Source organism: Apodemus sylvaticus, assembly GCF_947179515.1.
Source record: "Apodemus sylvaticus chromosome Y unlocalized genomic scaffold, mApoSyl1.1 SUPER_Y_unloc_6, whole genome shotgun sequence".
NCBI classification, from domain to species: Eukaryota; Metazoa; Chordata; class Mammalia; order Rodentia; family Muridae; genus Apodemus; species Apodemus sylvaticus.
In genome coordinates this window covers 216,111-360,289 of record NW_026263000.1, presented here as the reverse complement: position 1 = coordinate 360,289, position 144,179 = coordinate 216,111, and the positions used below count along the sequence as shown (strand labels likewise).

General features: G+C 43.9%; 1 pseudogene; it reads left to right on the top strand.

The window, feature by feature from the left end:
* Positions 1–35,649: 35,649 nt before the first annotated feature.
* On the top strand, positions 35,650–127,625 carry LOC127676092 (NT-3 growth factor receptor-like; annotated as a pseudogene).
* The last annotated feature ends 16,554 nt before the right edge of the window (positions 127,626–144,179 follow it).

Below are 144,179 nucleotides of genomic sequence, written 5' to 3'. Positions count from 1 at the left end.
TTGCCAAGGAGATGAGATACCTTGAGCTCTTTTAGAGGTGGGAATCTGGCAGGCAGAAGCTGTGGGGCCCAAGTGCAAAGATGTATAAGGTGAGGACACCGGAGACGGAGAGGCTAGGGACCAGACGTTGTGCACAAGGGTTAGTTTGTTGGCAGAGAAGGCTGTTAAAGGAAGAAAAGTTGGAGCATTGAAGGTGCTGGCATGGGCATGGGGCTAAGGATGGAAGAGGTTTTAAAGCAGGAAAGAAAGAGTGAGGGATCACAGCCACGGTTTAACAAAATGTCAGTCCCCAGGACGTCTACCTCTTGCTGTCTCCTCTTTCTCTTTTCACAAGGAGCTGGACCAGCCATCTTCAACCAAACATCCCTGTCCTTTCCACACCTAAAGGAGGAAGGCCTGGCTCAGCCCAAGGGAGGCTCCAGCCATTGACTCCTGTCCACTCCCAGACTAGGAGCAGCTGAGCCCAAGGCCAGGGCCAAGACTGGAGCTGGCTGTTTTGTTCCCCCTTGTGGAAAGAGTCTGTTTCTCCATGGCTATAGAGCAAAACGTTCAACCAGGCATCCTGGCCAAGGAGCAGCATCTCCCAACTCCTCCTGCGTCCCCTCCCCCTCCCCCTCGATTCCCATCTCCTCCTGCATCCCCTTCCCCCCTTGATTGTACCTTTCTCCCCCAGTGCTTGCCTGTCTCTCCCCCTTACAACACTCATCATTCTGCCTGTTTCTCTTCTCATTCTTCCACTCTCTCTCTGGATGTGGATGTAGGTGTATGTGTGTGTGTGTGTGTGTGTGTGTGTGTGTGAAGGTATATATGTGTATGTGTGTGTGTACGTGGATGCAGGTATCTTTGTGTGTGTGTGTGTGTGTGTGTGTGCGCGAATGGATGAAGGTATCTTTGTGTGTGTGTTCGTGGATGCAGGTGTCTTTGTGTGCCTGTGTCTGTGTTTGTGTGTGTGTGTGTACGTAGATGCAGGTATCTTTGTGTGTGGGGGAAGTAAGTGCACATTGTGTGCACATCAGAGGGTGACTTTGGATGTTGCTCCTCAGGAGCTGTTCCCCTTGTGTGTTTGTTTATTTGTTTTTGTTTTTTAAGGCTAAATTTCCCTTTAGCCTGGAGCTAGTTTGGCTGCCCAGACAATGAGCACCCCTGATCTCTCTGTGTCTACCTCCCCATCGCTGAGATTACAAGCATGCATCACCATGTCCAGCCTTTTTAATGTGGCTCTTGGGGATCAGACCTAGGCCCTCATTTGCATCACAAACACCTTTTCTTCTGGGTGTCTCCCCATCCCTCCATCTGCTTTTTTGACCTGACAACGGAGGTCCTTCTGTCTTCCCCTGGCCTCTGCTGGGTCCCACTGCTTCCAGGCCATTATTTTAGAAGTGTTGCCATGAGATCCGACAGACCCTTCTTGCTGTGTCTTAACCTCCAGCAAGCAGCTTAACCTCTCTGGGCATCTTGCTCTTCTAGAAAGAAGGGCAGCCATGGAGAGCTCGCTACACAGGAAATGGGGGCAGGGCTTAGTGCTCTGCACACAGGGTGGAGCTGTCTTGGTTCTTAATTGTCCTTCCTTCTTCCCCAGCTCAGGTGTGAGGGAGATGGGCGTCTCTGGGACTTTTGAGGAGGCCCGGAGCTTCTGCTATAAGGTGGTGGGCATCTTAGTTGCATGATGCTCTTTGCTGGTGCCTTGTTGGATGCTGCCAGCCTTTCATGTTGCTTCTGTGTCTCCCATGCAGGATAACAAGGGCACAGATCAGAACCGTCAGCACTCATTTCTATCCTCCAGTGGACAGCTATGCTGCCCCAGCCAGGCTTCATCATGTCTGTCTACAGAAGACAGGTTCCATAAAGCCGGGGTAGATGATGGACTGGGGTTGAAGGGAGCGACAGAGCTGTTTGAGAAAGGGCCAGCATCTGCTATTATGGTGCCTATATGTGGCCCATACCATCCTCCCTGGTTAACCTGGCCATAGGTCTGAAACTAGAGACTGGCAGATGTATGGATCCCAGGATTTACAGTCTATGGTGTAGGCTTCCGGGTGGCACTGCATGCAGTGGGAGAGAATCACCTGCTAGGATCCCAGGGCAAACAGACCTCAGCAAGGGTGGCTGCTCCTTGTCCTCTTCTTTCCATGGACTTATAGGGTACCAGAGACAAGCTAGCAGTTAGAGAGCCTGCTGGGAAACCACGTGGTGTCACAGGCTCTCTGGATGTAGGCAAAGGAGCCCCTGTGCTGTAGCCATTGCCTGGCAAACATGGGTGTCTCTGAAGGGAGGAACTTTCAAAACCTCCCAGCTTAGTCCAGGGTCACTTAATTAATTATAGACAGGTTCTTACACTTTAGTTTAGGTCAGTCACCAGGAACTCACTATGTAGCCCAGGTTAACCTTGTGCTCCAAGAGGTCTACAGGCATGAACTAACACTTCCAGCTAAAGCTGGTTATGTCACAGTTAAGAAAAACACCACTCATATGAGAACAGACTTAGATACTAGGGTCTAAGCATGAACTGGTTGGCACCGGGTGAGGAGCCTATCAGAGGAAGGGATTAATGAAAGAAATGAATAAATAAACAAAGAAGGCTACCAATCCCTCCGCCCTTCCCAGTGACAATAAGTCTCTCCCTACCATGCTAAAGGTGCTGGCTTTCTGGTCTCTGAGATCATGACAGACGAGGCACAGTCTCTTTTGAAACATGGTCTCATGTAGTTAGCCTTGAACTGACTATTGTATTTGAAGATGATCTTGAGGTTTTGATCCTCCTACCTCTATCTCCGTAGTGCTGGGATTATAGTAATGTACCACCACATCTGATTTGTATGCAGCAGGCGCTTGAACCCAGGGGCTCATGCACATCAGGCAAGCACTGTACCACTGGGCTACACTCCTAGACTCCTAGTCTGAGTTCTTGCCTGGCCTTTGGTAGCTGCCTGGACTATACCAGATTCTTTTCATCCTCACTGGATCCTTCTGAGTGGAGGATTCTGCAACTGAAAGAACATTCCAGATCTGCTTCAGGTCAGCCCCGTAGTCAGCTGGAGGGAAACAGGAGTTTTTTTCTGTCCATTGGTCCTCAGCACGCAGTCAGCAAATTGGCCATCCTTAGGAAAGGTCAGCTGAATCAGCCACCTCACCCCTGCAAGAAATGTGCTTGGTATTTTTAGAACCCTTTCAAGCTCCTGAGCTCAGCAAGACATACTCTGAACTTTTGCCTATCCAACCCCGGCCCCAGCTGAACCCCAGATCAGCCTGGCCCAAGCCAGGCCAGGTCAGCTCCTGCCCAGTTCAGCACAGACACACTTTCTCACGCTTCTGGCAAGTTAGTGGAGGCAGCTGTGTGAGAGGAGAGGGTCAATCCAGAGAGGGCAGGTGGGATAAACCTGGAGTCCTTTAGAGAGTAAGATAGGACCCGAGATCCCACCTGCTACTCAGTTTGTCACCTGGCTCAAAGAAAGCCCACCTCTTATATAATTCCCAGCTATGTAGTGGATAAGTCATACCCACAGGTCCATTTAGAAGAGAAATAGGGTAAACAGAAATTCAATCAGCTGTCAAAAGTGCTGTACTCTGCTGGGTTCCAGGGAAATTCTTGTAAGGCCTAGATGAGGTCGTGTTAGAGAATTTTCTGTTCCTTGGAAAGAGACACTTAAAGAGATGAGGTCATAAAAATCTGTCATGGAATAAGGCTGTGCTTGAAAGCTGTCTTCCCATTGGAGGAGGGAGATACGTAGTCTAGGACAGGCTGGGAGGCTTTGGGACATGAGGACATGAAGACTCTAGCCAGAGTCTATTACTTCTCTTATTTTTATAGGTTGGGGAAGGATACTGGAATTAGAGATGGCTTTGGCTCTGGTCCTTTCTAGGTGGCCTTTGGGGCATCATTAAGTCATCTTGGGCCTGATTGTTTACCTATAAAATGGCAGTGTTGGAGAGGAGATGTTTGCACTACATAGTCTCTGAAATTGGTCAGTTTCCATTGTTGGGATTTGTGGCAGTTCCCCAGAGTTCTTCAAAGGTGCAAGGATCCTAAACATGGAGTCCTGCTTCCAGGGGATCCTGTTTTGTCCCATGGAGATGTTTCAAAGCATTAAGTTAGGTCATAAATGATTATATATACAGTGGGGAAAAGTCTTATGAATTTGAAAGAGAAAATCTGAGTCTTTGAAGATGTTCTGTGCCCAGCGCAGTCTCTTCCGAAGCCCTATGTCCTCTTCGGCCCTTGGAGGCTCTGGTTGGAAGAGTCTGAAAGCCATGGGGTTTGGTTAATTTCCAAGGCCTTTTAAATGTCACTGTTGTATAATTATTCGATCTGTAATATTATCATTCCCATTGTTTTTGATATGTGTGTGAGCAGTTGGGGCTTATAAATAAACTGACCTCTTAGAAAGGTTTAATACTGTCTTGGCTTTTCTTGGAGTCTCAGGACTGGGAAAGCCAGTGATTTGAAGTTGAAAGGGGAGTGGACTGTCTACCTGGGAGGGGGGCGAGAGGAGTGGGTGTCAAGGAAGTAGGGTTGATATTAAAAACATTCTATTCTGTAATCCTTGTGTTTGTTAACGGGTTAAAATCACAGCTTCTAATTCACAGCTTCTAATTCAATCTGGCGCAGGGAAATGAAGTTTGCCAACCCTCACAGCCTTTCCTAAGTGCTCCTTTTGCCCCTTGTACTGGATAATTTGCTTTCTGCTGTGATAAAATGCTTGACAAAAGCAATGTGAGGAAGGCACAATGCTTTATTTTGGTTCATGGCTTGAGGAGATAATGTCTACAATATTGCAAATATGGAATATATAATATTAATTATGTTAGCATAATCATTAACAATAATATCAATAATGTTATTAATTATTAATAATTATATTATTCATATATACACAATGATACATATATGTATATACATATGTCTCTTATATAGCAGTGGGCATGTGAGGTGGCTGATCACACTGTGTCCATAGTCACAAAGTGGAAAGAGGACTCTGATAGGCTTCTTCCTGTTTTTATTCATATTAATTCAGGGCTTCCAGCCCCTGGCATGGTGCTGCTATAATTCAGGGTGGGTCTCTCCTCCTCTGCTAACCTTCTCTAGAAAAGTTCCCATGGATGCGCCCAGAGGTGTCCTGTCTAGGAGGTTCCAAATCAAGACAAGCTGAAGATGAAGACTGTCACAGTTCCAATCCCAGGTATTGTCTGCACCCTGCACATCTCTTGTAGAGCCTGCATCTGTCTGCTTCTTTCTCCCTGACCAGCACCAACGAATGTGCACCCAGCCCCTTATGGGTGCCCTGCCCTTGTATCCAGCCTTCTCCACACCTTCTCCACACCTTTCCCATGCTCCCCTGCCCTACACCTGCTCCACACTTGCAGACTGCCCCATGGCTGGAGGCTCCCCACACTTTGCACACATGCCCCAGGGGGTCCACAGGTTCACCCCATCCTGCACCTACATTCTTCATCTCTCTGTCACTGCCCATAGCCTCTCCCAGGCTTCAGACACACACTTGTTTACCTCAAGTAAGATCAATAATAAACTATCTGGAACCTGTTCAAAGGCTAATGTGCCTCCTCTCCTCATTATTGGTTTGTTTATTACAGGTGCTTGGGTAGGATATTCGATGTGGCTGCCGTGCCAGGGCTGCTTTAACAATCCTTGCCCTTTGCCGGGGAGCAGGCTGGCCTGACGAAATCTTGGAAAGGCTTACTTGGGTACTAGGGGAGATCCATCCATGGGAAAGCTTTGGGCTGACTAGCTTGTGTTCTTGGCTTAAGCATACACTAGCCTGAATCTGTCTAGAGACCACAGCCAGGTCTCCCCTCCTGCCTTTTCTTCCCTCTAGTGATAGACTTACTATCTACAGGGGATACAAAGAGACAGCTCCCCTGAAAAGCAAGGCAGCATCTCTTTTCCTTCCTACCTCACTAGAGGGCAGCTGAATGTAGGAAGTGGTTCTACAGTGCAGAATGACTTAAGTTGAAGACTCCTCTGATAGTACGCTAGCTGTGTGACCCTGGACAAGTGACTGAGCCTCTCTGAATCTGCTTTCTCGTCCATAAAGCAAAGCAGTTAAATTCAAGGACAATGTACTCATAAGGACTATAGATAGGAAGTGTGCACAGAAGTCAGTCGCTTTGTGGTCACGGTTGTCACCTTATTCATTGTCACTGTCATCCTACCTGTCTTCATCTCAGGATCATAGGGATGACTTGCTCCATGGCACAGCTTCTGGATGACCCCACTATATAAAACACAGCAGAGCCCTGGAGAAACTATGAAGTCTTCATGAGAGTCATTAGGTGCCTGCAGGCAGGGCTGTTTGGATGTGGACCTCTCTGTTCTTCCATCAGAGGCTGTGCAGGGGGAAAGGTAGCTTCTGTCAAAGGGAGGCAGGGACTGTGTCTGAGGGAAATACCTCTGGCCTGTCTTTCTTGAGTCCTGAGAGGGAATTTTGTACTTGACACCTAGGAGTAGGTATCATGAAGTGTCTCCCATCCCCAGCTTTGGGGTGTTCCTTGGCTTTTAATGGTTGGATGAAACAATGGAGCCTGCAGTGTGTGTTTCCAGGCTGGGTATCTGTGATCTTCTCAAACTGCACATTCATCAGCAATTTTGGGGATGGACCAGGCTGCAGCCAGCGCTCCGCAAGGCTGTTCCACACGGTTGGTCCACACCTTCTTCAACCTTCACTCCCTTCCCAACCTCCATCCCGGAACTCCCTCGGCTGGGCTTTTTGTTCCCTGGTTCCCAAGCAGTGCAGCTGGTACTGTAGGCCGAGGAGGTGGCGGGGGGGGGGGGGGGAGAGGATGGGGGGGATGAAGCAGAAAGTCTGTGGGAGGAAGCTGTCACTTAGTTCCAAAGGCGAATGAGGTTGTAGCTGCCCCCTCCCAACATGATGCCCCCCCTAATTCCCACACTGGTGTCTCAGCAAATAAGGTTAATTTTCCCCCATTTGCTCATGATAGCTACTTAAATGTGTGTACGCTGCTGCTCCTAGTAATTGTCAGAGCTGCGAGGAAATTAGAGCAGATTTGGTGTATTCCTAGTTTTGAGTCCCAGTTCTGTTGGCAATTATCTGGTCTCTTTTTTCTCTGAGCCTGAAGACCTTGGGCGTCATCGCCTCCATCCTCAGAGTGCTTGGATTCCTATTCTGCTTGTGGAGGCAAAGGCCAGGATGGCTTGCCATAAGGAGGGAGAAAAGGTATGGCTTGGGAATACCCTGAAATGGAGGCCACAGGGAACAGTGGAGAGAAGGGAAGAGGAGGCTTCAATGTGTCAGATTCTGAGTTGGGCTGATTATGTATCCTTTGTTATGCAGCTTCTAAACTACATGGCAAGGAAGTATGTGAGAGATGGCTGTGGAAAAACCCATAAGGCAGGGAGGTGTCCCAGTCATCGACCAACACCTGTGAGAACTAGTGTTTGAACAGGATTTGCCTGGGACTGAAACACACTCTTCAGTTCTCCTTAGAAGAAAGAGGACTGATGTCTGATATGAATGGAGGTTTTTCCCGTGACTTTCTATGCCCGAGGAATCATCTGGTCAGTGAATAGCTGGTTAACCATTAAGGAGCAACATGCAGATGGAATGCCCTGTAAACTGGGATTGGTGGCTGTCCTGTGGACGGTGCTGAGTGTTTTCAGATTATTTTCATGTGTTAACATATTGATCCCTGTGACCATTAATCCCCCAAGTGACAGAGAAGGAAGTGTCAGATCAAAGGAAGAAAGCTGCATGTTCAAGGTGACAAAGCCCAATATGTTCTCAATGCAAACTCAGTGGATCGGTGTAGAGCTGGGCCCGCAAGCTGATGTTCTGCAGGCCAGGTCAGGGGGAAGGTGTGATGCAGGCTTCCCATTGGGGAGCAGGTGCAGAGAAGGTCAGCTGTGGGAGGTGGTGATGGCAGAGCAGGAGCCTGGGAGCTAACCAGGAATGGGCTGGGTTAGCAGAGAAGTGTAACGGGGCATAGTGGTGACCCCAGGAGTTGAGGGGGGCTGAATTGGGATGCATGGCTCAGGAGAAAGCTTTAGCTGTTTGCAGGGATGAGACCTTGTGGTAAGGATGCTGGGCCTGGGATGGGACCCATAATTAGGCAGAAAGTGCACCAAGGGTTTTGTTTCTGGAACCTATTCTTCCCAGTCCTTTTCTGACTCTGAGAACAGAGCCACAGAGTTTTCTGTGTCTTGAAGCCCCTTGACATTTTCCTAATCACAGTGAAGTCTGTCGTTCTTAGATGGGGGCAGTAGTGAGCTACTCCACTCAAGTCTTCTGTTGGTAACTTCTCACTGAAGCTGGAGCGCAGTCAGGCAGTTCAAGCTTTCACTCCATCATCCCATCCCAAATGCGTGTTGTCTGTTCTGGAGATAACAGCGAGGGAGACGCTGAGAAGACACAGGCAGCCACAGGTCCTGTCCCTCTGGGACTTACTGATACCCTCCTGTTCCCTGAGGACACAGACACAGAATCCTGGCATGTTCATAGAAAGACAGAGAGCAGCAGGTGTGTAGAGCAACTATCCCATGACCTTCCCCTGCAGAGTCCCTTGGTCTGCCCTCAGTGCTGCTTTGAAGAGGTTGGTCTGTTAGTAGACTTGATCATGAATCCCAGGAAACTTATTTTAAAGCCTGGAGTAGAAGCAATGTTCCTCCGGGGATCAGGAAGGCTCCTAGACTCCAGTCCCCGTGTCAATCTTGAATTGGATTAATGAGAGGGAAATGGCCCGGTGTTCCCAGGAGAGCTGCAAGTCTACAGCAGGGAGTGGGTGTGGGTGATCCTGGAAGTCTGCAGCAGAGTGGGTGTGGGCGATCCCGGAAGTTGGGTGTAGTCCCCCAAGCCTCTCTATTACCACTTGGTCTTGTCAAGTAGCTGCCATAGACTCTTCTGGGAGGCTTGCTCCTTTGGCTTTTGATTCTACTTGAGAAATAGAACACAGAGTGGGAGCAGCTTTTTTTCCTGAATGCCCTGCCCACCAGCATCATCATCTATCTGTTGCTGTCTGCAGTAGGCATTTCCTAATCTGCTGGGGCGAGACCTAGGTCTACTGTGACACACTGGCTGGCGGCAGCTAGCCTCATGAGCAGCCCCTTCTCACTCTGCGGCACTGGATTCTCAGTCTCACCCCACTGTTGGCAGCATACAGTGCCCTGGCAAGGGTTGTCTTCTATGATAGAGACCAGTGCCGCCTTCATGTTCAGATGGACCAAGAAACAGATGACAACTGGCACAGGACAGTATTCAGACCCAGGGCTTGTCAGACACCCTCTGGTAGCACACGATTCTGGGGTTTAGGAATAGAGTTGCAGGGCATCATGGCTGTTGTCAGCATGCCAAGCCCTGGCAGTGGGGCTTGCCAAGAAATTCTCTGGAACTGTAAGTGAGGTGAGCTTTGAAGAGGTAATGGGTTTCACCATGAATGGGTACCAGCTGCTGAAACTTTTGGACTGGGGCAGTAAACCCCCTAGGAACTCTCAAAAGGAGAAGGCAAAAGCCAGCACAGTATGCTTACCAGAGGGCAGACATTGTTCAAAGCACTTTACTATAGCTTGTGAGTTAAAGTCAGTTAGAGAAGTGGAAATTGAGGCATAGAGCCTGTGTCACAGAGACTTCTAGGACATAAGTTCCACTCTCAGTGACACGATGCTATATTTAGTCTCTTTATAGCTTTCTACTTCTTGGGTTCCCAGAGTTGGATCATGTAAAGCCTGTAGGATTTAAAGTCATTGAAGACTTGAATGCATTGCCACCTTCAGAGTGGGGAAGACCTAGAAAGCTGTGATTTTTGAAGTACAGGGAAATAACTGAAGCACTCTGCTCAGATGAGGTGTAGGAGGGAGGCAGACAGCCCTGTGCCTTGTAGAAAAGAGGGTGGGCTCAGCATAAGTGCCAATATGGAAGCGTTAGAGAGGCTGGCTTCATCATTTCACACTGAAGACTATTCAAGGAATACAGTGGCTTGAAACAAGGTGGGAGGCTTTGGGTAACACTGAACTTCCTGTCCTTGGGGATGATCAAGCAGGGATGGTCTGGGAACAGAAGTATTCTGCTGAGAAAATTCCTGTTCCAAGTGGGGTGGCTCTGGGTGATGGAGGAGGTCTTTTTCATCCAACATGGGCTGTAGGTCTGGCCTTCAAGGTAGGTAAAACAGGGTGTGAGCTCACCCAGATGTCAGTGGGAGGATCAAGAAGATCAAGGAATCTTGTTCAATTGACAGGAGCAAGAGACAAGGATACACCCCAGCTGATCAACAGGTAACTCCAACCTCCCAGTAGGTGTTTGTCTAAGATCTCAGAACTTAAGTTGGGGTTCTGAACTGGGGTGTCCTGTGCTTAATTTTTTTTTTTTTTTGCTTTTTGGGGGCTACTTTGATGCTCAGCTTACCCACCTTCACAGATTCATTTTTGGCATCCAGATTTGTCCAGAATTATCTTCTTGGCTAAGCAGGGGTGGCCTGGGAATAACCAGCCAGTTTATGAATAGCATTGCATGTTCTTAGTTTCCAACCAGACCGCTTGCATGGGTTCCTTGAGTGGCCATCCTCCTCTAGCACAAGATGAGGTCTGTATCTTCCACACAGCTCTTCAAAGTAGCAAGTTCTTGGGAGGCCAGGCCTCCCGCCATCTCCTCAGTTTTTCCTCTGAACTGCCACCCAGAACCACTGCTCCTTTCCCTGCTTCCACTGAGAAACTGGGTCCTAAATCTGCTTAAGCTAGAAAGCTGTGCAGTATAGCTTCTCGGTTCAGATGATATTTTAGGAGTAAGGCATAGTGGGTGGATCCACAATACTTAGGGTCTGGCCTACATCCCTGAAATATGGCCCCTGGCTCAGAAGTGTGGGTCCCTTGGAAAAGGGGATGTGGCAAGGTGAAAAGGGTATGTGTGTTTATGTGTGTGTGTGTGTGTGTGTGTGTGTGTGTGTGTGTGTGTGTATGTGTGTATGTGTGTATGTGTGTGTGTGTGTGTGTGTGTGTGTGTGTCCCCTAGAAAGTCCTGGTTTCTGGGGAGAGCATGTCATGTCTTTTGCATCCTGGATTTCTACTCCCTTCCTAGGTACAGGGACTTTGAGCTGCTTTGAATTCTTCCTCAGAAGTTATGGGCATTCACACATGTGCAGCAGGTTCCTTTAAGAGACATGTGCTTGATTTCTGTAGATATACAGGGAGCAGAAACTCTGTGCCCTGTTAGGCAGCCCTATCAGACCCATGTGGTTGGAGACTTCCTGGGAACCTTTGGAAGCCCTTGGCATCTTCTGTAAGCTCTTGCATCTGCCTTGCCATGAAAGGTTTCTAGAGCTTTACAATTTGTACAGGGACACAAACAAACATTGTTCCTTCTTGTCTCTTCTTGGTCAGCGGGAGGGTCGGTGTGCACTCCCAAGCTTCCTCATTTAGGAAACTCTATCTGGCAGCCGAGATGATGGGGATAGATTATCCTGATTGTCTGGATGCTGAGATGAGTCATATGTCCAGGACACAGAGGCCACATACTGGGAATTCAGGATGATATGACAAGTCCTTTTTCCTTGTCAGCCAGGACATTCTTAGCAAGAAGACAAGATGCCTCAAATGCCCTGAGCACCTGTTGACTGAGAGGAGGCATCTATTCCAGGGACCCTGTCCTAGTCTGTTATCCAATTCTGGCTTAATTTGGTTGCTTTTCTGTGGGCTGTAGGAGCTGCACTGACAGTGAAAGTTTAAAGATCTGCTGTGTGTGTGTGTGTGTGTGTGTGTGTGTGTGTGTGTGTGTGTGATGTGTGGTGTATATGTGTGGTGTGAAGGTGTGTGATGTGTATGTATGTGGTGTGTGTTCATGTTTATGCACATGTATGTGGGTGTATGTGGAGTCCAGAAGTTGATGTCTGGTGTTTTCCTTGTCTGATTTTTTGAGACAGGGTCTCTCACTGAATCTTGCTAGCCAGCTAGCACCAGAGGTCTTCTTGTCTTTACTACCAGCAGTACACACAGCTAAATAAATCCATTTTTAAAAAAACATGTGTGCTGAGTCTTTATGCGTGTGTGATCAATACTTTATTGATGGCATCCATCTCGCAAGCCCCAAAGTTCTGTTTTTGCAGGTACCAGAGACACTCAGTTTTGTTTATTCTAACTGGATGCTACTGAAAACCTACATGGAATCCCTGTTGTTTTCTAATGTGTCCCTTCACTAGCAGCTTGTGGAGAACCAGAGATTCTCCTGCTGTAGGGGCTCTGAAGCTGTCCCCACCCCTTGCCTGTTAATCATCTGGAGGAACGTCTTAAAATGTTCGGAAGTCTCTCATGGGGCCCAAGGAGTTGTCTTATCTATCACAAGCTTTCAGGGCCTGTGGGTGCCAGTTAGAGGAGAGCAAAGATCTGGTTCCATGTGGTCATTTCATGGATATGAAAGCTGAGGCCCAGAATGCAAGCCCCATTGGTCCACGGTCATAAGTAGAACTCTGCTCTTTCCACTTGCATAAAAAACCTTCTCCATTTTTAAGCTTCACTTCCTAAGTGGGCTCAGAGCTCCTGCAAGACCCTAGTACCTTAACTTCATCCTACCCATGGACGGGAATGAAAGACGTCTTGTCCAGTCAGAGCCCTTTACTTCACAGCCTAAATGTTCACTCTCTGGAGAGGTTTCCAAAGTTTTGTTTTTAAACCTGACTTATCGATAGCATGCTTTCTTTGCAGGAAGTATTAAAAAAATCATCCTTGTCTTTAAAAAATGGGCGTGGCACTCTTTAAGATACAACTATGCTTTTGTCCTTCTTGGAGCACAGCTAAATCCACTCAGCAGTCAGCTGCTCCATCTCCCCTGGCGAAGTCTGGGAAATGCTTTCTATTTCTCCTCTGCTATCTCCCTAGAGAGGCCAAGCTCCAGTGCCTTGGCTGCACCTTGGTCTCCGGAGCTGCCTCTCAGAGAACCCCAAAGTCACTCAGAATGGGTGTTGAAGTGTAAGGGAGATTCCCAGTGGACAAGTACACCAGGGACTGGCCTGTGGCCAGTAGGATCTGGTTTGAGAGTCTAAGGCTGTCTCCACTCTGTTTCCTCCTGCTGGCGGGAGGGCAAAATGCCCTTCTGGGGACAAGGCCATCATGGCGACAGGGTGTAAAAGTCTCACTGGGACAAAAGGAAGGCAGAGTGTAATGAGAAGTCAGGGAAACTGCCTTTTACAGGCAGTTCTTTTCTTTTCCTCCTTTCACCCAAGTTTTACTCCCAGCAAAAAGTGTTCCGGCAAGACATCGGGACTGTCTGTCGGTGGCACTAGGGGCAGGCTAGTGGCACTGCAATACCCCTTCCTCCATCTAGCCTGCAAGTTGCATGACCTGCATTGGAATCCACAGGGGGGGTGGGGAGAATCCTTTCCGATCCTGGATGCTGTTGAATTCAATGTATTTTGCTCCCTTGCCTGCCCTCACCCAAGCTCGGGGAGGAGAGTGCTGCTTTCTTCTGCTTGTGAATGCTGTAGTGTGTCTGCCTGCTCGGACTCCCCTAACCCTTTCTTCTCCTTTTCCACAGCAAAATCTCAGGCTTTCTCAGGAAATAGCTTGCATTTGGCATATTTACATTTGCATTTTATTTTTAAAACAATCCTATCAAGGCAAAAATCGGGGGGTGGGGGATATACTTATCTCACAACCAGGTCTAAACTTGCCTAGAAAGCTGCACCAGTTTTGAGCTCCTACCAGGAAGGGGTGTTTGTGGGGGATCGAAAGAGGAGGTTCTGTGCCCCCCAAATCATCCGGACACAGCAGTCTGCCCGCCCTTCACTAGGCTGCCAGCTCGGTGCACCCGAGGGCTGAGCCCAAGAAACTGGCCTCCGACGGTGCTGGCATGGTGCTTGCCAAAAAATGCCCTTCGCATCTCAATTTCCTAGCATTTCCTACCCAGGCTCTTGGGGTCTGCTAGCTTCTTCTGTCTAAGCAGATCTTTCTTCTGCTCACTTGGACCCTTCCTATCACTCCAGTCTCCCCTTCAAGAATCTCTTTGTTCTCCAGACTCCTGGTTTCAGATTATTCCCTCTCTCGCTTCCCAGGAGCACACAGTCAAAGCAGATGCTATCTGTTGACTGTTTTCTGTGCACCTGGCACAGTTGATATAGTAGCTCAATTAATCAACACCATAACCACATGTGGGAGAATTGTCCTCATTTTGCAGATATGGAAGTAGGGGCCACGAGAGATCCACTCTGCTGTGAGGCTACAGGTGGACATGGTGGAGAATATTCAGACCCAGGTTCAGTGCAGAAGCTGGGCTCCCACATTTGATATAGCAGCCCATGCAAGGGGAAAGTGGTGAGAAATAAACTGACACAATGTCAGGAGACATTTGAGTCCAGGAGGGAGTCATATCATAGTGAAATAATGGACTTCTGTAGGAACGAGTAAACTTGGTCATCCATAGAGTAACAGCAATCTTTTATATAGAATGCTGATTAAAAACCATTCCATTGTATACTCGTGCTGGCTACATTCATGTCAACTTGACAAAAACTAGAGTCACTGTAGAGGAGGGAGCCCCACTTGAGAAAAAGCCTGAGTCAGATGAGGCTATAGACAAGCCTATAGGATACGTTCTTAATTAGTGATTGATGTGCGACTGTCCAGCCCATTGTGGGTGGGGACACACCTGGGAAAGTTTTCCTGGGTTCTATAAAGAAGCTGAGTAAACCTTGGGAAGAAGCCAGTGAGCAGCAATCCTCTACCGCCTCTACATCAGCTCCAGCCTCCAGGTTCTTGCCCTACTTGAGTTCCTGTCCTGACTTCCTCCAATGACAAGTAGTGTTGTGGAAGTGCAGGTAAACAAACGGTCATGGTATTTTATCACAGTGAGTAACCCTAACCAAGACAATATGTAACAGATCACCTTGACTAACAGCTACAATGTATTGTTTATGATCACAGTTATGTGGGAGAACAAGGCAGTTGTTGACTCAGCACAAACCACTTTCACAGCGTGGTTTCCAGGGAAGGAGAGGAAAGCAGGGTCTGTATAGGGTCTTAGAGTTATTTATATTGTTCTCTATGAATTTTGTAGTGCTGGGAACAAAAGTTAGGCAAGCCCATTACCACTGTAGCTACATGTTAAAGCCTGCTTTTCACTTTGGCATTAGAATTCATGTCTCATTAAGTTGTCTAGATTGGTCTGTAACTAATATTGTATCCCAGGCTGTCTTTGAGCTTGAAATTTTCTTGCAAAGCCTCTTGAGTAATGGAGAATACATTTACTCTAAATGGTCTGACTTTTTGTTCTGTTTATTTTATATTAGCATCCAGAAAATGACAATATTCAAGGTGATAGGTAGGTTATACTTTCAACCTATAATCCTTCACTTTTCATATCTATTAAAATAGAACCCAAGAACCTCGAAGCAACAAAAACATTGCACCCTCTACATCTGAAATTTAAAACAAAAGTAACAGTGAAACCAGCTAAAGTTTCGGTCACTTAGTTTAAGTATGCTAAACAGCAGAAATGTGCTTTCCTGTGTCACTGGAGGCTGGATATCCAAGGTCAAGTTGTCAGAAGGATCATTTCCTTCCCAGGTCTCTGTTCTTGGCTTGCAGACAGCCACCTTCCTGCTGTGTCTTCACATGGTCTTCTCTTGATAAACACCTGAGGTTGAGGAGGAGGGAGCAGGCATGTCATAGAGTCAATGAAGAACCTCCACAGCAGGGAGCAGGGAGCTTTGGCTACATAAAAGGTTTAGGGCCAGCCTAAGTTACAGTTTTGCTGTGTATTCTAATAACCATCTTACGTCAGGCTCCCCTATCTGGCTTCATGCTACTTCCCTGATATATTTCAGAGAAACGGTAAATGTTAGTCAATGCTGCTTACATACTTGAACATGCATATCATCCAGTTAAAGTGTGGCAGTGTTTTAACTTCAGGCCCTGCTAATATCTAGTGAGATTCTTCCGTCTTCAGAGTCTATTCTCCGAGTCTTCCCTAATGCATGTACACTGTGGATGCCACATCCACCAAGGTACACTAATAACCTCCAGAAAGTTCCCTTATGTCCCTTCCTAGCTTCTTTCTGCCAGCAGCTCCTCAAGAGTTGACCACTCTTGGTTTGAGCTTGCTAACAATAGATTACTTATGTCTGATCCACAGCTTCATACAAGTGCAATCATATAATTCCCATTTAGCAAGAATGATGCGCTGTTGAGATTCACCCACATGCTGTAGTTAACAGTATTAGATTCCTTTTTATGGCTATGTAGTATTATATTGTGTGGCCAACCTGGATTTATCTGTTCTGTTTTTGGAACCCATGGGCTGTTTCTAGCTTTGGACTTGTGGCTAGATCCACTATGAATATTCTTGTGTGAGCCTTTTGGCAGACATATGTTTTTGTTTCTCAGGTCCTGGGATGTTTCTTGAGTATATTTAACTTTCTACCCATCCTGTCCTCTTTCCTTAGGAGTCCTACCTAACATGGGAACAGCTTGTGGTTGACCTTGGTTAGGAGTGGCTTATGCCACTCCTGCTGAGTCTTTGGGCACATTGAGTCTCTGACTTGCAGATAAGCAGACAAAGGCAGCTCTGCTCAAAGTCACCCATTAGCAACATGACAGTGCTCAGATCCATTCTGACAAAATTCTGAGAGGAGCTGGGAGTACCCAAGGATACACCAGTGTTCCGGAAGCCCATCTGAACACTCTGACACTGGGAAAGCATGGCCAGACTGGGTGCTCCTTGAGGCTGTTCCGCTTCAGGGGAGGTGCGTTCCAGCCTGGAACTGTACATCCCTGTCTAGAGGCCAAACCTGGATCCATACATGTCCCAGAAGGAAGCCGTACAAGTCCCCTGGGCTAGAGTCTTCTTCCTGTGATTTAGTTGGGAGTCCTGTGGAAAACGGCTGGTTGTTAATCCTAGTGAAATAGGAAATCTCAGAGGGTTTCCCTGTTAAAGAGGAGGTGATTCTGCTTTTTCCTAGGAGATGAGTGTAGGTTGTGCAGAGAAGGGTAAGCATGCAGGGGCTCCTGAGGAAGGTCTTTCATGCAGGGGGAAGGCACATGGAAACCATTTCTACGTAAAGAGAAAGCTAAAGTGTAACCTAGAGAATGAGCAGACATTAGTCACTCAGAGAGGTCAGATGAGATGGTTGCTATTTTAGGTGGCAGGAACCCGAATAAAGAGATTTCTGTAGAGCTGAAGGCGGCTTGTCTTGGCCAGAGAAGAAGGGAGCAGACACATGGTAAGCCTCGTGGATATGGCCTTCTCATAGAGACGTGTGAGTGCCAGGTGTGTTGGGATATGTTGTAATCCATCATTTGGGAAGTGGAGAAGGAAGGACCAAAAGTTTAAGGCTAGCTTTGGCTACATAAAGGGTCTGGCAGTAGCCAAGTGAAATGTCTAAACAGAAAGTGAAATAAATGATTGTGAGACATTTGAAGAATGGGGTGGGCTCTTGCCTGTCTGTATATCTTTATCCCTCTATGGTTAGAACATGTTTGGCTAAGTAAGAGCTAGGATAAGCTGACTGAACGGATCACCTGCTGGGGACAGGAGGCCTGGGGAATATTTGGAAGGTCAGGGAGGTTGAGAGGCATCCTGGAATGTCTGGGGTGATGCGCTAAGGGATGTCTCTTTTCTTTTGCTTGGAAGACCATGCTTCTTGGGATAGTTCAGGGATTCCCTACCAGGTTTTCCAACACATGGCAGAAGTTTAGAAGACTTAGCTCCATCTGAAAGGCACCTAGGGGCATGGTGACAGAATTCCAACTCAGGAACACTACTTGCTAAAATGTATTTGTTTATTCAGTGATTTAATTAACATGTTTAAATATTAAAGAGTAAACAAGATGTGTCTAGTGGGACTCAACATTTACCAACAGGAGCTCTGGCTTATTTAATGATTTGTGTTTTCCCTGCCCTAAGACTCAGGTTTCTGGCTCTGTTCTAGGTAGACAGTGGGGAGTGTAGCTTCCTCCTAAGGCAGGAAAGAGAAGTGAGCAGGACACTAGGGAGTAGGACACTGTCAGGGGTTTAAGGACAGGGACGATTGGGAAGGAAGGAAGCAGGGAGCAGGGGGAGGAGGAAAAGCAAGAAGTTTTCTGAAGGAGTGGAGGTAGCAAAGCCAAAGAAACCAACATTTGGCATTCATTCGGTATAAAGAAGAGAGTGTGGGTCTCTAAAGATCCTGAGGGCAATTTGAGCAGAGACAAAGAGCAGGGGCAGTGTGTCCAGAAGCCCTGCGAGTGTAGAGTGAACAGCCACAGCAGAACCAGCTATCAGGAGGCAGTCAACTTTACTTAGTGTGATTCAAGGATTATAAAGTTTTGGGGGACTGAGGGTGAAAATATCCAGGATGGGTAAAGGTCATCATTGATTGAGGGTTTAGGGTACCCGAAGTGCCCAATTAGCATGGGGGAAACAGTTCAGGAATGGTTCAAGAGTTTATTATCAGGAGAAGGAAAATGGATCCTGTAATCTAATTGAGGCTATGTGACATTCCTCAGGTAGAGGTATGTGTGTGTGTGTGTGTGTGTGTGTGTGTGTGTAGGGGCTCAGATTTTCCCAGACAAGGTCAGAGAAGGAAAATCCCTGCTAATGGATTCTGCCATATTGTACCAAGCCCAGAGGCTATCCAGTCACGGTGAACATCAACCTTAAATTAGCAGAGTTTTCCCACAGAGAGAGTAGGATTTGGGGTTTTGAGAACACATTCAAGGTGCAAACTGAGATGGCTGGAGACAGCTGGGCATTCTTGATTGCATCTCTACAGCAGAAGGACTGGAGGGTCTTCGAGATAGTCTGAGGAGATACGAAATTGAGTTTCTCTGTGCTGATTTTATGAGGGCAGCGTCTCCCCATGATTCCTAAAGAGCCTGTAGGCTGGACAGTGGCTGGCTGGACAGTGGATCTCCAGTCAGTGCCTGGAGAGTAATTAGCATTGCATCATTCTGTTCCAGACACAGGGAGGGAAGGTCCCCAGGCAGAACAACAGGTAGAACTCCGAAATGGAGGTGCCTTGCGACAGATCTGCATTGTAATATCACTACAAATGAAGTCCTAGCTGCTGAGAGATTACACTCGGAGTTATTTATTGGCAATGTGCTCATGGTTTTAATTTTTTTCTTTTTGCTTATTCAGGCTTTAGCTCCAGAGGAAAATAACCCGGGGTGGCTCCGAATAGATTCACGTTCTTAGTGAAATGGGTCAGCATGGGATATCAGCCGGCACCGCTTGTTTGAGAAGAGGCTAAAGACTTCTTGTTCTGGAGCTCCTTCTGCCCTGCCCACTGGCAGCCTTCTCTGTGGCTGTCCAGCTGGCGAACCTTCCTGCAGGCAATGGTCTTCTCTTGTAGTAAGTTACAAGCGAATTTCACCTGCATTTATAAGCACCTTCTATTCTGTGTGCCTTCCCTTTCCAATCTTTGGCTTCTCGTACGCTTATCTCAGTACAGTTACATTGCCAGATGAAGGTCCAGGCAATGTGTTGGTGTGGAGTGGGGAGAAGACTGGGTGACTCTTTTGGGGATTCATAACCACCCATAGCTCCAGCTCCAGGGGATCTGGTACTCCACCCCCATACAGCCTTTGAAAGCACTCTCACTCATGTGTACACTTCCCCCCAGACATACACACATATGTATAATTAAAAATAATGAAAATAGACCTTAGCAAAGAAGACTAGGTGTCACATAGTTATGAATAGTGTCCAGGAAAAATGAAAAATAATAGTTACTTAACTTATACTTAAATGGTTTTCAACATGTAGCTATTTACTACTTTGTGAGAAAGGTTGGCAAAACTTGATTCATCTGTTGTATAAAGAAGACAACATCCGGCTGCCTATTATTGGGTCAAACAGGGTTATTTCCATATTAGTCAATCTTGCATGGTCATGTTCTTTGAACTCAAAATAACACATACTTTGGAGAGGTGAGATAGTTTGGAAGGATTAGCGTTTCAACTATAGACTTTGAGTTATCCTGGAAAACATAGTATCATCAATAAGACTCCTCCTTGGTGTAGAAGCACTTACAGTGTGATTATGATGCTAGTGATGAAGAGGAGGAGAAGGAGGAGAAAGAGGATGGTGATGATGAAGACAGTGACTCTCATAGTGGAAGCACAGTGATGTGCCAAGCACTATTTTGGGCGTTTCGGATCAGTGGCTTTGCGAATTTAATGACATTACAACTAAATTTGGTATCTCCGACTGTTCCCATTTTGTAGATTTGCATACACAAAGCCACACAGCAACATTAATAAGAGGAAGAGAGGTCAGGTAGTCTGTATCCAGAATCCATGATTGCACCTGCATCCATCACATGTCAGCCCATGTTCTTGCTGTCCTCTTCAACCATTGCAAACCTGGACCAGGGCATGCCATCCAATTCTGGACCCCAGCTGCGTTATAATGTGGTTAGATTTTCTAAGCTGGAACAAATATTCCTGATGTCAGTTCAATGAGAAATTCTGCTGCATGCTCCCTGGCCTACACTGATTTATTCACCTTGGATAGAATAACCATGTGGTGAACTAGATAAAATATTTGTACCATTGACTGCTTTATTTCATGCAGATGGCTGGTGGTGATGAATAAGTGCTGTAGGCAGGTGTGCAGAGACCAGCTAAGCCAGAAACCCAGGCTGCCAGTGTCCCCAGAGTATTGTCTGTTATTTGCAGGTCTGACCCTGACTAGCCACTGGTTGACCCCTCTGGGGTTCCCTTTGACAGCTCTAGTTACAGCAAATGGTAGCCATTGACTGGGGCATTCTTTGGCTGGAGGGTGCCCAGGGCATCTCACTACAGAAGGATATAGCCCTTACCAGCATTGCTACAAAGTCACATAGAAAACATTACAATAAAGTGGGTGGCTTTCTGTTCACCAGCCAATCAATAACATCAGAATATAATCTATGGGAACAAAGAAGAGGAGATCAGGTTAAGATTGAGAAGATTCTGTGTGTGTGTGTGTGTGTGTGTGTGTGTGTGCGCGCGCGCGCGCACGCACGCGTGTGCACATGCATCTCTGGGATGTTGGGTAAGGCTATAATCTCATTGAATATTATCTTCTCACGTGAAAAGTAACAGGCTGAAGTTAGAGTTGCATGTGACAGCATGTGGACTGACAGGTTTGTGTTGGATGCAAGTAACTGAAAACTGACATGGATCGCTAAGATGTTCAAAGGCTTAGGTTTATTTTTTTGTGATGAAAATTGGATGATGTAAGTTTGGCTAGTATTGGTTCAGCAGCTCAACCATTTCATGAGCACTGTCAATCATTCTTTTGGCTTTTCCTCCACCATTGCAAAGTGGCTGCAGCTAATGCATCTGGTAACACGTAGGCATATAGAGAGGAAGAGGTAAGAGGTGAGTCTACATGGAAGGTAAGAAGATCCTGGAATGATTTTGAGGAAGTCATCTTAAGGACCATAATGATGGCTCCAGCAGATAGCTATAACACAGGGAGGAAGTGAGGAGATTTGGATATCTTTGTGTTTGCTTGGCAGAGTGTATTTTTGTCCATGTGTATCAGGAAGCCTGGGTGGATGTGACAAATGACACCCAGGCAAAGAAAGGGAGAGGGAAGGTGATTGGCCAAGTTCCTGGAAATCTTTGAGTGCAGGTGTGGACAGGTCTAAGTTGGATTAGAGATGGTACTGGGGAGTATGTTGGTTTTGATGAGAACTATGATTCTGGAAGACTGAATGACAGCAACCAGAGAAGACTTGGGAGAAGCAGACACTAGGGAATTTGGAGACTCAGTGGGAGATCCAGAATCATCTCTTTGTGGAGGGATGAGGATTAGAAACCAGATATTTTTCCATCTCTGGAAGCAGGAGTGAGGACAGGACCAGGCAAAAACAAGATGGCAAGGAGGACCCTTGGTACTGCCGCCGAGGGTCATAGTTTACAGGACTAGACAAGTAGGACCTTTGAAGGATGTCTGTGGACTAGAAGATGGGGGAGAAAAAGTGTGATGACAGGGTGAGAGTGGCCTCTGGGTTACCAAGTGTAAAAGCTACCATTGCTGTAGCAATATGCCAGGGATAGTAACATAGACAGCAGAAGTTTACTTCTTATGGTTCTGAATGATGGCTCCAAGCTCAAGGGGCTTGCAATGCTCTCTTCCTCTGAAACAACTGCTGATGGCTTCCTCTTCTCACTCTTTATGGGGGAGGGACATTTTCTCTCCTTATAAGGAGATCATTCATACAGGGTCAGGGTCCACCTTATAGACTACTTAATGACTACTTCAAAAGCCCTATTCTCAAAGTCACATGCTGAGCTTCTGGGCTCCACACAGGATGGCTAGTGACAGGAAGTACTGTGGCTAGATTCTTTGTCTTTGGTTGGTTGCTGAAGCAGGATCTTGATTTGTAGCTTAGCCTGGCCTCAATCTTCCAACATTCCTGCTTCAGCTTCTCGATGCCATCTTTATGGGTGACTGTTACTGTATCTATTTGTAAATGCAATTGTTTTTTAAGTATAAGGGAAGTGTGATTGAGGGAAGAAGGCAGATTAGACGAGAGCAGTATCAACTGGATTGGGAAGTGACCCATTATAAAGGAGCTGGAAGAGAGGAACTGAGGGTCACACACTGAAGCTGGCATTTTCCGGAAGGCCAGGCTGTACAGCAGTGCCGCTATGGGTCTACCCTGATAGCAGGTTTTAAATGAATGAAAAGGCAGCAGTTATCGCCACAGAAGGGAGGAAAGGGTGAAAGATAATGTGTTTGTAGTTACATGTTCATGCTTTAGACAGAGAGGAATCTCACACCCTATGTCCCAGATCCTTTCAACGATATGGCTGGAACATCTCCCCAGGCGGAGCAGGGTAATAGTGGAACAGGAAAGACAGCCATCTGTTGACTTGAGTGTGGTCCAAAGGCAATCATGGATTCAGTGGAGGTTTATATTGGCTGCAGATGCAGCCTAGCCCAGAGTTGGCTCAGTACTCTAGTGTGTGGGAATCGGGACAAGGTAGGCAGACGACAGAGAGGAGGGACTTCTGAGCATGGATAACCTTCGCCCCTGGATCAGTCTGTGTCCTAAGCAATGGAAGGTAACTCCAAGAAGTAGAGGTTGTGAGTGGGGGTCCATCTGATTTGTGGACTGTCCTACTATGCCCCTATGTAGCCCTTGTTACTCAGCATCAGAGAGGTCCCACTTGTAGCCTGATGGTCTGTTCTTTCTTACAAAACTACACTATCTAGTAGGTACTTCTTTGGTTCTACCTTGGTGACATTCCATTGTTTGTGGCCCCTGGACTCTTCACCGAGCAGAGAGCCTGCCTGAGCCCAGTATTTGCTATGGGGTATATGTGTGCATATGCTGTCTAGAGGTCTATGTGTGTCAAGCATCTTCCTGGATTACTCTTGATCTTACTGTTTGGGAAGGTTCTTTTGATGAACCTGGAGCTTACCATTATGGCTTCACAGTCAGCTCCAGGGATCCAGCTGTCTCCTGTCTCTCAGTGCTGGGATTGCAGATTTTAATATTGGCACTGGAAGATTGATGTCAAATTCAGATTGGCATGCCTGTGAGGAGAATGCTTTACTGACAGAGTCGTTTCTCCAGCCAGGGTTTTGTTTTTTTGCTTGTATTCTGTGTTCATATCAAAGATGGTATCTCTCGAGCAAAACTCTGACTCCTGGTGACAGGCCAGGCAGTGGACTCAGAGCTAACGACCTGGTAGGGTATCCTGGTGCAGTTTCCTTTCAGTTTCATCTCTCATCAGTTTCAGAGTCATTTCTTCTGAACACTGCAGGCATCCTCCCTCCCCACCCAGGGGTGTGGTCAGCTATCCACTGCTCTGTGCCAAGCACTGTCTTCCTTGTATCTTTTTGGTGTTCTTTTACATTTAAATGAAAAGTCCTCCCTTTGTACTAAGGGATAACAAAATGGAGATAATTACAGAGGAAAAAAAAGCAAACATTATCAAAATATAGTCAGCTTTTCAGAGCACTTTTGCTGTGACACCCTGTCCTCCAGAGAGTTTAATGCTCTCCAGCTCGAGCTACATAACCCCACTGCCTATTTGCCTCTGAGACAAGGGCTGTGTCCACCTCTGCTTCCCTGCCGGCATCCACAGTGTCAGGATAATTTATGTAGCTGCCTCTCTGAAGAGACGGGGACTCCTCAAGGTCAGCACCAGGCCAGGCTTATCAGGTTCACTCCTTCAGGTTCGAGTCCTTCCCAGTAGGCACCTGTCATGTGTGGTCCCGGATAAGCAGGCTAAAAGTCCTGGTGGTTATTGAGATCTCGATGTGCTCCAGGCCCTTGGAAGACTGTACAGGGATGATCTTCAGGAGCAATTACCCTTGCCGGAAATTAACCCTACTGATAACTCCCTCCCATGGGCCAATGATAGGGAAATCGAAGCTCAGAGGTTTGCCAGTCCCTCAGCTGGGTCATAAGAGAGTATTTGGATCCAGCTTGTTCAGGCCCCCAAAGCATTGTTTGTGAGCCCAGGGTGTGTTCTCCTGTGCTTGGAAGCAGAGCTTTCGAGATTTCTCACTACTTGGTATCCAGCCTCAGAGTCTGCTGGCCAACTCCCCTTCTTGCTTCAGCTTTCCTTCTAGGTTAAGGTTTGGGCTCTGGAATTGCAGGAATCTCCCCCACTTTACAGCAAAATCATGCTCAGCACTTGGATTCTTACCCTTAGGCCCAGGGCTCACACAGAGCCTTTCCAATCTTATTCCACTTTAGGATAAGAGTCCAGACTTTGGACTTTTTGGTTCCTACACCAACTCTGCAGTAGCATCTTCGATTACTCTGGGTCAGACCACAGCGAGTTTCCAGCTTCAGGGTGCCCCATTAGCCTCCTGGTTCATGTGAGTATTGTCTGGGGGGGCAGCCTTGTGTCCTGTTAAGTCTGCACCTTGGAGGAACACAGGGATGAGTACCACCAGGTTATACTTACCCAATTTTCATTTTCATATCCCATGGCCCCTTGACTCTGCTCCCTCAGTGTTCTCTGTCTTTGTGGGTACTGCTTTTGTTTCCGGTTCCCAATCTGAGTCTTCATCCCCACTTTTCTAATGCCATTGCAGCTTTCTGCTCAGTGCTTCTGTTGAACACTAAGGGTTTGCTTTTGCATAGTAGACCATCTATTCTTCCTAGTGTATGCTCCAACAAAGCTGTACTATGTACTTTTCTTGTCATGGAGCCAAAATTCCTAACACAAAGTGACTGAATGGAGAAAGGACTAACTTAGCCCACAGTCTGAAGAGAGACAGTCCATCATAGCTAAGAATGTACAGGAGCAGAAGGCTTCCCTAGGAATCCTTATCTCCTCTCACCTTAGAGATCAGAAGCAGAGATGGGACAGGCAGCAGGACTGGGCTATAAACTTCAATACATGTCCCTCCTCTCCCTCCAGCATCCCATTTCCTTTGGTTAGAGACCATTTCTCAAGGCTGCATGTTTAAATACATGAGCCCATTGAGGAGGTTGACTCTCCCCCACCCAAGATCATAGCAATAGGGCAGTAGCACTGCCTGTGTCATAGATGCTCTTATAGAAGCCTTCCCCAGTCATGCTTCAAGGTGCCAGGGTGTACCCGCATCCTGCTTTGGGAAAACATACTGTACACCAGCTTTCATTTTCATGGCTTTTACCATCCTGTCTTTGATGCAGTCTTTTCTCTGCCCACTGCTCCTTTAACCTCATAACACTTGGGTAGAGATGAGCTTTGGGGAAGAACAGAGCAGCGAGGCAGCAGGTGCACATCTCTGACCAGCACTCATGCTTGGTCACTCACGCCCCTAAGCCCTCTCGGGTGGCTTCGATAGGATGCTCTGCCCTGGTGAGCAGATCAAGGCCATTCTACTAGGTTGAACTGGGAAGGTCACTGTAGGCCTTGGGCCTATATGTGCTGGGGGTGTTTTAATGAGAGCTGCCGACATCTGCTTTATGCTGAGCCCCAGCCCTTCCCCATCTGCAGCTCTGGCTCTGGAGATTAAAGGAGGCAAGTGATGTCTCTCTGCACCTGCCAGCCCTCCTGCCAGTCTCCTCCTCCTCTCCTGGCCATCCCAGCCCTGCTCTCTGCTTCTGAATGTGAGCTCAGTAGATTCGATGAGGTTTCCCAGCATCCTCAAAGGATTGGTCCCATGTGTCTCACAGCAGCTCTTTAGTCTCTCAACCACTCCCTGATGGTGGGATGTCTGCTGCGCCATGAAGCCTCTCTCATCCGCGATACGATTGTCTGTTGTTGCCATGGCTGGAATGTGAGCCCAAGAGTTCACGGGGCGATCTTGTACAGTGTCTGGCACTCCATCTCCTGGAAGTGGGAGCTCTGGTGACTGCTTAGAATGACTCCTTTTAGGAGCAGTAAAGTATGCCCAGGGGTCCGTATGCAACTGCCTTTGGATAGCAGTAATGACAGCTTTACACAGTTCAACCTGACGCTGTTTATCTTAAACAACCTAAATGTTTCCGGCAAGTCTTTGAACTCTGTGTAGCTGCGCGCGCAGTGACATCGAACCAGGTTACCGGGATACCTGGAAGGAAAGCTGGGGATAGAACAGAAGTGGCGGGAGAAACATGAAGCCAAGAACAATTTTGTGGTGCTCAAGGCTCAAAGTTTAATGGGGGTCTCCACTAATATAGGCGGGGGCAGGGGGAACCCTTCCCCCAAAGGCTGGAAACAGATTGGCAGAACTGGTCCTTACTCAGCAGGCGGCTGGTGCCTCTCTGGAAACTGCTGGTCTGGAAGAAAAAAGGACTTCACCTTGGTCCAAGAACTCCACCCTAGGTGGGGGAGACTTGTGGCTAACACTGATGTCTGGAAATTCCAGCTCAGAAGGCTGAGGGAGGGAAGGGCACATAATGGTTTTCCTAACTATCCAAAGGCTAGTTCCATAGTTCTATGCCAAACAAGACAGGAATATACTTTGTAGACTGAAATGGATAAGTAAAATGGACACTTATTTTTTAAAAAAACATTATAGTCATAATGTTGAAAATTTGTTTCATGTTTGCTTATGCAGCATGTAGGGTCTGTTTTAGTTTGATTTCTCTGCCTGTGACTTACTCTCTATTCCTGTCTCCTGATCTGTAAAATGTGGCCAGTAATGGTGCCTACTTTGAAGGCACTTTGTTGAGAGGTTTGAGTGTGGGTTTCATGACAGGCAAGGCCAGGAGGATGTCAAATTGTCACTTGTCAGATTGGGAGGCAGGATCTACATTGGTTCCTGGATTACAGGCTCTCTGAGTTCAGATCTGGGTTCCGGTTGGTTAGCAGTCAGCCCTGGCAACCCAATCCTTCTTGGGGTGAAAAGTTTATGTTCTGGCTCAGGCTTTTATAGGACTCCTGGAGCCAAGAGATTCAGATGTAAATAAGGTGTGCAAGAAACTGTCCTTCACAGAGGGATGTTATCTCTCCAGAGCCACATAAGCCATATTGATAAATTAATCTCATATTGTTGGGACCAAACAGCCCTGCAATTTTTCTATTGTTCAGCTTAATTGGTCTCTACATCTGTGTCATTAGCTTGAATTCCTTGTAATCTAGTCAGAGCCTGGGGAGCCATTGAATAAGATACTCCCTGACTTCTCTGCTTACCCTGTCACTGGGGTGGAGACTCAGTATTGCCCCATCTTATTCCTGACTGCCTATTAAGATTGCTAGCTCTTTATTGAAGAAGTGAGAACAGTCCTGGGTCAGACTTTGGCATTCATCCTTATGCTCTGCCTCCCTAACATGTTTTAAATCTCTTAAGTTTTATTGTTTTAATCTTTGTGCATTTAAAAATAGTGTTCTTTTTTAAGATTTATTTATTTGTGTATATGAGCCCTGTGTCTTCCTGTACACCTGCATGTCAGAAGAAGGCATCAGATTCCATCATAGATGGTTGTGAACCACCATGCGGTTGCTGGGAATTGAACTCAGCACCTCTGCAAGAACAACCAGTGCTCTTAACCACTGAGCCATTTGTAGAGCCCCTAGCACAATTCATTGTAAAAGAATAAAATTCTAGTGACATCAGAAATTATTTAAGATAAAATATTGAATGAAGACAAGCTAGGGCTGCAGTTGTCCACCCACCCACATCTTGTCCAGCAAGAATGAAGACAGACATATCCCCAGTATTTATCCTCAAGGGTGTTATCTTGGGGGAAAGATGATTGTGATTGCTAGTGACTATCAAATTCTTTATATGTTTTTATTTGTCCCAAACTTTCTACAATGAGTCTGTCTGCTTTTCAAACTAGGAAAAGTGTAACTGAACCTAAGCCACCTGGGGTCCACCAAGATAGTTGATAGTTTCCTTATTTGTAAAATGAAAGGGTTGGGCTCACTTTCTGCTTTCTTTTGGTATCCAGAGAACTGATTAGAAATGGCCTATCCCAGGGGTAGGAGGACATACTTGGGATTCTAGACTGGGGTCCAGAGGCTGCCAGATGTCACACATTGGCAGATCTTGGTTTGATAGCACCTCTATGTGCACAACGTGGTATTTACTTGCCAGGTTAGTGGCCTTTGAAGTTCCCAGTACTCTTCTAGGAAGAAGGAACCTGGAAAACTTGGATCCTTCTACCAAGCAGCCACTTCTCCTTCCCTCCAGTAGGACCTCTGACACATGGATCTCTTGAGTGCACTGCCCCCTAAACACTTCAGCTGTTCCTTTGCTTCTGTAGCAGCCCAGCATGTGGCCTGTCATCTGGCCCTCCCTGTCATCCTGCTCCTCCTTGTCATCCTGGTCCTCCCTGTCATCCTGGTCCTCCTTGTCATCCTGATCCTCCCTGTCATCCTGGTCCTCCCTGTCATCCTAGTCCTCCCTGTCATCTTGCTCCTCCCTGTCATCTTGCTCCTCCGTGTCATCCTGGACCTCCCTGTCATCCTGGTCCTCCTTGTCATCCTGGTCCTCCATGTCATCCTGGTCCTCCATGTCATCCTGATCCTCCCTGTCATCTTGTTCCTCCATTTCATCCTGGTCCTGCATGTCATACTGGTCTTCCCTGTCATCCTAGTCCTCCGTGTCATCTTGCTCCTCCCTGTCATCTTGTTCCTCTGTGTCATACTGGTCCACATTGTCATCCTGATCCTCCCTGTCATCCTAGTCTTCTCTGTCATCCTAGTCCTCCATGTCATCCTGATCCTCCCTGTCATCTTGCTCCTCTGTGTCATCCTGATCCTCTCTGTCATCTTGCTCCTCTGTGTCATCCTGGTCCTCCCTGTCATCCTGGCAGTTGGTGTGTGTCTTCTTTTCCTTTCCTTTCTTTTACTTTATTGCATTTTGCTCTTTTGATGATATCTTCCTTTAAAGCAAAGCCCATTTAACTATAGTCTGATTTACTCAGGGATTTCTGCAGGCATTTGAAGCTCTCCCCTCTGGATAGTAAATAACTTTTCAGCCAATCTGGTAGAAGCAAGGAAGGTCTTTCTGAGTTGGCATGCAGGTTTGCTGGAGGGGGCTGCATGACCTTGGGCCTTGGCTTCAATGTAGCACAGGTACAGAGGCCCTGTCCCAAGCTGATGTGCTATCCATACTGCCTGGCAGGATCTCAGAGGGCTTTGGGTGTGTGTTATATATGGGCCAATAGTATTCTTTTATTCTCTTCCTCCCATTGCTAGTTATTAACACAGTGTCTTTTGCATGCTAGCAAGTGCTACACCCCCATTCCCCTCTGTCCTTGTCACCTTAACTCTTCCAGAAGCCTGCCCCAGTCGCCCATGCCAGGAGTTTTAGTTTTCCCACAGGACACATTGTTTTGCAAGTGCCTTTCCAGAGCTGGGTTGATATGCTCTGCTTTTGCTTGATTTTGTTCAGGGACAGTGTGTCAAGCATGCAGAATCTGGCCCAGTGGGAGGGAAGCAGGCAGTCCTATATTCCTGGTTTATGAATGACTCCATTACTGATGGCCAGGAAAGCCAGGAGGCTAGAATTCTGTCCTGAAGGCCCGGTTCCTGGGGGATGAGTGTGGACTCTGAGACCCCATCAGATTGGCAGCATTCTAGCTGCTGCCTGAAGCTTTTCTGCCTGGCCTGGGTATCTGGGCATCAGGGGCTGGGTGTCAGTTACCAAGTATCAGCACATTGGCGGTTGCCACACAGCTGGCCGGGGAAGAGAAAAGCTTAACTGGCTGCAGGTCAGAGAGATTTCAGACCTCTTTTGTCTGCCTCCACTGGCTGTTTTTCTGTGATGTGGAAGGAGGAAGTCCAGCTGGGTTAGTGTGCTTCCCTTGGTGCCTAAGCAGGTGCCATTCCACACAGAGGAGTGCACCAAGGTCCTCTAGAGACTTCTTCCACACAGAACTGTCTGTTGTTTACAAATTTCCCATCAGTATGTGGCCAAGAGGTTGTCTGCTGTGGTTGCTAGGGCTGTTGCTATGGCATCTGTCATGCAGGCTGCAATGTGAGAGACCAGGTGGGTGATCTCATGTCCTTTTAGGTACAGATGGTTTTCCCCACTGAGAAGGGAAAGGCCTCACTGGGTCTATAGGCTGCTCTACAAACAGGTGGATTTAGATGAGAATGAAGAATTGGCAGGCTAGGGAGGCCCAGCATTCTACAGGCCCAGAGTTTAGAAGAGCTAATATGGGGCAGGTATTATAGAGGGACAACGGATGCAGGTTCTGGGGATGGTGGTTAACATCCTTAAGCTTTCGGGCACCTTGGGAGATGGTGATACAGTCAGAACGGCCACCTCTACTTGGGAATGATGTCTCTTGCAGACCCCAGGCCCTGCCCTAGACTGTGATTCTGAGCCAGAGGCATGGCGTCTTTCTGACACCTGGTGGTTAAAATTCCTGTCCCACTCACTGACTCCAGTCTGGGCTGGTTTTGAGCAAGAAATCTCTTTAAGCCCTTGAACAGCCCATGTTCGACAGAGGAGAAATTGTAGAGTAGAATGATCTAATCCGTAGTGTAGGCTCCTTAAGCTAATATGTAGCAGATACTATCTAAGACCAGGTCAGTCTGGATCCAAGGCTTAGCTCTTCCTCATGGAACAACTGCTGGGTACTTTCTCTTTGGCAGGTTTCTGGGAAGCCATATAGAAATGTCCACAAGAGACCTCTCTGTGGTGCTGTCCTTTATGCTGAAGCCAGATGGTTCCATTTTACAGACACGGTGTCATGTGACAGGCCCAGAGACATGAAGCCAGTCAGGCTAAATTAGAAATGGTTTCTGGAAACACAGCTATCCTTGGCTTGTGGGAACAGAGCTTTGCTAAAGCTCTGAGTATTCAAGAGAAGCTGAAACTCTGTCTCCCAGGCTTTTTTTTTTTTTAATTTATTTTATTTATTTATTTTTAAGATGGCAGTCATTGGTGGCTTGAAGAATTTGCATGAGATTTTTCTTTAACTCCAAATTATGGTTAAAAACACACATAACAAAGTTGACTATCTTTACCATTTTGTTTGTGTGAGCAGATCTATTATGTGTGCATCTGTGAAGGCCAGAGGAGGATCTCTCTCCCTCTCTCTCTCTCTGTCTCTCTCTCTCTCTCTCTCTCTCTCTCTCTCTCTCTCTCTCTCTCTGTCTCTCTCTCTGTCTCTCTGTCTCTCTCTCTCTCTCTCTCTCTCTCTCTCTCTGTCTCTCTCTCTCTCTCTCCTCTCTCCTTCTCCCTCTCTGCATCCATCCCTCTCCCCTACTGTTTCTTAGACTGGCTCTCTCACTGAGCCTAGGCTTTTACTTTGGCTAAGATGGAAACCCTGGGAGCCCAAGTGTCTGAATGTTGCTCCCTACCCCTGCCCCACCTCTGCAATTACAGACACATGTCACTGCTCCTGGGTTTTACTTGGGCACTGGGGCTCTGAACACTGGTCTTCAAGCCTGCATAGCAGGCACTGTACCCATCAAGTTTCATCGTGACCATTTTTAAGTCCAGTCATGTTAAAGCATGTTTGTTGTGCTTCTAGTCTTCAGAGTTTTTTCTAGCAGAAATTTTGCATATATTAAATAAAAACCTCCCTCTCCTCCACATCCCTCCATTCCCTGGCTTTTGTCTATATAGATTTTATTATCTTAGGTGCCTCATGTAAGCAGAGTCATGCTAACAGTCTTTTTGTGTGTGTCTCACCTATCAGCACCATGTTCTTGAGCTACAGTCACACTGTTGGGTATGTCAGAATCCCCTCTCTTTAAAAGGCTGCATAATAAATATACCAGTATGTGTATAGCTTATGTTTTGTTTACCTGTTTATCCTTTGAGCTATACTTGCATTGTTTCTACCTTTGGCTACTGTGAATCATGCTAGCTATGGACATGGGTGTATAGGTACATCTAAAAGGCTGCTTTTAATCCTCTTGGATAGCCATCAAAAATAGAATTCCTGGATCATGTGTGATTTCTTTTAATGTTTTTGAGAATCTATCACAGTGCTTTTCATAGAAGTTGCAAATTTTTACATTATTGTCAATAGTCCACAGGGGTTCTGGGACCTCCACATCCTCACCAACACCTGCTACTTTCTCCTTTGCGATAGTGGGCATCGTGTGTATGAGGTGGTGTCTTAGATGGGTTGTGACTTGTAGCTTCTACTGAAAGACCCCATTTCACAGGCCATTATAATTGTTTTTTGAACATACATATGCTGACTTCGAAACTCTCAGTTGCTGACACTGCCTCATTCTCCTGAGACTTTAGAGTCCTCACTAGATCTACAGTTCTTATGTAAAATGATTTGAAGATGACAGATGTGAGGGCTTGGTGGTGGTAGGGACTGCATCAGCGATGCTTTAGTAGAGGAATGAATGCGTATTACCTACACTGAATACACGAGTGACTGAATAGGAAACAGAGGGTGTAGGAAGGGAGCAGGTTGCTGGGGATGTGCCTGCACAGGGCAGGCCATCTCACTTTGGTTCATTCCTGGTGCCAGCTGCTCTCTTTTCTCAACACCCAAGGGTGATGTTCTGTTTGAATTTGGATTTGTCAGGGAAGCTGTGAACAAATTGGGATGTTTTCCCTCTGATGAGCTTCCATTGCCAAATTTTAGAATGACTTCTAGGTGAAATGCTAGCTAGCAAACACACCGCATCTTGGTTGCCAGGCACATGGGGCAGAAGGAGAGGACACCAAGATACCTTAACAGAGTGACAGTTTCCTTTGCCCAAGTAGAGCTCTGGATTAATCAGCATGGCACTGGGCACAGGTGCTACCCTTAAGTACTGACTTGCCAAGGGAAGGCAGACTTGTACCCCTAGGCTCATAATGTCAGGGTAGCAGACTTGTACTCTTCCTCCTTAAAACTAACATGGGGAAGAGACTCTTACCGGGGAGAGAAAGTACACACTCCTATGTCTCTCAAACTTTGCTGACTCCTTGATGGTTTCCTGGACCAAAGAATTCCTCACAGCAGTCATATCACTTGAAGGAGGCAGTATGGCCCAATGACTGCAGTGGATCAATAGTGCCCCCCCCCATCCCACAGTTCATGCTCATGTGGATTCCTTTGCAAGCAGTGCTTTTGCATATGTAGGGACTTGAGATGAGGTTGTGAAGTGCTGCTGGGACAGGTCCCAACCCCATGACTGGAGTCCTCATTAAGGCCATTTGAAGACTGGGACATATCATAGGATGCTTGAACAGAGAGACTGGAGTGAGACATCTACAGGTCAGGGTATGGGAAGGCTGGACAGAAACCCCAAGGAGATGCTAGAGGCAAGGGAAGGTTGCTCTGCCACTCTCTAAGGGAATCAGACCCTCCTAACATTTCAGCTCCAGATTCCTTTAGAATTGTGAGGTGCACTCTGGTGACCCAGCTTATGACACATCACACGGCAGCCTCAAGAGCAGGATTCTAGGAACATGGATAGCTGGCCATGGATACATAGCCTTATTTCCATCCCCATGTACCTGAGTGGCCTTAGGGGATGCTCATCGATCCCGATCCCTTCAAGTCTTGTTTTCATCTCTGACACAGAGAGAAGTATTTTCTTACAGGGCTGTGTGAGTGTTGACGTTAATCTGTGAATACACAGCATTTGTAGTGCCTGGCACATGGGAAGCATTTAGCAGTTGGAATTGTTATTGCAAGTCTGTTTACATACTTGCCTCTGAATCCAGAGCTCTCATCTCACTAAGTGATGCTAAGTGGTCAAGTTTTGTATCTCACTTTGCAGTCTCTATTGGAACCTAGAGAAGGCAATGAGCTACTAGGCATTTGGGCTACTTGTCCTCTTTTTCCTGCATTTGTCCTCATATCTCCTTTCATTCAATCCAGGTCCCAAGGATAAGAGGTAAGGGAAGTTGGATAAGAGGTAAAAGGAGTTCGATAGTATCTCAACATAGCACTGGCTACCCTCAAGAGCCTTTGAATTTATTGATCCTTGCCTTCAGCCCCTGAGTGCTGTATTAGCAGACGAACTGCCACATCTGGTTTATGTCATTCTAGAGATCCAACCCAGGATTCCATGCATGCTAGACAGGCACCATCCCAACTGAGTTGTGCTCCTAGCTGAGACAGTTTTCTTCTGGCCAGGAAAGAACTGTAGTGCTCTGTGCTCTGAGTGACTCAGACATGATTGAACCCAATGTCTTTACACATAGAGCAGAAATGATCAGTGGTCTGTGTGAACACGCTAGGAAGTGTGGAAGGACTCTAGGGAGTTGATTGGTAATAAATATCATTTTGTTCTTTACCATATTCTGAGAAGGATCCTGATCAGAAAGACAGCCATGTGGGTCTGTGTTGGAAACAAATCTCTCTCTTTCTCTCTCTCTCCTTCCCTCTTTTCCTCCTTCCCTACCTCCCTGGCTCTCATCTATCTATCTATCTATCTATCTATCTATCTATCTATCTATCTATCTATCTATCTATCTATCTATCTATCTATCTATCTGTCTGTCTGTCTGTCTGTCTGTCTGTCTGTCTGTCTGTCTGTCTGTCTGTCTCTCTCTCTGTCTGTCTGTCTGTCTGTCTGTCTGTCTGTCTGTCTGTCTGTCTGTCTATCTATCTGATTAATTTTTAAGTATTTTATAACTTTTTCACTTTACACCCTGCTCACATCTCCCCTTATGATCCTCCCCTTCCACAGCTCTTTCCCCCATTTCTCCTTCCCCTTCTTTGAGCAGGTGGGGACCCCTTGAGTACTTCCTCATCCTGGCACATCAAGTCTGAACGACTAGGCTATCCTCTCCCATTGAGGCCAGACAAGGCAGCCCAACTATAAGAACATAACCCACATCCAGGCTACAGCTTTTGGGATAGCCCACACTTTCAGTTGTTTGGGACCAACATGAAAACCAAGCTGTGTATCCAGCCTGTGTATGGAAACAGAAATATTTTTACTATGGCCTGAATTTAGATGGACAGAGCCAAGTATCACTGTTGTGATGTCAAGTGCCCTGGCCAGGGTCTGACATTGCTTTCATGTGGGTGCTTGTGTTGTGATAAGATATTCAAGGTTTCTCCAAGTTAGCCTCATGTGAGATTAGGTTCGCTTTGCATCTCAGCCCGTGCCGGGCATCAACTTCCCCCATCCGACTGGCTTGCTGTAGAGACCTCTGGAGCTTTGTTATCCTGCTCAGCCCAAGACAACTGTGGAGGGGGGCCCACTACGGGGCAGGCAGCAAGGGTCTGGTGCAGCAACCAAACTAATGGCACCAGCATGGGGGTGAGGAATGCCACAGTAAGGCATAGGTCCCAGTGTGACAGCACAGGTTCATTAACAAAGAGGTTCCTGGTGCACTAACGCCCACAGTGACAAGAGCGTGACCTGTCTGTTGCTTAAAGTGAGGATTGATTCAGTGTGTGAAGTGTTTGTACGTGTCAATGGAGCAGAGGCAGAAGTTCTCGGGGGCCCAAGAAGGTAGGAACTGCTTGAGCTTTTGGTGGGTCCTATGTGACTGTTTCTTTGGGATCCTTCACCTTTGATTCATGTGTTATTTTGGGTATTTAGAAAGCAATGATTCTAGGCTGTATTCTTGTAGCTTTGTCCTACAAAATTGACTTTATTGAATTACAGTTTAGCTGTGTTCATGATCCATGTAGAGTTGATTAAGAAAAAAGACCGAAACCGCTCATTTGAAGCACGTTTCTTTCTATTGCAGGGATATAGAGAATACATTTTCCACACTGTCACACACGGTCTTCTTACAAGGATCCATATTAGTTAGATGCCCTTCTGGATTTAATGACAGAAAAATGTTTATCTCTACCAGTGGCTTCGTGTAACAGTTTTTTTCTGTTTTCACTTTAGCTGACAGTTTGTGTCTGCTTAGTGCTGTTGGTAGGGCTGGTTCCTTATGCACCGCTGTGAACATGAACACATTTGTTTCATTGTAGTGGTCTCTTTTACTTTGACCTTCCCTCCTTTTTTGCTGCTTTATGTCCTTTCAAATCCTTTAAAGACAAGCAGAACTCCAGGTATGTACATGAAATAATTAAAAATGTGAATTCAAACCATAGCTCAAATGGAGTGTTTATAGCAGCCTTATTTTAAATAATAAATAAAAGGTGGGAAAACAAATGCTTATTATCTGATGAGTGCATAAGCGTTTGGTATTTTTTTTTATAATGGAATATCATTCAAATGTGAAAGGGAATAAAATTCTGATTCGTGCTGCAAGGTGGATGAACTGTAAAAATGTCCTGTTTGGTGACATACATCAGATTCACAGATTCCATTCATGAGAAAGACCCAGGATGGGTAATTCTAGAGGAGAGGGGAGACTCAACATTTAATGGATATGGGCTTAAAACTGACTTGGAACTACAAAGAAGTGTTTGAATGGCCTTGTGAATATCTTAAGTGTCATTAAATTAAACACTATAAAGGCTAATTTTGCATTGCATGAATTGCTGCAATAAAAAATACACTGCATATATTGCCATACATGGTTGGAGATGAGATGTGGCTCATTGATTGAGAGCACTTGCTGCTCATCCAAAGGACCTGATTTTGATTCCCACTGTCGACATACTAGTTCACAACTGTCTGTAACTCTAGTACCAGGCAGTCCAATACCCTTTTCTGTCTAAGTAAGCACCAGCATGCACGTGGTACACATGCATACATTCGGACAAAACATTCACACACATGAAGTCATATTTTCAATTATAAGAATATTTTTATAAGTGAGTATAATATAAAACTGGAACAATAATAACAGAATCCCTGAAAATCTGTGCTAGCTTGTGCAGAAGGGGCACACCTCTCCTATCATTGCTCAATATCTGTCCCAAAGCTGCTCTCCAATGAAGGTGGCCACAGTTCCAGTGTTATCAGAGGCCACAGTGTGGTAGTGGCTGTACTGGGATGTCCTCCCAGGTCCATCCATCACCAGTCTTATATATGTGGGTAGGTTGAAGAGCTCACCGATGCCGTCTGTGTGAAAATGGGCTTCAGCTTTGCCTGTGGCTTCCACACAGGTGAACTTAAAAGCATTTATACATGACGTAGTTCTCTCCATGAGTTGGCAGGGTGTCTCCAAAGGCACTGCCCAGATGCGTTCCCTCTGGCTGGTCTGCTCAGTTCCTAGCCTCTCAGTGAAAGCCAAGAACAGACTTTAGGAACCGCACAGGATCAGAACACACAGCTGCAACTCTTCCTTTTTCTTGTTTTGAAAACTTGAGGCTGGGATGCTTTGGGGCTTCATTTTCTACAGTTTTCTCTCATCCTCAGGATGCTACTTTGGAATCCACTTCTCCTTTGACTTTCTTCCCTCCTGGATGCCTAGGCTACTGGTGCCCTTACGTGGTCTGCTTCTCCTTGCCCTTTCTAGGCCAGGAGGAGTCTCTCCCTTAGCACGGGCTCCCTCCAATGCTCCCCCTCTCCCTGAAAGCAGTGAACTCTGAGTATCGGTACCTCACTGTACACAGTGAAATTGATACTCCTTTAGCAGCACGGGAAGAATGGATGGTATTTGCAGATAGTAGATGTATGTACCTGTTTGGAAGCCTCCTCAGGTTCTGAACACAGAACGTCTGAAGTTGTGAGCTTTGCTCTAGGCTAAGACAGTTTCAGAGACAGTAAAGAGATGAAAGACACACTCAGCATTTTCTTTTTTTTTTTTAAATCTGTTAATTTTATTCGATATATTTTTTATTTACATTTCAAATGATTTCCCCTTTTCTGGTCCCCCACTCCCCGAAAGTCACATAAGCCCCCTTCCCTCTCTCTGTTCTCCTACCCATCCCTTCCTACTTGCCTGTTCTGGTTTTGTCTTATACTGCTACACTGAGTCTTTCCAGAACCAGGGGCCACTCCTCCATTCTTCTTGTACCTCATTTGATGAGTGGATTATGTTTTGGGTATTCCAGTTTTCCAGGATAATATCCACTTATTAGTGAGTGCATACCATGATTGATGTTTTGAGACTGGGTTACCTCACTTAGTATGATGTTCTCCAGCTCCATCCATTTGCCTAAGAATTTCATGAATTCATTGTTTCTAATGGCTGAATAGTACTCCATTGTGTATATATACCACATTTTTTGCATCCATTCTTCTGTTGAGGGATACCTGGGTTCTTTCCAGCTTCTGGTTATTATAAATAGAGCTGCTAGCAGTTTCTGCCAGCTGCCCCAATTGAACCTGTGAGTTGTGAGTGCTCAGATCCACCACTGCTATTCAAAGTCTAACCCTTAGAAACTACATCTCCCAGGCTTCTTTGCCAGTCTGTCCAGTGCAAACCACTTATGAGAATGATGGGCAGTGGGGAGGGAGAAACCCAGTGCTTCACTCTGGGTGTCATCTTGTCATCTTTGAGCAACTCCTGTATCTCATAGTTGCAGCTTCTGCTGGGCAGCTCTGTTTTTTTCTCGTTCCTCTGTTTGTCCCTTTAGCAGGTGGGCTCCATGCAGTTGTTCTCTCTGGGCCATGTTGTGTTCCATCTGGCTTTACAGCAACTGTACTATACCACGAGTTTACAATCAGATTTCCTCCAGGTAGTGCGCTCTCCATTTTCCCTGAGAGGACTCTGATTGGGCTCATGGTTTTGCTGTAATACCTGTCAGTAACAGAAAATGTGAACTGGGATCTGGCGAGATGGCTTAGTAGGTAAAGTACTTGCCAGGCTAGGACCTAAGTTTGACCCCCAGAACCCACATTAAATAGCTCTGGCTGTGGTAGCATGCTGTTGTAATCCCAATGCCAGAGAGAAGACAGGGAGATCTCTAGAGTTCGCTGGCCAGCCATCTTTGCTAAATTGGAACGTTATGGATAAACATGAGATCCCTTCTCTCAATAAACAAGCTGGAGTATGATTGAGGAAAACCACCAAGGTTGACCTCTGGTCTCTATACACATGCAGTACATATGTACCTGCCTGTGTATACATGTACCCTTTCCCCATGAAAACATGCTTTGGAGGCACTAAATTTTTGCATGTCCACCTCCCCTAACAAGCTATGGGAGCACCAGGCAGCTTCTTAGAATTCAGAACTGATATCTCAGCACGCGATTGCAGTGACCAGTTTGGAAGTCTCTGCATATTCACAGAAGAGACATTCCATGACCTATCTGAAACCACAGACAGTACCAAATCCCCCAGATACTCTGTTTTTCAGTAGTCTTACACACTCATGACAGTTCTATTTATGAAGATGGTACAAAAAGAGATTAACAACAACTAATAATAAGCTAGAACAATTATAACCTTATACTGTACTATATTTACCCCTCTTATATTGATGAGGGATAATACAGCTCCTGGGTGATGAGATGCACTGACGTGTATGATTTAGGGATTGTTGTGGTGTTAGCCAAAGACAGAAGCATTGAGACTGAGCATCATGATGTGATCCTGTGACAGTCCATCCTGTAATCCAGACAGTTTTGAAATAACTTTCAAAGGTATAGTACACCAGATGGGCTGGCATGTGCCAGTCAGTATGTGATGAATGTGATGGAGCCCTGGTGGTGGACCAAGCAGATAGCAACACTTTGCTGTCTCTTTGCCAGCAGCTATGATAGCATAGCATGGTGGCATGTGTATCAGTGGGCTTCTGTCTTCATACCTGGGCAGAACTGACATCTTGCAGGAACTTTTAGCACCTTCCATGGTGCACACAGTGAAAAGGAAAAGGTCTTTCTTGGACATGATGATGGCTTCCTACACCAGTGTAAAATCTGTAGGAGCCTGAAAGTGCAGCTGGCTCTATGAAGGATCACCAAGGATCAGGTCAGCCAGAGATGACTTTACGGCGCATGAATCATCTGAAACAGGCTGATTGCAGGATAAGTAGAAATGGTCAAACTTGACTTTCTTGCATTCCCACAATCTGTAAAAGTTTATTGCATTTTTTCCCCTTGGGGGCTGGTTTGACCATCTAAAGAAAACAGAGCTTCTCAACACTAGATTAAAAAATTTACATTTTATTTAGTGTGTGTGTGTGTGTGTGTGTGTGTGTGTGCGCGCGCGCGCGCGCACGCGAGCACACACATACATGGTTTTGAGAACATACATGTGAGACATACGCATCCATACAGAGGATAGAGGACAACTGTGGGACTGAATTTCCTTCTTCCACTATGTGGATCCTGGTCTTCAGGTTTGATGGGAAGCACCTTTATCTGCTGAGCTGTTCAGACCTTTATCGTTGTGGTAGAGGAGTTTACCAGAGGGAGAAAAAGTGCAAGGAAAGGCAGGAAACCTGGTAGACCAGATTGTTGACACTAACAAAGGGTTGTGTTACAGGGTTGGGATCCTGGGTGACCAAGTTAGTATTCTAGAGAGGGGAGTTTGCACCCAAGCTGTACATTTTGTGTGATAGTTCAAGGTTACCCACCCTCTGAGAGCCTTCATTTAGAATGAGAATGATGACAACTAGTCATTGCAAAGGGCAGAATCAAAATGAGACTACTAGGTGCAAATGCATCCCTTGGAAGACAGTGTAGTGCTCATTCCAAGTTGGAGTCCAAGCTATAAGGTGGCAAGGCTCACATCTACATAGTTTCTGTGTCTACAGCTGGTTGGTAAAGTGTCTTAGTTTGAAGAGACTCTAAAAGAGTAAATTCATGGATGGCACATTTCTAGTTTGGGAGGAAATGTCAGGAAGTCCATGGTAAGGTGTAGGGAACTGAGATAGAGTCATAATTGGGATTCTATGGCTGTGATAAAACACCAAGAATAAAGGCAATTTGGGGAAGGAAGGGCTTATTTTTGCTTTTGCTTATAGTTCATTAGGAAGGGAAGTCAGAGAAAGCAGGAACCTGGAGGCAGGAACTGAAGCAGAATCCACAGTAGGAAGGCTGCTACTGATTTGTTCACCATAAATTGCTCAGTCTGATTTCTTATAGCTTTCAGGAACACCAGTCCAGGGGTGGCACTGCTCACAGCTGAGCTGGGTGTTCCCACATCAATCATCAATCAAGAAAATATACCAGAGGCCTGCCCATAGAACCATCTGGTGGAGGCATTTTCTCAGCTCAGGTTCCTTTGCCCCAAATGACTCTTGCTTGTGTAAACTTGATTTAAAATTAGACAACACAGATAGGAAATCATAGCCATAGTGGCTGCTCTGGTGAGCCAGGTAGGGTTTGTTCAGAAAGAAGCTCTGTGGAGAAGTAGGAAAAAAATGACTTCAGGGATGTCCCATCAAATGAAACCATGGGGAAAAGGGTCTGGTTTGTCCCATGATCCTCCATAGGGGTCCTTCATGTAAAGCAAAATGGATTTTGACTATTTTACATTACCTAGCATCATAAACTATGAGGAGGGTCAGCAGTGAGACCCATCTAATATATATGTTAGGAAGTTCTCATGTTGTAATTTATAGAGATCCTGGTTGCTCAGCGATTCCTGATAGCCATTTGCAAGCTTGTTACATAGTTAATGTTAGATTTCCTCTTTGCATTTTTGGGATTGGACTTTGGTTCTCCAGAGGTTGGAAAGAAACAGCTGCCAGGCAAGGCAGAGAGAATTAAAAGAGAGATGTCAATTGGACGTGAGGTTGGGAAATACTGAGCAAGGCTGCCAAGTTACAGACTGGTGGGAATGAACGTCTGTGCCGCTTCCTCACTGTGGTGACAATCATGGCAGAGCACCTGGGTGGCAAGAATCAGACAGGAGCAAGGTACTGACTGTTCAGAGGCAGCTGAGGAAAACCATTAAAGTATTTTTTCAATAAATCTAGCCCTACTTTTTTCAATAAATCTAGTATCTAGAGGATACTAGAAGGAAAACTCCAGGACATGGAGGCTAACTACACCCAAGAAGACACAGGAAATAATTTCATGCCAATAAGACCAAAACAAACACACACACACACACACACACACACACTACCACTGCCAACATCAAAATAACAGGAAATAACAGACATCGATCATTAATATCTTAATAACAATGGACTCAATTCCCCAATAAAGAGACACAGGTTAACAGAATGGAGGTGAAAACAGTGACCATCATTGTGCCTCATACAGAAACACATGTCAGCAACAAAGATAGACATTACCTCAGAGTAAAGTACTGGAAAAAAAGACTTGCCAGGCAAATGGACCCAGGAAGCCATCTTGAGTAGCTATTCTAATATCTAATAAAGTAGTCTTGCAACCAAAATGAATCAAGAGATGGGGAAGGAGACACCTTTTTCAAAGGAAAAAAAAATCCACCAAGATGACATCTCAATTCTGAATCTCTATATCCCAGATACAAGGCACCTATATTTGTAAAAGGCACACTTGGAAACATGATCTGCAGAATCCTGAATCTCCTCTTGGAAGCATGGTATCTTCTACTAAGTAAGGGGTGTGTGGATTAGCAAGTGATTTGGTGCATCAGTCACATTTGTGCCTTGAAGCTGCTATGAAGAGTTTTGTATGTTGTACACCAGCATTTATCCCAGAAGCCTAAAAATGAAATCCTCTGGCAACAGGCCCAAAGGACTGGGCCTCTGAGGCATATTGGCTGCTTCCATAAACAGCTTTACACGATGGTGCCCTCCTGAGGTATCCCCAGCGGTCATAGCTAATCTCTCACATGTTCGAGCACCCCTTTATACCACTGAAGTGCTAAAGGCAAGCATTGGGGGGGTGACTGTTCAGGCTTGCAGGTAAAGTGAGAGAACATGGGATGCTAGACATCAGGATGAAACAGCTGACACCCAGTTGGTGCTTTGTAAGGGATGAGTTGAGTTCTCAGTCCCTTTGATGGCATCATCCTGGCTCAGCCAGCCCTGCCCAGGTTTTAGAGGTGAGCCCAATGAGTTAAGCAACCCTGGGATGCTATCTGGCCTAGGCAGGAGGGAGCCAACGGAAGGGATCTGATCTAGAAGGACTTCATTGCTAGAGCAGTGGTTTGTGGTAAGCTCAGGGAACAGATAGGATCAGGGAGATGCTTTGAGAGCTTCTGCCTCCTTCCTTCTGACACATAGGGGCAGGAGCACTATTTGTAGTAAGACCTTAACTTTTCAGAATTGATGTGAGCTGAACTCTGTCTTCTTAAATTATAAGTTTTCCTTTTCCTGTACACACAGGGGAGGGCACCATCACTTCCAAGGGAACCAAACTTTATTTTAGAAGTCAGTTATATCTATCTGCTTTGCCATACCCCTGATATCCTCTTGTGAACCACACTGTTATAGATCTCAAGATAGGGGTATACCTTCAAGGCAGAGGCTGAGGCTGACTTTTCCTAGTTTCCCAGATTGTGGAGTTATAAGCTGTGCGACCACTTTGACCTTGTAAGTTCTACTCTGCAGAAGCAGCTGCTTCCCACTGGGCTCCTTACTGCTGCACCAAGCTGCTGGCACACCAGGTAAGGTGATGAATTTGTTTAAATTGCAGTCTACCTTCATAGCTATTGGTGACCCCTGCAGTTGACTATATTCCAAATGTCAATCATTGGCTCCCTCTTGCTGCCTGTCTACAACACCCTCACTCTGTCCTTTGATTTAGGAACAAAGTTTAGGAGGAAACATGGGGTACTCCAATCCAACATGTTAGGCAGTATGTTTTGCTCTGTGTTTTCTTCTACCAGAGATTAGCTATTTTTTAAAGCAAGTATTTGTATCTGTGTGTGTGTGTGTGTGTGTGTGTGTGTGTGTGTGGTATATGTGTTTATGTATGTCTGTGTGTGTATCTGTATGTGCATACACATGCACACGTGGAGGCTGAAGGTCAACCTTGAGACTCTTTAGCATTTTCCACCTCATTTTTTTGGAGCCAATTCTTATTAGACCTAGATCTCATCAACTTGTCTAGATGAGTTGGCCAATGAGCTCTGTGAATGATCCTGTCTCTGCCCTTGCCCCTTTCTGAAGTACTGATGTTATAGAGTTGCCTGGGTTCCCTTGTGTGTGTGTGTGTGTGTGTGTGTGTGTGTGTGTGTGTTCTTTGGATTTGAACTCACATCCTCATGTGTGGCAAACATTTTACACAATGAGTCAAATCTCCAGCTCCTGAAATAACTTTTAAGTGCCTAGAGATTTCATTGACTGATTGATTGATTGATTGTGTATGCCCACTTGTGTGTACATGTGCACCATAACACATGGGTGAAAGTTAGTGGGCACTTGCATGAGTCACCTTCTCACCTGCCAAGTGGGTCCTTGGAATTGAACACGCACCTGAGGCTCATCAGGCTTGGAAGGTCAGCACCCTTATCTGTTGAGCCATCTTGCCAGTTCACAAATATTTTTTTTTTAATTTAGCACATACACAAAGTAATGTGCTTCATTACAACTTTTTAAAATGCCTATGTGGCATTAATCATCTTTCTTCACCACTCCACTTCTCCAAGATAGTGCCTATTTTAAATATCAGTGCCAGCTCTATGACAGGGGCTTTGTGACCTGGGAAAGGGGTCCAAGGAAAGCATGTTGTAAGGTAGGGACACCTGGGATGAGTTTTGAGGAATGAGGGGCCAAGGAGCTTGAATGTCGCTCAGCATGTTTTTCTCTGCCCTGTTTTGTGTCTGTCTGTCCTTTCACATTGAACTTCCTTCTATTTGCAGACCTTGGACAGCTCTGCTTGGCATCAGGGTGGAGCTTGCTTCCTCTCAGTTCCACTCTGGGACTCCCTGTGTGGTCTAAACTCTCCCTCACAGAGGCTGAGCTGAGCACAGACACGAAGGAGACAAGAGGGCAAATAAAATAAATAGAATGCATCCGTCTTTGTTGTCAAGGAAGTTTTGCTCTCACGAGGGAAGCCAGGCAAATAATGCTGAGTCTCACAGGTGACAGGATCGAATAGGTACATCAGCAGCGGCACAGAAATAATTCCCCAGTAATTGGAGGGTGATGCTGGGATCACTGAGTGACTGCATCTGGGTGGCGATGGGTGGCTTGATAAAAGCTTCGTAGAGTGGAGAAGAGGAACATATCAGAAGCCCAGAAGATGTTCAGCCACACAGAGACTTCTTGGCCTGACAACCTAGGGGTTGCCAGGATCAGGAGCATAGCTCGGAGGGAGCATAAACAAGCCAAATCTGTGTCTTTGGATATCGTGTAATGTGGAGGCTGGGTTCTGAGTGTACAGGAATAAAGGTTGGTAGAAATGGACAGGGGCATTCTCACCACGGCCTCAGCCACTGCCAGCTACACACAGAGGCACCATAATGGAAGAACTTTACTTTCAACTAAAGTGAATTTAGAGCCACCTAGGAGTCTGGGGCGGCTCTTTCCAGAGAAGGGAATAGCTACCCCGGACATAGATGGTATCACCCACAGACTGTGTGCTTAGATGGAATGAAAGGAGGGAAAGAGTAAGGCCAGGTGAGTTCCAGCATCCTTTCCCTGCTTCTTGTTGGCCAAAAAGAAACCTATTTTCTGTCACAAGCTACCAGTGCAATAATATTTTGCTCACGTGCACAAGCCCACACTCCCTGGAATGAATGCTCTGATGCTGTGATCCAGAATGCGCCCTTCCCCTTTTCAGTTGTTTCTGTTGATTGACCAAATGTAACAAACAGTCGATCTCCCTGCCACAGTGGCCCACGTCCCTGACTTCAACCCTTTCACAATCCCTGGAACAATTTTCTTTTTGGAAGAAAAGATAAACATTATTTGAACTCTAGCGTATTTAAGGTGACAGGTTGGGACTGTGACCAGCGCCACTAAAATTCACTCACATGATGCCTGTATGAGATGGCACTACTGTCCCCATTATATAGAAGGCAATGCTGAGGCCACAAGAGGTTGGTGACCTTATCTCATTAGTGGCAGGTGAGAGTTAAGGCCACTGCTGGCACCAAAGCTCATGAAATTTTCACTGTGCCAATCTTCTTTTAAATGTCCAGGGAGGAGCAGGCTTTGGAGGTTCTTGGCAGGCTGATGTCTCTCTTGACATGAGCACACAACACTGAGTAACTTGGCTTTCATGTATGAAAGCAAGAGAAGATATAGGAAGGAGTGGAATAGGAGTCACAAAAGCCATCACACAGGTCCCATGCTGGCTCCTTCCCTTCAGCTTCACTGTGAATCTGCACCCTAGGGGACCTCTGCAATCATTCAGGTGCTACCCAGAGAACTAGAAAAGTTGTTGCTCCCCTCCAAGGGTCTACAGCTCCTTACATCAGAGTTTCCAACAGGTTTAAAGCTTTTTAATAGAAATTCTGCTTTAGTGAGAGAACTATTTCTTTGCCATCAGGGAGGTCTTGAGCCTGCCAGGAACACGTTCAATGCTATTTTGTGAAAGTGGAGCATTAGAACAGATTAGAATATGAAGATTAGAAGTTAAAGGCTCTGTTAAAATATCACTATATACTTTTGAGCATAAGCGTCTCAGACACAGGATAAAATAAATCATTAGAAGTATAGCGAAGGAGATATTAATGAGACTTGAGTCGGGGAGGAAAGATGTCAGAAAGCCTTTTAGATAGATATGATTTATAGATGGTACTCTCATTGTCCCTCTATATATTGTGACCAGAGAAGATGTCACTAATTGATCATAACACGTGTTTCATATTCTACTACAGATTCCTGAACTCAGCAGTCTTTCTAACTCATTGTTATTGTGCTATGTTATGTTTTCTCCTGTTCCCTGCCTTGCTGATCAAGAGGACTCAGGAGATTTCAGAAGTTAAGAACAAGCTGTTTTGTTCATATTTGCTTTTTGGAGTTGAGGGGAATACATATTGTAATAACAAGAACTCCAGGACTGGGGACAGGTTAGGCAGGAAGGATGGAGTTTCAGAATTGGAATTAATCTCTAATTAGTAGTAACTCAAGTCATGTGAGTAGAAAGGCCATTTCCAAAAGAGTGAACATATGGAGAAAAGAACAGATGGTTTATTGCTGGAGGAGAGGAAAATGGTTACCATGCTGGAGCTGTGGAGACAAAAGTTCACAGAACATTTCCTTCACTTGGTGAGGAAAGAAGCCGGTCTTCCCAGCTCACTACCTGGAGCCCTTTGAAAGGTTCAGAAGCTTCAGAACTGCTCTGTAAGAGCTCACATTACATCCTTCCCTTTAGATTCTGAATGAAAACCAATGAATCCTCTTAAAGGATCTGGCTTCTAGGACAGCCTCCCTTTCGCAGGTACTGTGTATCCCTCTTCTGTTGAGGTTTTCCCTGTTCTGCATTCCACTTATAATTTTTTACCTCTTTGGCCTGTTCACATTTCTTCCTCATGTGTGCAGAGCAGAGAGCTAAGAATCATGAATGACATCTTGTCTTTTTGATGCTTACCTTGACTAATCAGTCTGACACTTTCAGGTTCTGGGGTAATTATTCTTGCAAAGTCAAAGTTCCCCCTTCCTCTCAGTGACCTGGAATTACCCTCTAACAATGAAAATGCCCTGAGCTCTGGAGTGACTTCTCCACATTAACTCTAAGACACAGTTGCAGTGAGAAAATCTACCCTTTTAATGGGGGAAAATATTGCCCTCGTAAGTCTTTATGCAATGAACTTGAACTTATTGCTCACTTACCAATTCACCTTTATAACTTCCACATTGAGTGAATTAAGTCCTCCATGTGGGTAGTTATTAAAGAAGTGATAAGTGCTTTATAATTTGGTAAAGGGTGGCCTGGCCATTTCATATTTTTCTAAGGAAATTGACCACCCGAAAGCAGCGCTCTCAGAACCCCTGAGGCCAGCTAATCTTATACTCAGCGCTCATATTGTCATGTCTCTTTTCAGCCAGCTGCTTGGGCCAGAATGAGCCTCATCTTTTTCTTCAGGCTTTCTCCAGGGAGCACCGAGGAAGAAGGGTCAAGTCAATGTCTGTGCCCTACCATGGGCTCTTTCCATTCCTTTTCTATCCTGGTTCAAAGCTGTCTAACAGGGTCTGGAGTTGAATGACCTAGTTGACTCTTACCTCCATAGAGGAGTATATTTTCAAGGGACACATGAATTCCAGGCTCTGATCTGAATGTACAATCACTGTTTCATCCATGTTTTAGTCTCTTTAGATAGCTGGGAAAGATGCAGATGCCCTTGAAGACCTCGGTAGTCATAGCTTTTTCAAGATTTTTTTCACTGTGTCTTTTCTTTTATTGGATATTTTATTTTTTAAAATTTCAAATTTTATACTCTTTCCCTGGTTTCCTCCACTCCTGGAAACCCATATCCCATCTCCCCCTACCCCTGCTACTATGAGGGTGTTCCTCCACTCTCCCACCCAAACCTGCCACCCTGCCCTCAGTTCCTCTACATTGGGGCATCTATTAAGCCTTCAGAGTACCAAGGACCTCTCTCCTCCCACTGATGCCTGACAAGGCCTTCCTCTGCTACATATGCAGCTGGAGCCATGTATACTCTTTGGTTGGTGGCTTAGTCCCTGGGAGGTACGGGTGTATGGTTGGTTGATATTGTTGTTCTTCCCCTTCAGTTCCTTCAGACATTTTTCTAACTCCTCTATTGGGTGCCCCATGTTCAGTCCAATGGTTGGCTGTGAACATCTACCTCTGTATTTGTAAAGCTCTGGCAGGGCCTCTCAGGAGACAGCTATATCAAGCTCCTTTCAGCAAGTGTTTCTTTGCATCCACAATAGTGTTGGAGTTTGGTGACTATCTGAGATGAATCCCCAGGTGGGACAGTCTCTAGATGGCATTTCCTTTAGTCTCTGCTCTACAATTTGTCTCCATATTTGCTCTTGAGAGTATTTTTCCCCTTTCTAAGGAGAACCAAAGGACCACACGTTGGACTTCCTTCTTGGGCTTCTTGTGCTCTGTGAATTAAATCTTGGGTATTCTGAGCCTTTGTGCTAATATCCACTTATCAGTGAGTTCATACCATGTGTGTTCTTTTGTGATTGGGTTATCTCACTCAGGATGATATTTTCTAGGTCCATACATTTACCTAAGAATTTCATGAATTCAGTGTTTTTAATAGCTGAATAGTATTCCATTGTGCAAATGTACACTTTCTGTATCCATTCCTCTGTTGAATAACATCTGGTTCTTTCCAGTTTCTGGCTATTATAAAAGGCTGTTATGAACATAGAGCATGTGCCCTTGTTATATGTTTGTGAATGTTTTGGGTATATGCCTAAGAATGATATATCTGGGACCTCAGATAATACTATGTACAATTTTCTGAGGAAACACCAGACTGATTTCTAGTGTGGTTGTACCAGCTTTCAATCCCACCAACAATGGAGGATTGTTCCACTTTCTTCACATCCTCACCATCATCTTTTGTCACCTGAGTTTTTGATCTTAGCCATTGTGACTGGTGTGAGATAGATTTGCATTTCCCTGATAATTAAGGATGTTGAACATTTCTTTAGGTGCTTCTCAGTCATTCGATATTCCTCAGGTGAAAATTCATTGTTTAGCTCTGTACTCCATTTTTTATTAGGGTTATTTGATTCTGTGGTGTCTAACTTCTTGAGTTCTTTGTATATATTGGATATTAGCCTTCTATTAGATGTAGGATTGGTAATGGCCTTTTCCCAATCTGTTGGTTGCTGTTCTGTCCTATTGACAGTGTCCTTTGCCTTATAGAAGCTTTGCAATTTTATGAGGCCCCATTTGTCATTTTTTTTTATCTTAGAATATAAGCCATTGGTGTTCTGTTCAGGAAATTTTCTCCTCTGCCCATGTGTTCAAGGCTATTCCCTACTTTCTCCTATATAAGCTTCAGTGTATCTGGTTTAATGTAGAGGTCCTTGATCCACTTGGACTTGAGATTTGTATAAGAATGGGTTGATTTGCTTTTTTCTACATGCTGACCTCCAGTTGAACTAGCACCATTTGTTGAAAATGCTGTCTTTTCCTTCCCACTGGATGGTTTTAGCTTCTTTGTCAAATATCAAGTGATCATAAGTGTGTGGGATCATTTCTGCGCCTTCAATTCTATTCCACTGATCTTCTTGCCTGTCTCTGTACCTATATGATACAGTTTTATTTTTTTTTATTTTTTTTTTATCACTATTGCTCTCAAATACAGCTTGAGGTCAGGGATGGTGATTCTCCAGAAGTTCTTTTATTGTTGAGAAGAGTTTTTGATATCCTGAGTTTTTTGTTACTCCAAATGAATATGAGAATTGCCTTTTCTAACTCTATGAAGAATTGAGTTAGAATTTTAATGGAGTTTGCATTGAATCTGTATATTGCTTTCAGCAAGATGGCCATTTTTTTCTATACTTATCCTGCCAATCCACGAGCATGGGAGATCTTTCCATTTTTGAGATCTTCTTCGATTTCTTTCTTCAGAGACTTGAAGTTCTTGTTATACAGATCTTTCACTTGCTTGGTTACAGTCATAAGGAATGTAATATTTGTGACAATTATGAAGGATGTCATTTCCATAATTTCTTTCTCAGCCTGTTTATCCTTTGAGTAGGAGACAGCTACTAATTTGTTTGAGTTAATTTTATATCTAGCCACTTTGCTGAAGTTGTTTATCAGGTTTAGAAGTTCTCTGGCAGAATTTTGGGGGCCACATAAGTATACAATCGTGTCATTTGCAAATAGTGATAATTTGACTTCTTCCTTTCCAAGTTGTATCCCTTTGTCCTTTTATGGTTGTCTAATTGCTCTAGCTGGAAGTTCAAGTACTATATTGTCTGGATAGGGAGAGAGTGGACAGCCTTGTCTAGTCCCTGATTTTAGTGGGATTGCTTCAAGTTTCTCTCCATTTAGATTGATGTTGGCTACTAGTTTGCTGTATATTGCTTTTACTATGTTTAGGTATGGGCCTTAAATTCCTGATCTTTCCAAGACATGAAAGGATGTTTAATTTTGTCAAATGCTTTTTCAGCATCTAATGAAATGATCATGTGTTTTGGGGTTTTTTTTTTGGAGTTTCTTTATGCAGTGTCTTACATAGATGGGTTTCCATGTATTGAACCTTCTCTGCATCCCTGGGATGAAGCCTACTTGATCATGGTGAATGATCGCTTTGATGTGTTCTTGGATTCAGTTGGCAAGAATTTTATTGAGTATTTTTGCATCAATGTTCATAAGGAAAATTGGTCTGAACTTCTCTTTCTTTGTTGGGTCTTTGTGTGGTTTAGGTATTAGAATAATTGTGGCTTCATAGAACAAATTGGGTAGTGTTCCTTCTGTTTTTATTTTGTGGAACAGTTGGTATTAGGTCTTTTTTGAAGGTCTGATAGAATTCTCCACTAAACCCATCCAGTCCTGGGCTTAATTTTTTGTTGGGAGGCTATTAATGACTGCCTCGATTCCTTTAGGTCTTATGGGATTATTTAGATGCTTTATCTGTTCCTGTTCTAACTTGGCATCTGCTATCTGACTAGAAAATTGTCCATTTGATTCAAATTTTCCAATTCTGTTGAGTATAAGCATTTGTAGTAGGATCTGATGATTTTTTGAATTTCCATGGTTTCCATTGTTACGTCTCCCTTTTCATTTCTGATTTTATTAAGTTTGGTACTGTCTCTGTGCCCTCTGGTTAATCTGGCTAAGGGTTTATCTATCTTGTTGATTTTCTTAAAGAACCAGCTCCTGGTTTTGTTGATTTTTTTTTACAGATATTTTGCTTTTTTTAGGTTGATTTTAGCCCCAAGTTTGATTATTTCCTGCCAGTCTACTACTGTTGCCTGTCTTTGCTTCTTTTTGTTCTAGAGTCTTCAGCTGTGCTGCCAAGCTGCCAGTGTATGCACTCTCCAGTTTCTTTTTGGAGGCACTCAGAGCTCTGAGTTTTCCTTTTAGCACTGCTTTCATTGTGTCCCATAAGTTTTGGTGCAATGTGTCTTCATTATCATTAAATTCTAAAAAGTCTTTAATTTCTTTCTTTATTTCTTACTTGACTAAGTTATCATTGAGTAGATTGTTGTACAGCTTATATGTGTATGTGTGCTTCTCATTGTTTTTGTTGGTATTTAAGACCAGACTTAGCCTGTGGTGATCTGATAGGCTGCATGGGATCATTTCAATCTTCTTGTATCTATTGAGGCCTGTTCTGTGACCAATTATATGGTCAGTGTTGGAGAAGGTACCATTAGGTACTGAGAAAAAGGTATATTCTTTTGCTTTAGGAAGATATCTTCTATAAATATCTGTTAGATCAATTTGGTTCATGTTAGTTTCACTGTGTCTCTGTTTAGTTTCTGTTTCCATGATCTGTCCATTGTTGAGAGTGGTGTGTTGAAGTCCCCCATTACTATTTTGTGAAGTGTGATGTGTGCTTTGAACTTTAGTAAAGTTTCTTTTATGAATGTGGGTGCCCTTTCAGTTGGAGCAGAGATGTTCAGAATTGAGATGTCATCTTAGCAGATTTTTCCTTTGACCAGTATGAAGTGGTCCTTCCATTTCTTTTTTGATAACTTTTGGATGAAAGTTGATTTTATTCGATATTTGAATGGCTACTCTAGCTTGATTCTTGGGACCATTTGCATGAAAAATTGTTTTCCAACCTTTTACTCTGAGATGGTGTTTATCTTTGTCACTGAGGTATGTTTCCTTTATGCAGAAAAATGCTGGGTCCTGTTTACATATCCAGTCTGTTAGCTTATGTCTTTTTATTGGGGAATTTAATCTATTCATGTTAAGAGATATTAAGGAAAAGTGATTGTTTCTTCCTGTTATTTTTGTAGTTAGAAGTGGAATTATGTTTGTGTGGCTATCTTCTTTTGTGTTTGTTGGAAGCTTACTTTTTTTGCTTTTTCTAGGGTGTAGTTTCCCTCCTTGTGTTGGTGTTTTCCATCTATTATCCTTTGTAGGGCTGTATTTGTGGAAAGATATTGTGTAAATTTGTTTTGTCATGGAATTTCTTGTTTTCTCTGTCTTTGGTAATTGAGAGTTTTGCTGGGTATAGTAGCCTGGACTGCCATTTGTGTTCTCTTTCGGTCTGTTTGAGATCTGCCAAGGATCTTCTAGCTTTCATAGTTTATGGTGAGAAGTCTGGTGTATTTCTGATAGGTCTGCCTTTATAAGTTACTTGCCCTTTTCTCTTACTGTTTTTAATATTCTTTCTTTGTTTAGTTAATATTCTTTTCTGTTCGTCTATTTGGAATTCTGTAGAATTCTTTTACATTCATGAGCATCTCTTCAGGTTAGGGAAGTTTTCTTCTATAATTTTGTTGAAGATATTTACTGGCTCTTTAAGTTGGGAATCTTCACTCTCTTCTATACCCATTATCCTTGGGTTTCATCTTCTCATTTTGTCCTGAATTTCCTGGATATTTTGGGTTAGGAATTTTTTGCTTTTTACACTTTCTTTGACTGTTGTGTCAATGTTTTCTATAGTATCTTCTGCACCTCAGATTCTCTCTTCTATCTCTTTTAATCTATTGGTGATATTTGCATCTATGACTCCTGTTCTCTTTCCTATGTTTTCTAACTCCAGGGTTGTCTCTCTTTGTGATTTCTTTATTGTTTATATTTCCAATTTTTAGATCCTGGATGGTTTTGTTCATTTCTTTTGCCTCTTTCATGGTGCTTTTTTGTAATTCTTTAAGGGATTTTGGTATTTCTTCTTTAAGTGTTTCTACCTCTTTACCTGTGTTCTCCTGTATTTCTTTAAGTGAGTTATTCATGTCTTTCTTAAAGTCCTCTATCAACATCTTGAGAAGTGATTTTTAGATCTGAATCTTGCTTTTCAGGTGTGATGGTATATACAGGACTTGGTATGGTGTCCCAACGAGAATTGTGTTCTGATAATGCCAAGTATCCTTGCTTTCTGTTGCTTATGTTCTTATGCTTGCCTCCTGCCATCTGGTGATTTCTAGTGTTACCTGCCTTCACCATATCTGACTGGAGCCTGTCCTTCCTGTAATCCTTGTTGTGTTAGAACTCTTAGAGTCCAGCTGTCTCTGTGATCCTGTGATTCTGGGCTTCTGGGATCCTGAAATCCTGGGTGTGTCAGAGTTCCTGGGAGTCAAGCTGATATCACTAGAATATCTGGGACACTGATAGCCTAGTGTGACCAAGCTCTTGGAATGCTGTGATCTTGTGATCCTGTGATCCTGGGTGTGTTAGAGCACCTGGGAGAAGAGCTTCATCTGGGTGTTGTGGAACTGGCTGCAGAATTAGCACCCAAGGTCTGCTCAGGGCATTTGCTCAGACCAGAAGGAACTTGTGCCTATGGTTGTGTGGGGTTCCTAGATCCCTGGATCCTGCTGGTTCCAGTTACTCCCAGTGTTGGGACAGATGTTGTGTCTTCCTCACTTCTGATCCTATGATCCTCAGAATGTTAGAGTGTCTGGGAGTGGAGCTTCCTCTGGGTGTAGTGGTAATGTTTGCAGAGTTCTTGACCAAGTTCTACTCAGGGTACCTGTTAAGACTGGAAGAAATCCATGCTAGTGGTCTGGTGGGGTTCCTTGGTGTCTTGGTCTTGCTGATCCCCGTTACTCCTGGTATTGGGGCAGATGTTACTCCTCAACTTTGATCCTTTGAACGTTAACCACATTTTCAAGATTTGATGTAGGGTCATGTTCTGAGGAGAGGTAGTCAGTTATTACTTTTATATTGTATGATACATGCCAGGACCTGGGCTGCTGTAGGTTGAACAAATTGTGCTCGCTCTCCTGGATCTTGCACTCCACCAGAGGAGAAACAGTGTACACTAGAAACCACAAAAGGGAAGAATTGGGACTACCCAGATGAAGGGAGTTTCATTCTACAGTTTTTGGTGCTATTTGCCTTTGAAGTTGGAAAACATTTTGTTATGGGGAATAATCATGCACACTGCAGGCCTTTGCCCACTAGATTACAATGTCACTGACTATGAATGAATCTTGTGAAAATGCAATAAAGGCAAAATGTCTCTAGGCATTGCTGTATGTTTTCATAGAAAGATGGCCACCCTGGATTGATGGCTATTCATCTAGTAGAAGGTTATAGTGAATGATTGTTGCTAGGATTGTAGAGAAGGCCACAGCAGTCAGTGACATTTTAGGAGCCTTTTTAGTGGCAACTTGGCTAAAGGAAACAGCAAATGTAAAGGCCTTGCTGGAGGAACGATTCTTGGGGGTCCTGGAGAAAAGTCAGGATACCACTGAGGGAAAAGGCAATTGAGAGAAGAGAGAGCTTTGTTTGAGCTGGGGGTGAAGGGCTATGAGTCACATCACATAGCACTTTGTTGGGCTTTGTGAAGTCTGAATTTTATGACAACTTCCAAGTATAGAAAATCAAATTACTGGAGGTTTGTGTACTTGTTTATGTTCAAATCTATCATGAGTTTCAAAACGCTCATGCAGGGTTCTGTGTGGAAGACAGTTTTACTCAAGTGAATGGAAGCAATGGCCATGGTTTGGAGGGAGGGATCATTGTGAGAGGCAATGGTGTGTGCTCTTAATGGACTTACTGGCAGTGTAGATGCTGAGATGGTGGATGTGGTGGGAGTTTGGTTTGTACAACTGAGGGTTGCTGATGCAATTTACTGAGACAAGAGAAAACTCTGAAGTAGAATGCAAGGGCTGCTATTGAATTTGGTAAACTACAATATGAGAACCTGAAGTAGGAAAAGTTCTTGCTAAAGGCAGCCATTGAGGAGGTGACATCATATAGATGACGCTTACAACAAACACCTGGCTGAGATCATCTTGGCCATGAGGGAAATAGGTGAAAAGAAGACCCTGAGACACTGACATTTAGGGATCTAAGTACACAGGATCAACAAAGGAGGCTAAGAAGGAAATGTCTAAGACTTGGCAGCAACACAGGACTGTGCAGCCAAGGATGCCAGAAATATAGTATCTTTCAAGAAAAAGAGAGACAATGATGAAGATTCTGCTGGAGTTCCCAACATGGAAAATACTGGCAGTCTTTTTAGTGTGGTTCCTATAGTGCAGAACAGAGACAAACGAAGTTGAAATGTCAAAGCTTGGGGAGGAAGTTGGGTCTCTGACTATGGATGAATATTGTGAAAATATTTGCCACAATGAAGGGTACGAGCATGAATTGGTGGCTGCAGTCCATGGTATCAGACATAGACCCAAGAGACAGCTGTGTATTTGGGTCTTTGGAAGCTCAGGGCAATCTTCTTTCTGTTTCTAGATCCATAATGATTCCTCAGGGTGCCCGTCATATATAAGGTATTGCTTAATCCTATACTCTAAGCCACATCCTCCTTGGGGATCATCAGTGTAATGTGGGATCAGACCTGAGCTCTGTTCTACTCAAGGGATCAGGAATCGAGAACATTCAGGTAACCAGCATGGGACCATCGTGTATGGAATAGGGTATCCTCCTGGAGGCTTTCCAGGTCTGTGTTTACTCTGCAGCAGCAGCCCTTATTTGACAATCTGGAAATAAGTGGAAAACAAGACAGATCCAATTGCTGTTCCCATGCATTATGGTTCTAGTGTAGATGCCTTTATGACAAAATTTAATAAAATAATCAAATAAAACTATTAAACATGGCTATTAAGGCCACAAAAGAGACAAACAGAGCTTGTGCTAGAGAAGAACTGGAGGAGAGATGGGGACTGTGAGCACAGGGACATAGAGGATTGGCTTCCTGATTATTGAAGACTTTAGAAGAGACCTGGAGGAATTAAAGGAGTCAGGGAAGTGTTCCATGTAGAAGGTCCTATTGGGAATACTGCTTTGTAGCAGGAGCAGAAGCCAGGCCAGTCTGGCTGGAGCTAACCCAACAAAGGGAGTGTGTCCAGAGGAAAGGCCCTGCTGGCACACTCATGTAGGGTCTTTCGTGCCCTAGCCTGATGCTTGGGATTGTTGTAATTGTAAAAGGAATCCATGGAGGCTTTGATCCCTCTGGCATATAGACTGATGAAAGAAAAGAATGAAAACAGGAAGATATTGAAAGTGGTATTTGGCACAGCCATAATAGGCAAGCTTGGGTCAATATGCCACAACAGTCCAAATGAGAGCAATGGGAACAGAGACACAGATAGACTGAAGAGGGGAGGGGATGGCAGTCAGACCAGGGCTTAGGATAGAAGATTCTGGACTCCAAAGAAAACAGGCTCACTTGCTGGTAAAATCTCACTCTGGGGAGTTAGATCTTTGTTAGTGGGGCAACATAGGGAGCGCACCCTTGATATTTTCTTGTTAGGGCATAGAATCTCAGCACATGAAGAGCACAGGTGTGCACACATAACTTTCTTCATTCCTGGCACGGACTTTTGAAATAATCAGGAAACAAGAACAGATGCTATCTCTCCTATCTGTTAGCTTCAGGATCTGAATGCCCTTTTCTGTATCTGAGGGTGTGTCCCATACATGGGGATCAGGGTCCCTGGCATACACATGCTTGTAGGCTGCTGTGCTACTATCTTGACATGCTGGAGTCAGCATCTCAAGCCACCCTACTCCCCACATCCCATGCTCCCTGGCTCTCATGTCTGGTTCTCCAGGCATCTAATTACCACTAGCAGCTGTCAAGGGAAAGAGATGGTGGCTTGGCTAGCATGCTCTCAAGCAGCTCCTCCCCAGACCAATTGAGGCCTGAACTTCATGGAGCTGTTGTTCTGGAAGGTTTGTTTATAATGCTAAACATAACAGATAATCGAAAGCTAAGCTGCTGTCTGGATTACTAAATATAATATAGCTAGATAACAAATCAATTTCCTTATTGCCCCATAAGGCTTTGAAGACGAATAAATGCATGGCACATTGTGGATATGTAGAAACACACACACACACACACACACACACACACACACACACAATCACACATGGATATGGATTCTAATGCTGACTCATTAGGAAGTAGACTTGGAGACTTATCTCCCCAGCAGCCAACTTACATTTCAGGTCAGGCCTCCCTATTGGATCAAGACTTAGGGTATCTTAGGTTTATCTGGAGATGGCCTGGAAAGAAGAAACATTTGTATACAACCTTGGTTTCTGAAGTCGTTTAGTTCTGTGATGGGCGAGTGTGATACTTACATATAAGAAAATAAAGCACCAAGAAACGATGATTTTTAACTACCCCTTTCCAGGAGGCCAAGCCAAGACTAGATACAATGAATGCAATGATAGTGAGCACTTAGGAATAACCAGATGAATATGAATTATGGCTGCACATCCTGGAAAACACCACTTAGGTGGTAACTTCAGAGGTCTAGGAAGAGAAGGGAAGCAAAATATAAGCATCGTGTGTGTGTGTGTGTGTGTGTGTGTGTGTGTGTGTGTGTGTGTGTGTGAGAGAGAGAGAGAGAGAGAGAGAGAGAGAGAGAGAGAGAGAGAGAGAGAGAGAGATTTATTTTATTCTTAGGGAGCACCCACTCCCACCATTAGTCATGGCCCTACCTGACCACACCCTAGCTATGTGCATTTACTCTTGGGTACCAGCACACTGTCGCTCTAATCCTCACACCACCAACTTGCCATAGGGAATGTGAGGACTGCTGAGGCTTGCATATCTGGCCTGCAGCATCCAGGTTCCAGCTCTGAGACTGTTGCCTGTCTCGGCCAGACTACCTCCATCCATCAGCCTTTACCTGCTGCCTTTCCAGAAGCTGCAGAAGAGACCACGATGCATTGGAAAGACAGAGGCTGCTTCAGGGCCCCCACATTCTAACATCAAATAAACAACTAGAAAAGGCTAAAATGAATGTGCCTTTCAAATCTGAAATCCTATGGGGGAAAGAACATCTGAGGCAGCGGGATGAGTTCTGTCCACTTGAAACTTCTGAAGGCTCTGGGTGTCAGAGCCCAGCAGACATTGTTGCTATGGTGTAGGGTTATCAAGAGAGTATGACTCAAGCTTTGTGTGTTGTCTTTGAGAAGTCAGGGAGACATGGACTGCATTTTAGGAAGAGAAAAAAAAAGATGGAGCAAGGAACTTGGCAATGCAAAGTTTTTACATTTAAATTTAGTTATCTGGAAAGTTTGATTCTGAAGAACAGCTCATTAATAGCGGTGTGAAGTCACATTGAAAAGAACAGCAGTGTGACAGAAAGGGAGGAGAGAGAAAAGGTTTGGAAAGAGGCAGTTTGGGGCCTGCTGTGTCTGCAGGAAGGGTGAGATGACGTCCAAACCACCGACTTCCTGCCTTGTCAAGTACCTAAGTGAGAGGAACTTCTGGCTTGAGGACTTCCTTGCACCTTCTTTTTCTCTAGTTATATGGCAGCAGATGTCTCCATGTTCTAGAATTTTCTGGATAGATGAATATATACATTGAATACTGGGATTATAAAGGAAACAGAATATGTTTTTAAATTAAAATATGGACCAAACTGTCTGAACCAACTAATTTTCAGATTCTTGGAGAATGCCAGGTCATTTCCATATTGGCTCAAGTGAAACAAAAAGCAGAAGAGAACGTGATCGGACAAAACATCATCTGATTTATTCAAGAACAAAAGATCCATGTATCCTTAATTAGTATTTAATTTATGCTTTGTCATACTCCAGAATGGGATATGAATCAGGAACCTTGGCCCTGGGTCTCTAGGATTCATAGATGCTATTGTTCATTATGGAGAGGGGTTAGGTTTCTCTCATGCAGTGGAGTAGTTAGTTGCATAGTCACCTCTTGACTATATTCTATCCAAGCCTTGTCCTATGATCCATCTTGACTTCAGTGGAATTTTCTGAGCTGCACCCATAAGTCCAGTCTGGGTCCTGGAGTTAGTGTTGTCATGGAACACCACATTTTGTCACTCTCTCTGGAAAGGGGTGTGCACAGGGCCCTGTCAGAGTGGTTGTTTTGTAGTTTCCTGAAGAGACAATGAGGAAGAGGGGGTCTGGAAACTGAGGCGAATATGGAAGAGGGCTCTTGGCTTGACAGGTAGACCTCATTGATAACTTGTTCACCCCCTTGACTTGAGAGGGTCCTGAAAGCCATCACTTTTGAATTTCTCTCCGATATGCACTAGTGTAAGAGCAGGCCTTTTGTTTTGGACCATAGAGTTTCATGCAAAGCATTTTATTTTCAAAAGTGATGTTTTAAGCCCTGGGACTCTACTAGCTTCAATGACAACTTGGTCATGTGCTTTATGTGATATGACAAAAGCCTTTAACTCAGAGCTGGGGACTTCTGGGACAGATACTTTGCCAAGGATCTCTCCTGTCTGTCTCTTTTCTCTACCCACAAGACATTAATGTTATCCTTTCCCCAGTTGTGACAATTAAAATTGTCTGGAGATAGGGCCAACTATCCCCTGGGAGACAAAATTACCCCCTCCTAGGTTTAAGAATTTAGCTGTTAACATCATAAAGTGGAAGCAATTGATTTATGGTAAGGGAGCTATCCCAGGTACAGCTCTTTGGTGTCGCTCTATCCTCCTTCCCTTGCTAGTGATAGGAGAAGGGACACAGGTGTAAAGACAGCTGTGGGTCCTTATGGGGGCCTAATTGCCATGTATTCTCCCATCACGATCGTCTCTGAGATCTCTTTCCTCCTGACCCTACAGCAGGCTTTGTGAGACATCTGTAGGGAGAGTTGCTTTGTCTTCTGTCACTCTTGCACCACATGGTTTGCTTAAGCCTCGATCTTCCTTTAAAAATGTAAACTTATTAAACTGGAGTACCCAGAAAAAGCAATGGACATGAAGAACCCCATGTACTGGCACTATGCGCTACCTCCTCTATTTGGCATTAACAAAACCATACCAATTGTAGTCTCTTACCTCATCCTATTCATTTCTTATACTTTGTAGAGCCAGCCTTTTACACTGAAACTTGTGGCCTTCTAATAGCAGCTGGCACAGTTACCATAAGTGACCTGCCTTGTTTGGTACCAAGGAGTGAGTCATAGAAAACTTGGCAGGAGCCGGCCAACGTCATTCACAAATGTCAAGGCTGCACCTTCCCTGGCATGCATCTCCTCTCTGCTGTCCTTGCCCACCATGGGAATTTTCTTTATTTTAAAAGTCAGCTTATTTAAATACATAGATATTCATCTTTTGCTTCTGCTGTTGTTGTTTGATCTTGTTGTGTAACCTGATGTGTGTGTGTGTGTGTGTGTGTGTGTACATGCCTGTAAAGACAACCTAGAAGAATTAGTCCCCCCCCCCAACCCTTTTCATCTTGTGTATTTCTAGAGATTAGATTCAGGTTGTCAGACTCAATAGCAAGTGTTCTGTACCTGGTGATTCACAAGCTTTCTTGAAGGTGTTTTCCTGGAAGTCACGAATAACAGGTTTTCTGTCCTTCTATCCTTCTGCCATGATATGTCATTAAAGTCAAAGATGATCCTATTCTTTTGCAATAAAAAAAAATCTATGGCCAAGAAATGACACCTCTAGCAGAAGCATGATGTCATCTGTACTCAAAAACTAAGGAATGATTTCTCATAAAATCCCCTTGGCTAGTGCCTTCCAGGGACTTCTATATCCCCAGTCCTGCAAGGGTTCATGGTTGTTGCTATTATTGCTTACTAGTAGTATTTTTTGGTCCTGGGATTGAAGTTGGGGTCTCTGGGAAACTACATAAGGAGCAGGGCTTTATCCCTACCCAGTACCTCGAGAGCTCTTCAACACACACCTTCAATTCCCATGGCATTGTTATGAGGCATGAAGTTTATTACACCCATTTAACAGCTGAGGAAAGGGAGGCACAGACAGGTAAGATAGCCTGGAGAGGGTGTCATTGGTGGAGCACTCCTGGTGCTAGGATTAAATCTCTGGTGAAGCCTTGCTCTTGTCAGGGGTTGGCAAACTTTTTGTTTTCCAGAAAGGGCCAGAGAGTAAATCCCATCCTTGCAGGTCATATGTTCTGAGCAGCAATGATCCAACTTTACAACTTGAAAGTATCTGTAGACAACAGTGAAGAGATATGAGCAAAGAAATGTCTAATTTTATCTAATTCTTATAAGTTCTGATGTATGGTTTTCCTTTGATTTCTTTTTAAAAAAACAAAATATGAAAATGAATCTTAGTTTTGAAACTATACAAATGCAAACAGTTGGCTGAGTTTAGCTGCAACTGCCATTTCAGAACCCTGGTCTGTAACTAGTCAGCAATATGGCTACAATATCTCTCTTCCCTGACTGAGGAACACTCAGAAGGACCAGAGGATGCTGAAGATATTATTTACTGTACTGCAGGTCTCCTCATTGATGCTCCACTAACTTGTTACTTCTCAGTGGGTGTAGGAGTCTAGGAGGGGTCCATTTATAAACACAGATCATAAAGACTAAAACAAAGTTTCAGGATGCAGATTGACATCTCTACCACCATCAAACCACAATTATGGAATGCTAATAGGGGCCAGGAAAATTGATTTCACTTATTTAAACAACTTGATTGATAGCTACTTGTTGGAAACAGTTCTATGTAGGAAGCTGGACTCCTATGAATGAAGAACATGCTGTATAAACATTGTGATCTCTTTGGTATTTGACATGGCCCATGGCCCGGGAATATATGATGAAGGGGCTTAGTGGCACAGGCCGTCTTACTTCTCTTGGCTTTCCTTACATCTGAAATGTTGTCAGTATTCCTACCTCAGTGTGACCAGGGCATGAAAACTGCCTTGAAACCATGAGGCTTCCAGAGAGAAAGCATTAGATTTAGAGGCCAGTGCCAACCTGGCCACCTGGTCAATGTCCCCAACAAATGCCAGTGCTTCTGGCTGCTCCATGGGGGCTCTGGGAGAATGTTTCAAAATGGGCTCTTGGCATATCTTGTCACTGTGTGGCTCTGAAATGCTGCCAGGAATCCTGGCAGCCTCAGGCACATTGCCTCTTTGGCTCTAGTTGGACTGGGTGGCAGATGGCAGAACCATTGGTGTGGTCGGGCAAGGGAGGAGCTGTCTGGGGAAAAGTAATGGTCACTTTTCTGACTAGAGTGTGTTTTAGGTAACTGTATTTTTTAATGAAATTGTGCTGAGACCTTTTATATATTGCAACCTCTGGATATTGAGGAGGGAGGCGTCAGGTTCTAAGAGGGCCGGGATGGATCATTTCCTGCTACCTTATGGAAGGTCATATTTCATACACAAGTAAAGCAATGAAAGGGTCTTGGTAATCAACAATGGAATAGTTTTCAACTTGGACACTCCAAAAGAAGCAATGAAGGAATTGCTAATGACAAGGTTTGACCCTTGTCATTATCAGGAACTAATAAGAATTATATGCATACTCATGATGAACCCTCTCTTCATAGCAACAGTCTTGAGTTTCTTTGTTTTGAGCTGAAGTTTATGCACTGGGCTGGTTAACACTGGTTTGCATGTGTTGATAAAGAGCTTCAATTAACAGTGACTTTTGTCTCTGATTAATCTGAGAATATGAATTAATTATTACTTAATAAATACAGTCTTCTTGCTAGACACAACCTGCTTTAAAATGAAGGTTTCAAAGGAAAGGTCTAAGAAGGAGATTTTTATGACAAAAGTAAGAGGAGCTATGGTGGTAGTGTACATCTCCTTCACAAGGAAACAGGAGACCCTGGTTAGTTAATGTGCATGCTGTATCTGCACTCAAGTCTCAGAGATGAAACTTGAGCTTAGTTCCCATGTCTCAGTCTTCCTACTGCCCCATGGTGCCTGAATGCCCCATATCTGGAGTTGTTTTTTTCTCCATCTAAAGTCACTGGTTTTCTTGAGCTCCAAATGGAATGAACCCTGGTTATGCAGATAGAGTGCTCTTCAGTGCCTTGGTGGGTGCATATGCCAGATATGTCTTTCTCCTTATCTTGTTTGCACAGAAGCCATGCCCTTAGGTAAGCCATACCCCCTCCCTAAACCACATCATTTATATTGTATTTCTGTGTAGGCATCAAGGATATGAAAGAGTCTAAAAAAAAAAAAGCCAGACCTTTGAAAATCCTAAATAGGAAAAAGAAAGGAAGTAAATTGAGTCAAAAGCTTGAGGAATCGGTTTAAAGGGTTCTTGAGCTGGGAATAGATGCTGTGCACTCCATCCTCAGGCTATATACTTAGAAGCCATGAGTCCTTTACTCTAGTGGTGAACCCCACCATTCAGAGGGGAGAAATTGAACTCAGGGTTAATTGGTGATTTGTCAGAAGTCATGGCTCATGCTCCAGGCTTCAAGCTCATGTCTGACTCTAAAGCTGGTACCCACCTGTTGCTGCAGTGACCTGACCTTTCCTGTCTTCCTTCAGACACATTCCTGCACACACTCAATGCTGTGGATATGGAGCTCTACACGGGACTCCAGAAGCTGTGAGTACACAAGGGTGTCTGGCTAAGGAAGAATTGGGAGGTTGCCTGTCATCTAAAGTAGTAGTAGTGGCAAGTCTGCTGTCTTAGTGATTCTTCTCACGAATTCTTTTTGGGGATGTTTGGCATCACCCACTTTGGGGTTGTTAGAAGCCACCTTGGTCCAAACAGGCCTGGGGGGTTGCCCAAGATTAGGATTTCAAGGCAGCTCTGTTCCAAGGCATGCTGGGATTGTGCTCACTCTTCAGCTCTATGCCTGGCACAACCCTATCCCCAGTGTTAGATTCCCACTAACCACTACAGTGGACATCAGTGTTTTAAATATGAGTGACCAAGAGTGTGGAGGAAGAAGAGAAAGCATAAAGAGATGGAAGCCTCCTTGTCTTTGGAGCACCAGAAGACCTGATTCTTAGTTGCTGGTCATAATAGTTGGTGATTAGCTTCCAGCAAACGGCTGCTTATATCCCAATCTTCACCTAGCCTCTAAAGGAATTAGGTTCATGTCTCTTGTTGAGCCCACATTTGGCCATATAGGGTAATTAGTGATAAAGGGAGCTATATTCCATGCAGCGGCCTTGCCTTCTTTCTGGCTATAACCCTTGGAGTTCTACTGACCATCTTTTCTCTCTGCATAGGACCATCAAGAATTCTGGACTCCGGAACATTCAGCCCAGTGCCTTCACCAAGAACCCCCGATTGCATTATATGTGAGTAGAACTTGGTTTTCAGAGAGGGTGAAGGGGCATTCAGGGAAATAGTGAACCTGAACAATGAAGCTGGCTTTGGTATTTCTTGTCCTCGGTCAAATCCTTTCATTTTCTTAGGCCTTCGGTTTTACTTTGGGACTTGGTAATCTCAAAGGTTTTCAGGAAAATCTTGATGTTTGGAATTAGAGGATAAAGGAAAGCAAGACCAGACCAAGTGTGTCTAAGAAGAGTTTAGGTTCAATGAGAAGAACTGGGAGCAAGCAGGTACATCCTCAAAAGATCACAGGCCTTGATTTGAGATGGGACAGAAGAGACATGCTCATGGTTATTTGTCTTCTAGTGCCTCCCTCACCCTGTCTTCCCTCCTGGCTGTGACAGACAAGTAGAATGGCTTCTTAGAGCGGAAGGTCTTGATAGAACTTGCAGGAGTGTCATCATTCCAAGTCTGTATCTGGGTAGGTAGATTACAGGATTTGGAGGGAGGAAAGTCATTTCTCATAAAGCAAGAGAGCATGAAAGGAAGCCAAGTAAGTGACCAGGGACAAGTCAACCAGCACCACCACAGGGATATACTTGTTATCTGGGTGGTGAACTCATTTTCTTATTTAAACTTTACTTGCTGGGCTAATAGCCATGCAGTACATTGATCATGTAGTCTTTGCCTAGAACAGACTCACTTTACAGCCTAGCACTCAGATATTCCTATTGGGTTAAAAAGTACTTTTCCTTGGGGCTCCTATATCTAAACAAGAGGGTTAAAAAAAACTATCCAGTCTCTCAGAAAGGTCTTTCCTGAATGAATATTCATCAATATCTCATTTTTTCCTCATCCAGCAAAAGAAGAAAAACCGAAGCAAGCAATAGGAGATAGTCTGTAACTCATAGGCCTTGAAGGAAACTTGAGTTCTGATATCTGGGCACTTTTGCTGCCAAAACTCGACCTTGATGTCACAAGTTCATTTTCTGATGTGAGGAAGAATTACATTAGTATCAGGGACAGTTCAGAGATGAGAGACAGTTGGCCCAGTCTGATGACTGAGATAACTTGGGTAAGAATACTTCCTTCTTATTGCGTATAAAGGGGCGTGGGGGCATCTGTTCTTCTCAATCATTTCCCTTTTGTTTCCATTTAAAACAAACAAAGGGACCAGGAGAAGGAAAAGAAAGAACTAGCTGCCAAGCCAGGGCTTGGCAATTACTGCTGGGGTAAGTGATTGCCTTGTGATTGCTCAGCCGGGGCCTGAAGATTTATAAATGCATTTAGAAGACAGAAATAGAAGATGTGAGAAAGCAGTGAGGCCTGGACCATTTGCCAGGAGAAAATGTCACAAATCTGCCAGGAAATTTACTCAGTAGGGATTTGGGTTTTGTCTTCATAAACAGACAAAGTTTGCTCATCAAACCCATGGAGGAATAATGCTGTATGCCTTGCCCTATGGTCTCAGTGGTCTGTAACCTTCAGGCTCTTCTGAAGTCCTTACTATGTCAACAAAGTCCCTTCAGTGAGTACTGATGTTCCTTCTCATCTTGAATAAACAAAAAGTCTGGTGACTTCAGGATGCACCTCACCTAACAGTAGTCAGCTGTAACTATGTGGTTCTCCAGCCCCCAACTGTTCCCACCTGATCTGCCATGTACATATGGTTTTATGACCTCTATATGTTGTGAAAAAGGAGACCTCTCAGATGTCAAAAGCTTTTCCCTGCTGGGAATGTTTACAGTGAAACTCAAATCCCGCAATAAAATAAACACCTGGAACATCTGGTCCAAGTCCCTTCTCTCGTTGTAGCTATGCTGGTGCTATGAACAAACACATCAGGAGACTCATGCCATGGGGCATAAAACAGGGCAAGAAGGGCAAGAGTGAATCAGATAATTGAGAGGGAGGTTTCAGTCCCCCAATTGTTAGTATAAATGGCTGGCAGCACTGGTCTTGGAGCTTGCCATTTCCAGAGGAAAGGAAGAAAGTTCAACACAAAGCAAAGGTGGCTGAAGGAGATTAACTGTTCACCCTGGGACTGAGAAAACACAAAAGTATGTAGCCAGGACCTCTGTGAGAAGAAACCACTCTCCAACTGTAGCCTTCAATCTTAATGCCCGCCTCCAGGTCCCCTGCTCTCCACTTCCTCACCATATCTTTTCAGAAGCTTTGCTTTTCTTATATAAGAGATTTCTACCCAGCAAGCTCTTTTCCATGATCAATGCCAACTAACAATGACCAAAAGAAAGACTAGTCAACCTGCCAGGAGGTCCTGCTTCCTTCCCACTTAGAGCAGATGCTTCATCATCCAGTACATGTACACTCTCTACTCTTTGGGAGCAACCCACCTGAAGGTCCATGTGGCTATTCTTAAGAAAGAGTTGACCCAGATAAGATAATGTGTTCTGCTGTTGCTGCTGCTGGTGATCCCAGAACCCAAGGGAAAGGATATGATGGCTTCAGGGGCTTCCCGAGCTCTCCTTGTATTTCTGTTCCACATTTCAGGTACCTCATGTGTATAATATTCCCATTTTGAATATCTACTGTCTGCTTTCCTTGAACATGGACAAATCAACCCTGTATCATTTCTTCTCTTCTCTATGCTCAGTCCCTCTTGCTCTAGATCTGTCTAGACCACTTTAAATGTGGCTCACTGTATGGAAGAGCTCAGCAGAGGATGAGCATCTCACTTTCTTTCTGTAGCTTTACAAGTCGTGTCTATTAACACTATTGAATATACAGCATCCCCCAGGAGTCCGGACTCACTTCCATAGCTGCTTCCTTTGTTCCAATAAGGAAGTTATTTTCTCTAGCATGGCTCACACACAGACAGGGTCTCCAGGGGGTGGTGGGGTGGTGGGAGGGATGGTCCTCATCTTCAGAGTAATGCGGATGCCTTCTGTGAACTGTGTTCACACACACAGGTCAGCACACAGTGATGGTGTTTTCTTTAGCCTTTAGAACAGTACCTGGTTCCCAGGGAACTTTCATAGACTTCATCCCACTGAGTTCTCACAGCCCACCAGGTGGCTGGTGTTGTAGGAAGCTTTACTTCACAAACCTAGTGGGACTCTTATTGGTAAAGAATAGAAGCAGAAGCTTACCTGGTTTCTTATATTATCTTCCCAGGAATATTTTCATTTTGCCCATGTGTGAGAAGATCACCAGCCCCACCACCGTCACCACCACCCTGAGATGCTTAGCAAATTGCATTAAGAATACACGTCTCAAGGGAAGAGGGTAAAGAGCTTGCTGTGAATGCTCAGGGATCTGAGTTTGATCTCCAGAACCCATGTCAAAAAGCCAGACACGGTTCTGTCATGCAGGCACTGGGGAGGCAGAGCCAGGTAGATCTTCAGGCCATCTTGCTAAAATAAGAGAAACAGCTCCAGGGGAATGACATCTGGAATTTTCCCATGGCCTTCACATACACACACATGTGTAAACACCTGCATGTGTACACATAGAAGCACATGTACACACAGACAGATGTGTGCCAAAAAAAGAAGACAGTCTAAGTAAAACTCATTAGGAATTTTCTATGAGTCAAGGAATGATACAAACACATAACCTTTGCAAATACGGGCTCACTTCACCTTGAATAGTCTCTATCTGAGAGCTGCTTTGTTTCCATTCTGTAGATGAGTACACTGAGCCCCATGAGTCACAGCTTATTTCTCCTCAGGCCCTCCTGTAAGCTAGTGTAGTAGTCAGGCTGAGGAATCCAATCCCTCTGACTCTGAAATCTGTGTACTTTCTTACATCCCTGGGGCGTTTCTTCTCTCTGGTTTTCTCAGCAAGTATTTCTTAGAGGAGGGATGCAGGATCTTTAAAGTTTTATTAGAGAGATGCAATTTCTCCCTGGAGACTTAGCACCATCCAGCCTCACAGAGCTCAGTGGAGCAAGCTGTTTAGTTTCTTTCCCTATTCAGGTCAGATCTCGGACCAACAGTTGCATTACTAACTGAATAGCTTCATCGTGAAAGATTTCTCAGTGCTAGCCTATGAACTGCTTTATTTCCAGGAATATTTAATGTCATATTCCAGCAAGTCAGGAGGTCTTATTTAATCCCTTGGAGTTGGTCGTGGTGGGATCTCTCTCAGGTTTACTTGTGGGCTTTCTTTTCCCATGAAGCTGAGGACAGTCGACTATCCTCACACTGCTGTCAGCAGATCCTGGCTTGCCCTGTTCAGCTGGGAACGCTGGCTCCCTCTCCATAGGTATGAGAGGTGGAATAAGATGGACTGCTTTGATTTGGGCATGCTTGTAGCAATGAGGCTAGGTTTTCCAGGAAGGTCAGCTGCACTTAGGTGGATGGGGATAAAGAAAATGGCTGGAGCCCCACCCTCCAGGACACTGGCTGGACAGTATGTGATTCATTTCTCCTTGGGGAGCAGGGATGAAAACATGGTGAGGCTGATTTATTATGTATTACAAACCACCAGAGGTTGAACTAGTCTGGCTCTGGGCTCCAAGCTGATGTGCTGATATTTTAATAGTAAGTGTTTACTTCTCTGCCTGCCTCTTACCTCTGCACTCTGACTTTTTTCTCAATCTCAGAGGGGTCAGTGACTGGAATTCATGTCCCCTGATTGCACCTATGCAAGTGGCCTTCCATCTCTGTCCATGCAGATGAAACACGCTCATCGACTAGTCTCTATTACTGATGATAATAGACCAAGGGCTTTGAAGGTCAAATCTGAGATTTTTACTTCCTGCTGTTGACCTTTGGGAAGCTAGTGAACTTCTGAGAGTTTGGAAGGAAGAACAAGAGGCCCTCTTCCTCAGGATTGTTCTGAATTTTCAGTAAGTCAAAGTGTGCGAAGAGCTTAACTCAGCATATTATGAAAGGTTCAGGGTGCCAGCTCTCCTTGCTCTCTGGTATACAATTTCAGAGATTGCAGAGAGTTAACCTGGAAGGGCTGCTAGAATTAATTCCCAAATTCTGATTCTTTTCCCCGCTCCCACTGTTGCCTCTTGGCTCTCCACTCCATACCTCTATGTGGGTGGCTAAGTCATATATAAAGCTTAAGTTGGCCAAAGTGGGATTCTTGCGTTGTTTGGTTTGGTTTTGAGACAGGATCTCACTGGACTGCTCAGGTTGGCCTAAAACCCAAAGTTCTCCAGCTTTGCCCTTCTAAAAGTTAAAAAGACATGCCTAGTCCATCACAGCCAGCCTGTCTCAGCTTTTCATAGCTAGATTTCACTCTCAGTAAGCTTGTAAGGGTGATAGACCAGGCTGTCCTGAAACTCAGAAACCTGCCTGCCTCTGCCTGCCAATTGCTGGGATTAAAGGTGTGCACCATCACTGCCCGGCCCTTTCCTTATATTTTGAGACAAGGTATCTTCTAGCCCAAGCTGACTTTGAAATCACTGTGTAACTAAAGCTGTTCTTAACTGCTGAACCCCCTAACCCCCAAGAGTATGACTGTAGGCATGTGCACCCTCATGCCTGGCTCAGAGTGATGTTTTAGGCACACACATCCATCAGTGCCTCTCCTGTGCCTACCCACTCCCCACAGCCAATTACTTCCTGCTTTATTTAAAGAAAACGCCAGAGCCCCTCACTATGGCTCCGGGATTCATGTCATGGCCTCTCTCTCTGTCTATTTTCCTTGTGCATTCTCTACTGTAACCTTGAGTCTTCTTGAACATCCTGGACATGCCAGGGTCACTTCCCACCCTGTGAGTTTTTGAATCCACAGATCCTTCTGCCCCGTGGAATCTCCCTTCCCCCACCTAGATCTCTGTGCCTAACTCTCACTCAGCACCTCTTTCTGTAATGTCCCTTGCTTCTGAGGTTTCCTCTGACAACTCAAACTTAGTGGCCTTTCTACTCTTTACAAACCCTTCATCTTTTATTATAGTATGTGGCTCGGTCATTTCCTTGGACTTTTTGTTTGTTTGTTTGTTTTCTTTTCTTTTTACTACTGACCATTTGAAAAATAACCATTTAGTTGTTTGTGTAATAGTTCACAACAGATGGCCTCTACTGGAATGAAAACTTCTGTGGAATGGAAACTGTAATATTCATTGCTCTGTACCAAGTACCTAGGGTAAGGTGAGTGGCTGTCCCTTTGGATGAGAAGATGTCTTACTTGATGATTCTCACAAAGATCTCCATGTGTAAGAGCAGGTACAGGCAAAGACTATTCCCAGCATGGCAAATCTTTCTTTCACACTATCCTGCCATCTTTTCTTGGACTCTGTCTAGCCAGAGTCCTCCAGATTTTTGCATATGGCAGAAGTCATTGCAGTCTGATTTAAAAAAAAAATAAGGATATATACAAATGACTGGCATTCTAAGAATGAGGGGAACAAGGAGAGTAATTCAATGGCAAAGAACCTGTTTAAGGTGTATAAAGCCTTGGGTTTGATGCCCAGCATTACCAATGAAACCCAGCACACTACACCGAAACCTACATGAACCAGGAGGAACAAAAATGAACACTGTAGAGTCACAGCCAGCATCCTCCTCCTGCAGGGCACATAAGCAGCAGGACAATGCATCTCTGAGCTTTCTCAGGTCTGTCTGCTCAGAACGTCCACCAAATCTCCTGCATGAGTTATTGCCTCTCTCTAAGTGTTGTCATGAATGGGATGGTGTTGGTGAGCAGGTAAGAGTGTGTGGCTTTGAGTTTGAATGAGTTTGGATTCTGGTTCTGTCATATATATTTGAGTATCCTAGGAATAGGATCACCATCTGTGTATCAGTGTCTTATCTTCTCATCTGTAAAACGGGGATAATATGCTTCTTAGCAAGATGAAGCATACTAAACCTTATCAAAGTATCGAGATGAATGTCTGGATCATAATAAGTGTCAATATACATTAGTTGCTGCCTTTATTTTTTTGATTGACAGTGTAGTCAGTCTCTTGTTACATGACTTAATAAGTATGCAGTAAGGCATGATTTAAGGGACCTCCATGTTCCTTCAAATTGCTGCATGCCTAATACAATTAATCAGTGTACAAAATGTGCTCCTGTCCTTAAACTTTACCATCTCAGGAACATTGACAAAGTCAAAAGAGTGGCACCTATTTTTATTTTAATCTTTAGAGAGAATGATTAAAGATATAGATTTTTACGCCACTATAAGGGGGTGAGGACATTGCTTATTGACCATTTTCCCAGTTTGTAAATGTATGTGTAATCCCTGAAATTCCCAAAATAATATAAGTACTTATCCTCAATGAAATCCTCTCCACCTATATATGTACAGCTTCCAGAAAATTTTAGAGCAGTTCAGACTATTTTTCTACATGAGTTAAGGGTTTCTTTGGAGGGTATACTGGGGAGAGATGCATAGTGGTGTCATTTAAAAAATGCCCTTTCTGTTAGATGTAGAGGTGCACCCCTGCCATCTCAGTACTTGGGAAGTGGAGGCAGGAGGATCAAGAGGGAAAGCGTTCGCCAAGCAAGAACAGTGGAGTTCAGATCCCCATAGTCCATATCAATGCCTGGTGGGCACAGTGGCTAGCCTGTAACTGCAGTCTTGGAAGGAAGAAGGGAGAACCCTAGAGCAAGTGAATGAGATTTGCATGTTGGTGAGCTCTGGGTGTGATTGGGAGATCTGGTCTCCAAAAAAGTAGGATGGAAGAGTGATTGGGGAATATTCCTGATATCCACCTCTATCCTCCATATGCCTGTACTCACAAATACATGTATACCAGCACACACATGTATGCCTACACACATGTGAACACATCACATACACACACACAAACACACACACACACACACACACACACACACACACACACACACACAAGAAAAACAGGAAAAACAAAGAATCTGGATCCACAATGGATTATACCTCAAAGTCCAGCCCAGCCAAGGGTGCATACAGATTGTCCTCACCCAGTCGACTAAACAGACACAAGGAAAATGTATAATAAATTCAAAACTATTCCAGACGTAGAAAAATGACACTTATATTGTGGCATAAAATATTTCCTTTTTTATTATCTCCACCATAATCAGAAAAGTTAGAGCTATACTAGGTATGGGGGCTTTCTTGGGAATAATGAAAATTTTATAAAGTTGATCACAGAAATGGATTACATAGCTCTGTGAATATACTGAAATCTTTTGAATGGTACTTTGTGTGTATTTGTATGCATCCCTGTGCATACACACACAACACACACACACACACACACACACACACACACACACACACACCTTGTGCTCCTTTTTGGTAGAAGCTTCAAGAATTTAAATGAGGCCCACTCTTCTCTTCTCACGTTGCTTTGGAGCAGAAGACAGCAATGCTCCAGATGGATGCTGCTCCATTAGACTGAATCTTTCCAGAAAAAAAAGATGCGATCATACCACAGCTGACCTTCCCTGACTGCATAGTATGAGAGAGAGATAAACATTTGTTGTGGTCGCTACAGGATGAAGGAGAGAAGCCATCGATGACAGTGGCTTTTCTCTCTACATGAAGTAGATGGAGCACCAGGAGCCTATAACACTCTTGGACATCTTCCCCCATTATGCTGGAACTAGTCTCCAAAGACCAGTTAAAGGGAGCACTCTTGTAAGGCTAGCCTTGAGCCTTCTATCACTTACATATATGATCTAGTAGTGAATGAACAGGTTAATGCTCTGAAACTTTTGACAAGCTGCATAGACAGCTGCTATTTCCTGGGTCTTCCCACATGAGGTGCTGGAGGACCCTATTGACCTCAGAGACTGTTAGTCAGAGATTTTCTGAGTGAAGGAGGTGACTGTGGAGTTGGACTTTGAAAGGGCTGTGGGTTTGGCTGACAAACCTGTTGAGGGCACAGTTGCTGCCAACATAGATATGTATGGCCATATCCCCTTGGACTTCCTTCTGGAGCTGTTTAGACACACGTTTCTGCTTCAAGGCTGTTGTGTCTGGCCATCATTAAACAGAAAGGGCTGCCAACAGAGCATGACTTGAAAACACAGCCATTTGTCCATGGGATAGGATTCCCATGGATTCACTGATTTGGGAAGATTGAGTGAGGAACCGATGAAGGGGTGCATCTGAGTGGTGGCCTGGAGAGGAGCAGAGTATGGGGAGGAGGCTCAGAACGATAGCCGTTCCTGTGTGAGAGGCACTGTCTGGATGTAATGGTTCTGGGCACCTCTGCCTCACACAGTCTCTTATTTCTCTCTACTTTGCAGTGATCTTAGATAAGCTGCTTAAACCTATTAAGTCTGTTTCCACACCTCTAAAATGAGGCACTATTTAAATGACCTAGTCTTGACCTTAGAGCGTTTTGGGACATTTCTTCCTGGAACAAAGGTTTGAGCTGGGACACAGCTGAAACTATGGGGTGGGGGTGGGAGGACAGAAAGGCCAAAGGAAAGCTGTTGTCAGTTTATTTTGGCCCTACCCACTGCCTTCCATCCACCTATCTTGTCTCTCTGGAGGATAAGCATTACAATCCAATGACTTCCAAGGATGTGGCTTCTGGAACCTTTGCTGTGTGCTGAAACTTTGCTGATGCACTCTATGTGCTATTCTCTGCTCCTAATAGTGTGTGCAATCTCCCTCTCCAGTTGAAGCACAAAGAGCTTAGGCAACTTGCTTAATTCCACATCTACCAAATGACAGAAACAGAAGCCAACCACAAGTAACCTGCTTCTGGGGCTGTACAGCCCATTCTGGCCTCTGTTTAACACTGGCTGTCATCACTTCTCAAAGAACCAGGCTGAAGAGGAAGGAAGGTTTACCCTAGAATGGGCCCTGATGAGGAAAGGCCCATGAGAGATCACTGAACGAGCACCAGCTGCCAATTGCTGCTAACTATTTGGTCACTGACAGGGTGTGGGTGAATGCAAAGTGACTCTTAGCTTGGTAGTGGGCATTTCAAGGGCCTTTACCAGTTATTTACACTGGGTAAATTCTCAGCAGAGAAAAGGATCCTTAATGGTCAATCGAGTGGATACTGCCTGTTCTGTGCCACGTGGTTGTGGGAGCCCCAGACTTCTAGCTATCCATTTCTGGAGCTGATTTTTCTCCCCTTTCCTTGGACCCTGTCTCAGACAGCATCATGTCTGTGTGCTCACCTCACTAAAACATCTATGGTAAGAGATGAGAGAGGGAAATGTTGATGTCGTTGCTCCAGCATGCTGTGACTTCAATCCTTACATGCACAACTTGGATCGCTGACTCCTCCACAGTCAAGGTGTATGACTCCTGGAGATGGGTGAGGGGGTCCCTTCATTCTTTCTACAGTCCAGCCCCTGTGATATTTGATGACTTGAAGAACATCTTTTCTTGTTTCTCTTACACAGATTATCTTATTGAACCCCAGATGAATTTTGTGTCACAGAATTCCCAAAATTGCAGATTCCCAGCTTGACTTTCTCAGCTGCTACACATTTATCTGCTGCCTGTGAAGACAGTTAATTCCTAGTACACTGACACCATTAGTTGGCTGACCAATTGCCTCTCCTGGGGCCTTGTGTAGTAATGATTCCTTGCTCCCTAGTGAGGCAGGTGGCAAGCTTCCTCAATTGATTTTCTCTTTTCACATCCATTTGTGTCTTTCCTCCAGTCTCCTGTGGTCTTGGGGTACTCATGTCCTCCCTGGTAATTTCTCTATGTTTGCTGTTTTCATGGTCAGCATTCTGATCCGCTCAGGGCAGGACAGTTGTGACCTAGATAATGCAGCCATAGCTTGCACTTGCTGGCCCACTGCATATTTTCAAAATCTTTCACACGGCCCTCTTAGAAGAGTCTTAAAATCATCTTAGATGTGCTTTTTTCCTGATTCCAGGAACTTGTGGTCTCAGGATCTCCGGAACTAAACAGTTTAAGACTTCTCGTATAAGTTTGTCAACTTTTAATGTTGAAATATTCAGTCTACTGCTAAATAAACATTCTGTCCTCTGGCCTGCATGGTTCCAAGCCATGGTGTGTTCATATTTTCCAGTCTTGATTATTCTCAGTATATTTTCTTCTCTTTTTTCCCTTCCCCTAAGGCTTCATTACTTCCCATTTGTCCACATCTCTTTTGTCCATTTCTCTTGTTAAGGACAGATTTAGAAAATGAGTTTAGTCCCTTAGCTGTTTTGGAGTCATCATTAATCTCATTTCCACTCCATTCCTTAGCAAGCTGGTGTCTCGTGTCTCCTCCCTTGTTTCTTGTTGATGAATTTGCAAAAATCTCGTTTTCTCCCAGGTTAACACCTTTGTCTCCGAGAGATAGCCTTGGCTTGCCAGAGCCAGACAATGGCTTTTGGGAAAACCCCCATTCTAGTTGTTCAGGACACACATGAAGACCAAGCTGCACATCTGCTCCATATGTGTGGGGAGGCCTAGGCCCTGCCCATGTGTGTTCTTTATAATCCTCTTTCTTTAGTGTGGCCCTTTCTGTGATTTGTCCCCTGCTCAGGATAATACTCATCAGATTTGCCATCGTATACAGTCAGAGGAAGCTGAATTCCTCAGAATATCTTGGATTCAGGGAGCCCTGTAAGGATACAGGCCTTTCTCTATGTATCAGTAGAAGACATCTGCCTTGCTTATGCTGGGGACTTTACTGAAAGTTGAGGTTATTTTGGGGAGTCACATCTTGTTGATCTAAGATTCCATAATAATTGGGGCCCAAGGGTCCTTGGAAATTTTACAACAGGTCTCTTGGCAGCTTAGAATCCAGAATACAAATCCTGAGTTATAGGTGTCTGGACCTTCCAATGACTTTCTTGTCCTGGTTGATGGTTCCCATGTTGTCATGGGGAATGGAGGAGTATAAACCTGCTCTGTAAAGAGTGAACAGTTGTCCTCTTCCTCTTCACACCTCATCAATGTGTGTAGTCCTATATCTTTGATTCCCCCTCCCCCAGTCATTGTGAAGTTGGAGTGAATTGCATTGGAAAAGAATTTTGATATGAGTCAGTGAAAATATTTTGGGGGACATGCTGTATCCTATGTTCACTTTAGAGGAATGGACAGTGTTGGGCCAGGTAGTTTCCCCTTATCCCTGGGTCTCCCCATTTTCAGTTTTTAGAAGTAGAAGTTATATTGCTGGGTGAGACCTCCACTCCTCACTACAGCACAGAACTCTAGGGAAATGGCTAACATGTGTTTTCCTCTTGTATTTGGCTAAAAATGTTGATCAGTTTGAGGATCAAGTTTAAAAGATTTTGAAAAAAATGCTGCTGATGAGGATGACGTTAACTTTATCCCCCAGGACAAGCTTGTCCTGTCTCTAGCCTGTGATATTTAGCTGTCCATACTTTTGTTCTGTAGAGTCTGACAAAGCCCACTCACAATAGTCCCTGGAGTCATGGGACACTTTTTTTGACAGAAATTTGAATGCAGCAATTCCCTCCAAGGATGTCTCTTGACGTTATATTCTGACTCAGACAAAGGTGCCAGCAACTTGTGTTTAGGACGTCGATTTGATGGAGAGAGTTTGTGGTGGAGGGGGACAGTGAAGAGACAGTTAAGACACAGTAAGATGTAGTCTGAGATCTGAGATCATTTAGTAAAGGCAGATGCTGCTGCTTTTGGGAAGGGGAAATTTATAGCAGAGACAGCTTCTTGGAGTGCTGTCAAGTATCCTAAAACCCAGCAATGTCTGGGAATGGCATCTGGGAAAGAGTTAGTGAATGTAATGAGAACTGCGCTCAGTAGAGGGCACCTGTATGTTCTGTGTCCAAAAACATGATGTGTTTATGGGGCCACATGCCTGTTGGAGCTGATGCTGTAACTCACAGCTATTCTGTTTCTGTGAAGAGACACCACTACTATGGCCCCTTTACAAAGAAAAACATTTAGTTGGGCTGACTTAAGTTTAGTCCATAGTCATCATGGCAGGAACCATAGAGGCATACAATGTAGACATGGTCCTGGAGAAGTAGCTAAGTGCTCTATATCTGGATACTGAGTCAGCAGGAAGAGAGAGACTCTGGGCTTGGAATGGTGCTTTAGTTAGGTCATGGTGTCATCATTGTGAAGAGACACCATGACCAAAGCAATTCTTACAAAGGATAATGTTATATTGGGGCTGGCTTACAGTTACAGAGGTTCTATGCATTATCATCACAGCAGAAAGCATGGCTGCATTCAGGCAGACATGGTGTTGGAGAAGAGCTGAGAGTTTTGCATGTTGATTTGACTGCAGCCAGGAGGGACTGTCTTCTAGGCAGCTAGGAGGAGGGTCTTAATGCCCACCCTCCCACAGTGACACACTTCCTCCAACAAAGGCCACACCTCTTAATAGTGCCACTCCCTGGGCCAAACATATTCAAACCACCACAAATAGACTTTCTGAAATCTCAGAGCCTACCCTTATTGACACAGTTTCTGGAGCAAGGCCGCACCCACTAATCCTTTCAAATAGTGCCACTCCCTCATGACCAATTATTCAAATCTATGAGTCTATGGGGGATCATTTTCATTCAAACCACCACAAGCCCCAAGGACAGTCTTGCAAAAGGGTTAGAATCTTTGGCTTTCAGTTACTTTTTTCCCCTGAGATAAAATACCTGCCAGCAGCAGCCTAAGTGTGTGTGTGTGTGTGTATGTGTGTGTATGTCTGTGTGTGTGTATGAAGATTCATCTTGGATTATAGTTAAGGCTCTGCAGTCTATCATGAGGATTAAGACACAGCAGAAAGTAGATTCAGCTATACTGGGAGCCTGTGGCTTGACCAGTAACATCTGGATATATTAGGAAACTCTGTGTGTATGTGTGTGTGTGTGTGTGTGTGTGTGTGTGTGTGTGTGTGTATGTGTGTGTATGTGTGTGTGTGTGTTGTATGTGTATGTGTGTATGTGTATGTGTGAATATACACACATACACATACATATATATATGTGTGTATATATATATATACATATATGTGTGTATATATATATATATATGTATATATATATATATATATATATATATATATATAGAGAGAGAGAGAGAGAGAGAGAGAGAGAATCAGACTACTAGTTCCAGCTAAACTCACAAGGCCTGTCCCTCAGTCACGCATGTACTTCCTTCAGCTAGGCCTTGTCTCTCAACAGTTCCACAACCTCCCAAAATAGCATCACCAGCCAGCTAGGGATCAAGAGATCAACCACAGGAGCCTGTGGGGGAGGGGGACAGTTCACATTCAAACCATAATACTTTGCTTCTAAGGACTATATGACTCAGGTGGGTCCTGTGATCTGACACCCACTCACTGGAGCAGTGGAACTGTTCAATTTTGAGCTCAAAGACAATTCAGTGCTGTAGAAGAATGGAATCCGCTCTCTTATGGAAACATCTGTTGCCAGCGACATGCATCTGGCTGAGAGTCCTGGGTAGAATAGCACCTTAGATGTGTGAGAAATCCTTGGAACTACATGGACATCTACCCCATTCCTTTTCTGGTGATCTGTCCTGGCTAGCCTGGGCTTTCCAGGTTTCTCAAAGCGTTATGCTATTTTTTCCTAAGAAATAGTCTTTACCTGGGTTGTGCTTCTGTTTTGGGATTTTCAGTCAGTCTCAGCTTGCTTCAGCTTCGGGTTTCATCTCCTCTGTGTCTGCTTCCACAAAGGACATCTTGGCAATTCCTTACCAGGGATCCAGCCTCTTTCTCACACATCCAGCTGTTTTAAGTGTCACAGTGTCCTAAAGACTGTCCCTGGAGCTGTTTTTCTCTATCTCTATCTGTGCAAGCTAAAGGTTTTAATATGACCCTCATAACTGTGATTCAGATGTTTTAAAGATATGATCCAGACACTGTGTTAGTCTACAGGTAACAGGTCCATAGAGAGTCCTGGGTAGAATAGTACTTTAGATGTGTGAGAAATCCTTGGAACTACAAGGACATCTACCCCATTCCTTTTCTGGTGATCTGTCCTGGCTAGTCTGGGCTATCCAGGTTTCTTAAAGCGTTATGCTATTTCTTCCTAAGAAATAGTCTTTACCTGGGTTGTGCTTCTGTTTTGGGATTTTCAGTCAGCCTCAGCTTGCTTCAGCTTCAGGTTTCATCTCCAGAGCAATTGAGTAGGGTCAGAAGCCAACGTCCTCTGTGCAAAGCTTCAGAGCAATGAAAAATAAACTGCTTAGTATATTCTGAGTCCATTGAGCCTGTCAGAAGATGGTGTCATTCCACCTCAGACAGGTCATCAGCACTGCCCATCCAAAAGGGGAATTGATGTCACCTCAGTGCTTGCACTTCCCAGAGAAAAAGGGAACCTAGATAGTTTTATCCTGCTCGGTCTCTGGTACTCTATCTCTGTACTTGCAGTGGGCAGCTCAAATCTCTGGGTGGTTGTAGGACTGTCTTTCATCCTCCCACTATCAGTACCAAACATCCCTCCACAGCTAAGGAACTCCTTCTGATACAAGGAAGGGTGGTGTTTGCTAAGAGCAACTGTGTACTCCTTATTTATTGCTTGGAAAAGAAAACAAATTAAGCCCTTGTAATTATACAGTCAGGCATGTTCTTAAATACAGCTCAAGCAGTCAGAACTCCATTTAGGATATTAATAACTGCATCCCTGATCCCTGATCCCCAATAGCTTTCCCTCTCTTCCTGGTTCATCTCAGCCATGACTGTTCCCTCTCTCCATTACTGCAGATGTTTTCATAACCCCAGCCATCTTTAGCAATCTCAACCACAGCAAAACCTGGTTTGCTGATCTTGCACCATGCAGTGGCCCTAATCTGGGCTTTTCAAAGATTATAGATGGTGCATTTTAAACATTTTGCGGGTGGGGAGCTCTGTTAGGATTTTTTTGGTCCTGTTACCACTCTCTTACTTTGGTTTGATGACATGAGTATTGGAGATGAGAAGAACTGGGTTTTGATTCCAGCCAAGTGCTGTCTAGCTCGAAGACTTGGTCAAGTTATCTAATCTCTCTAAGTTCCTGCTAACATTGTGTGCCTCATTGGCTTTTGTAGGAACCTGCCTGGGAGAAGTAATACCCTTGAATTCCTGGTGTATCATATATTCATTTCTCAGTAACCCCTTGTACCAAAATTCTAGGGAAGTGTTTAATTTCCTTTGCTCAAGATTCTTGCTTTTCATTGATGGAACTCAACCAATTCAGACCCCTGTTAGATATGGTAAAGAAACTGCAGAATAGGTGCATCTGTTTGGGGGCTTCAAAGCGGCACAGAGCAGGCACCATTGTGCGTGCCATGTGGTTCTACTCCATGTGCTGTTCTGAGGGTCTTCTTGGCATGATTCCTTTAGTGTCTAAGGGTTAATTATTTGAGTAACACACTGCCTTAATCAACAGGCTGTGGTCCTCTATGAACATGTGTCCCAAGGACTATTTCATTATATATGCAGTATTAAGATGAAGTAACAATTGCTACCATCCTTGTCCCATCAGGCAGGAATCTGAGTGAGTGAGTGTAGAAGCTAGAATTAGTACTGCATGGATAGGGACCTGGTCTGATTCTGAGTCTTATTTCTTTTCTGGGATATTGGACCCTTTCCTCAGCCACAACCAGTGCCTAGGAGTGCAACCACCTGGTTTCTAGAATTGAGCACCTTGGTGCTGTTTCAAGCTTTACCATGGGGCAGTTACCACCCTTCTCTTTCTTTCTGTTCCTATCCTATGACATGGAAAGGATGGAACAGTTTTCACTGGTGATCTTGTGACAGTTGAGCCATTGTTAGAAAGTAGTTTGGAAACAGAAGACTGATTCAAAGTTTTCATCAGGCATTTATGTGAATAGCACATCAATAAGTCCTGTGAAAGGCAGGGGGACAGGTGCTTTGGAAATGACTCCCTGTGTCAACCCTATGCCTTGGGGTGGGAGAGAGAACTGAGGACATTGAAGTAAGATTTGTCCCAGGCAGACTTGGGGTGTTCAATTTAGTTGTGAAGATAAAATTAGCTTTCTTAAGCTAGTGATGTCAACATATTACCATCTGCTGAATGGTGCTGACTGTTCCAGGCTGAGGGATTCTTGTACTCTGGAGATTCTGGGAAGGATTTCAGGCTTGTCCATGAAAGAATATTTGTAGTGGTGTATAGCAAGAGGGAGAGAATGAATGGAGATGTAGTGCACATAGCCACAAGCTATCAGGGACAAAAACCAAGGGAGGGGGAGAGACTTTGTCAAGTTCCAGGCTAGGTACTTTCCCAACAATAACTGCATAATTGGTTCTATCCCTGTTTCACAGAGGAGTCCTGGGGGACTCTGGATCTCAGCAGTTTTATAACTTGCCCATGGTCACACAGCTAGTAAAGATGTATTGATATTTGTTAATACCTGCTCCATGTTTCATGTTATTTCTGTTGTAACTGATAAAAAAAGTCAGTTGACCTCCCTAATCATGACTAGGAATCCAGCATCTTCAAACACGGGGATATTATAATGGTTCCCCCACTCTTGGCCAAAATCACAATTCCTATGCCCAACCTCCATGTTTCAGCACCATGGCCAGGGCCTGAGCCCAAACCCTCCCTTACCTCCAGGGTACCAGGGTGCACACAGCTTTTGATACAGGCTCCCAGGTTCCAGCCTCATTTTTATTGCATTTTTTGCCACCATCATAGTTCCCACCATGATATCCTTAAGAACTGTTCACACGTGGTAGGTAGGCACTCTGCTTTTTGTTTGCCAGCCTCCCCGGTGGGATGCAGACCTACAGGAAGCAGTAGAAGAGCTCGTCCCACCATTTACTTAGGGATAGGCCAGAGTGGGGCAAGACTGTCTTGTAGGATCTGGATTGAGTTGAACTGAGAAATAGAGTAGGACCTTTGTATTCTGAAAAGCTGTGATCTTCTCTTTTCCAGGGTAAGCCTCCTCTTCTGTGTTTCTTCTGTTTGTTGGGGTATGAAGAAAGTGAACTTGGTTTAGATTTTCCTACAGGCATGGGCAGAGGAGGCCAAACAATGGGAGCCGCTCAGTAGAGCTAGTTGAGTTATGCTGTCCATAGTGATAAATTTTCTTCCTTCTTGGAAGGTTTTCATCTACATGCTACAAAACATTCTTTTTTTTAAAAAGAATTATTTATTTATTATATGTGAGTACAGTGTAGTTGTCTTCAAACACACCAGAAGAAGGTATCAGATCTCATTACGAATGGTTTTGAGCCACCATGTGGTTGCTGGGATTTGAACTCAGGACCTCTGGAAGAGCAGTCAGTGCTTTTAATTGCTGAGCCATATCTCCAGCCCTCTACAAAACATTCTTAATCTAGAGATCTAGACATCGTCCAACATGTTGACTTATGTGTTTGAGTGCCCACATACACAGTATATTACTATGTATATGATGTGTGAATGTGGACACTGTGGAGTCAGATTCTATTTTAGCATTACCAGCTTTGTGACCTTGGACTAGCTACCTTATCTCTAAGCCATGGATTCTTTATCTACCAGATGAAAACCAATCATTATAATAACATGGACCATAAAATGCTGTCAGGAGGAGTCAATGAAGAAATATCTTAAAGCACATAGTAGTTAGTGCCTAACAAGTACTCAATAAATTTTGCTCATTTCAAATTTTCCTGAAAATGATTTCTGTATCTCAGTTTTCTTAGTTTGTCCACATGATTATTATTACCAAGTATGGGAAAGACCCCATGGCAGAGAAAATGATTAGCAAGTAAATTAATTGTTTTCACTTCAGTACAAAGATCAAGGTTTTAAATAAAGTTGAGATCAGCCATAGTAGACTGGGAAGAATAATTATCCCAATTTGTTTCCTTGGCCAGTGAAGATCCGACCACGCCTCAGTGCATAATTTAATTTGTTTTAGCAGTAATCATGATTGGCATACAGATATCCTTCTCTACTTTCTGTCAGAATTGTAATCCATATATATTTATGGTCAGTTCATGATGGCCATCCTTTAGCTTGGCCCACGAATCCATGTGTTCTATTCTTTTTCCTTCCTTGTGTCTAAGTTCAGTTCAAAATGCCTCCTCTCCAGAGCTGAGTGTGGTGCCACATAAGGGCAGGGGCCAGAGACTTTTAAGTTCAAGGTCAGATTAGAGATTTTTCATGAATACTCATCACCCAGACCCTGACCAAATAAACCAAAAGATCAACACAACTTAAGCAACTGAAAAAGTTGGATCCGGAGATGCAGGTCACTCAGTTGATACAGAGCTTGCTTAGCTTTGGGTTCAATGTCTTATATCACAGAAATTTGGCATGGTGGTGCATGCCTGTAGTTTCAGGCATGCAATTACTTGAGGTAGGAGAACCAGAGGTACCATATTATGGTTGGCTAGATAGATAGTTTAAAGCCAATCTGGGATATTGTGAGACCCCCATCTAAAAAGAAAAAAACCAAAACCAAAAAGTCCTCCCAAACTCAGTTCCTTTTTCTTTCTCAGGCTGAAGTGAAGAAAGAGCTCCTTGGTAATGTAACCAAGGGTGTAGTGGTGGGTCCTATGTTCCAAATATTCAACAGGCAATGAAAATATTATCTTGTTTCTCCCTTGCAAGTCTCCGTGGAACTGTGTGTCAGAGCGTAGACTTGCTTTTCCCAATCATTTTTGCAGAATTGGGCAACAGAGGCCAAAAGCCTGTGCTTGGTATATATTACAGAAAACAGTGTTGTAATGCCATTGTTTGGTGAATAAATTAAAGCCCTGAGTCATGAGGCCACTAACAGAGAGAGCAGAGAAGTATAATTAAAGAAGAAAAAGAGAGGCTACCAGCTGATGCCAGGAGTGAGACAGAGCTTAGACAGGATTCTAGGGAAGGGTAGCAGGTCCCTTCCCACAGCTGAAGCTCAGAAGAGAGGCTATGGCTGCTACTTACAGTCAGGGCGGTCAAGGAAGGAAGCCAGTGCTTCTGACACCCAGGAGATGGTACAGGGAGGGAGAATTTTAGTGGACACTAAACCACATGGGCTTTAGAAGGAAGGGCATCAATCAAGTCTCAATCTCTGTAGGAGTTAGGGATAAGCTTGGATGAAAGAGCTCTAATATAGATGGGACTCTGAGGCATGGAGGTGAGGTCAGGAATGGAGCTGGGATTCTGTGTAGTTATTGTATTCTGGGAACTGTTTTTCCACCATCTCTTGTATTTGCTGTGGGCTTATCTTGTGAACATCTTATCATTTTCTCATTCTAATGGTTTAAATGCAAGCATTTCAGGGCCATGATACCTGTATATTTGGGTGCTGCAACCAGGCTATGGTACTATACAGTCAATAAGGAGGAGACCACGGATAACGGGTAAATTCTTCTCTGGTTTGGACAAGACCTCTTCTGTGGGTTGTTCTAGAAACATGGTGAGTGAACAGATTGCTGCAGATAACCATAGCTCCTTCACCCAGTATTCCCAGTGACTGGCATTTCCCAGCCTGGGGTGGCCACTCAGGAAGAATGTGTTGAGTGGTGGAGTAAATGGAGAAAACCTTGATATGTGGAGAAAGCACACTGACACTAATGCTCACTATTTTAGAAAAGCCACTTTCCTTTCTTGTTCACAGATCTGAGTAAGAACTTAGGTGTGCGACACACAGTAGACACTTAATACATGAAGTGATCTTATAGCCTGAAGTCCAAACAAGGACATTTAGTATACTGAAAAAGAAGCTAGCCCAATAGGATTACAGAAAAAGAGGGCAAACCAAGACATGCGGTCTTCTGTCATTGGTACTGATCTGGATGCATTACTCTTGTATCTCTGGGCTGTGTAGAGAAGAACAAGCAAGGCCTTAGTCTTACTTTCTCTATCTGTTTTGAGTCTGCGTCTTTCAGTGAAGTCCAGACTGGACTGCAAATCACTGTTGTAACCAAACTGTCCTGGAGGTCATGAATACCCTGCCTCCAGCTCCTGAGTGCAGGGCTCACAGACATGCATTGCTGTGTCTGGGGTCACCTCTTTCATGGATTTTTAAAATTTATATTTACATAATTTTTATGTATGTTTGAACCCATTTAACAGACATTTACTGAAGACTTTATGTTGTAGTTATATTGATAGGCATCTGTGACCTGACCCATGTACGAGAGAAGCCCTGGATTTAGACTTTTAGTGTCCCTTTTATTGAACAGGATCTAGATGCTTTCTTGAGATGATAGTGTGATGTATGCTAGCTTAAAGGAATGGATAATGTGCACTAGAAGCTTAGGTGTGGAAGCAAGTCATCTAGGGGTGGTGGCCATGGAAGACTTCCCAGTGGAAGTGTGCATCAGAGAGTCACGTAGGTGATCAAGAACTCAGCAGGTGTTCTGGGAGGAACTAGAGTGCCGAGCCATGATCCACTCGACACCACGCTTTCAAAGGGTAGAATGATGATTAAGATAGGTGGATGCTTGACACATAGTGCACACTGATTGTTATTAGATATAAATCATATCATCCATCAGCACTGTTGTGGGAGACGATGGTGTGAGTCCAGAGGAGGAGCTGATCTTAGCCAGGGCACAAGAAGAGAAAGAAAAGGTTTCCAGATACCAAAAAATAAGAAGGTGTTTGCTGTGACCCTAACAGTGGTCCTACACCATTCAGCGATACAGTGCCTAGCATCTTTGGATAACTTTCATGCCTAGGCTAACAAAAGGGCCACAGACCTGGCCAAAACAGCAAGACCGTGTACAGTGATAGCAAGGCCACAGGTCTGTAGGGTATTTCCAGAAGTGAGAGATGGATAATGAAAGGAGGCAGGAAACCCTAGCAGGAAGTTGGGGCTTTAGTTAGATACAGCCCATCTGCCTCACCATCCATGGCTTTCGAATGCAGTATGAAAATGTTCCTCATTATTTTCCTTGGATGAGTTTGCTATCCTGATGATATTAATTGTTCTTAAAGGTCAACAGCGCTCTTTCGAATCCCCTTCTGTTCTATCATGTAATCAGGTAATTAATTAGAAACCATTTTGCCGCATCTGCTGAGTGACTTTGCGTAGTGCAATGGTTGCTCCTGTTACAAAGGATCCCTCCATGTACCTGTTTCTTCAAGGATTTAGAAACTAGAGTGTGCTGCCCCCCTTCTTCTGTCTTCTCTGTTGCCTGTTTCACATTCATTCACAGTTGTCTTTGGAGGTGTTATCTCATCAGATTTCTCCTTTGTGCATCCTTACTGGTAATGGTCCCTTACCGCTGAGTGCCTGTCAGGTGACAAGGACTATGTGGGGTGCCTGTATGTACTGTCTTATTTGATGCTCTCCCACTAATGTGGTAGAGATACTCCATCCAGTTCAGGGGAGAGGAGCGAGGCTTTGCATGGTGAATGGAGCTGTCCAAGAATCATAGAGCTAGAAACTGAGCAGGGACAGAGCCCACTGAGAGAGAGTACCTTATGTCCTTGTTTGTTACAATGCTGGTGTTTCCTTCTGATACTAGGGGAGATGAGTTGGACTGCTAGTACAGTTCTCATTTACTATCTCAGTCCTGCCATCTGCATTTGACAAGTGACAGCTTTATTGGGCTTTTTTCCCCCCTGAAATCTCCAAGACCTGATGCTTGCTGAAGAGCTAAAGCAGGTATCTGTGCTTATGGATAGGAACAGTGGGGTGCTATCCTGGAGGTGGTGAAAGGTGTCATGTGCAGACCAAAACCAAGTATCCTAGTAGCGCCCTGCCTCCTCCTGCTGCAGCCAGCAGGAAGCAAGACCATCAACTCCAAAGCCAGGGAGGGAGCTGGTGGGTTCTGTCCCCCACTTTACAGCTGCTTAGCTGGGATCAGTTATATGCATCCTTCTTTTCCATCTCCACTCCTTCTCAGATGTCTGTCCTAGGACACCTTGGACCTTCCTGGTGTCACCTGTCAAGCTCTCTAGTTTACATCCCTCCGCTTTACCCTCTAGGTTCACAAAGTGTGGAATTCACAAAGGTATCTTTCCCAGGGCAGTTCCCCTCTCACACTTTCATAAAGGTTCCCAGTAGCCTGAATTTGGGGGGAAAAGCCTCTGTGAAAATTCCCTACCCCAACCTTTGTGTATGTGTGTGTGTGTGTGTGTGTGTCTGTCTGTCTGTCTGTCTCCCCTGTCTGCCTGTCTTTATTCAAGCACGTGCAATCAGGGAGCAGGCAAGTTCTTTTCATTCAGTTAGTTTTCAATGCAATGACAACCCTTTTCCCTACTGCCTAGTGGTACCACCCACCAGGAGGGTGTTCTCCTCGCCCGACTTTCAGATGAAGTATGCCACACTTTCTTTCCAGTTATTAATGATGGCATTTGTTCCCAGGAGCCTGTGCAGAAAGTTGTTGGATTCTAGCAGGTGTCTCTTTGCACCCAGACAGATACCCTGGCAGATATCTTCCCCAGCAGTTCAGAGTTCAGACCCACCAGCTTTGGAGGGTATGGGCTTGATTGGAGTCTCAGTCAACTCAACCTGGAAAAAAATGTCACTGGATCAATGGTTCTTTAAGTGTGGTCTTCAAACAGGGACATGAACAATATTCCAGGAAATGCAAATTTTCTCCCATCCTACCTAAACTCCTAAAGTGGCAAGTGCCTTTTTTTTTTAAACGAGCCTCTGGGTGCTTCTGTTGCTAGGTGTGAGAAAGCTTCTAGAGGCTTCTCTAAACCCACACTCCTTAAGCCCCTGCTTTCCCCAGGTTCTCATCTCAGAAGACTTGCATGCAGTGATGATTAACTCAGAGCCTAGGAGAAGCTCCGAGAAGGTCCAAGCAGCTTTGTGCTTACAATTTCAATATTTCTAAGAGCAATAAATCATCCTTTAAACTCAAAGGTGGGTGAAAGCAAGAAGATAGGGCCTCCCTAAAGGGACATTTTCTTCGCCTCAGGGCAGCCTGCTCCAGTCAGGTTGGTCTCCCCCTCCCCGACACCCCTCAACCCCTGAGTCCTTCCCAGGTCTCAGGTTTCCAGGTGTGACAATTTTCTCTTGTGCAGCTCCTGGGCTGCAGAGGGCAGGACCTTGGCTCCCTTCCTCCCCACTGCGTCCCCTCCCTTCCTCTACCTGTGTAAGAGGTGCTTGATTTTTTCCTTCAGAGGCTCTGTAGACCATATCTTTGTTTTGTTCTAGTCATAGCAGCTTTTGAGGAAAAAAAAGAAAAGGAGAAAAAAGAAAATAAAAGAAAAGGAAAAGAAAAGAAAAGAACAGAAAAGAAAAGAACAGAAAAGAAAAGAACAGAAAAGAAAGGAATGCACGTCTCGAACAAGTGGAGGCCCTTTTGGGCCATGGCCTTCATTGCCCCGCTCACGCACCACATGCATGGACTGGCCCAGAGCCTGAATCCAGTGACTGGCCTGCAGCGCCTCTCTGGAACTCCAGAGAGCCCCCAGAGCTTCAGGTCAATTAGCTTTTAGATAATTTGAAAAGAAACGCAGGAGGAGTGGAGTCCCCCAGAATAGCCTCCGGGACACTCAGGGTCTGGTGTGAGGTAGACAGGGTGATGGTTTGCATGAGCAGAAGAGGTCAGGTGAGGGGCATCGGGGCTTTGCCCACAGGCTGAGGAGGAGACTGGGGTAGAAATGAGGAGGCAAGCTATTTGCTGCCTCCTTTAAGTACTTTCCATATTATTTTATGAACCTATGTGTTTTATTACACTAAGTGATGCAGGAATGCAGAGGATCGTGGCCCAGGCTGTGGTATTTGTTTATTGGACTTGGGCCTGGGGGGATTAGAGATGGCTGTTCTAATTAAGGAGTATGCCATGCAGGAAAAGACTGGATAGTCCTTGTGACAGCTGTTTTCCCATACCTCAGCCACTTTTCAGAACTCGTGAGGAGATGGGCCCTACTATTCCTCACCCCTTTCCCCATTTACAGGGGAGCAGACTGAGGTACGAAGAGATTGCATAGATTATATTAGCATCCTGGTAATAGGGATTACAGAGCAAGGCGCGGCATACAAAACTCCTGTGAGGCAAAAGGCCATGGTCTAAACACCCCTTTCATCACTCACCTCATAGGAAATGAACCCAGCCAAGACAGGAGGGTGGATGTGGGGATCAGGAGGTAGGGCACTTCCTGGCCCTCACCTCAGTTACCCTTGCTGGATTATTTTGGGAACTTTTCCTAACCACTAGGGCCTTCATTTTCCTCTCTTGTGTCCAGGCTCCAACACCAGCATGTCCAGGCATAGGGAAGGAAGGTCCACTTCCTGGGTCTTCTGAGTGTGCCCTTCCACCCTGACAGGGGGAGGCCATGTTACACAGGAAAGCATTCTGACACCAAGGGAATGGTGGAGGGCTCTCAGCACCTGGATCCTTGCTGCTGCACTGTTTCCTTGATATTCTGGACAGTCTGTAGTCAAGAGAGGCAACTTAGGACTGAAGGCTGTGAGAGGAATGGGGATCAGGTCAGGGCTGTCCTTTAATCTCCTGCTGGGAAAGACTTTTTTGTCGATTCTATAGGCAGGAAAGGATCAAGAAGAAGAGCACCTTCATCTTTCTCAGAAGTTGATTCATCTATTCTTGGTGGGGGCCAGACTAAGATTGTGGGTGAGGGCGAGTGTGCAAATCTGTATGAATACAAGCCTGTAGGTGATTGCAAAATTGTGTTGGTTTGTGGTGTGTGTTTATGTGTATGTAGTATGAGTGTATGAAGCAAGCATGCTTCTGTGTGTACTCCTGTGTGTGCATGATGCATGTTAGCATGAAGTTCTCACTTCCCAGTAGAAAGAGGCAGAAGCCACAGTGCTGCACCTGGGATGTCTTTGTTCCTTGGCTTTCTCCCTGATGTGTCCTCTTTGTTCTTGTACTATGGCTGCTGAGAAGGTAGAACTTTCCTCCCACCAGAGCCTTTGGACACTCATCGCTTCAAAGAAATGTTGGAAGACTTCAGTTGAATTTGCGCTGTGTCTGTTGAACTTGGTTTCTGGTACTATAAAGAGTATAAAAAGAAGAACAATGGTTCTTTGCTTCCAATGAAAATAGTATAATGGGCGTGGCAATGGGATATTTAAAGCTGACAGTCTGAGTTGTGGACAGTGGAAAATTCCCATCCAAAATTCAGTTGGGGCAAAGAAGAAGTCGAGAAAATATCAGAATGGCAAACACAAGCTGTCTCGTTGCAAGACCACTGATGCTGGCCTGTAGGATGAGGTCATGACGTGTCCAGGAAGCAAAGGGTACTGCAGTGAGCTGGAGAAGTACCAGGATGCTGTCAGAAGCAGTTGTCATGAAGATACAACTTTGTTCATGGCGAGATTTCAGGGCTATGTGTGACATAGAGATAAATGCAGAGGGGAGATGGACTATGAGAAGCAACGGGAGTTTGAGGTCCTCTCAGAAATGCTTGGATTATAAGGTAGACTTTATACTTAACCAAGTGGGCCACGAATTCTGGAAGAGTCCACCATTTTGTTCTCAGCTAGTCTCCTATGTATGTAGCCAGAGTCTTTCTTAGAATGTGCAAGTCCCAAGCTTCCAGCCTTTGCGGAGGCTGGAAACTGCTCAGTGAGACGGTGCTGGAAAACGGGTGTACTTTCTTTTCTATTGAACATGCTCTTGACAGCTGGATTTGTAGACAGTGTTGTCCTGACTTGACTTTGTGAGCTAGTAATTACACTTTCCCAGATGTTGACAGCTTCTCTCCACCAAGGCCTCCAGTCAACAACTGGGTTCCACAGATTTGGGAGAGCTCTGCCTTGGACATCTGTGGCTACTAGGCATGTGAAGAATGGCCAGTCCTAATTGAGATGTGCTTTGAATGTCCAATGCACATTTTAAAGACTTACTACAAAACAATAACAACATAATAATGGAAACTATCTCAGTGGTGGTTTTGATATTGACCATAGGTTGAATTGATATTTTCAATATATTGATACTTCTTTCCCACATTTAAAATTACATTAATAGAAAATTTCAGTTGGCATATGGGTCTTGTGTTTAATTTCTATTGAAGAGTACCAGTCTAGATTAATGTGATAATGTATACCTTTAATCTCAGTAATTACAAACCTAATACAGGAAGACTGAGAGTACAAGACCAGCCTGGTGTATATACCAACCAACTAACCAACCAACCAACCAACCAACCAACCAACCAACCAACCAACCAGCCAGCCAGCCAGCCAGCCAACCAAACAAACAAACAACTAACCAAGAACTAGAGAGATAGGTCAGATGGTAAAGTACTTGCTTTGTAGGTACAAGGACCTGATTTCCACCCCAGAACCCAAATAATATCAGACAATATATAGTTGCAAATCCAGGGCTGGAGAAGCCAAGGCAGGAGGATACCTGAGAATTTATGCAAAGGCAGTCTACTCTATTTGTCTAGTTACAGACCAAAGAGACCATGTCTGGAATAAAAGGTAAACAGCTTATGAGGAAGACTTAAGGTTATCTCCATAAGCAAGCACACAAATGTTTAAGCACAGTTACACACACACTCGCAAAAGAAAAACGGACAGGAAGGTAATGAAAGGAAAAGATAGAAAAGGCAAAAATGCAAGCCCAGCTTAGAAGTTGTTAGACTTATAGACTTTGGTTGGCATCCATTCGATTTCACTGTGTTAGTGTGAATGTAACCTGTATCAGTTGCTGCTATAACAAATTAAAACAGTTGGTAATATAAGGTAACTATATAAACACAGAATACTTCTGTGATGTAAAGTCTGCAGTGTGTCTCTGTAGTCTAGAGTTAATGTGTCAGTAGGGCCATGCTACTTTCTGAAAACTGGGAGAATATCCTTCTTGATGCTTGTAGTTTCTAATGGCCATACACATTCACAATCCTTCCTTCATTTTCAAAGCCAACATCTCATCCTTCTGCCACTTGCTTCCTTGGCTACATTTCTCTCTGACCTTCTCTCCTCTTTTGGCTTCCATTTAAATGCATATATTTTATTAATTCTTTTAATAGTTTCATACATTGTATCTTGACCACAGTGACCACTTTCCCCAAATCCACCCAGACTCAACTCTCTTTCCATACCCACCCAACTTGGTGCCCACTGTTTCTTTTATAAACTCACTCAGTTAAATTAGTGCAAGGTATACATGCTTGGATGTATGGCTATCCACTGAATTGTGTTCCCTTAACTCATAAATAAACTAGTGCTTCTCTCTTAACAGTCATTCCCTAGGGCTGGGACTTAGTGACTGCTTCAGGTCGCAGTTCTGGAATTTTGTTTGGCTTGAGCCTACACAAGTCTTGTGTATGCTTTGAAGGGCTACTTTGGTTACATTTGGACAACAGTGTAACATAGGCTAACTTCCTGGTGTCCATGGTTCAAACCCTTTACCACCTCCACAACGTCCCCTTTGCTTGGAAATGAACAGTGTGTGTGTGACAGATTCTGAACGTGGGTATCTTTGGAAGGCTATTATCCTGCTTAGAATATGGCCATAGGCAACACAAATACAGCAGGCATGGCTGCTTTCCAATAAAACTACAAAAATTGGACTGCCAGCCTGCTGGCTGGGGCTTTCTGTGTCTCAGTCTAGAACTGTGTTCACTAAGTATATGATGAGGGTCTCTCTCTCTCTCTCTCTCTCTCTCTCTCTCTCTCTCTCTCTTGGTGGATGTGCTGTAGAGAAGGGTCTGTAGTTCATAAGTTGGACAGACTCAGTAAGCTAGGTACTTCTCTCAGTTAAGGCCCTGAGATGTTCTGTCATAAATAAGTCTCTTTGATTTTCTGCAGAAGAATGATTTGCTAAATATTATGATACTGCCATACCCCATAATACTCGTGAGCATACTAGACACTTAGATTCTCAGTAACTCACGCTTGGAATCCCTGACCTAGCCCAGCAGAGAGCAATTGAGAGAAAGCTGCCTCCAGTCTCGTGATGTAAGGTCAAGATTCCAGGCACGTCACTTGAGATTTGATTAGAGAAAGCATTTTGGCTTCATTAAAGTTAATTAAATGAGCGATCCAGTGTAATTTAGCTGAATAAAAATGGCTCGGATGGCTTTAATCCCCACCCCCTTTTGCAACAATTTAATTGAGACAAAAGCAAATAAATTAGTGATGTGGAAAAATATTTCTTGGCCTTCAAGAAGAAGCTTGGACATCAGTATCCATTTTCCTGTTATGGGCTCTGGATTTTAAGAGGACGGATTGTGGGGTTTCACCAGTGCTATTATGAGGTCCTGGTGATGAGACCCCTCCCCATAATGCACCCTGTCACTCTCAGTGCATAGAAGTCACAGAATGAAGACCACAAGGTGTGAACTCCTGGCTCTTGAGCAAGTGGTCAGTGGAATGTCCGCCCAGTCTTTGTCCCATAATTTTTTCCTGCCCAGAAAGCTCCATATATGGCTTGGTGCAGTAGCAGGAGATTATCCTCATTAGACAGTTCTTCTTGTGTTTGCGGTATTTCCAAAGGAATTCCAGTGTGGTGTGTCTGGGGTTGTAGATGCTGTGGTCTGAATGTCAGTGCTGCACAGATTCATTTGGTGAACTCCTCATCTCTAAGGTGCTGGTTAGGAGGGATACTTTCAAGATGAGATTAGGTCCTAGGGATGGAGCCTTCAGTCGTGGATATCAACTAAACATGGCATATCAAGCTGCAGTAAGACTAGGTATCTCCCGTCATATTAAGGCTGAAAGGCAAACCGGTAAGAGGAAAAGGGTCCCAAAATCAGGAAAAAGATTCAGAAACAGCCCCTGATTCCACTGTTAGAAGTATCACAAGAAGACCAAGCTATACAATTATAATATATATGCACTCTTTTATGTGGGTGTGTATGGAGCAAACAAGTAAAAGGGGGGGAAGAGAGAGCTGAGGAGGTGTTAGGTCTTAGAGAAGGGAGAGACACGTCTTTCAAAATCTGCTTTTTGTGCAAGAAATAACTAAGCTTTGCCTTGTTGTGTTTCCAAGTGCCAAGCCACAGACTAGGAGCTGTGGGACTGGGAGGGGGTTTCTGGGTAGCAGAGCTGAGTGCCCAGGAAACTCATGATGCATGGAGGGAATGCCCTTCAGTAGCTGAAGAATGAATCCTCCAGGAAAATCCAGCAGCAGTGGAATTTGTCTTGGGAATGAGAGTTGAAAATCTTTCTTTGCTCCTCTGTTTTTCTATCTCACTTAATCTCTTGCAGGAAGAGATTGGGGTATACCTAGGGGCTTTAACAAATGGACCAATAGAAGAATTGATATTAGCAATTGGAACTTGTCTGGGAGACTGGTTCATGTGTGATCATGCATATACAGAGTGAGGGATGACAAAAAAAAATCATGCAGTCCTTCCCAGACTATAGTGGGCCGTTCAAATTAGCTGTCAGGCCTTGGGTCAAATGAAAAAGGCAGAAGATGTGTGTATTAGTTTTCTAGGCCTACTAGGACACAACGCCACAGATCAAGTGGCTTCAGCATTTATTTCTTTATAGACCTGGAGGCTCAGGGTCCACGTGTAAAGAAAGGTATTAATAGGTTTGATTTCTTTCAAGGCCTTTCTTTTTAGTTTGTTGGTGGCTATATTCTCCCCATGTCTCTCCATGCTCTTTCTTCTCAGCATTTCAGTGCCCATAAAGACATGAGTCAAGTTGGATTAGGACCAACCCTAATGATGGCCTATAGTCTTAGTCACTGCTCCTTAGGCCTTAGCTCTATGTTACCACTCTTAGGATTCCAACATGGAAATTTGTAGGGCAGGCACCATTTCATCCCATGACCATGCAAGTCCAATCCTATATTAGAGTGTCTGAGGTGATGCAGAGGTGGGGAGAGCATCTCGAAGTTGGAAATGGAGCCATCTGACAGAGGGGTCTGTGATATTGACCTGAGGGGGTATGGCTTAGTCCAGGTTAGTGGTACATGGGTGAAGCAGAATGCTTTAAGGAGCATGAAATCCTGCCCTTTCCTCAGTTATCCCTGACACCACAGAATTGTAAGACATAGTGCCCATGGACTCTGCTTCTGCTAGAAGGGATGCTGCTTCTAACACTGTCCCACTCTTAGTCCAGAAAGCCCATCATCTCTGTCTTCAGGATCTTCATTGACAGGCCTACTGTCCCCCTTTCAAGTCTCAGTGTCCAAGCTAAGGGCCATGGGAGGGCTCCTCTGGTTGGTTTCTCCTGACAGTAGGGTCCATCTTGCTAACTTTTGATAGGCTAACAGGACTCCTAGGCTAGAGGGTGATTATCAGTCATAGGGCTTCACTCCTGCTAAATAAACATGGGATATTACTTTAGGATGGTCCAGGGGCTGCTTCACCAGCGGACCTGTCTACCAGACAGAGTAGCAGATTGTCCCAGAGGATCCCTGTTTTCTGAATGATTAGTGTAAGGAAGGCCATCTCAGCCCTGTCTCTGCACAGGGTCCAGAGTGTGATCATATGTGCTCTCTTTGCTTCCAAAGCACCTATCATACCTATTTATTGCCTCTGGACCACAGAGTATGACTGGGAGGAAGCCATGTATGCAGAACAAAATTAATGGTTTTGTTGGGGAGATGAGGGAGCAAGGGACACACACACACACACACACACACACACACATGCCTTTGCGCGTGCACAAACACACAGACACAGGCAGACAGAATCACAGAGAGAGACAGAGACAATGAGAGGAGAAAGAGGCTATCATGGAATTTGGATTTGGGAAAATATTTGATGCCTCATCTCATAAAATCATCTCAAATTAATCTGATGATCAGGTTGCTCAGACGCTGGCCATTGACTCAAGCAAAAGTCAGAGGCAGATGACAATGGATCTGCTAGGGAGGAGGCACCAGGAAGAGGATGCCATGGGGCTCGGAGGCAGGGTGACTATTAATTAAACTCTTGTCTGATGAGCAGCATAACCAGAGCATCAATAACTGCTGACAGATGGATCCAGGTGAGGTGTCAGCAAGATGGAAAACTGGGGCAGTGAGTTTTGTCCATCTGGATGATAATGCCCAGTCACACCCCAGACTTTCATTTCCCCATCTATCCTGTGTCATGAGAATGCATAAATGCCCAAGAGGGCAGGATGGACAGAGGATGGCACCCCTGCTTATGCTTGTGAAATATAGGGTTGTCTCTGAACCTGGGCATTTCTATTGTGCCTCTGGGTACAGCTGCATAGGTTAGATGCTGCACTTTTTCTGGGACTTGTGTGGCAGTGTCTTTGTGTGTGGAAACGTGTGTGAGGGTGTATGTGTGTGTGGATAGAGTATGAGTAAAGCAGTGGTCACTCTATAATGTGCTTGAAACACTTGAAGAACCTTTCTCCTCCAGATGGAGCTAGAGGGGTGGAGGAGGAGTGAGCTGCCCCTCTGGAAGAACAAAAGCTTCCTCCTGTTCACTAGATGTCCCAGGCCCCCAGCTGTCTTTCCCATGTAATAAGGATGGGGATAATGCTATTTCTTATTCTTTATTTGCCCAGAGTGGCTATGATTTTCTTTCTTTCAGAATCCAATTTTCTCTTGACATTTCTGCCTGTTGTAGCAAAGCGTGACCTTTGTAAGAGGACGTGGCTGGCAGCCTGCTTTCTGCCAGGGGCTCCCCGGAACTCCTGGCAGGCTCTCTGCCTGTTCCTCTCTCAGAAAGGAGCTAGTGTACCTGGGCCAGTTCTCCCTCTAGAGTGGCTTGTTCCTACCAGAAGCCTCTTTGACCAGTGGTCTGCTTTATTGGGAGCCTGTGCGTTTAGGCTCAGTGAACACAGGGTCCCAGCAGGCTGCCAGTCTGTAGCTTCTGCAAGCATACTTTGCATTTAGTGGAGCTCTGGAGAAAACTAGGGACGTGAAGGTACAGGCTGGTAATCTTTACAGATTTCTGCCAGAATTCCCTTGTGAATTTGGAAGTTTGGGGCTTGTTTAATATTGTGCGTGTGTGTGCATGCACATGTGTACACATATAGAAGGCTAGAGCTCAGCTTTGGGTGTCATCTCTTAGGGGCTCCACTTGTTAGTTGTACGATTTGGAGATGCTAGCTAGATGGCAGGTTCCAGGCATCTACATATTTCTTCCTCCACTCTGCTTGGGCTGCAAACTTGCCCTGCTGTACCTGGCTTTGGATGTGTATTCTGGGAATCCATCTTGGGTCCTCATGCTTGCCTGACAAATATTTTACTGACCAAACTATTTTCTCAGCCCCACTGTTCAGGTTTTACTCCCAAGGATGCTTTACTTAGTGTGCATTGACAATAAGCAGGAGAAACAGGGACCATAAAAACGCTTTAACCTGGGTGATTTGTTACAACATCACACAGGCTAATAGCAATCAAGTCCTAGAAACTGCTACTGAAACCTGTGGCCTTTGATCCCAGGTTCTGTGATCCAAGGCTACTAGTTAGGCAGTGACTATCTGGGAATTTTCTGGACCCATTGCTGCATTCCTCTGAGCAAGAGTGTTTGCTTTGGGGAGCTTGCCCTGGGGTTACCTTAAATCATTTTGATACAGTTCTTGTATAATTCGTGTTCTCTTCATAAGTGTGGTAGAAGCTTGTAGGAGTAAGCCACAGGGGCTTTGTGAAGCAGAACATGATTATTTTCTGATGATGAGATGTGTGGGACTTCTTGGGACCATTGGGTCTTCATGAATAGGTCTGTGGGCTCAGAGTCAGGGAAGAGAACAGAGTAGCAGACTTTGGATCTATCTAGGAGGAGTCTCTTTTGTGTCTATAGCAGTCCCTTGAACTCTCAGCATTGGGTTGCATTACCAGCAGCATCCTAAACAGTCTTAGAAAATTTAGTAGTTTTAGGACAGTGTAAGATCCATCCATCTTATCACCAGTAGGCTGCAGCTAATGAAAAGGGGAAGGGAGTGCCCTGTTCTTTAACTGTTCTTTTTTATTTTTAAAGATTTATTTTATGTATATGAGTACACTGTAGCTGTCTTCAGACACACCAGAAGAGGGCACATTATCCCATTACCGATGGTTGTAAGACACCATGTGGTTGCTGGGAATTGAACTCAGGACCTCTGGAAGATCAGTCAGTGCTCTTGACCATTGAGCCATCTCTTTAGCTCGTGTTAACTGTTCTTACATTGAATATCTGTTTTTGTTTCACACTCAGTACATTCTCCGGCTTATGGGTCTAGTGCAAACCCATATATATCTGATAGACTATTTGGTTTCACTCTCGAGGTATCTAACAGACACCTAAAGCTTAACGTTTTCAAGGAGCAAGAACTCTTTTGTCAACACCTTAACTTTTATTGATAAATGTTACATGTAAAAAATGATGGATTTATTTTGACATTTTTATACATGCACGAACATATGAGTTGACTACATTCATCTATCATTGCCTTCTCTCCTCTGTTATATGATCCAAGAAGATGATTTTGGCCCCAATGCACAAATGTGATGGGTTAGTTGGTTTCCTCTTCTTACTAAATGCCAGACTAGTGACAAGTGGATTCATGGCTTTCTTTGTTGTGTGACAAAAGACTTGGCATGACAATTTTGGAAAGAATATTTTGGCTCATGGTTTCAGAAAGTCCATGGTTTCTTGGTCTCATGTCCCTAAGTATAGGTAAGTGGAAAGCTGTACAGCGTTTGATGAACAGGAGGCAGACAGTATTGCAAGAAGGGGCCAGATGTAATATATTGCCAAGGACTGATCCCTAGTTTTCTACTTCCTCTATGTAGGTCCCACCTTCTAAAGTGTTTATGACTTGTCAAAATAGTTCCACTAGCTGGGGAAGAAGCATTCAATATATGTTATTTCATATTCATACCATAACCCCCACCACTCAATTCACCCGTCTTCTTTCTCCAGGGCAAGCTGCATGTTCCAATAGTTTTATCTCCAGCACTTACCTGAACCCACCCCTCCTCATTGCTCTTTTCTCTTCTCTTCTCTTCTCTTCTCTTCTCTTCTCTTCTCTTCTCTTCTCTTCTCTTCTCTTCTCTTCTCTTCTCTTCTCTTCTCTTCTCTTCTCTTCTCTTCTCTTCTCTTCTCTTCTCTCCTCGTCTCTTCCCCTTCCTTTCATCTCTTCTTCCCCTTTCCCTTCCATTCTTTCCCTTCCCTTCCATTCTTTCCCCGTTTCTTGCTTAGAAGGTAGTTGAGATCCTCTAATTATCCTGTCAACTTCATGTCTTGGTCTCCCATTTTTTTGAAAGGAGGTATTTAGTTAACAACACATTATGCCTAAGAGCCACCCAACACTTCCTATTGCTCTTTGGAGTAACACCAGTCTCTTGCCAAGGTCTGTAGATGTGGCATGAGTCCCTGGTTTGCTTATGCACAAGCATAATGTCAATCCTGGCTCCCAGCTCATTCTCGTTATTTCTTTTGCCTGGTTTCATGTTACTTTCTCAGAAGGCTCTTCTCTGAGCATCCAAGTGCTCGTTCCCTTCCTAATTCCTCATGTCACTTTGTTTATACTCTTCCTTCTTCTGCTTACTCATTTGTAATTTGAATATAAGGTTCCATCTTTCTTGTCAATGGTCTACCCCTCAGGCCTCAGCATATCCTATATTTGACTCTTCTATAGCAAGTAGAGATCATTTAAACATAAGTGCACATGAAAGTACATATGTGTGTGTGTCTGTGTGTGTGTGTGTGTGTGTGTGCACCTACGCAGATGTGTGTAAACAGGAGTCTGTGTTTGCTTTGTTACCTATGTGTTTAATAGATACAAAAATACACATGTTTATTTGGGAATGGATATTTATCTAGATGGAATCATGCTCCATCTGTTCCCATCAGAAGAGGAGTACATTGCTCCTGGGTTACCACGTCATTTCTCAAATTGTATATCTACCGACTTTTTTTTCTTTTTTTTTTATTCGATATAATTTTTTATTTACATTTCAAATGATTTCCCCTTTTCTAGCCCCCTACTCCCCGAACGTCCCATAAGCCCCCTTCTCTTCCCCTGTCCTCCCACCTACCCCTTCCCACTTCCCCGTTTTGGTTTTGCCGAATACTGCTTCACTGAGTTAGACTACAGAAAATCAAACAATCCTATTAAAAAATGGGGTACATAGTTAAACAAAGAATTCTCACCTGAAGAACTTCGGATGGTAGAGAAGCATCTTAAAAAATGCTCAACTTCACTAGTCATTAGGGAAATGCAAATCAAAACAACCCTGAGATTTCAACTTACACCATTCAGAATCGCTAAGATTAAAAATTCAGTAGACAGCAGGTGTTTAAGAGGGTGTGGAGAAAGAGGAACACTCCTTCGCTGCTGGTGGAGTTGCAAATTGGTACAACCACTCTGGAAATCAGTCTGGCGGTTCCTCTGAAAACTGGGCACCTCACTTCCAGAAGATCCTGCTATACCACTGCTGGGCATATACCCAGAGGATTCCCCACCATGTAATAAGGATACATGCTCTACTATGTTCATAGCAGCCCTATTTATAATTGCCAGATGCTGGAAAGAACCCAGGTATCCCTCAACAGAAGAGTGGATGCAAAAAATGTGGTATATCTACACAATGGAGTACTATTCAGCCATTAGAAACAATGAATTCATGAAATTCTTAGGCAAATGGATGGAGCTAGAGAACATCATACTAAGTGAGGTAACCCAGACTCAAAAGGTGAATCATGGTATCTACTGCCTTTAAGGGCTGTTGTCACATCAAACATTGTTTGTTGAGCCTGGAAAAGTAATAACCATGGATGTGTTTCTTCTTTTATTCAGAAGACTAATGGTTGCTCCCTTCCCCTGTACATTCTAATGAGAACAATTAAATAGCTATTAGGAGAAAAGATGTGTGAAAAAAAGGCTGATGTCTTGATCTCTCAAATGGGTATGTCTTCCAGGAAGGGGTGGGTGAGAAGAATTGAAAAGAAAACTGAAGATTTCTTCTCTGTGTGGAAGTGAAAGATATTGTGAGCTTGGGTATCCACAGAAATATTTTCTAGAGAAAGTTGCTTCAAACAGGCTCCCTGAGCATTTATGAAAAGGCAGTGTGGAGCGGTTTCCAGGAAGTGAAAAGCTCTACCCTTTATAAAGGTTTTAGCATCCTCTTCACATCTGCCCTGTGGTCTCAACTATTAACAGAAACCCCATTAGCAATGTATATCATGGTATCTAATGATAGCTCTACATCAGGTAGACACTAGAGTGAAGAGAAAGAATCTGAGCACAGCCTGCCTCCAGACACCAAGTTCTCCATCAAAGGCATTCCTGATGCTGGATCTGTCCATTAACTTCCCCTTACATTTGTCACTTTTGCAGAAACTTATCAAGTAACCGTCTCACCACACTCTCCTGGCAGCTCTTCCAGACACTGAGTCTTTGGGAATTGTAAGTTCGGAATTGGAAGCTTTGTCGCGATGGCGGAATGCTGGTAATGCATGGGTGGGAAGTTTCAAGAGTATCAGGAACTGGAGCTACCTGGTGGCTGGGCTGTTTGGGTTGGATGGTATTGAGCATATAATGTTCAGGGACAGTGACCCCATCTTTGGACTTGACTTCTGATATTTGGCTAGGCACACTCTGTTTTGAAAGGCCAGAAACTCATCTTTTATCAGCACTTAGTTTTTTGTCATCTGCAGGTAATTGGCAGTAGCATTTTTAATATTTATAAGAATTAAAGATCTCAATTAATTTCTAATAAAGAACATTTGTTGTATATAATTTTGTAGCTTTACCAGGTATGCTTTTGCTTACATGAGCTTAGATTTACCACAACAAGAGCCATGGGAGGTAGATGTCCTTTTCTGTATTTTATGAACTCTGAGCCCTAGAAACTTATTGGAAAATTGACTACAGTTGCCTTGAATAGGATTTGCATAACTGATACTTGAGTATGGCCTTCTGTTTTCAGACTGTATGGCCTTCACAGTGCTCATGATTTCCTGTCAACTCGTTTGACTCTATGTCTAGGCGTTGTTAGCACGGGGGAGGATATTTATTTTATCTGTGTGTGGACTGCTTAGCTCTGCTGCATTCCATGCGGATCAATCCACTCCTACCCTGGCCAGCCATTTTATGCAAACAGATGTTGGTTGGATGAGTGAAAATTCGTGACCACTACTGGGGAAAATAACTCATGTTGCTGTGTGAGTCATTAGTGTCATCTCTGTGCATGAAGGACAGTTATTATGTCGAGCGAATATATCAAGGAATAAATTGAAATGGAATAGAGGCATAGATGGAGTTAGGGAGTCTGAGTTTTAGAGACACTGCTCATGTGTCCCTTTTTACTTGGTGACTGAGATCCAAATTCCCTGTCAGTGTTTACCAAGAAGCAATGACCTTGGACCATGACCTTGGACTTCTACCTTGGCTACAGGCCTTTCACCTTCTCTTTCTACCTACCAATTTATAACCTTGGTGTTCTCAGACCAGCTGATAGAAATGAGACCATTTATACCCTAGTAACCCATTACCCTGGCAATGTTGCATATTATCCTTGTCCCCATGGCTTGATTGCTTACACGATACTTTCCCAAGCCATTCCAGGGACACATAGAGAGAGATTATCACTTTGGAGGTGTTGCTAACTTGGATTTGTGGTCATCTCAGTACTTAGAAATTCAAAACAGAAGGGCTAACAGTTTTAGTTTACGCTGAGCTACACAAGTTACAGGCTAGTCAGTTTGAGCTGCACGATGAGATCTAGTCCTAAAAAAAAGACATTATTAGTGTATATTACTTTCTTTTCTTAGAATTGTGTGACACAGACACACACACTCACACACACACACACACACACACACACACACACACACACACACACACACACACACTACCCAGCCAGGATACTACTCTGATATTCTGGTATGAGCACCAGTAGACCCAATGATCAGAGTTCTTAATCCCATTTTGTTGAGATTTAGGGATACCAATAATACATCTCCTAAATAGCTAAAGGAAGGTAAACAAAATCTTGCTTATAAAGCATTCTCCCAAATATACTATGTCACAGATCTCTAATGTTAGGACTGTTGTACTTGGTATGTACTATTCATTCCCCCCTTGAACTAGATGTAACTTAATGGAGGGTCTTAGGGATCAATTGGTATGGCCATGACAATTCTTACCATCACTGATTTCCACACTACTCCTTCCTGCCTGGTACTGTGATAAGGAACTTATTAAGTTATGCTTTTTGATAGAATTTTATCCTTAGGACAGTTCTTTTTTTATTTATTTATATTTGATATATTTTTAATTTACATTTCAAATAATTTCCCCTTTTCTAGACCCCCACTCCCCGAAAGGACAGTTCTTTAAGGTAGGAATTCTCCCTAGCACTCCACATTGAAGGACACTGAATTGTGTAGTAAGGGAAGACTATTGTTCCAGGTCACCCATTAGACAATTGGTAGTGGGCAGACTGAAAGCCTGAACCCATGCTTTACTTCCTACACTGCTTTTCAGCCTCTTTCTTACTCTGCAACAAGTGTGGCCATGACTCTCTGCTAGGTTTCCCTTTGTATCAGTTACATATTTCATTGCCGTGGCATGGATAAGTTATAACTTTCCTCTTTTAGACCAGTGGGTATAAGGAGACTGATGAGACACAAGTTAAGAGAGAATAGGTTTGTTTTAGCTTACATCAAAAACAATATTGCCTATCATGGTGAACATGGCATTAAAGCAAGAGCATGGGGCAGCTTCTGCAGTCTGTGGTTAGAGAGAGACAAATGCTGAGAGACAAATCCGTACTGTTTCCTTTTTATTCAGTGGGAGATCCTAACCCATGCAATGGTACTGAACACATTTAGGGCATGTCTTAGTCCTTCCATTAACCCAATATACCCCATCCAACCCCAAGACACACCTTTCTCTACAAAGTCACATCTCCCTTCTCTTCCCAAATAGTCACCAACTGAGGACCAAGTTTTTAAATGCCTGAGACTTATAGGGGGCACCTGATTCAAACCACCACAAAGAATAATGACCTCAAACTGATTGGGGGCAGAAGTCCTGTCTTTCTTGCAGCTAGTTCTTCTAGGATCCCTGCTCCTTCACATAGGGTAGGACAGAGACAGCACTCCTCAAGAAGATGTCAGGGTCTTCTAAAGGCTGAATTATTTAGAAAATGTTCAGTGTTCTTTCTAAGAAATCGTTGGATGTGAAATCAATTGTGTGCTGCCCCAGTGATCTGCTTCATGGAGATTTAGAAACAGTTGTTCTATGGATATATATTTAAAGCAAATGTCACATTTCTCCCACAGGATCATGGGATTCTGCATTCATCTTTGTCTGGGATCAATATACCAGTGAGCTAGCTGTAACTTATGGAGGAATGAAGACAATCGGGGTGGTGTGAGTCAGTGTGTGAGTGCCACCATGTCCAAACAGTATTTTATTTCTGTCATAGTGTTGAATCAGAAAAACATTGTAGTGGTGGATGAAGAAGCCCCTCTCTAAGGAACGATCACCCTGGTAGGGGTCTATTTTTTGATGAAGAGTTGAATGCTGAGAGTGGAAAATTTATCTTGGGTCTGAAAGGGACTGCACTTTGGCTCTTAGCTGTGGCTATGATTAAAACCCAAACAATTGCATTTCCTGGCAAATGGAAGAGGGGGAAGGATTTTCTTGTCTGACTTCTTGATTCGTCCACATGGCGCCATCTGCCATAAGCCATCTATACCGCCAAGGTCTGCTTGATGGAACCTGTGGGATAGAGTTTGGGGATGTGTCTAGTGTTTTCAGAAAGAGTGTTGGCCTTGTAGGAGAGGGACTCAGTGTGCTATGGTAGCCAGGAGAGTCAGGATCCAGCTGTGTAGGCTTCCAGTGAGCATCTGCAGAAACAAGACAGGATAAATGGGTTATTTAACTATTTCTTAGCATGTTTCCTTCTGCCATGAAGGCTCCTTTGAGGGTCTTTCCTATGCCCCAACCCACTTATCTCCATCAACACAATTCTTGATATAACAGTTGATGGTGTAGTTGACAGAGTTGAAGCTCTTCATTAGCAGGGATGAGTATGCATTTCCACTGGGAAAGGAGACAAAAGGCACCGAGGAATGAATAAATATAAGATCCTGGCTCATTCTTGAAGCTACCCCATATGAGAGTTATTTTAACCTGTTTTGCAAATGAGGGATTCAAGGCTTCGCCAAGTCAAGTAATTAGACCAGGATCACATGGCTGGTGAATTGGTAATCTGGAGACTAATATGAATTTCAGGCTGAAGCCACTGTTTCCAACAATCATTCTTTTTCACCTACTCACATGGTGAACATTCACACTCTGAATATTCAGCTTGTCCTTTGAGGATCCACGATGGCTGGCACCCGTGATTGGTAAACCCCAAATCATCAAATCATTTCAGAGTTCTTGCTGTGTGCCAAGAACCTTCTTGTACTCTTATTTTTGTGAGATTGGAGGGAGGACCTTTGGTAAGCATCTGACTACGTCTTCCTCCAGCTCAGGAAGTGCCCTTCTTACAGAGCAAGCTGGAAGTAGCCTCTGAACTTTGCTGTGGAGCAGCCAGCAGTATTTCAGTGCTGTATCTGATGGAACCTGGCTTGGCATTGTACTGTGCTCAGGAGTTTCTGGCTACTATCCCCGCTCCCCCAAATTGGAACTGTCTGTCCTTAAGTCAGAGCAAGATTCTGCAAGATTATTTTAGAGATAAAGAATGAATAAGGAAGAACAGATGTTTGGGTTCTGAATCCCATGGTACAACTTAGACAGTGGCAGAAGTTCATCAGCCCACAACATAGACACCCTCCAGAAATACCCTGAGGACCATTAATGCATCTTGAGCAGGCTTCTCTTAATACCCCACAGACATGGAGCAGTGATTAAAATAGATTGGAATGTTTCATTTTCTTAAAACAAAGTGATAATTACCTCTCTTTTAATTTGGAGATTTAATCGACTTAGTAAAACACTCACTCAGTGTTGAAGAAGGTTGGGCTGATCCTGGCATTGTCCTTCTCCCAGTCTTGACTGTGATCACTCTGAAAGCCCCCAATCAAGACATATCCACCCAAGGAATTCCATCACTAACTCTATTGCTTTTGTGATAGTTTTGGTTTCCTTTCGACTCCCTTTTAACTCACAAAGTGTGTAGACACATATTAGTGTTCAAGAGAAACTATATGGAATGCTCTTATCCCTATTTACAGATTTTAAAGTTGAGTCTTAGAGGATTTTTCTGTTAGTCCTATTTATGATACCTGCCTTATTAAGTCACTGCAAACCTGGTGACTTCAAAATGATGGAAATGTTTTCATTTGTCATTCTGAGGTCATAAGTCTGAGTTAGAGTGTCACCAGAGCCCTTCTACCTTCAAAGGCTCAGGGGGTCTAGGCCCTCTCTGACATTGCCAGATACTGGTTGCTTCCGGTGCTCTTGGGTTTGAGGCACCATACCTGGTACAACCTTCTCACGGTTGACATCCATTCTTCCTACAGACTCTTTCTAAAGACACCAGTACTTGATGCTGTTTTAGGAACCGCCCTAAAACAAAATAATCTCAATCCTTCATCTTTATCTTGATCTTGTCAACAAAGAAGATCCTATTTATGGGTTCTGGGGTTAGGTCATAGACAAATATCTCTGGAAGGCACAGTTCAAGACATTACTTAGGATAACTGAGTTAGCTCAACTTGCATCTCTTATTTATGTGCTTTCAAGATTCGTTGATTATCTTGAGGAGGCCTAGGCTGCACCCTTTCTCTGGTGGGCAGTGGCCTTGCCCCTGCTTTTGTGGGTCTCCTTCCTCTTTTGTATAATCTGGACCCAGAACTGTACCTGGCAATGCTGATGGTCTGAAGGGAGAAATAAACCACCCTCATGATGATTGGAGGGCAATCAGTGTTTTCTGAACAGAGTCATGGACTTGGCTGATCCTGTAAAGTGGTCTTTTCTGCCTGTGTTTGAGTGAGGCTGTGTTAATCTGTGGGAACTCCCCAGGGCTCTGTGATTAAGCCTTGGGCCATCTTGTGTCAAGGGCTGGGCACCAGTAAACTGTGCCCTGAAGCGGTTGCTGCCGTATTATTCATGGAGCATCTTGCATTATTGATGGAGCACAGAGCAGGGCTCTAAGCTGAGCAAGTCTGCCCCAGCATCTATGGATGAGACTCCTCTGCTGAGCTCAGACTGCGTGGGAGAAAGGGACCACAATGTTCAGCTTAGAAGAGACACTAGGACTTTTGTGTCTCTTCTTGTCTAGATATTAAATAAAGGTGATTGTGCATCGGATCCATGGGATGTGCAGGGTGCCACAGTTTGGAACTTAAATTGCATTTTGCTAGGATATCTTCCTAAAAGGAGTAGCCACTCTACATATCCTCATGCCTGCTGTTCCCAAGCAGACTCTGGTGATAAGCAAGGCACCAGATCTTCAGGTATATCCCTTCTCCTGAACCAGACTGTGTAAGCAAAACCCAGGAGAGAAAGGATAGAAAGGTGCTGTTCCTGAGCCAGTGCCTGACAGCTCAGATGATTCTTTTGCCAGCCTCAGGATGCTTTGGTATGGTCTGCCTTTTGGGCCACTGAGATGCTGGGTTGTGTCCTCACATGGAATCCAACAAGAGGTTGGACTGTATCATGCTCTCTATGTGGCTTGAGGCAACACTCCTTAATCTCCTCACTTGTCTAGTCTTTTCAATACAGGTAAAGAATTTGTTTTTATACATCTATTTAATAATGAATGGCTGCATCTTGTCAGGTGAGCAGCTGGGGACATCCAGGCTGACCGGGTTCAGTTTGCATGTCTTAGAGCATCTGGACTCTCAATGCCATTCAATGGGGTTAACAGACTTCTCCCCAGGTCTCTGCATAGGAAGCCCAAATCATTCCTTTTCAAAGGATGCACTGTTTTACACTGATTGAACAGTGGCCTAGATTTTCTGCTTTCCTAAGGATGCCCTTAGGATCAGAGGTACCTGGCTTCCCTACACAGCTTCCTTGGAGAAGGTTAAATGAAATGCATGTGCATGACACTATGACAATAATAATAGAAATACTACTCTGGGGCTACTCTCTCTCTCTCTCTCTCTCTCTCTCTCTCTCTCTCTCTCTCACTCTGTGTGTGTGTGTGTGTGTGTGTGTGTGTGTGAAAGTGCACACTGTGACCTTTGTAACCTAGAGGTTAGCCTGTTTTTTCCTCAGGTGTCAGTCACCTGTTTTGTGAGACAGGGTCTTTCATTTGTCAGGGACTCACTAACCACTAATTAAACTCCAGAGCTTCCAGTTCTGCCATCCCACTGCTAGTCCTACAATTGTTCACCTGATCTTTTTATCTGGATCCTGGGGATTTAAACTTAGGTTCTCATGATCACACAAGATGCAGTTTATCAGCTGATACAGCTGACATATCTCACACTTGGTGCTTTCTCTTATTTCTCTTTTACGTTTTCCTCATCTGTCTCATTTCTCAGCTACATAGGCATCTTACACAGCTTGGGGGGGGGGCATCTGTTCCATCCTTCAAGGCTTCCCAGGTCATCTTCCTTTCCTCATACAGAATCTGGATGACTTTCCCCTCCCTTGATTGGCTTCTTTCCTCACTCACTCACTCACTCACTCCCTGTCTCCCTCCCTCTTTCTCTCTCTCTCTCTCTCTCTCTCTCTCTCTCTCTCTCTCTCTCTCTCTCTCTCTCTCTCTCTCTCTCCCTCTCTCCCTCTCTCTCTCTCTCTCTTTCCCTCTCTCCCTCTCTCTCTCTCTGTCTCTCTCTCTCTTTCTTTCTTTCTTTCCTTCTATTCCAGCAACATTCCAAAGCATGTCTTGCTGTTTGTGTTGTCTTTAGAACAATTGTGTTTCTCCCTAGTTTTTGTCTCTGTACTCTAGTGCCTTAAATGCTGGGCAATGGAAATCTGGGGTGGAGTTCCCATGATCCTCTCAGGTGAAGGTGGGAGATGAGTGATATAACTTGATTAGTCCATTTTTGTTGCATGCCTATGATTTCAGGTCGAAGTTCAACCAGCAGTCTATATTGTGTAAACAACTGTGGAGGATGGAGCTCATCCCCAAGAGAGGTTAATTCTTCCTCTCTCAACAGTCATTAATTGCCTGCAGTTCTTTGTCTTGGGATTGGACCTGGTGAAATTTTCTCCCTTTTGCTTAAGCATATATATTGATATTGTCATTGTTTAGGTCTTTTTAAGGCAGCCATTTTTGGGAGATACAACCTCAGAACAGACTTATTGGTCCTCTGGTTTTTAAAATTGTTCTGCCCCCACTTCCTCAGTGGGTCTTAGGTGTAGGAGTCATGTTGTAGACTTGGTCTCTCCATAATCAATTGCTTTGTACTTTGTGTCTGGTGGCTGTTTTCTGTAATGGTCTCCATTTGCTGTAAAGAGAAGCTTGTTTGGTGAGGAATGAGAGATACATTTTCTGTGGGTATAAGGTTAAGATTTAGACTATAGTTAGGAATTAGGCTGCTCTAGAAAGAGCAGTAGGTTCTCTTCTAGGATTTATAGCCTGACTGGTCCCAAGGATTTGGCTAGGTTTCTTGTACCAGCATGGTTTTTGCTGGTGGGTGGGCCTCAACTCCAATTAGACAGGTGCTTGTTATTACCAACACATGAGTATGGCTATTGCACCTTTAGAGATATTTTAGGGATAGCTCACCATGCTGATCATTGTGATTGATAAGCATCACAGCTATATAGGGTTATTGACTGAGTTCCTCCTCTGGTAACGTGCATTGTATTTTTTTGGTATTATGGAAGACAGATTGCAGATATGAAGTTTTTAGTACAGATCAGTGGTTCTCAACCTCCCCAATGCTGCAGTCCTTTAATGCAGTTCCTCATGTGGTGGCCCCCAACCATAGTTATTTTGTTGCTATTTTATAACTGTAATTTTGTTACCATTATGAATTGTAATGTAAGTATGTGATATACAAGATATCTGGTATATGACCCTCAAACGGGTCATGACTCCCCCAAAGGGGTCTCAGACCACAGGTTGAGAACTCTTGGATTAGATCTAGTCCCAGTCTTCCAAGTTCTGCACCCTAAGTGTGTGGTGTCTTCAGCAAGGTCTGACCCTCTGATAGGCAACCAAAGGTAACAGCAAATAGTCTATGCTGTTTAGAGAACCACAACTCAAATGGGGGTCTCTCAGTCGTGGTAAATGGGTTTTTGTTAGGTCATCTGCAGCCCTTGTGGCAGCCTTGTCAGCACAAGTGACTCAACTTTGCTTTATATATAAGTATTATTTTAGGTAACTATAAAATATTCCCTGAGGTTTTATCAAACAACCTTGGGGTTATTTGCCCCTTCCTCTCTTTCTTCTTTTGTAATGACTTTGCTGTCTGCTTACAATTTACACCTCTTCTCCATTTCCACCACCCCTTTTCAGGCCACTTGTATTCTGTTATTCCCCCTAAGCTCCCCCTCCCCCTCCTTTTATACTTCCTGATTTCTTTACTTATTGCATGTTTTAGTCCCACTCCTGTAGATTTAGAGCTAGGAAGCTTTTGTTTTTCTGGGTCTAGAGCACTCATTCAATATAATCTTTTAAAGATTCATCAGTTTACTTGCAAATTTCAAAATTTCTTTTTTTTACAGCAGACTCGTATTCCATTGTGTTTATGTACCACATTTACATTAACAGTTCACTTGTTGAGAGATAGAATATTCCCATTCCTTACTTATTGTTAAAAGAGCAGCTTTGAACATGGATGAGCAAGTATCTGTGGAGATGGATGCTGAGTACTTTGGGCATATGCCAAGGATGGTATAGCTGGGTCACATCATGATTCAGTTTTAGCTTTTTGATGAATTATGATACTGGTTTTCAGACTGCTGCTATCTATTTTATTCCCATCAATAGTGAACGAGGGCTTCCCTACATCCCCATTAGCAACAGTGGATGAGGGCTCTCCTTCCCTACATCCCCACTAGCAACAGTAGATGAGGGCTCCCTTTCCCTACAACCCCACAAGCAACAGTGGATGAGGGCTCCACTTCCCTATAGCAATAGTGGATGAGGGCTCCCCTTCCCTATATCCCCACTAACTAGAGTGGATGAGGGCTCCCCTTCCCTACATTTCCACTAGCAACAGTAGATGAGGCACTAGCATTTGTTGTCAACTGCTATGTTGATTTTAGCCATTTTCACCTTCTGAGTGTGTGAGACAAAACTCACATGGTTACATCAGAAGATGCAGAAACCTCCTTTAACAAAATCCACTATACTTTTCATGACAAAAATACTATACAGAGTAGAACATACCTCATCAAAGTAAAGGCTTTGTATGACAAACCCATAGTTAGCATTACCCTAAGGGAAGAAGAACTTGAGACAATCTCATTTGAATCAGAAACAAGAGAGCTGCCCACAACTCCCACTCCCTTCCAATTCTCAGAGCACTACTTGGAGTAATAAAGAGAAACAGAAGAAATTAAAGGGATACAAATAGGAGATGTCAAATTTTCCCAATTTGCAGATGATATTACATTTGATATTATATATAAAAGTTCCCTAAAATTCCACCAGGAAACTTTTAGAAGTAACAAAAACAATTACAGCAAAATGGCAATATACGAAATCAACTTATAGCAACCAGTAGCCTTTCCATACACTGACGACAAACACACTCAAAAAGAGATCATAGACACATTTGAATTTCCGGTATTCTTGATACTAAAATACTTTGACTGTAACCCAACGAAGGAGATGAAAGACCTCTTCAGTGAAAGCTTCTGGTGTATGTAGAGATGGGAGCGATGCTCAGAGATAGTGAGACAGCCTATGTTCATGGTTCAGTAAAATCATTATTTTGAAAATGACTGTCTCACAGAAAAGCAATTTATAGTTTCTATGCAATTCTAATTCAAATACCCACAGCATTCTTCTCAGGAATAGAAAAAAACAACCTAAAATTTGTATGGGATCAGAATAGACTCTGGGTAACCAAAGCAATTCTGAGAAAAAAATGTTACCAAGGGACTGCTATTGTAAATTACAAGGTATATTATAGAGCTATAGCAATACCAACAATGTGGTACCAGAGTTAAAACAGACATGTAGAGCAATAGAAGAAAACAAATGACCCAAATATGAACACTTGTAATACTATACCTATCATATATTTGATAAAGAGGCAAACACGCACACAAACACACATACACACACACACACACACACACACACACACACATTGGAGAAAAGGCAGCATCTTCAACAAATTGTGCTGGGAAAACTTCCCTTCTGCATGCAGAAGAATGAATTTATCCTCATATTTATCACCCTGGAGAAATATCATCTCTAAGTGGATCGCAGATCTCATTTTGAAACCTGAATGCTAATTATGCTAGGAAAAAAAAAAACAAAGCCAAACATAGGTAGTACCCTATGAGATATTGGTGCAGGAACGGCCTTTTTGAGTAGGATTCCATTAGCCCAGGAATTAAGGCCCAACAACTGACGATAGGATTTCATAAAACCCAAAGACTTTCATATGGAAAACAATGAAAGGAATGAATTAAACAATGAAGTGAAGAAGAAACCTGGAGATTGGGAGATCTTTGCCAGTTTCATTGTGAATAGGAGTTAAGAGTTTATATGTGATCATGGTGGTTTGAAGGTACATTCTATTATGGTGGTGACTTTATGATGGTTGGAACACAAAAAAGCTGGTCATATTACATTACAGGATTAGAGATACGTGGTGATCCTCAGTTTGCTTTCTCTTTATAATTCAGTTCAGGATATTGCAGTCCATGGGATGGTCTCATCCATATTCAGGGCAGGTCTTCCCTGTTTTTTTAGGCCCTTGGCACATAGAGGTGTGTCTCCATGGTGTTTATTAGTCCAGTCATCAAGCTGACAGTGATGATTAACCATTACACTCTTTCAGACTTTGGATGGACTTCTGTTTGTTCAGGGGCAATAGTGACTTCTTGTTGGGATTGCTAGAAGGAGCAGATACCCAGAAAAGGTTGGGTGCCTTCCCATTCCTTTTGACTGAAATAGCCTGAAGAATAAGGAGAAGTTGTGGATGCTCTCAGGCTAAGAAGATGATAAACTGTGTGGCTGTTTGTACTTTCCACCTGAGCTGTCCTAGTCATCAGGAACATGATTCCTCTCTCTGAAACCCACTCATTTCCTGCACACTGACAAATGCTGATGCTTGCCTAACTATTTTAGAACTTTCCAGTTGTCAAAAATATCCAGTGCTTAAAAAATACTCAGTGACCCAAGTGCCTATTCTCCAGGTGCCAACAGATCAATTCCCCTCAATACACCAGAGGGAGAATCATGTTCCCCTAATGGCCCTTGCATTCAGATTCAGCCTGTGCTCTTTAAGGGTTTGGAGGATTGATTAGCACTGTTTGTCACTCTCCTAATACTCCAGTAGATGAGGGATGTGACTTATTCTAAATTACAAGGAGAATCTGTGCAGAATTAGAGCTTTGAACTTGACTCTTTCCCTATCAGCTCTTCTTCACTGGGGTGAACACTCCCATAGGACAGGGACAGCCTTATTCATCTTTCTATTAAAAGTATCCAACCACATCCAGATACCGAATGGGTGATCATTTAGGAGTTGCTGGATTCATGAAGGAATAAAGCTGATCCCACATGGGCTTGGAATGTATTTTGGAAATAACTAGCTACCTATTCACCCAGGGAACATGTATTTGGGAATTAGTCTGAGGTATTGTGGATGCAGTGAGATACAAAACAGGTTACATCTCTAGCCTCAATAGAGCCTTTTTCTTTTAAATCTGGGAAGACAAGGAAACAAATCAATCTGAATATTTAAGGTGTTATGAAATAGTAATAAATTCTAGACAGGAGAATGCACCTAGTAAAGGGATGCACATTATCAAGACAGGATTGTAGTGACTTTGGTGTAGGTGATGGCCAGAGAATGCTCTACAGTCTCTTAATGAATTCAGGGGAACTCATCTTTACAGATAGTTTGGGAGAGAATTTGGAAGGCAAGCAAGACAGTAAGGGCAAAAATTTTCAAGGCAGGTCCAGTCTAGTCACACTAGTGAGCTAATACACATCAAAGTCTGTGGGTGGATAGGGGCAGAGGGTGAGGGCAGGAGTGACCTCACAGGATGATGGAGACACATAGGCTGAGTATGGCTTTACTGATGACAAGGGGGCAGATGACATTGTAGAAGGTGTTGGGTGAACCCAAGGTTCATGGGTCTTTAAATTCCAATACAGCCAGAAGCCATAGGAAGGTTTTAAGGAGAGGAACAACTCAGCTTGACACATGTAAGAGTCTCATTGCCCAGTGATTGAGTGAAGTAGAGTTTTTCAGTGAAATTATTACTTTTGAAACTAAGTTCATGAACTTAATACTATTTATTTATTATTTTATTCTTTTGTGATATTACATAACCTCCTCTTTCTTTTACTGCTCTTAATGTTTTTATTTTACTTGCAAGCACATGTGTGTTGTGCACTCGTGTGTGTGGACATGAGTGCATGAGTGTTCATGTGAGTATGTGAGCACATGAGTATGTGAGTGTGTATGTGCACCTGTGTGTGGAGTTCAGAAGCTGCTGTTGAATGTTTTCCTCGGTTGAATCTGGAGCTCACCAGTTTCAGTTATTCTGACTAATCAACTTGTTCTAGGAATCCTGTGTTTCTGCCTCTGGAGTGCTGGGATTAGAGGTGGGGTCCCGGGCACTTGGTATTTACAGCATTTTATAGTCTGGGGATGCAAACTCCCATCCTCATGCTTGAGTGGCCAACACTTAGCCAGCTGAGCTGCCTCCCCAGGCTCCTTCCCTTATTACTTTTTAATTTCAAATTTTTTCTGGTGTATATTTGTGACACGCATTGAAGGGTTCCATTAAGATAGCCTATTTCAAGTGTAACATGTGTTTGATCATATTCATTCCCAGATTGTCTTCTCTCTCCTCATTCCGGAGTTGCTGTCCTACTCCCATTTCTTCCTTCACCTTTCTTCTGGTTTCATGACTGTCTCTATATCTGTCCCTGTCTCTCTGTCTTCAATCCTATCTCTGTCTCTCTCTGTGTCTGTCTCTCTGTCTCTGTCTCTGTCTCTGTCTCTCTCTCTCCTCGTTTTATACATCTATATGAAATCTAGGATCCTTGAATGAGAGGAAACATGATGACTTTTTATCTGATTCTGGCTTATTTCATGGAGGAGCAGCAAGGGGCTCACTGGACTCAGCCCTGGGAGGGAGCTGGGCCATCCACTGTTCAGGGATTCCTTCCCCTCTCTTCTTGACCACAGGAGACTGGAACAGAACTTCTTCAACTGCAGCTGTGACATCCGCTGGATGCAGCTGTGGCAGGGACAGAGGGAGGTGCGGCTCAACAGCCAGAGCCTTTACTGCATCAGTGATGATGGCTCCCAACTCCCCCTCTTCTGCATGAACATCAGCCAGTGTGGGGAGTGAGCTTCAGTACTGCCAGGTCTGGCTGGTATCCCACACCCCCTAGAGAAGGGCTTGTGCTGCGGGCTGGCCAGGACCTCTTTGCCAGCTGTCTCCAGCCTTGACCTCTGCAGTTGATACAGATGAGACCAAGATTTGCCCTTCCTGGTCCTGTCTGTCTTGAGCCAGGTACGGCAAGGTTAGTCCTAGAAAGAAAGGCAAAATGGAATCCATGTGCCCTTCTTAGCTGATCCCTTTCTCTCTGAGTCACCTGTCAATCAAGCATGAAGAAGCATGTTTTAATGTGCAGCCTCTAGACTTACTATATTGGGAGCTTATGTGGTGTTTTCTAGGACATCGCTTCTATGCCCAACTAGACTAGAGAATGGAACCCATAGTTCCTATGGGATCTGGACACACACACACACACACACACACACACACCAGTTTGTAATACAGTACTCCAAGTTGTTTGAAGCTACAGGTATGGTTGCTAGAATGGCATTCCATGAACAGGAGCATCACTCAGACCTTGCTAGGAGCATAATCTGGATGCACTTCTGTTCTTAGTTCCGAGATCTTTGGAGTGGGAGCTGTCAGTCATCTGGGGGTGGGGTTATAGTTATTACTTTTCACATTGATCTGAGAAGAGTGATTAAAAGACAGAAGAATTTATTTTGGCTCACATTTTGAGAGTGGGGCCCATTATGATGAGGAAGCATAGCTACAGGAGGGCAGTTTGAGGCAGATGGCTACTTTGTAATCAGAGTCTGTATCAGAGTGAAGGATGAATGTTGGTGCTCACCTCAGCTTCTCCGTTTTTGTTTTTGTTTAGTCAGGCCCTAGCCCACAGGATGGTGTCTGCCCACGTTGGTCAATCTATTCTCTCAGGCATGCTTAGAGGTGTATCTAGGTAATTTTTGAGCTTGTCAAATTGATACTGACCACAACGAGGTCTGACCGAGTTCAGGGAAGTTGTGTTAGCTATGCCAGCATTGTCATTGGGCAAGGCAGGAAGTGCCACTGTGTGCCTGGAGGCAGAGCTCCTCTGTGTACACTCACCTGGCATTCCATCTCCTTCTCTCCTCTCTCATCTCAGATCTCCCTGAGATCAGTGTAAGTCATGTCAACCTGACTGTCCGAGAAGGAGACAATGCCGTCATCACTTGCAATGGCTCTGGCTCTCCTTTGCCTGACGTGGACTGGATTGTCACGGGACTTCAGTCCATCAACACGTACCAGGTAGGTGTCCTATAACCAGGCCCACCAAGAGTTAAGGAATGAGTATCCCTTAATTATAAGGAAGAAGGGGCAAATCATGATCCTGTTCCTCTGGGAAGAAATGTATAGACTCAGATTCTATAGAGATTAAGTATCTTGTCATTTTGATCTTTGTTGTGGTGCTCAACCTTCTGTGCATTGGTTTCCTGTTTTACAAGAGCCACCCAGTTTTACCACTTACTACCCAGTATTAATTTGAGGATCACCTGAATTACAAAGGATCTGGAACATTGTTTGTGTGTTTTCAGTAATGAGACTTCATTCAGCTTTTACTTCTTCCTAGAAGTGTTAGGGGTTAGAAAAGGAAGCCGTCCTTGTGTAAATGGTTGGTTATTGTCTTCTCATTGGGGTTTACAGACCAATCTGAACTGGACCAATGTTTATGCCATCAACCTGAACCTGGTGAATGTGACAAGCAAGGACAACAGCTTCACCCTGACATGTATTGTGGAGAACGTGGTGGGCATGAGCAATGCCAGCGCTGCTCTCACTGTCTACTGTAAGTGCATGCCATCATGGTGGACAGAGAGGTACCAGACAGAGGCTGGGATGGGGCAGATCTATAGCTATGGCTCATCTAGAGTCCCAACCCTGGTCTTTCAAGAAGGGCAGAAAGGTTGTCATAAGGCAAACCTCAAAAATACAGCCAAGAAAATTTTCTTCCCTTGGTGGAAGATTTACCTCTTTAGTTCAGTTTCATATTCAAAGATCTCCTAGGTTGGCCCATTTTACCTTTTAGCATCCATGAAAGGTCTCCATCTCTTGAGGGAAGCTCCAGCTAAGATAGATCCAAGATGCTTAGATAAAAGCACACATTTTTCACTTCTGTTGGCTGGTGGTGGGAACTCTGCTTCCCTCAAGCTTTTCAGAGCAGGGTGAGAAGTGGGATCCCCATCCTACTTCCTAGAAGGTTTTTCAATACATAGGAGACTCTGTGTCCTCGATATCAGCTTGCTTTTCCCCACAGACCCTCCATGTGTGGTGAGCCTGGTGGAGCCTGAGGTATGCCTGGAACATTGAATTGAGTTTGTGGTACGTGGCAACCCGACACCCACGCTGTACTGACTGTACAATGGACAGCTACAGAGGGAGTCCAAGATCATTCACATGGACTACTACCAAAAGAGTGAGGTCTCGGAGGGCTGCCTGCTCTTCAACAAGCCCACCCACTACAACAACAGCAACTACACCCTCATTGCTAAGAATGCCCTGGGTACAGCCAACCAGACTATCAATGGCCACTTCCTTAAGGAACCATTTCCAGGTGAGGCATGTATACATTTCTTCTGGAAGCTGAGGGATTGGTGTGGTGGTTTGAAAGAATGAACAGTACTGATGCTTAGTGACCTGAATAACTGAGCTCACATTGGGCCAGGGAGAGTCACTACCTGCATTTTGTGCAAACTAGGATAAAACCTCCATTTTCATGGCTACCACAGCAAACTCCAGGATCCTCCAGAAAGACCTATTGTGCAAATAAAGATGTTCTGTATTGTAGCAGAGAAATCTGGGACTTTAGAGATGAATGATACGGTAGAGAATCTTGACCCAGTGTTTTACTTACCTAAGGATGCTATTCAAGACTTGAGAGTATACTTTTATGAAGCCCCAGTTTCCTCAGCTGTGAAATGGGCACAAGTACAAGTGCAATGCTCCACTAAGAGTTTTATGGCTTTTGAATGAGTTAAGAGGCAGGCTTGGTTTATGACAATGGTTCATTGATCTCCATTGCTGTGAACTTCAGCTTTGATCACAGTCAACCTCATATTTAATGGATTGATGTCTTAACCTCAGCTGCAAGGCTTGCCTTGGGCCTGGCTCTGGGGCTGGGCTCTTTTCTGCTTTTGTTCCATGGTAACTTAATGCAGAAGTAGATGATGCTATCAGCTTCTCACAGTACAAGTGCCACACTGACTGGAGCCAATAGTTATAGTAATGGAAGAACTCTGAACTTGGGGATGTGATTCTGCCTCTTTCATTCTGTCCAAATACCCTCCTGAAGTTGGAGAAGAAGAAAAGTCCAAATGCGCTTAAAGAGAGAGCCTACCACAATGTTTCATGATGGGTTATTCACCTGATAAGTTTCTGCCCTTGTGGCTGTGTTTTTTTTTTTTTTTTTTTTGGTGACTTCTGTGATTTGTGCTGAGGGCAGACTAGGAGACTTCCTGATCTTCAATCCTCAGAAGTCAGAGGTTCTAACGGGATAGAGAAGTGTATGGAATTCTATTACACAGTTCCAAAATAGGAAGGCATCAAAAGCTGGCACCATGCTACATCTGTTTGGAGGTACGTGAGGTCATAGCTACAAATAACCATGGAGTGTTGGCTCTGGAAAGCTTATTTATATCAGTGTATGGGAAGGAGCGCTAGGGCCCCACAAGTGACACTGGAGAGAGAAGTGGGGCTGCAGGTAGTTCTAAAGGCTTGTAACTGATGTCCTGGATGACACAGCCACACCAGAAATGGTCTAGAATGTGCTCATAATTGAGACTCTAGCAGTTTCTATATTCTGACCTTCCCCCTCGCCCCAACATCACCAAAGTATACTCAAAGAAACCTCAAGACATTTTTCATCATGGACCACAGTGGGATCTCTTTGGGATAAAAGATGCATCCTGTCTTGCACTGTGATATTAGTGGCTTTTGAATATGGCGATAATTGTAGATTGAATCAGAATTTCTGTTTCCAAAGGGAAGCTCTTAGGACATGGAGAGCACCCTGGAACATTACAGAGGGAGGTGAGATGCTCAGAGCTCCTTCCTCCAGAGAGTGCTCTGAAAGTTCCTGGACAGCAAGGGCAATGGGGGACAGGAAGGATATAGTCCTTGGTTTACCCTCTCCCCTTCCAGGAGAGAATAGTGTCTCAATATCCTAAGCCATGTAGACACAGGCCCTGTACACACACATATATTCATAGTTGGTCGTAGATGGTTTGGTTTTCAAGGTTTCTAGACAAGCAGAGTCAGTATCACCTGGGACTGAGTCAAACAACTTAAAATTCAAATTCTCAAGTTTCCCTAGTTCTTTTGAAGCAGAGGTTCTGGGTGTGAGTTCTGAAGAGATGGAGTTTTTATTTCCCCGATGGCTTTGATAATCCCTCCTTTGCAATCAGCTGCCATTAACAATTGGTGACAACTCAGCTCCAGGAGGAGGGAAGAAGTGGGTTATGGAATCCCTGAGAGCTGGATAAAAGGGTGGTTCTCTTTGTGTGATAGTTCACTTGTTTTATGAACCTTTTTGTGAAAGGAATAGATGGATGATTCAAAGGCTGTGACAGGAAAGATGGGTTGTCCGTGTCATGTGACAATATATCTCAATGTTCAGAAGAGTAAATCATCTGGAGGAGCAGGCAGGGATAACCTACAACCCTGTAAGCTCAACCTTGTGAAGGCACTCTTGGGATCCTTCAGTGACCTGAGAGTATTAAAATATGATATTTATCATGTGTATCTTTTTCTTTCATTCCCCAGCAGCCACATGCTATTGTTAAGAGCCAGAACTCTGAGGTTGGGAAGATCCAGGTCACAGGCCATCTGTGATTCTCAGGACAGGTGGCCCAGTATGCTAGGATGGTGCTGAACACATGGGCAGTGCCCCGCACCTCTGTTTCTTTACCTGTGAATGGGCGTGATTGCCGTGGCCCCTGTGTAGGTTGCATTGCAGAGTAAATGAAATTCAGTTTGCCAAATGCTCAACAGTGCACTTGAACAAAGAAAAGTCCTCATTGTTGTTGGCTCCTGTTGTGATCTCTAGATTGCAGAGCTGAGGAGAATTCAGGAGTTCCAGAACAGAAGTCATTCTCAGTCCAGGTGGGAAATTCAAGCAGACAGTCCCAGAGCAGGTTAGGGTAGTGACTGGTGTTCAGCACCAGAGTTCAGGTGTACATGTAACTCCCTGTCAGAGTTGTCACCTTAGACACACTACTTAACTTGCTTCTCCTTCAGAAAGTTGTTTCAGGGGTGGCAGAGAAATGACTCAGTGATTAAAGATTCTTTCTGCTTTCCAGATGACCTGACTCTAGTTTCCAGTACTTACACTATACATCTTGAAAGTACCTGGGTGGGATCTGATGACCTTTAATGGACTCTGTGCCACCAAAATACACACAAATACTCCTAATAAAAGTAAACCTTGTTTTTTTAAAAGTCACGATGAAGAGTCGAGAAATTACTCCACAGGTACAAGCCCTTTCCCTACAACAGACAGGAGTTCTCAACCTTTTTAATGTGTGACCTTTAATACAGTTCTTCATGTTATGGTGACTCATACCTATAAAATTATTTCATTGCAACTTCATAATTGTATTTCTGCATCAGTTACAAACAATAATATAGATTTCTGTGTTTTCAAATGGCTTTGAGTGACCCCCATGAAAGAGTCATTTGATTCCCCCAAAGGAGTCATGACCCACAAGTTGCGAATTACTGCTTTTCAAGCATGAGGACATATATTTGAATCCCTAGAATCTATTTTGAAAAATTCAGGCATAGTTGTGCATGCCTGTAACCCCAGCACTGGGGAGGCAGGGACAAGACAGACTTATTCTAAGAGCTTCCTGTTCAATGAGCTATCTAGCTTCCACATGCATACACATGGCTGTGCCCATATAATGCTCTCTCTCTCTCTCTCTCTCTCTCTCTCACACACACACACACACACACACACACAGAGAGAGAGAGAGAGAGAGATGAGAGAGAGAGAGAGAGAGAGAGAGAGATAAACAGGCAGGCAGGTAGGTACACACACACAGATAAACAGGCAGACACACACACACACACACACACACACACACACACACGTTTCTTGCAGTATAAATGCTATCTGGCTCCAGTGAAGGACTTGCTAATTCATGCTCGAAAGTCATAGAATAATTTTTGAGATTACAGGATTCAAACGTTTGGCCAAAATATTTGGCTGCAGGAAAAATATTCTCCAATAAATGAGAGCCTGCACATAAATAATAGAAGAAATGGATAATGTAGATTAATCCAGCTCTTGTCTCTTTTCATGCTTCAAAATTCAGGCAAAAGTCCCCATCTCCTTCATTATTCCCTTGACCAGATCGTCCCCACTGTTATACAGAACAGGCAACAACAACAACAACAAACCAACCAATCAGACAACAGTTACTGCCATGCATATTTGCTAATAGACTCCACAGAAGGCACGCCACTTTCTGCAAATAGAAGAAAGCCAGCTAGTCTATGATGAATAGCTCAGTGGCTACAGCTTCTTCAAGGCTTAGCCAAGGGTCTGCTGAGTGAATAAATGAGTGAAGCAGCTGACAAGCAGCCAGTGAATGATTTGTCCTTATGTTTCAGGGTCTGGCAGGCTCATGACCAGGGCTTGGCATTGTGGTGCAATTGTCTCACAGAGGGATTAGCAGCATCCTTATCACCTGAGAATTTAGAGAGACAAATTCTCCAGGCTGGGGGACTGACTCAGTGGTGGACTTGTTCAGAATGTACCAGTGAGGGGCTGGAGGTATGACTCAGTGGTAGAGGGTTTGTTCAGAATTTATCAGAGCCTTGGGGTATGGTTCTGATGGTAGAAGACTTGCTTAATAGTGTGAGGCCCTGGATTCGATCTTCAGCAACGCATAGACTCTATTAAAATGTAGGCAGACCTCATGAATCAGAATTTCTGGGATGAGGACCACTACTCCTGATTTAATTTCACTTCATTTAGAAATAAAATAGGCCTTAAAAGGGGTAAAAGTCACAAAATACCTAGAACTTTCTTCTACCCTTCATTTGAACTATCCCATGTGTTGGTATCTCACTCAGCCACAATATGGCACTCAAAACCAGGACAGAGATATTCATTTAACATGGTTATTTAACGTACAGACTGCTGACATGTGATCAGTGGCCCCAACAGTGTCCTGGGTTCTATAGGATCCCACCCAGGATTAGACAGACATCAAATTTATTTTCTGTATGGTAGTCTCAGTCCTTTTGAACCTGGGATAGGTCCTTAGATTTTTTTTTTATACTTTTTAATTCTTTTATATTTTTGGAAAGAGCGTCATGGAAATGTTTCTCTACCCTTTTGGTCCATCCTGTTGAAGAATTCAAGATGTTGCCATGGCTTATCAGTGATGAGGTCAGCTTTATCCCTTGGTCAGATGCTGTTTGTCAGATTCTTTCACTGCAAAGTGACTTTTTTTCACCCTTAGCTAATCAGAATAAGGCTTGGAAAAGATACAAATAACTTGATTCTCACCATCTTTCCCATACAGCGATTTTAACATTTATTGATGATTCTTGCCTACACAATTATCTATTTAGTATTTCCCAAATGACAGTGGTTTCTGCTTCAGTTCTTTGTTAGCTGAAATTCCACTGTAAGAAGAACTCCCACTCATTTGTTCAATTAGACTTTTGCTTATATGAAGGATTTGTCGGTGTCCCTTTAATTCATGTATTTGCTTTCTAGGTTTGTCAGAGTAAAGCAGTGTAGACTGTATGGCTTAGAGAGCAGAAATGCACTTTATCTCAATTCTGGAGGTTGGAATCTGAGACCAACTGTTTTCAGGTTTGGTTTATCCCAAGGCTTCTCTCCTTGGCTTGTGGATTCTTTTTATTCTGTGTCTTTGCTTGCCCTTCCCTTCCGCTGAGCACATCTATGTCCTAATGCCTTCTTATCAGGACTTCATGACTGCATTTTCATGAATGTACCTCGTCTCCAAATAGAGTGATTTTCTGAAGTACTGAGATTACAGTGCATCTTTATCTTGAGGCAGCACAATCTGCAGTCTGTAACAAACTGTGGCTTTTATTAGTGTTCATTTGGGTTGTCTGACATCTTACCTGAGCATCGATGCCTGCTTTCTCTTCTTGGGACCATGCATCTTTAAGTGCTTTCTTGCTATCCTGAACACACGAGCACACTTTTTATTTTTCCTGTCCTATATCTGAAACAGTCCATTTCTCTAGAAAACTCCCCTTCCTTTCAATGGAGAATGATACCAGTCATCTTCTGATGATTCCTTTCATTATGTGCTCAAGTTTGAGCAGTGCTAGTAGAGTGGTTAAGAGCCCAGCTTTAGATTTGGATCAACTCTAATTTCTTTCTAGATGAACATCATTCAATTACTTAATCTCTAGAACTCTGCTATACATGCTCTAGGAAGTTACAAGGCTTGGATGACATAGCACTTGAAGGGCCAAGAGCATTCCCTGGCTCCTAATCAATGTCCAACTGAGGATTAGTTTTTATTATTGGGAGAGTCATTTTTACAGGCCAAAGTTCATTTAAAACATTGTCCACATGGATGATTAAAAAGGGGTCTTCCAAACTTCTCAATGAGCTGTCAGCATTCAGTTAAATGCAACTGAACTGTATCATTACTTGGATTTGCTCAGAAAGTTTTCTGAGGTATGACCATATTGTGGTCCTCATCTATGTAGAGAGATAATATACTAAGACATCCTAAAGGCTGCAAGAGTGAATAATCGTGGGTTTTGAGACCCCCCCCCATTGGACGTAAACATATTGGAGGAAGAAAATCCATTTAAGGGTGAGAGTTGGGCCTGCTCTGAAGTCCCATCTTCAGTGTCCTGGTACCCAAAGGAGGGATGCTGTTGTCAGGAATATAGATAGGACCTCAGTTCTCTGCCTCGCAATGAAACTAGCTGGGTTGTTACTTCCCAACTGGACTACTTCTTTGAGACCAGGAGCTACATATACAAATGCCAAAGTATCCATTTTGTAGGAGTGGCCCCATGAAAAGGTAGTGCTGTCATCTTCATGATAGGTAGGGTGACTTGGGAAGAATTTCTTGCTGTGAGAATGGGGACTCATGTTAAATGGGAGAGGTTACAGCTAGTACGATGCTGTCCTATATGACCCATTATATTTTTATTACCGTTGCTAATTGACATTTTGTTCTTTTTTTCCCCCAGAGAGCACAGATTTCTTTGGCTTTGGTAAGTTGGCTCCATTTTGGCATTGAAACTCTTTGTCCTGATAGTTTGGCGATTGTTAAATGCTGATTGCCTAGTAATTGTTCCTACCCCCTTAGCAGGTGAGGGTGTCTTAGTACATTAGGAAAAGGAGGAAGACCTAAGTCCACTTGTCTTGGCCAGTTGCCCTGTACCACAGGTTCTCCTACAGCACTACCAACCCCCTCATTCTGTACTGAGGGTAAATGCAACTGCACTGTTGTATCCTTACTTTGATTTGTTCAGAGAGTTTTCTGAGGTATGACCATATCATGGTCCTCATTCAGGTAGCGAGATAATATACTAAGACATCCAAAAGGCTGCAAGAGGTGAATAATAATGGGTTTTGAGATTTCCATTGATTCTCTCAGGTGTTCTTATAGAGAAAATATGGAGTCGGTAAACTTGCCAGCATTTCTCTTCTGCCTTAAGTGATCAAACATTTGGCCACAACCTACCTTGGGTAAAATATGTGTTTTTTCATGGGCTCACATGTCCTTGAGCAGTATCATTGAAACTCAGTTTAGAACAGTGTTGAGGGTAGGCTGGGCAATTCTTGAAGTAGTTGGCATTTAGTTTGTTTGTTTGTTTGTTTGTTTGTTTGTTTTTTGATTACTTTCCCATGATGGGATCAGCAGCAATCACTGCCATTCTGCCCAATTTCAGGCCAGGGATAGTAGAACAACCCTATGTAAGAATACTCTGGCTATTTGGAAATATGGAAATGCCATCCTAGACTCCTTAACTTGTTCTTGGTCATTAAAAAAAGCCTATAATCTCTCAGATGTCTCTTTAGAGAATTCAGAACTCAGATTATTTCTTGCAAGGAAGTGACTGGAGGTAGAGATGACACTTGGTGCTATTTCCTGGCCCATTGACTGGTATTTAATTCCAATTGCCATTGTGTTCTGAAACCAGTCTTAGGGGAATGTCTAGAGGGCTGTTTATTAAGATGGTGAGCCAGGGATTCACTGAGAAGTGAGAGGAAAACAGGGGAAGAAGGTCAGGAAGGGAGAAGGAAAGGCATGCCCTAGTCAGCAGGTAACGAAGTCAATGACAGCAGGGCAGCTGCCACTGTTAAAATCTTCTTAATTCTTCCACTGGCCATGATTCCAAGCCATGTTCATCACTCCTGTCCTGGACTTTATATTGTGGTGTGCTCTCTGGGCTGTGGAGTAGGAGGTGGGACAGAGTCTGCCATCCTTTGGGATTCTTTTTGTAATTCTGTAGCATGCATGAAGCAGGTAGCTACGCTGGAACTCAGTCCCTGGTAATGTCTGCTCAGCCAGGAGGGTGGACCTAGAGACTTGTTTACCCAGGACCAGGCAGGCACTTACTTGGGGCCAGTCAGCTAACTGTTGTCCTCTCCTTTGTATTTCTTTTCAGAGTCTGATGCTAGCCCTACACCACCTATCACTGTGACCCACAAACTGGAGGAAGACACTTTTGGGGTGAGTTACTACCTAGTTAAAAGGGACACATTTAAGGGTAGAGCCATTTTCAGACTTTGTTTGAGATGCTAACTTGTCCACATTGTCTCTCACTTGAAACAAATGGTAGAAAAAATATGCAATGAGGATTAATTTCCTTCACAGTGGTTTAAACTGTCCTTGTTTGATGGGAGTGCTTCATTGTTCGAAGAAGCCTTTGAAGAACCTGCTAGGAAGAGAACAGTTTGAAATTCCCAGTCCCTGAGGAGTCTGGCTGGGCTGGCTTGCAAGGCCTGTTACCTGGCAAATCTACAAAAACCTGAGCTACTCAGATACTGTCCTTATATAGTTTTTTTCCATGACTGGATCAGAGCCTGAGGTTTCCCTGGGGAGAAGTAGAAAGGCATCTCTTGAGTCCAGAGCTCCTGAACTTCTCTGAGTAGAAATTCTATGTAAAGATTTCAATGGGAAGATAAAGAATTTTCTTGCTCATTGAAACACTAGAAAGAAATTTCCCCCAATATTGTGATTCTAGAATGGCCTCAAGGTAAGAGGGACTCAGAATATTGAATTAGGCAATGTTCCCTAATGGATCAGATTAATTTATATTTTGTTAAACAAATATTTTAAAGATTTCTTAAGGTCACATAAAATGACTTCTAAAGACTTTACTTCAGGGATACCTGATATTTTGACATTGTGACATTGTGATGTATATAGATGTCCTGGGGTGCATGTGGGATGCCACATGTAGGCTTCTGCCTTCACACACCTAAACAGCAGGGTTTTAGGGGGATCCTATTCTGCTGAAACAGGTTTGTTCTCATTTGGGTACCTGCATTAGTTTTGAGTGTCTTAGGGCCTCATGTGACTGCTCTTGACTGTCTGTTTGGCTTCTAATAGGTGTCCATAGCAGTTGGACTTGCTGCCTTTGCCTGCGTCCTTCTGGTGGTTCTCTTTATCATGATCAACAAATATGGTCGCCGGTCCAAATTTGGAATGAAGGGTAAGGTATTGCTTTTTCAGTCCCAAGAGTTCCATGATTTCCACCTTTTGATCAAAAGACAGTATCACCTCCATCTTCTCTCTGATAAAGCCTCTGGTCATTGGACCTTGGTAACTCTGGTAGACCCCTGCCTGTGCCATTTTGGGTTATTATGGACCAAAGACTGTGTTGGGATCTATTGGAACCAAACAACAATGTTGGAAACTACTGGTTGTTCAGATGGACTTGTGTGATGAGCACAGTTTAAACAGGAAGTTTGGTATGAGGCAAAGGGCAATTCTTTTCCTTAGTGGGTGATCTAAGGGGCTGTTCATTTGAGTGACTTTTTCTCTTGTCTGTACCTAGCTTGGGAATCTTGTTGTGACTTAACAGAGTGAGGTGGAGGGTGGTGAACTCTGGTATTGAAAAACTGCCCGTGCTGTTGTATCTCAGCACGTAGCTCCACACACAGTCCTGGAACGGATGCCAAGAGCAACGTGTTTTCTAAATCTGCTGGCCAGCTTCCATGAAGAGAGTACTCAACCCCATTACAACAGAAGTAGTGCGCTGGGGTGTGGTGCTCTGCCTAAGCTCGCGTGAGGCATCTGGCATGAGAGGGGTTAATATGATGAACTAGCGTCCACAGATGTGGCCAAATGATTGGAAAGAAACTGGGTGTTACTGATTCCAGAACCCAATCTTGATTTCCAAGTGTCTTTCCAGCTGGGGCTGTCATGCATGGCTGATGTTGGCAGAGGTGGGGAGGGAGGGGGACTTAAGGTTTACTTATGCAGCATTCATTGTGATGTTTGCCGGTGGCATTACGAAATCCAGAAAGATGAACTCCTAAGGCTTTAATACTTGAAGCTAGTTTCTGTGATAGGAGTCTTGACTCTGGGGACCAGGCATTAAATCAGAGAGCATGAATAGCATTCATAGGAACAGACTTTCATGGATTCATATGCAAAAGTAAATATTTGTGTGACTGTATGTGGTGAAGAGTAAAGTATTTGTACATAAATGGAGCTAGACTTAATTATATTGTCAAGGTTCTGGACCTTCCCTAAAAGGTAAGAGCATTGGCATATAGGCAGCTACCCAGAAATGATAGAGTTGAAAGGTGGGAGGCTTTCTGGAGGCTTCTGCCTCTGAACACTTTGCTTTGATGAATTTGAATAAGTCATGGATAAAGGCAAGCCACGTTTTCTTTTTCTTCTTGACCTCCCTCCTTCCCTCCCTCTCTTCTTCCCTCCCTCCCTCCTTTCCTTCCTCCCTCCCTCCCTCCCTCCCTTGTACTTCCTAACCTCTTTTCTCTCTCTTCTTCTTTTATTCCTTTCCACTCCATTCTTCTGTCACTCCTTCCTCCTCTCTTGGACGTAGGGAACTTAGATATGGTGAGTAATTGTTTTACCTTTGAATTATACCTCCAGTTTTTGGCAATAGTTGGAAATAGTCTGAGTAAGAGAAATACATATGCTGGTAACTTCCAAGGACAAAATAGTTTTTAATGGCTTAAACAAGTCTGGACTACTCTTGGGCACATTGACTAACGACACATTTTCTGCCAGCCCTTACCATTTGTCCATAGAGCTCCACAGGTTTAAATGGAATGGCCACCAAGTGACTCAAAGCCAGCTCTGTCTTGGGTAATCCTTGGACCCTTGGCATTGAGCACTGCTGCTATGTTTTTTTCTATAACCCTTTCATTTTTCTCCATGAGCAAATATCAGGATGTGGACCAAAGGGAAGAATGGGGCATAATTGCTCTTCCCCAAGGAAGCACACCTGCAGCTGAGAGCCTGACATGTGCTTGGCAGTGGTGTGAGAGCAGATTTTTCCCTATTAATTGCCATCCTGTTTGTGGAACAATGTGTCCCCATGTCACTTGGATTAGACAGCATCCAGGGAGGTGCATCCCGAAGCTCTCCTTTGCACTTCCCATTTCTTGATATTCTTTTCCAGGCTGAGCTGCCTTATTTAATCTTGATTGATCCACAAGAATGTGTCCCCACAGGTAGAAATAAAACATCTCCTATTCTAAAGTCAGGCAACCTGAAGTTAGGGCCAAGGTGTATAGAGATTTTATGTCCAATAGTGACTATTTAGAATTAATATCGCCTTTCTCTGATCTTGATCATATTCCACTTTATTTGGGTTTCATATCATTTTATAAACAAATGTTATGACACAAATAATTTTGATCTTTGGCTGTCAATGGACATATCAGTTACTTTTAACTTTAATAGCTAGGACCAGATCACTAACAAGATTTTTTTTGTGTGATTCACATTTTGAAGGTATAGTTCATCATAGTTGGAGGGTCTCATTGCATTTGTAATGGTAGGAACAAATGGCATGAATTTTTACCTCTCTTAGCTGACCATGACATAGAGATCATTCTCCTTTTTAAGCCCAAAGTCTCTGTGGTGATGTTTCTCATACTCTAAGAGGGTTATTCTTCTTCAGTTAATTCCATCTGGAAAATAGTTACTAACAGATCAAAGGTGTGCCTCAATATCCTAGGTGATTCTAATGCCAGTTGAATTGACACTAGAGAGTATCACACAGCATCTAAATCTAGTAGGAAAAGTAACAGTCTGTATTTCAGAAGGCTCCTAATTCTGCCTTACATGAACCCCATGTCTTTACATACATTCCATTTTCAGGCTTAAACTTTCAAATCTGGCTGAGAATCCATATTTACTCGTTGGCTTCCATATGGGTGCTCAGAAATCCTCAGAGCCACCATTTCCTCAAGTGCAAATTAGGAATATTACTACTTAGTTATAGAGTTTGTGAGTGCTGTAATATGTAGGTAATTGGCTGTGTTAGATAGATATCTATTGGTATGACAAAATATGTGAGGCAATCAATATATTAAACGAAAAGTTACTTTTGGATCATGATTTTGGGGATTTTAACTGACTGACACTCAGTTTACCTTGCTACGGTGCATGAAGGAGAAAGTCTTCTCAGCTTATGGGGCATGGAAGCCAAGAGAAAGATAGGGGAGACTAAAGTCTCAGATTCTCTTTCAAGCCATATTACTAATGACCTAATATTGTCCACTTTCTAGGCTCTGCCCAGCCAAGGCTGCCACTTCCTATTAGAGCCACAGCCCATGCATTTAGCATATTAACTTTAAGGACTTTGAGATCTAGATCATAACATTGGCATGCAAAGTGTTTCCTTCTCTCGATTTTCCCTCTTTTTTTTCTTTTCTTGATGGACTCTTTTTAATGTCCTTTCATGAAAATATAGCCCCAAGGCTCCATCATAAACCTCTTTGTCTCAGACTATATGTAGTAGTAAAAATGTCCATATTACACACTGCCCACAGTGTACTCTCATTTTTCCCCCTCACATATCATCTGTCTGTCCTTTTAGGCCAGGAGCAACTTACAGCAGAAGCCATCGATCTCTTGGCCCAGCATGCCAGAAACTTCATTCTGCATTTGACAGATGCTTGAACTCAAAAATGAAAAGCATCCATTTTATTCATTTCATTTGCTTTTGCTTTTCTTGAAGGTCTGGCTGTGTAGCTCAGGCTGGACTCTAATTTATTTTGTAATCCAGGCTATCTTGGGATTCATAATCTTGCTTAGGCACCACTGTTCTGTGATCTCATAGACCTTCTTTATATTAGTTTTAATCATGATGTGAAAATCTAATTGATTAATCTGCAAAGGATTAGTCTGGATTAATTTAGAAATCTGAACTGCGTTTGGAGTGGGGGAGGGTTGGGGGATGCTCACACACGGTTCTTGTCATCCACACCTGAGGGCAATAGGCCTCATGTGGCTGTGGAGAAGAGATTTCAATGATCTTCATTATCTTAAGGAATTCATTAAGGAAGTGTACCGAAAAATACAAAAATGGCTGAATAAATGAACACTCACAGTCCTATTTCAAGTATTCACAATTTTATTTTATACTTGCATTGAATGTTTTATTCTTAGAACAGATTAAGCATGACAAATATGATGAAAACTGTGTTAATTGTCACCTCTGACCCTGTTCATTCCCTGGTCACGTAGGTAGCTGTTGATGTGGGCTCAGCATGCAACTGTTAGCTCTCTTATCTTAGTCTTTCTCTGTAGCCTTTCTTTTTCCTGTCTTTGCTGTTTCTCCATACCAATCCTTCTGCCAAGGGCAATTTCCCAGCAAACGTATATCCCATACATGGCTAAACTGGCACCCACCTCCGCAAAATGATAACATTGTATTAGGCAGGTAACACATTCATTTGTGTACTTCTGGGTATATGCGTGTTTACCCATACAGATATCTTTATAAGTATCCATATGCAGACTGATGCATGTTTTATATTTGGGTACCTTTATAAAAATGAATTACTCTGTGTATTTTAATTTGAATGTGTGTCTATCCTCTCCCTCCCTTGCATTTTGCCTACTGACTCACCATGTATCTCAGAACGGTCCATGGATTTGGCTGGGTACAACCTTATGGAAGATGAGTGTCTTAGTCAGATATGAACTGAACATGTAATGTCTTAGACCCCTCATTGACAACTTCCAACTCCTTCATTCAAAGTCTTGGTCTGGCAATGTGAGTTCATCTTCCTTTGGAACCATAAAGGTTTTTAAATAATGCTGAGGAGGCAGGTGGTATTCCTCTCTGCTACTGATGAAGCAGAGTGCCTCAGCCAGGCAGGGCTGATCTGTGAAGTATCTGTATGGCCAGGGGTGGGAACAATCAGAAAGACCTCCTACTGGAGCATGGCCCAGCAGGAACCCTGTCCCCACTGTGCTGGACCTTCACTCTTTGGTTTCTAAATCCTAGGGTGCCCGGGCTAGGTGAGGGCAGGAGGGAACAGAAATATACAAACTTGTTTCAGAGTTTCAGCAGTAATTATGTTGTGCTAGGTGCTTGCTGGCCTGGGAGAGGGATGGGGATGATAAGATCACCTTCACAAAGTATTTTAAAAGTAGATATTAGAGCACTGGGGTCTATGATCTGACTGGGCCTACACATCAGAAGAAACCGTGGCTTATAACAGAGATTGACTCGCTCTGGTTGGTTGGTTGTGAGCAAATGGGGCTGAGAACCCCCAACCTGCAGCCTCCCCCACTTTTCATGGCCATACAGAAGACAAAACCTCAAGCTGCTCTGTTGTGAGCATTCTAAGTGCACCTGGCATCTTCATGCCATGGCCTTGTTAGAACAAAAGCCAGATAAAATGCTAATCTGTCTGAGCAGTAATAGAATACACCTTCCAGCTTTTGCACAGGGTGAAATCCTTTTGAAAGGAAGAACTATATGGCCTCTGTCTTCTTTTCATCATGACCATTTGAAGATCAGAGATGATTAGAGGATTCATCTCTGTACAGCTTGGCTACCTGATGTGCCTTCAGAGGAAACAGTTGAGTAGTTTTGAAGACTGGAAGCAGACCTTGGACTTATGAGGATAATGAGCCCTTTTTACAGATAAAGAAGCTGAGGTCCCCAAGGCATGCATTAAGAAGCCAGAGCCCAGAACTGCCTAGGGTACCTGGTTCTGCTTCTTTATGGACTGGGCGAGTGCAAAGGACTTAGGAAGGTATGAGGGATGCAGCTGGACAGGACAGATCAGCCTGGCTCTTCAGTGGTGCATCTACTTATCTTGGAATACTGTCTTTCTTAAATTTCATTCTCAAAGCTATTTGTGAGTCATTCTTTGGAAACCTGGGACACACCTGTTTTGGGAGACAGGTAGAAAGGAGGAGTCTCATTTGCTCCCTCATTCAAACAATTTCTATCATTTCCTTCTGTGTACATTAAAGACTGTGAACTGAGGGGAAATGTAAGGACAGGAAGAGCGGAGGTGGCTTACAACCATCTGTAATAATATCTGAAGCCCTCTTCTGGTGTTTCTGAAGACAGTTACATTATACGTATATATAACAATAAACAAAAATCTTTTTAAAAATGCAGTATGACAGAAATAAGTCCATTATCAAAAATAAAGAACTCAAGAAGGTAGACTCCAGAGAACCAAATACCTCTATTAAAAATGGGGTACAGAGCTAAACAAAGAATTCTTAACTGAGGAAACTTGAATGTCCAAGAAGCACCTAAAGAAATGTTCAACATCCTTAGTTATTATGGAAATGCAATTCAAAATGACCATGAGATTTCACCTCACACCAGTCAGAATGGCTAACATCAAAAACTCAGGTGACAGCAGATGCTGGCAAGGATGTGGAGAAAGAGGAACACTCCTTCATTGTTGGTGGGATTGCAAGCTGGCACAACCAATCTGGAAATCAGTCTGGCAGTTTCTCAAAAAGTTGGACATAGTATTGCATGAGGACCCAGCTATACCACTCCTGGGTTTATACCCAAAAGATTCTCCAAAAGATAGCAAGGACACATGCTCTACTATGTTTATAGCCGTCTTATATATAATAGCCAGAAGTTGGAAAGAACCCAGATGTTCTTTCCACATCCCTTCAACAGAGGAATGGATACAAAATATGTGGTATATTTACACAATAGAGTACTACTCAGTTATTAAAAACAATGAATTCATGAGATTCTTAGGCAAATAGATGGAATTACCATCCTGAGTGAGGTAACCCAATCACAAAAGAACACACATGGTATGCATTCACTGATAAGTGGACATTAGTCCAGAAGCTCAGAATTCCCAAGATAAAATTCACAGATGACATGAAGCTCAAGAAGAAAGAAGAAGAAAGTGTGGGTGCTTCGATCCTTCTTAGAAAATGGAACAAAATAGTCATGGGAGCAAATATGGATACAAAGTATAGAGCACAGATTGAAGGAAAGGTCATTCAGAGACTGCCCTACCTGGGGATCTATCCCATATACAGTTACCAAACCCAGACACTATTGTGGATGCCAAAAAGGGCTTACTGACAGGAGCCTGATATAGTTATCTCCTGAGAGGATCTGCCAGTACCTGATAAACAGAGAGGTGGATGTTCTCAGACAACCATTGGATGAAGCAAGGTGTCCCCAATGGAAGAGTTAGAAAAAGGGCTAAAGGGCTTTGCAATCCCATAGGAAGAACAATAATATCAACCAACCAGACCTCCCTTCCCTGCAAGCTGCCAGGGACTAAACCACCAATTAACGAGTACATGGAGGGACCCAAGCATATGTAACAGAGGATGGCCTTATCTGGCATCAATGAAAGGAGAGGCCCTTGGTCCTGTGAAGGCTGGATGGATGTCCCATGTAGGGGAATTTGAGGTCAGGAAGGTTGGAGTGGGTGAGTGGGTGGGTGAGCACCCTCATAGAAGCAGGGGAGGGGAATGGGATAGGGGATTTCAGGGTAAACTGTGAAATGTAAGTAAATAAAAAATGCAATTAAAAAAAAGGAAAACAGAAAAAAAAGAAAAGAAATGCAGCATGGATTTCTAATAGTGCCTAAGCGCTTCATCAGCCTGTTTGCTTTTTGTCTTAGCAGTGGGATGTGTGCTTGTGCCTCTGATGGGCCCATGGGTGAACAAGGGCCATACAGGGATCTTCCATTGTAAATTAGAGTTCGCTAATAGGCACTTACAGTAAAGTGGTTGCCTATTTGATTGGGAAGTATTAACATTCCCCCCCCCCTAAATATATGGTAGCTATCATCTGAGTGGATGGTGAGATCATGCCAGAGTTTTGATTTAGAAGGGTTCACTATTGCCAGAAGATCTTGGGGCTTCTTTTACAGAGAGAGTTATTGCCATTCCTCTGATTATACTATGCAGTTAAGGAGGAAAGAGACTTGGGTGGAGTCATTTCTGATTCCTCTCCTGGCCTTGAGGTCTTGGACTGAGATGGGCTTTCTCCAGGTAGATGGAAGGAGGGGTCAGAGAAGTCTTAGAATCCTAAGGATGATGCAGTCTTGGCATTATTTCTCAGCTGGGAGGCCATGGCCACATGTCTATAGCTGTGCATGCAGATCAGGGGAATTGGTGTAAGGAGAGTGTGGGGGGAATACCACACGCAGGAGAGACACTGAAGGTTTTTACATGGGGGGGGGGAGGTACTGAACGTGCCACCAGTGATACTGATTCACAGTTGCTCCCTTGCTCCTGAAACATATATAGTTTTGAAGTCTGTTTACTGGGACTGGAAACTAAGAGCAGTCCATAGGAAATTGGAAGCCAGAGGAGGAGTTGGGTTTTCCTAACTTCCTGGGATGAACCTAGTTCTCCACAATGCTTGCTTCTTTCTTAGCCTTTTGGCCTATGTCCTCTTCCAGTTGATATGTGCAATGGAGGAAGGGGCCTCTTGACCCTTGAAAGAATTGTGTACTTGTGGTTCTCCCGATATAAGGTGACTCTTTAGACATGAGTATGGGAGTATTTTTCTGCTTTTCCCTCTATGTAGTCATCAGAAAGTCCTTACAAGTCCTAAGGAGTGCGTCTTAGTTAGCCCTTTATTGCTGTGAAGAGTCACCATGACCATGGCAACTCTTATGAAGAAAAACACTTGGCTGGGGCTGGCTTAAAGATTTAGAAGTTTAGTTCATTGTCATCATGGAGGGAACCATAGTTGCATGCAGGCAGACATGGTGCTGGAAGGAGCTGGGACTTCTTCATCTTGATCTGCAGGTAGCAGAAGGAAACTGTGTACCACACTAGGCCTATTTGGAACACTGAAGACCTCAAAACTCACTTCCACAGTCACACATTTCCTTCAACAGGCTTCACCTACTCCAACAGGGCCACAACTCCTAATAGTGCTACTTCCTAAGGGGCCAAGCATCGACACACAAGAGTCTGTGGGGGGTTTTATTTTCTTTCCTTGTTTTCTGATACTTTTGGAGATACACCAGCGTCAAGACCCCCTAAATGTCTCTTTGAATTTGGACATACCTTGGTTAAATACGTTACATTTCTGGCAAGTCCCTTCCCTTTCTTTGGCTGGACTTCATTGAGAAGATGTTACTGCAAACAAAATCTTACCATGCTTGAGGACTGACGTAGAGAATATGGTGCTTGGGAACTTCAAGAAGAAGGCATTGGGGTAGCACATGTAGTTTTCCAGCATGCCTTTGCTTCCCTGATCTTTGTGTGTTCTTCCTTAGGTGTGCAGTGAATAACCCAGAAGTCCCTTCATGGCCATCACTGGTTAGGTTGAGGCCTATATGCTCTCGTTTCTCCCTCCCTTGTACCTAACTCTCTGGGATCTAAGAGCCAAGAGTTTTTCAGCACTGATTGTTCTGTACATGGAGAGAAATCCCAGGCATGGAGTGTTATACAAAATATTTTCCTCTGGGGTTACCTGCTGGCTGTTCTGTTCTTGGCAGGCCACTGTATCCTGTTGAGCTGTGCCAAGGATAGCCAGTATGCTTGGCTATACACCCAAAAGCTATTGCTTCTTGGATTCACTTATTGCTGGCAGTACAGTGTGGTGCTTACTAATCCACGGCATTGTAACTGGCTCCCAAAGAGTTAACAGGCTTTTGATACCTTAGTTTAGAAGTTCTCAACCTTTTGTCTCCAGATACTTATGTGGCAGAGGCTGTTCACATGCATTATGCCTGAGAGTGTAACCTGGCTCTCCCAGAAGTCCTGGTCCTCACAATAAATTTACACCCAAGAAAAATGTATCAAAAGATGTGTGAGCAAATGGGATTTTTTTTAGAAAGAGGAATGAACACAACTTCATGTTAATTTTTGATTTTTAAAAATATCCACAGACTTTCATATAATGTAATCTATTACATTCACAGTGATACACTCTCTGTACTGATCCATTGCATGCAGTGCATCATAGCATGGGATTAATATGGAAAACCAAGAAGGTTGGGGGGCTGTCAGTCTTAAGTGTTCTTTACCCAAGATGGCCTTTGTCCCTGCAAAATCAAGTGACAGAAACTGCTCCTGAAGAGCCCTGCCTCTATTCTCATGGCACATTCTTTCTGTGTGCATGTTCTTTTATGCGCCTTGGGAGTTTATTTTGCTCAGAGGAGGTGTTTGGCTTTGGCTAATGAAGAGCTGTCATGTAGCTGCAGTGTTCAAGTCTGTGTTTATGTAGTCTCCTGTGAACTCAGCTTCAGGATGTCCAAAGAAGCTACCAGCAGCCAAACAGATAGAGCAAAACAAGGGCCCATCAGAAAGCACAATTTGTGATTAGGGAATAAACAACAACAACAACAACAACAACAACAACAACAACAACACACATGCTAATAAAAACCGCCACATTGCCAACTGTTACAAATGCTCCCCCAAGCACCTTTTGATCTTCAACTCATATGCTGCACATCCATCATTGTGATGGACATCGTGCGGTGGAAGAGCAGTGTAAGGAGGAAAGACCTCCTTCATCCAGCTGTGCTTCCAACATCCAATGGTATCTGTCACCTGCTTTAGGCCCAAATCTTCCTAGAGAAATGAGCATGAGCCCCAAGCTGATCTGTATCTACCTCTTGCCCTCAGAAGATTTAATGATACCCTCTCCATCCCTTACTACCTGGTATGCTTAGAGAGCAACCAATTTAGTTTCCATCCTGCCTAACACTTTATTTTCTGCCTTGTATAAACGGTGCACCCACAAACCAGAGAGTAATTCATTCACTTGCTTCCTCCCCCAAAGCACCAATTACCTAATTTGTGGGGCACAGTGTGAATGTTCAAAAAGTATTAGAATTCCAATCATCTGTAGCAGAATATTAAGCCCATGTGCAGGGCCTTTTGAGTGTGGCATCAGGTCACAGCCCCTGAGGCTGGTAATGCTCTTCTGAATATAAAATCCAGCACAGCTCAGGTCCTGGCTTCTTTATCCTTTCCTGAATAGTTATGAAGCAGCTTGAGGGAGGGAAGATTTATTTTAGTTTCCAGGTTGAGGCTACAGCCTATTACAGTAGGGAAGGCAGTGGTAGTGGAACAGGCTTGTGTTGATAGATTAGGGGAGGAAGGGTGCCAGGGAGAGAGAGAGGGAGGGGAGGGGAGGGGGAGGAGAAGGGAGTGAGAGAGAGAGTGAGAGAGAGAGGGGGGGGCAAGGGGGAGAGGGAGGAGGAAAGTGGGATAGGGAGAGGGGGAGCAGGAGAGGGAGAAGGGGAGGAGAGGAGAGACAGAGTGATTCAGAGACAGGCATACACACAGAGAGGAGAGAGACAGAAATAGAGAAACAGAGACACAGAGAGACACACAGATGGATAGAGAGTAAGACAGAGAGACATAGATATGAGGGCGCGCGTGAACACACACACACACACACACACACACACACACACACACACGGAGCAGGGGTAAGGGAGGAACTCTAAGACCTATTCCTCCCACTGAAACCCTGCCTCTTAAAGCAACACCATCTGGGGACCAGGTGTCCAAACACAAGAACCTGTGGGGGACATTTAACCCCTAAACCATAACAGAAGGCTATTGGGAACTGAAGCATGGGCTGGAGAGGGTCAAGGCAGGTCTTTACAGGCAGAGGAGGCCCCATGGTGGTCTGCCCAGGCCTCTTTCCTGCTTCAGAGATGCTGTCCGTGTTAATGGCAGGGACCTGATTCTTCTCAGTTCTGCTGTTCCAGTGGAAGGTATTTTCACTGGAAGGGTGCCTGCCCTCTAATGTACTGTGGAATAAGACTCGCATAGCTGGCTAAAGAAAAGAATTGTTTCCTTATCAATCCTGGACATGCCAAACCTTCCTACCTGACAGGCATCTTGAGTTCAAAGGGGCCTCTGCACAGTGACTGACTGTGCAAGTCCGTTCCCAGGCAGGGAAAGGAGAATTCCAAAGTTTGTCTACCTGCCAGCAGGTCTTGACTTGCAGCCCAAGCAAGGGTGCCTGGGAGATTCCGGAAACTGCCTTTTAAAGTAAATCGTTTTAAATAAATCTAGTTCAGTGAGTTGGCTTTGGATTTTTTGCAGGGCATGGGGAGGGGCACTCTGACATTGGCCTGGCCTCTAGGAGATGTGGGCAGGGTGTGAGCACTATTGTTAGCCAGTATATGTGTATCTGGCTTCTCCTGGGCCAGTCTCCCAACTATGCTTGCCCTGCAGTGGGAACTGCTTCCCTCCTTGGCCTGTGTACTTGGCTACCAGAAAGTAGGGACACCTAGCTTGCTGTTTCTGAGTGCATATCTAGGGAATGCTTTTTGAAGGGGGCTTGGAAATTTTTATTAAATATCTCAGAATCATGAAAGCCCAAGTTCTAGTGCTATTTCCTGAGTGTTTCACCTAAGGTAATGTCTATAAATAGCTCACCATATTCATGTGCATAGAGGTTAGCACAATTTGAGTAATGGAGAAAACTTGCTAACAGTTCTTTAGACTAACAAGAAATGTACAGGTCAGTATATTACTGTTTATTAGTATAATACAATGCAGTTATGTGTGTGTGTGTGTGTGTGTGTGTGTGTGTGTGCGCGCTCGCGCATGTGCATACATACCAGAAATTAACATTGGTATCTTCCTCTATGACTTGCTTTTCCTCTCTCCCTCTTCCTCTCCCATTCTGCACCTTCCCCTTCTCCTCCTCCTCCTCCTCTCATCTATCAATTTTTGAGATGGGTCTTTCACTGAACCTAGAGCTTGCCAATTTGGCTATGGTTTCTTACCAGTGAGCCTCGGGGATCCCCTTGTCTCTGCTTCCCAAGCCTAGGTTACAGGAACATGCAGCTGTGTCTATTTCTTTTATGTGGGTGCAGGGGATCCAAACTCAGTCCTCATGTTTAAATAGTGAGTACATTATAAACTGAAACATCTCCCAAGCCTCCAGATGGCTGGTGCTTTAATATAGTATTTTAAATTTACTTTCTGAGCAGTTTCTGCAGGCATACACCTTTTAAAAATACCATATTCACTATCCTCATTACTCCTTTAGACTCTGCCACAAAACTCTCATAATGTGTGTTCCTCCCACCTGCGGCTTCTTAGTTACTTAAATAATAATTCGCTGAATCTAATTAGTGCTGCCCAATGCACATGGGTATGAGGCCATCGCCTGAGCTTGGGCAAATTCCTGGTGGCCATGCTGAAGAAGACTAGCTCTCCTTCCTCTAGGAGCTATCAACTGGCAACAGTGCTTCAGCTAAAGGTGGGATCTCATGAGTCCCACCCCTTTCCATGATCGAATTCTGACTGGTTTGATCTTGGGCAGGTCTTGTCTAGGTAAACACAGCTGCTATGAGTTAGCAATAGAACAATAGAAAGTTACCCTGTGACTCTAACAAAATGCCCTGGCCTTTTAGGAACCTTTACACTAAGAGACAAGAATTCTTTAGATCAGACCTCAGATGAGCTCAGAAAATGACTGTTCACATAACAGTCATACTGCTATTACACAAAGAGGGCATACCACGCACTGAAGTTTAGTATTACTGCATACAGTTCTGGATAAGACCTTTGATATGTTTCTTAGTAGCTTTCATAATCCTTTCTGGCTCTATAGAACTACCAAGGAGGGAAAATTTGGGTCCTGCAACCAAAGTGAGTGATGTTTCCAGCAATAGAGTTCTACCATTTTGTTATGACACACCTTATGGTAGAAAGCCAAGAGCTCTGTCAACAGCTTGTATTTGGGGGTCTTTGGGCCTCGCTGACCAATACTTCTTAAGAAAGCCTCCCATTCTTGAGAGGTAAGTTTTTAAAGATTGATTTTTAGTTTTTCTGAAACAACACATATGTATGTATGCACTACTACTGTATGTACAAAGAATTCTTCCTCATTCTAAAAGGAAATGTAGTAAAAATAGTTTTCTTCCTATTGTCTTGCCATGAAGGTCTTCAGTCTTCCACGGTTCTCCCAGAGATGATGAGTGCAGGCACAAGGGTGTGTGATTCTCTGTTGCTTTTGCACAAATTCAAACTCGTCTCCTCATTGTTCTGTGCCAGGTTATTTTTGCTGACAATCTGTTTTTGAGACAATTTCATTTCAATAAGTAGAGATTCTTTGCTTTCCACTTTTACAGTTGCTTGCCAGGAATGATACCATTGGGTAATATTCACTGACATGTGAATATGTTTACAATACATTTATTTCCCTGTTAGAAAAAACTACAAGCAGTTTCTCTAACCTCATTTTGTTGCCGAAATTGTAAAATAAAGAGGAAGTATTTTTATATGTATACCATGGAAAAAGTACAGATAGTGTCTGGATTTATAGCTCAGAACATAAACAATACTTACCTTTAGTTGGTGGCATTCTGAATATATTTTTTAAAAATGTCATTTACTTTTCTTTCATGTTTTTTATATTAAGTCTTTTTTTAAAAGTCAAACAACAAATGATCAAACAAATATCAGTAATAGCAAAAATGGATGTGCATCTCACAAGGCCATCAGGGTTCGTGGGATGATAATTGTGTTTTCTGAGTGGCTCAGGGCATTGACCCACCTGAGCACCCTGCTCCTTTACAGGGCATCCTTGATGATCATGGAATAGACACAGGTTTCTAATAGTGTGTCCTCAGTCACTGATGGTGGTAGAAGGATGATTCAAATCCTAATTTCTGGGCCAGGTCTATTGAATCGGAGACTCCCGTACAGGCCCAGTGAATGTGCCATTCTTAAAAACACAGATATGGTGTGATGCTCATTAGGGTTAGAGGAACTTTGATGTTTGTCAGATCAGGAACTGACAAACTTTGTCATGAAGAGCCAGATGGTGAATGTTTTACACTTTGCTGGCCCTACGGTTCTTACCTGCATCCATTCAGGGCCTTAGAGTCTTACACAAAATGCAAAAAAATGGCTGTTCCAATAACAACTTTATTTACAAAACAGGTGCCAGGTCAGAGTTAGCCTGCGTACTATTCTTACAAGCTCTGGTACAGATTGATATGTTTACTCTTTAACAAATTAACCGAAAGGTAGGAGCACCTCAAATAGTACCTTACATTTGACAAAGAGGGCCCTGCTATAAATAATTGCCATTGATTAAGAGTTACATATGTATGGTGCTTTTTAGACCCAGTTTAAACTATAAAGCTTTCTACAGTAACTAAAATAAGCCTATTGCATCGAGGTAGGTAAGCAAGGCAAATACCACAATTAGTTTAAGTTTGAAAATCATTAATGGTTATGATGGCCCATATAGCCCATGAGGGTGATCAGTTCCTGTAGCCAGTGACAGTTATTGGCTTACATGGTCAGTTTACATGCCCAGTAATGGTTTTCTTACATGGTCAGTGATGATGGTTGGCTTGTATGATCAATAATGGTCGTCAGTTTGCATGGTCAGTAATGGTGGGCAGTTGCGTGGTCGGTAATAGTGGCTGCTTTGTCAGTAATGTTAATCAGATTTTATGGTCATTAGCAGCTGTGTTTCTATGGTCAGTAACAGTGATGAGATTGCATCATTAGTTATGGCACAGCCATCAGCTTGCATGAAGTCTGGGAGAGCGGAAGTTGTAATATTACCATATTGTTTACCACTGGTCTTTAGGAAAAGATGGCTTTAAAATCTATTGCCAGGATATTAGGCACCCACAAGTCTTTCTAATTCCTCAAGCTAAAGAACACATGCTTGTGGATTTGGTGGTAGTATGTGTCCTGGGATAGCTCAGACACATCTGACTGGCTTCTGGGAAGTCCTGGGGTCTGTCAGATGCTGAAGGGAGTGGTCTTGTTGATGTGGCCTAATTCCTTTTCTTGAAGGGCACTTTCTGTCTTCAAGGGAACCATAGAAAAGGCTCAAGTAATGTGTTGGACAGCTCTGCATCCTTCTTGAAGTCTCCAGTCAATCAGTTCCCTGCCCAAGATTCTTTAGATTTTATTTCCATGGTGCTCACGGTAGCTTCCATGTGTGCTCAGAGCCCATGTAGATAGGATAGTTTCTATCCTATAGTCAGACACTGGTGCAATAGCGTGACTGTGACCATAGTGGGTGGAAGGCAGTCTTTAGTTGCGAGAATCATCGCTCTTCTTCCCCCCACATCACTCCTTTTCCTATTTTAACCTGCCTAAGCCTCTGTCATATCACGAGTAAAGAGGAAGGCCTGGTGCCAATCCTTCAACTAGATTTACTCTTTGAAACAGGTGGTTCCGCTTGATGCATTTGCCAGGCAGTAATATGGATGATGCCGTTCCCCTCTAAGGTTATCCTATAAAAACACCCATGTCACAGAAGCCTGATCTGCTTTATGATGCTGACTTATTTTATAAAATCCTGGAGACAGGGATTAACTGAGACAATGGTTATAAAAACAGAATCTGGAACCCAGTACATGGGAGAGCATGACTTTTCAACTATGTCATGGCTAATTATATAATTATTACCTTTATTGAAACAAGCAGAACTCCCAACACTGAACCTCTGAGGTCAATATCTCAATCCTGGTTTTCATAATGAGAGATACTGAGAGAAGGGTCAGTGTATCTCTCTGGCTCCCGAGCCACATGCTCTTAGCTACTTACCGTGTATTATACATTTTAAAGACAGACTGTAAGAAAGCCAAGGGCTACTGGGATCCTTGGCAGGTCCCCATCCAGGGACCCTTAGAAAGTCCATGACAGATTGTTCTTCATTCCCCTCTATCAGCTGAATACCTCCTGCCTGCTCGTACAAGCCAGTGGCAGACTTCCCAAGCAGACAGCTGCACGCTTTCCTCTTATCAGTTAATAAGCTGCTTAAGGAGCACCAGGAAGACACTTGTTGGCAAGTTAAAGGAGACTGTTGTGGTCCACGCCCCCACACCTTTCTTCTCTTCTTTGCATTACAGCACACAAGCACACAAGCAGTGTGTACTTGAGAGGCCTGGACTACTGAAAGGGGCAA